Below are 144,179 nucleotides of genomic sequence, written 5' to 3'. Positions count from 1 at the left end.
ATTGAAAAGTAGGTTTCAAGTACGTCCTCGTCAACTTTGCATTTAAGCCCCAGAGGCGTATCTGTTCCCCTGCTTTATACATAGTCTGAAGTTTCAAGTCAGGATTGTTTTGATACCTATTTACCAGTGAGCAGTGGTGATTCTCAGCTTTGCTTGTATCTTTGTGATGGAGTACCTCTCCTTTCTCAGCTTGCATTTGTCTTCTGCAGCACATTGAAGGTCTTTGTTATAAAGAGCAGAGTTTCCACAGACAACCCTTCTCTGAGAGTGGAGGTGAATGTGGCACATTCTGTCAGCAGCAGGACAGGCTGTTTAGGGAGGCATATGTGGGGTTGCAGAGGGATGTCTTTCTGTGAGTTGAGGCTGATGTGTTTTAAATCCAATTTGAGATTGTGTCAGCTTTCAAATACATAAGTATGTTACAGGAAAGTTGAATGTCAGCAGAGTTTTAAGTAAAACCTAACTCTTTTTCCCAAAAAATGTGTATGTGTAGCCAGCTTTAAGAGTTAAATTCTGGATGGCATCCATATAAAATAAAAATAAATAGGCCAATTTAAGCAGCAGAAAATCATTAAACACAAAATGCTTCAGGCTTTCCAAACAGGGCTTTTATCTTGAGAGTTAGATATGCACGGAAAACAGAGACTTGGCTTGCTTGGGGACATTTCCATTATCGGTACCCATGGGGATATTGATTCTCTCCACCATTGATCTTATTGATCTGGTTCACATCTCTATCAGTAGGTAAAGTCCGTCCTCTGTGGTTTCTCGAATTTGAACCTGAAGAGGTTTTTAGATTGACCAAAGGTTAATGCTTGAGTTTCAGCATTACAGATAAAAGCTAATTATTTGCACTTAAAAACTTTTCATGTGACTTTTCCTTCACTGGATGAATGTTTTTGCATGTCTTTGTGAGTGCACCAAGTCTATTCTCACATTTGCCAGCTCACCCCAGCCAAGAGGGATTAAATGAATGGTCCTCTAAAATGGCTTTTCACAGTCCTCATTGGCAGCACAGAAAGAATTTCAGTAGAGAAGACAGAATGTCAGTGTAACTGAAGGAAAGTGGCTTTAGTGTCATTCTGCAACCAGACTAAATAATTTTGACCACATTTAATGACAAAACTCAGCCAACAGGCAAGAAACACAGTCCTCATTAACCTCTGATTCTGTCAAAATAAAGCCAATTCTGGACTGAAATGTCGAATGCAAATTGATTTTTTTCACCAGACAGATGGCTTTTCTAAAAGTTAGTTTAATCATGCAATCTCTTTTAGGAGATAAATCTAGTAAAACATTATCTTTTGCTTGCGGGAAAGCCTGTCAACTGCTCAAGAAAAACAAAACCTTAAAACTGGTTCAGTCAAAGTTCTGCAGATGTAAGTATGTGACAACCCTTGCTTGAAAATGAATAAATCATAAGAACCCTTTCTAAAAAAAAGAAAAAAGTTGAAAACAACAATAAAACTTCCTGAATCTGAGTCCTCCTCTTTATCTTCCTGAGTCTGAGATCAATCAGTGATGTGTCTCTTTAACAAAGCCCCAAACTGTCCTGTAGTCCCAATCTGTCCTCCACAAGCACATGAAAGCAGCAGTTCGTGCCAGGTTATAGCCTGATTACATCTGGACCAGAATAGATCCTGCAGTCCTGTGGGAGAAGTGCACAGGGAGTTATCAGACTGTCGCACAGTAACATCAAAGTGAAACCCCTTTTTAATGATTCAGAGGTGTTGTGGGTGCTGCGAGTCGACACCAGCGGGACCTCCTGCTTGTTTCAAATCTCTGCAGCTGACAAAACGGCTTTGTAACAATTGGCTTAGTGTAAAGTGGATAAATCTGTACGTAAATGGGGCATTAATGGACAAAAAAAAAATCAAAAGAGAATTCAAAATGAGAGAGTTTGGAGTTATTAAAGTGGTTTAGGGGGATTTATACAAATGAGAAGTTTGAATTGTTCCAAAAAGTCTTGAGGGCTCAGCCTCATTTTTTAAGGAGCTGGAGGAAGTGCCTGATCACATTAGCATAAATTAAGTGTGTGAAAATGAGGGCTCAGGGAGGGCAGACGTCTGTGTTTGTTTCCAAAAAAGTAGACCGCCTATGAACTCAGTCTGTGAGGTGAGGAAAAGCCCCTGTTTTATTCTCTTTCACCACACAAAGAAAACATTTCACAGCAGCCATGTTTTAACCAAGAACTTAAATCCCCATGGCTCTGCAGCACAGTTTCAATCAGAATAGAGTTTTTTTGTTCAAGCTTTAACTTTTTCTTTGTGTTCACACATTGGAAAAGTATGAAATTTCTTTTCACATCACTTTTGAGTGTCACATGTGTAATTTTGGAGGAAACATTGCTGAAAAGCTTAAGGCTGTTTGGCTTCTGGAGAGCAACACTGAATATTTGGGAGAATCCCTCAAAGTAGGTCTTTTAACTTGGCCCTGGACCAACTGTGTGACATAAAGGGGTTTGAAAAACATTGCTCTTCTTCCTCTCTGCCATGTTTTATTCATGCAATAAAAAAGTCAGGCTGAAAAGAAATTCAAATGAGCGAAAAAGTATTTTTTGAGACAAGGTTTTAATCTCACACCTCTCTTTTAATTTGAGTCACCAATCAAAGTTTTGCATGACAGAAATCAATATTGAGATGGAAAAGCTATGACAAGAGTTCACAGCTCTGGCCATGCCTGTTTAGCTCCTATGGAAGAATACTTACTAAAGGACAGATGTACTTGACAGATAATATCATGGCAAGAAGAAAACTTTGTCAAACATTGATGTCTTTTGTCATCTTAATACTTTTTAGTTTGTTTATTCCATGAATAGAACACATTATGAGCACTGTGTACTCATCCTCTGATGGATACTCTGGAGGATTATGCTCCATGTAACAAAGCTCAAATCATCTCAAACTGGTTTCTTGGAAATAATAGTTTGTTCACTGTACTCAAATGGCATCCAGTCACTGGATTTAAATCCAGTAGAGCTTCTTAAAGATGTGGTGGAAGGGGAGATTCCCATAAACAGCCGAAAAATCTGCAACACCTGTGTTAGGCTATCATGTCAATTATTAAACAAAATCTCTGAGGAATGTTTCCAGCACCTTGTGGAATCAATGCCACCAGGAATTTGGACAGTTCTGAAGGCAAAAGAGAGTTAAACCTCATTCTAGCAAAGTGTACCTACACCGCTTGGCCAAAAAAAAGTCATCACCAAAAAAAAAAGCTCACAAACTCTAATCATTAATTTTTCACCAAGATCTTGCATTGATGATGGTAGAGTCTGACAGCTGTCAGTCACCAATCAGTGAGGCTAACTGGAAAAAAGGCTTCAGTTTTCTAGGGGGCATGAAGATTGGACTCTGGAGCAATGGTCTGATGAGTAAAGACTGACCATGTTCCAGAGTGATTGACCATCAGGGTAAGAAGAGAGGCAGATGAAGTGATCACCCATCATGCCTAGTGCCTACTGTCCAAGCCCCTGTGGGGACAGTGTTGTGATCTGGGGCTGCTGCAGTTGGTCAGGTCTAGGTTCAGCAACACTCTGTGAATGAGGTCAGCTGATTACCTGAATATACTGAATGACCAGGTTATTCCATCAATGGGGTTTTTCTTCTCTGATGGCACGGCCTTAACCCCATTGAGAATCTTTTGGATGTGCTGGAGAAAGCTTTTTGCAGAAGTTTGACTCTATCTATCATCAATGCAAGATCTTGGTGGCACATTAATGCAACACTGGATGGAAATAAATCTTGTGACATTGCAGAAGCAAAATAACAAAATATTAGAGTGTGTGACCTGTTTTTTTTTTTTTTTTTTTGGCGACATTTTTTGGGGCCAGGCAGTGTAATTAAGTATAAAGTGAGTCTCTATATTTTGAAGATTTCCATTCTGAAGAGCTTGCTTGCTTGGGCTCATGCAGTCTAACTCAAACACGACCCTCCTGCTCAGGTCGGTGCCTCTCATTCCCTCCTGAGCTCATCTGTCTCCTCCACCCTGTGCTGCAGTGTTACAGTGAACATGGTCTCCTGCAGGTTGTTGAACAGTGGAGGTGTCTTTAAGGGTTAGCTGGCAGGCAGCCAGAGCAGCAGCCTGCTGCCTGGTGACAGCTCTGTGTCCGTTTAATGACTATGAATAAGTGATAACATCCTAATCAAATTAGGCAGCTCAGCAGTGACACTACTGTTCAAACACCTTCTGCAGTCAACAAGAGGGATGAGGTTGATGGTAAACATTTGTCCTCCGAGGTGTTTTCAAAGAAGTCAGATTTTCAAAAAACACTTTACTCTTTCACTTGATGAAATTATTGTCATACACACCAATTTGATGCCAGACTTGTTCAAAATTAGACTTTTTTAAATCATTATTGTTTGTCAGTGCCTGTTCTTAAAAACTGTAACAATTGGCTTTTGCTTCATACAAAGAAAGTATGACTTTAATTTGTTTTTTGTCTCAGTAACTTGTCTCTGATGCCTCCTTTAAAACTCCTACATAACAAGTACCAGCCCACGCTTCCTTCACCTGAGACAACCTCTGTTCTCCATAGGACTGAGGGGGCATGCACAGACTGTGCTAGATGACTCTCCTCCTCTTCTGGGACTTAGTTTTGGTTTGTTTTGACACTTTGAATCACTGCCGTTGAAGGGGTGAGAGTTCCAAGTTAAATAGGGGATTTCAGAGGCTGTTTGAGTAAGTTTGCATTAAAATTTGTCCTTATAGTTTATCACCACAACTTTACACATAAGTCCTTCTATGGGCTCTATCGCAAAGAATAGTACAGGAATGCTTTAACAATATTTCCCCAAGCTCTATTTTTGGTGCATTCTTTTGTATTGTTTTGTATTGTATTGTATTATATTGTATATGCACATTCTGCCATTTTCTTTTCTTTTCTTTTTTTTTTTTTTATTACATCAGTGCCAAAGGGGGGCTTTTTTTCCAGCATGAAAAAGCTGGAGTGGGGCCTGTGATGCAGTAGAGAGCCACCAGAGAGCTGTGGAAAGCCAGATTAAATCATATTTTGACAAACGTTTTGATAGGAGAGAGATCACACAGTGAATTAGCTGCTGTGATAACTAAATGTCAATCAAAGCAGCCATGCTCTGATCGATGCATGAACTAAAAAAGGTTGGGGGGCTCAAGAACTCAGCTGATGTGTGAATGAAATTAATGCTTTTATCATGATGTGAAAATGTACTTAATGAACATACTGGGTTAAAAAAAAAACACATCAAAGAACACAAGAATAGATTAAAGTCAATAAATGGTGCAGAAAAGGAAAAAAAATGGTGCATTGTTCAGAATGCTAGGTAAAGAAATATTTAGAATTAAAAAAAAGGTATGCAGGTCGAAAATATTCTTTAAAGGTCCCATATTGTGCAAAAATCACTTTATTAAGTCTTTTAGTGAAATGTGTGGGTCTTTGGCTTTCCCCCCAGCCCACAAAATATGATATTTAATGACAACCTGTACTGAGTAATGCTTGTGAATGTAAAATCCTGACCTAAAACAAGCTGTTTGGAATTTCCGGAATTTGCCGATGTCAGCAATTACCTTTTTTGACCAATCAGGTCAAAAAACTCCCCTCAGCCCACTCCCCTCCCCACTGCTATTCAGAATGCCAAAGCTGAGGAGCTGCGCTCTTGTTGGCTTTAAACAGCCACATAGTTCCATGCTCAAGCTTCCCATCTCTGAAGAAGACAAGACTAAGTGGCTAGAAGTTCATTTATGAGGGAAATGTGCCAGCTACACTCAGTAAAACTGTGCATGTGTGTGTTAGTCACTTCACGGCCGACTGCTTTTCCAACTTTGGACAGTACATCAGAGAGCTAGTGAATAGACTGGTCCTGAATCCAGGTGCATTGCCAACCATCTGCCAACAAACCTTGGACCCTGGAAATGTGAGTATTTTAAATGCTGTGTGCTGTGAAGCAGATGTAAGAGCTTTTCCTCAGTGTCCCCCCTGTCTCTGTGTTAGCTTCAGGATGCTAACTTTAGCTGCAGTTAGTCTGTTGTTTTAGCCTGTAATGTTACAGTTAAGGAGCTTCACTGTTTTCTAAACATTGTGCACCTGGAGCTTGTTGCCCCGCTCTCAGTGACATAAAAGGGGGCGGTATCAGCAGTGGCTCATTTACATATGAAGGCCATGCCCACTAAATCAGACCGTTCTGAACAGAGGGGCCTGGAAACAATGCTGCTGTGCTTGATTTATTGGCTTTTTGGACCAAAACATGTTACTACCATTTCATGAAGACATCAATGATTCATATTTAACTGCAGAAAAGGAGAATAATATGGGACCTTTAAAACCTCATGTAAAACAATTCTGATAAATTCCAGATCTTGAGCCTGCTATTATAAAATCCTGACATATTTCTCCAACATCGCCCAGTAATGTAGAACATTTTTCTTGGTCAAAAGCAGTATGCTGGTGTTTATGCAGCACATAAAACTGCAGAAAACAGACCACTCATTATCTGGTATCAAGAAACAGCTGAGGAACAGGTAAGGTTTGATTCGATAGGTCTGAAATGAGCAACACTCAACTCCCCCCAAAAACTATGTAAATCCTCAGCAGCTCCATTTTCTTCCCAATAGAAAAACTATTTGGGACCTCTTCTAAAATCAGTGGTCACAAATCTAGAGTGTTTAAAATTCAGTGTAAGTGATTTGTTTGGGAAGAGGTTTATATCTGCCTCGTGCAATCAGCAGATATTAGGAACACCTGTGGTGTTCTCCCTAATCTGTGGAAATCAGCTGAGAAAGTTATAAAAGCAGTTGACTTTCTTTCTACACACACTTGAACCAGATTTTTTAGGGCTTGCGTTTCCTTTCTGTTCATCAATCATTTTCTTTACCAGTGGCTATTGATGTGTAGAGTGAAGTGTACGTTCTTGTCTATCCTTTGATATGGTAATGAATGACTTTAACAGGTAACAAACTCCAAACATCACAGTCTTGACTGACTTTAAAAAGGCAGAATGAATTTATATGATTTATCCATCTCAGCTTATGTGTGTGAGCACTCCACATAGCTGTATATACAGTCATGTTAACCTCCATCACATTCCTTTCAGGTTACATTTTGCAGGTTTACACCACCTCACTATTCCTCCATTCAGTTAACACAGAAAGCACACTTCATTACACAGTGATTAATGCCCCAGCATATTAATTAGATACCACCCCTTACCTTTTGAGTAATGATGTACCATGCTGCATTCATGGGACTGGGACTTGGTAAGTTGCTGCCATTTTATAACAAACAGAATCTATCACAGTAGTGGTTGGACTTCACCCATGGGTGCCATTGGCGGTTGAATGGGACCGTTCATCTCGTCCCTTCCGGTGCCTGGAGTCTGCTATGGGCAGCTGGTGTCTAGAGTCATTGTTTCTGAATTATAGCAGCTAATTATGGAGCTCCTCCTCGTGATGGGAATGCTAACAAATGGCCTCAATTTACATTCATGCATGAGGGTAGAGGCTGTGTACAGCTGGGATTACTTAGTGTGTGCCCACATGTGTGAAAAAATTCATTTAGCTGTTTTTTTTTTTACCACTTCTCAAGCGCATAGTGGCGCTAAGAGTAATGTGATGTAATGTAAACCTGGGCAGTTGCTCTATGGTCTACCATACATAATAGTGAAATATTCCATACAATGTATAAAACGAATTAAAAAATAAAAAATAAAGGGCAGCGAAGTTTGTGCATGGAATTTATGAGGAATGTGTTTTTAATGCCCATGCATACACATTTTACGGAGTGTTTTCCTCTGGCATGCATGCAAAACCTGCTTCCTGCTGGTATCATTCTGTTTTCATGCTGCAGTGTCAAAATGTTAAAGAGTCACCACATAAATAAGTCATAAGTCATTAAACATTCAACTATGAGACATGTAATCATGGCTGCAACATGTGAACAGTTACTTCCTTCTGTCCAGAGTCAGATAATGGATTCAATGTGTAGCACACTGGCGTGGGCTCTTCTGAAGCGCTGACCAAACTTAACTGGTGTTTTTCCACCTCTGCATCCACCTTTTAGATTAGATTAGATTAGATTTAGATTTATTGGTCCCCGGAGGGGAAATTCATTTCCACTGACTGTACATTACAGACTAACAACAACAACAAACATTGCACCTCAAACAGACAACAACAGACATTACAACAGCAACAAACATTGTACAATATGAGCTGCGGACAGGTCAGCGGGGCCTGTTGTTCAAGGCAGCTATGGCTGAGGGGATCAGGCTTTTCCCCAGGCGAGCCCTTCTGAACTTGATGGTTCTGTACCTGCGCCCTGAGGGTAGTGGGATAATGTATTGGTTCAGTGGGTGGGTGATATCCTGTACTATGGTGTTTGCTAACCGAGTGATGGACCTGTTATTTAATTCTGTGAGGTTGGGAATGGATAGACCAATGATTTTCGCTGCTGTTTTTGTTATGCCTGTGAGTTTGGTTGGTGACAGAGAGCATGGTGTAGAAACAGGTGGAGCAGTACAGGAGGATGGGCTGGATGATACTTTGATAGAGTAACAGCAGGAGGTGAGGTGCAACATAGAGTCCTTTAAGTTTCCGGATGGCTGACAGTCTTTGTTGGCTACGTTTTTGAATGTCCATGATGTGTTGATCAAGGGTGAGTTTTTTGTTGAGAGTTATTCCCAGATATTTGAAAGTGTCTACTGTCTCAACTGTTTGGGTGTTTATGATGATGGGGTGCTGGGATGAGGGGGGGCTGATCAGTAATTCCTTTGTTTTATTTACGTTGCTTTGTAGATGGTTGTCCATGCACCAGTTTGTGAAGTGTGTGACAGTGTTGAAGTAGTCCAAGGTGGATTGACTGTCAGAGAGGAGTGCAAAGATGGCTGTGTCGTCCGAGTATTTGAGATATGTTGTGGTGGGTGAAATACTGAGGCAGTCGTTGGTGAAGAGTGTGTACAGGAAAGGGCTCAACACACATTTTTCTTTTATCTTTTTTCTATCTATCGGATTAGGGATAATATCATGATGTAATGTGTTTTTTGTTTTTCTTTCCACTCAAAGTAGAATATGTTGTCGATCCCATAAGACAAATCTACTCCAGTTCATCCAGGCAAGAAGAATAAATGCAAATCTTATCCTCTTACATATTATAAAATAACCTCCTCAGGTAGAAGCCGTATTCTGCTGCTGTTGTTATGATTCCTGCTGGTTTAATAGAACTCACACATCATGTATGTAGTCTTACAGAGCTCTTACTCACAACAGTATGGGGGTAGGTAAGAGTTGTACAGTTTTGTTCCAAGCAGCTTCTTTACAGGGAATAAACCAGATTAACTGCATTTGTTTCTTTTACGCTGGCTGCTCTGCATTAACGTTATTATAAAATCTTATTAGTCTTCTTCCAGCCATTACTTTTTTATGTTGAGGTTTGCTGAGCCTGCTTTTCACCTCCATTATAGCCCCACTGTAGATTCATTTAATTAAACTCACTCACAGGGAGCAATACACAACACCGGTTTTGCTCTGTTGACCGCTGTGCCGCTGCACCTGAGCAGCTGTTTGATGTAACTGAAACAAAACTTGTTATATTATCCAATAATTTGCCTGCATCCTGTGGAGAGGCTTTATTGTGTTACTGTAAAGCTTAAAGGGAAAAAGAAATATGTTTCTCACCTTGTGCTGCAATACAAGGTTCAACATACTGTGGTGCAGAGTTGTCCCATTCAAACAGCCTCATGGTGACTCAATCTACATATTGTGTCACCAATCTCAATCCCAGTATCAGGCTCTCTGTCACCTCCCCAACAGTGGCCATGTTTACACTATTGTGATTAAAGCTATAGTCTACGATTTGGAAGCTTTGTACATGTTAATAATACCATTTATATTACTGTAATGGTCCTATGGTCCTATCTACACAATATAAAGACCAAAAGGACCAAAACAATCCATTCAATATATCTGCTGCAAAGCTGCATACTAGTTGACCAATCCGTTGCTACGTGAGTCCATCCAATCCATCTCCCTCGCTTCACACCATCATGCCCATGGTCCCACCTCATTCTTCCCCACTACCCCTCTCCTGTCAGCTAGATGCTCAGCTACCGAAGCATCATGGAGCCAGAGAAGACCGAAACCAGGAAGCTTTTACTGTTACCCTCCACAGGGAAGGGAAGAAAACCAAAAAGTTTCAAGGAAAAGGCTGAAGCAAGGAAGAATCATGAGCGATACAGGTGCCAACAGAGACTGAATATTGGAGAAATGTATGACCGGTGGAAAAAGCTGCAGAGGGATTTGGGACTGAAGACTGATGCAGAGACAGCTGAGTTTCTGTTGAACAGGTAATGACTCTGTTTGCCACAGTGGGAGATGTCAGCTGAATAACTCTGGTGAGTCTGTGCCTATACTGGCCAATGACTGAACGCTGCTGGTCGGAACGGGTCGGCTCTGTCAATAGATTTTAGCATAAGTTAGCCACACATCTTTAGCATTGTATACTGAGCTGGGGAAGACACGCCAAGAAAGGTAAAGCCTCGCCCACAGTCGGCTCTGCACTGATCAGCTGGCAGTGGCAACGCCAGACCTCCCTTCTCTTCCTTTCAATGGGGATATCACAACAGGTGCATACATGACCAAATATCAGGTTAGAAAAGGAGTAACCCAGGGGTGATTTTTTTAGGTTTTTAAAAACTGGAATATGAACATATTCTGTTTTATAAAAAGGGTTATTGGGGTTTACATGGACTATAGCAACCGGGTTATTGTTAGTAGTTCAAATACGAAAGAGTTAATGACTGCATGTAAATGTAGCCAATGTCTCCATTATGACCCAGCTGAACAGAAAGGCTCAGAAGAGTAAAATAGATCCAAGACATACTCTCATTCATTCATACACCATTTGCTGGTTCCACTCTGCAAACATTGAATGCCAAAATACATTCCAACAATGATACCCTTATATTAATGAGTGTAGACACTACACTGATTGTGCAAACCAGGATAAACAAAAAAGCAAACCTAAACATGGCTGCACATTAATCATCTGCCTCCACTTTGATGAAAAATAACGATGCCGGCTTTTTAATCATAATTAAATTGGCTGAAATTCATAAGATTCCCGAAGTGTCAATGTATCATGTTTTAGGAGCTTAGTTCCACTTGACAGGTTCTCTCTCTCCCCCCTCCTGTTCTCTGTAGAGTCCTTTCAAGTCCTCCCTGCTGGCCCTGTTTGTGATGCTGGATTCGGTGAAGAACCACATTGTCTGATGTGTGGGCTGCACTCCAAGTCTTCTTGGGCCTGAACACACACACAGAAATATGGTGTAATTACAGCAGTGACTAACCCAGAAAGCAATGATTTGAACATTTAATCCTTTAACTATTTCATGATAGCATCAAGGGAGCATCAAATAATCCTCTTACTATGAGGGTAACATTTCAGAGAGAGGGAGAGTTAGCCATAAGACAGTTCTGTTGAAAGTCTGCTTTCACACAGGAGTGGAGATTGTCCAGAACCAGTCAGTGCCCAGGTTTCTACCTATCAGTAAAATAAATGATCAGAGCTGTGAAAGGAAGGAAGCTAAATGCTTTTACTCATGTAGCAGTTAAGTTCTTGATTGACTTTTGGCTTCTTTGCAGCTGTGAATGTTAAGTTCAGTGGTAACTTAAAAAAATCTGGACTTGAACTACAGCATTGTTGGAACAACAATATTTAAGTCTATTATTTTGTTATTGAGTTCAAGTATCAAGTTGTGCAATGTTTTCACAATTATCTTGATGTCTGTCCTGTTCTGATATAGACACATTAGGAATAAATTTGTAGACCCCTTCACCTTTTGTGAACAATAACAGATGTGTGGGCATGTTGGTGACAGAGGTATAACACAGTACAATCAATTAATCAATCAGTCTTTATTCGTAAAGTGCCAAATCATAAAATGTTATCTCCAGACACTTTCCAAAATCATTAACAGGTCTAGTACAATGATTTTTCAAGTTGCACAAGGTCATTTACAACCAAATTCCCCCATCGTTACCTTAAAAAAACTCACCTTGGACTTTGGCTTGATTGCACATTGTCATGGTCTGATCATATCAACAAAGTTGTTGCCAAAATGGGTAAAGCTGTTGCTATAACACGCAAGTGTGCACCATTTCTAAAGTCACAGCTGTTTGGTCATGTTGTTTCTACATTGGTTTTATGTCATTTAGATTACTATTCAGTTGTATGGTCTGCTGCGTCAAATTGTCTTCTCAGAAAATTACAAGTGGCTCAAAACAACGCTGCAAGACTGGTTCTTGGTTGTTCTTCAAGAACTAGGGTTACAGAAATGCATGACGTCTTACTCGGCTGATGGTAAAGCATAGACTATCAGCTAATATATTAACTTACTTTCATAAAATTATTAACACTCAGACTCCAAAGTCTCTTTATAACATATAACTTACTGTTCGAATAAGCCCTCACATTACACCAGAGCGGCTAAAAGTGGACAGATTTCATTACCCCTACCCAAGTCCGACTGTTTAAAGAGGACTGTTTTGTCCTAGGTCAATGTATGTTGGAACAAACTTCCAGTGGTGGTTTGTGAAACCAAGGATACAACTGGTTTTAAAATGAGACTGAAATTGTATTTGTTGTTGACACCATAATTTTATCTTGGATAAAACTATTATTAGATTGAGTGAGTTTTTGTCATGTGATATGGGATGTAGTTTTTCATAATTTTATTGTTTTTGTTTTACAAGTACTTTAGTGATGTCATTTCTTTCTTTTTTTCCCCCTGTAATTGTGAGTAATTGAGAATGTGAATTGTGTATGTTGTATGTTTTGTCTGGACCCCAGGAAGACTAGCTGTCATCTTGGCATGAGCTAATGGGGATCCTTTCAAATAAACAAATAAACCTTGAATAAAAGTTAATATCTTTCAGCTTCTTGTGAAATAAGTGAGTGAATGAAAGACATCAGCAAATGGACTGATATTCAGCAGATGGATGTTTTTAGTGGAGAAACCCAACGGCTTAATGATCTGTGGTTATGTTCAGAGTGTGAAATATCAAGACATGAACCAGAAACCTAACTAAGCTGAAGATGAGCACACAGATGGCTGATTATGAGACCCAAGTTAAAATAAACAAGTGAGAAAACTGCATCCAAACAGAGAACTGGGCCAAATATATCAGAATAATAAGGATGATGTATTTTAGGATCACTGTTTGGCTTATTTAAAAGTTTGATCATTTACCATAGTTTTTTTTTTTTTTCACTTAATTGTAATTTAAACATGCTCTTATTATTTACTTTCCATATTGAGACCTGAGTGTCCTATCTAAAAATAAATTCCAGCTCACAGCCATAGATGCTCCTGGTGTTGCAGTGTAGACTGTGACACTTTTAACTGACAACTTTCAGCTCACTGACATGTTTGGCTTAGGGTTGCCAGTTAGCAGGGTAACTCTTGACTCCAAAACACCGGTTGCTTTGTAACAGTCGGGATCCAAATTGGAGTATCTTTTGAAAGCCAGAATAAAGCCTGGCTACTGACAGCTACTCAAAACTGACAAACCACTGCTGAGTGTTTATGCTGCAGATGTGGAAGCCATATGGAAGATGTATATGTCCCTTGCTACTTCAACATTCACTCCAACAGACATATTTCCATCTGCAATCATCAAGGAATAAGAGATGATGATTGCAGATGGAAAGTAGCTCACTTGACAGAATAAAGTCAATGCTGACAACAGGCTTCTGTCTCCCTTTTATACTCTTTTGTTTAAAAAAAAAACATCTTCAAGTTACCTCTTTTCATCTCTAAAAATATCTGTATGGGAAAAAAGGCAGCATCTGATCCATTTGCTGAAATGAGGAGCTCATGGAGACATTTTTATGTATTCATGTTTACTTATTTTCTCATCTCCTCTGTTATCCGAAGCGCAGTGACAGGAAAATACTGTTTCCAAGTTATTGTTGACTGAGGAAACCCAGGACCCAAAACCCCTCCCTCCTTCAAATCACACCTTGAGATGATGTTATAAATAAAACTGCTTTGTTTTGTTGAGTTAGTACAACATACCACCATCTGTATCACGTCAGGTAGAGAGAAGACCCAGATCTCCATATTTTATCTCTCTTGATGTTGAAGCCAGACAGAGCCCCTCACCATCTGTTGCCAGCATCACACTCCTCTTTAACAATATTCCTTATCTGCTGCAAATCCCTGGACATGAAGCCAAGCTGCACCGTCTGCAGTGACAGCAATCAGAGCCATGACTGTTCTATCTGACATGTTATCTAGCCCTGAGTGATTGGTTTCCTTTTCATGTGGACAGGACTGCAGCTATCTCTGTGCAGCTTTGAACACACAGGGAAATTCCCATTAGTGTTTATTTTTTATTTATTTGTTTATTTGTGGCTGCATGGGCGTGCCAAGGCAGTAAATGCCTCTCCAAGCTGTGTGCTCAGGTGATTTATCTGAGCTGCTGTGAAGAGAGCATGCATCATCTGCAGTCTGCAGTCCAGCTGCTGGCTTGGCTTGTGCTCAGTACACAGCAGTGTGATTAAGGATCTGCTATTTATGTTTAAAATCTCAGTATGTTGCAACATTTACAGGTAGGAGCTGCATGTGTTTCACATCATCATACAGGCCAAGCATGCAAACACAGATTTAACACAGGAGAACAGGACTTGAAAAGCCTTATCAAACATTTTGTGGGTTTGAAATGTTGAATTAAACTGGTAGAGCTGGTTGAGCATAAGAGCCAAGAACATACCATACTGCAGAGACACTTGCCTTTCTTTTTCATTTGTTTTATAGTTTCACACTTTCTGTGTTATCAATAACTGTGGACAAGCAACAACAACATCTTCAGAATCTTGCAGGGAGAGGTTACCAGTCTGTCAAGATCTATATAGCACACATATTGAGGACCAGTGTTGCCACAGTCACCTTGACAAAGTGATCTGATTATTAAATACTCCTTTAAAAAGTAACTTGGTTACTTTACTGATTACTCAATTTCAAAAGTAACTAAGTTAGATTACAACTTACTTTATTAGTTACATTCAGCAGCTGCCGACAAAACCTGCAGCTGCATGATTTGGCAAAATTGTGCGTTTGCGATTAAAATTATTAATATGACTCTACGTTTTGTTTTAAAGAAATCTACAGAGATTATTGGTAGTTGTGTAATGTGTACTTGAAATTAAAAGCTTAAGTATTATTTTTATGCATTTTGAATTTTAAAATACAACTAAAGAAAGCTGTTACAGTACTTTTTTGGGTCACTCCAGCACTGTTCAGTTAAATCTTAGATTTAAATTATTTTTTAAAATGCTTTGTTTAGTCTACTTTGGTTTTTATCAGTTTCATTTTTGTTAAAGCTGTAGCCTGTTGATCCTGTATTTGTTATACAAGTAAGCAAAAATAAATATTAAAGAGTCTGCTCACATAATCCTCATGTACCCTGCTCAGGGACACCCCAGTCTAAAAAGTCAAAGCATCCTCCTGCTTGTCACCAGGTGCTTCGTTGTAGCTTATGCTGCTCTGCTCATTAACGATGGATTTATGCTAAACGGAGGGTTCGACTCATGGAACAGAGGGACTTACAGTGAATGACGAGACTCACTTTTCCCCCAGGTAAAAGTCAAACAACCTCTCGAGCATTTATGGCTGCAGTGCACCGATCTCACTCTAATTGATCTTAAGCAAATTGGCAGCACAGGGTGTATAATGAATCTTAACAGTGTCATCTTTAGCTGACACAAACTCAAAATAGTGACTATATTTCCAGCTAGAAAGCGCACATCTCTTTTACCTTCCATTGTTGTTTAGGTTTGTGTAGCTGGCTGCACAGGAGTTTTGCCTCATGCCTCATGAAAATGTGACTTGTCAAATACGCGACTCCTGTTACTCCTGTCACGCCCATGAGATGCAAGAAAAAAGCAGATTTTTTAAAACAAAGAAAAATGAAAATAATTGTAATGACAGTGACTTGGATAAGTAACTTAAATCTGATTGCTGTTTTGGAAAAAGTAATGCATTAGATTAGTTGTTGCAGAAAAAAGGGCTCAAATCAGAGTAACACTGCATAGAGTAACGGGCATCACTGAACCATAGTTATGCTAGTTAGTTATGCTGAGTTAGAAAAAAAAAATTGAACCAGGCTGTAAATAGGTTAATTTCTGCTCTAAAAACTGCATTTTTGCTTGGTGTGTATGTGATTTCCAGTACTTCTGGAGCCAACCTCAAGCGGACACTCGAGAAACAGCAGATTTAAGCACTTCCTCATTGTCTCGTATTTTCAGACTGGAGGTTGCCCTTTGGACAGAACACATAAATTTTAACTCCATTCTTCACCTATCAGGTCCATCAATCTGTCCCTTTCAGCAGTTAAGCCTTCAACGTTTTAAACTGACAGTTTTATTTTTATCATTCTCTGGGTCACACAGCTTATAAAGTTTACATACTTTTTGTGAAATGGTTTGGAAGTGGACCAATAGAGAAAAGCCCATGAACCTGCGGGTCCATGGCTTTTCTGCCTGTTAAATTAACTGCTCAATGGTGCAACCAAGAAAAGACTATCAAAAGAAGAAATAAACCGTTACATGGCGGTTTAAACCTCTACATCCGACTACAAGGTCTTATGGAGACATTGTTAACCTTGCATCCTGGGATATGTCAAAGAGGATGCTCCAGACAGAGTTGATGGAGCTTTTTATCATTAAGTGTCAGAGCCTGAAAGCAGACAAAAAGCCGAACAGGCTGGTGGAGGTCTTCAGAGCCGAGAGTAAACATGTCACAGAAGGGCTGTGAGCCCAGTGGGAGAACCCGGGTGAGGTTCTGATTGCTTTCATTATTCCCTCTCAAATCAAAATGTCAACCAGCATGAAGAAGCAGTCCCACTGTGTCCGCTGGTAATTAGAGCATCCATTTTCCCGCTCCAGCTCTCTGGATTCAAAAAGATGGAGTGTGCAAAGGAACTTGAGTTTGTTGTTCACTTTGTTGCCTCGCTTCCTCCACTTCATCTTTCAGTATCTTCTCCTTGCACCACTTTTAAAGTTTTGCTGCAGTAACATGAGGCAACGTCTCTGCAGACTTCCTTTAAAAATATATGTACAAGTCCTCTGTATTTGTGGTGATATTTCGGTGGTGTTCCTGCAAAGCACAAAGTTCAGCCGTCAGTCAAACAGTGTGGGCGACACTGTGACATTTTCTGTAAATTAATTTTCAGTTTCCAAGCTCCATTTATCAGAGAGCAGCCGAACAGGTGCCTAAAGTGAGAAAAAGAGGGGGGGAAAAAAGAAAAAAACTGAATGAGTCATACAGGCACACAAGAAGAGCAGGCTGCTATTTGAAGATTTTTAAATGAAAGCACAAAACGCAAGCTGTGAATGTTTGATTTGAGCTGCACTTTTCTAAAGCAGAGTGAAGAAGTTCATTAAAAGAAGAGATGATGAAAGAAAAATCAAGAGAAGGAGATTGAACGCCAGAGCACAAAGTGAGTCAGACGCAATGACGAGAGAAAAAACAAGGATAAAAGAAAACAAAAGCTTTGTCACAGGCATCACATTTTGTTCTTGAATCAGAACTTTGGGATAAACCTTCAGCAAATCAGCACACACATCAGTGAGCCTTGGCCACTTCTGACCCTCATGACCCCTGCAGACCAAAGACACCCCCACAAAAGCTGCAGTAACGTGACACAACCCACTCACCCAGCCGTCACAGATTGGCGCTTGTCGAAGTTGCTTATATATTCTTATTCTCTCCCATTTTTCCTGCTTTCTACACGTCAAGTTTAGGGACAAGATGTTTGCCAGCTGTCTCACATTCCCCACCCACTGACAGGTGCCATTATAATGAGATAATTAATGATGCTCACTTCACTTCCACAGCCCTGCTGCTGAGGCTGATTGGTGTGGGATGGTGTGCCCATATCTCACATGCTCTTTGACTTTGCTTGTTTTGATTTAAATGTCTGGGGGTTAGAAACCAGAACACTGAGTGACTTTACAACAAGAAATCATGACTAAAGGAAATCCATCAACTGCCCTTTGAACAAGTCTAGCTGTTGAGTTATTAGTGAAAAACTTTGTATCTGTAATGCTGTGGCCACACCAACCGCAAACACGCTAATTTATTCGCGCGAATGGCTTGTCACGCGGCGCGTGAACGCCCGAGTCTCGCCACTGGACTGTTTTAACAAGCTGAGGGGCGAACGCGCATTTGCGCTTTACTGCGCATGCGGAGTAGAGAGCCCGTTCATTTACAGACCGAAAGCCCAAAAGAGCATCTGAAAAACAATGAGCTGTGGCTTCAAAAGTATGACAGGAGAGTGTGAAAGCTTTGGAGATCACAATCAATGCCTGCTGCCTCTCCCTGGTAATCCACCAGCCCTGCCTGACTGTTCCCTACGATCTCATCCTCGATCCCCCCGAACCTCCAACCCCCCGAACCCCCGACCCATGTTCCCAGAGGTCTCCCTGGGGATAATGAAGGGGTCGAGGAAAGAGAGGAGCACAGAGAACTTCCATCTTTTCCCTGGCTCTGCCCCTGCCCTGCTCTTTCCTCCTCTCTATCAGGCTCAAAACTCCGCTGAGGAAAACACAGTATGACTCAGTGATGACCCGTGCAGGCAAATCCATCTGGGAACGAATGTTTACAGAACTTACATTCAAAACCTGTCTCCTCAGAGACTTTCACCCAGCCTGCTCCTTTTTTCCAGTCTCTGTAGAGTACACAGGTCGTATCAGATAACTCTGGATGATGACACACCGCACAGATTGTTTTCTCCTCCATCCTCCGGCGGAGTTGGAGCCGGAGCAGCCGGCGGTTTCCCCCCAACATTATCAAATCAATGACGTCATGGGGGAATTTCATCGCTGATTGGCGGCCACGGCAAGCCTTCACGCAAATTTGCGTCAAAAGTTCAATATTTTGAACTCGAGCGAATTTGCATCTACCGCCTGAACGCATGAACGCTCCGAACGCGCAAACGCTCCAAACGCTCAAACGCGCCGCCCGAGGCGAATCGGCGTCTAAATGCGTCTTTGCATTGACTTTGTATGTAATCGCGCCACAAATTCGCGTTTGGTGTGGCCGTACCATAAGAAGGAAAGGACATCCGTAGATCCATATGGTTGCATCTGATGGAGGAGACAACTTTTTTTATAAGACACTTTTCAATGCAGATAAAGTGGTCAAGATAATATTTTTAGATTTCTTTTTGCTAGGGGCCAAAAACGATAAATTCTTATTTTGTGCTATTTATTCCTAAAGTTGTCTATTATACAAAATTTTATCCCTGCTGGGCAGGTAGAGGGATTTATTACATTAGAATGGTCTACGTGTAAAAAGGTATGTACAGTGTTCATAACAGCTGTTATAATTACAGATGTATAGATGAATACCAATGTGGGAATCATGTAAATGTAAAAGAGGTATAAATAAACTTTCTGTTGATGAAAGTCATCTAGCTCATAACACTGCAAAAAAGGGCTTCATTTAATATTTGTTTTTAAACATTATCAGTTAGAACACAACACCACAACAACAACAAAGCAAAAAGAAAACTTGCAAAAAGAAAATAAATAAACAAAAAAAAAAGTCCCAAATCACAAAGAAGTTGATAAAAAGGTAAACTGAGTCATCACTCTGGTAGAACTTTTCCTCTACAAACTACAATACAACTAATTACCGACCACGCTTTGTCTTAGAACTATACTGGCCCCATGTCATTTGAAAATCCTCTGCAGGTCTGTTTGTGACCTGAACAACACCCTGTAAATGAACTTAATTTCTGTGCAGTGCACAAGCTCCTCAGACCTTGAAAAGGAAAACATAATCACAGCTTGTCATCATATTAAATACAGGGCAACCAGCATGGAGGAAACATTCTTCATCCATTTGTTCCCCATTGGTTCAGTTAGGATCAGGAAGCCACAGAGTGTTTCTTACACTATACCCAAGCTGCTACTGCTTTAAAATTTAGGCTTTCTCTAAAAGCAGTCTCACTGACCTTTGACCCTTATTTCAACCAGCAGGCATTACCACAGAGAAACAAAAAGTCCCCTGAGGTAGAGCGGTAACTTTAAAGGCAGATCTAAGGGCACATCCTTATTACTGTTTTTAACCGTCATTATCAGTTTGAGTTTTGCCTCAAATGTTTTCAGACAACTTTCATTTGTTGTTAAACTTCGTTAAAGAGCTATGCTTGGTTTGGTCCATGCATTTGGTATATTTTGAATTGTAGTATCTATAGCAGACCTTTCTCTGACTTCTTTGCATTTGTGGTTTCATTGGCCCAGAGAGGTGTCCCTTTTTTAGTTTGGAGCCTTGCAGCTTTACAACCATCATGTGAAACTTAGTTTCACAGATCTCTAGTGATGTAACACTCCAAGCAGAGCTTTCTCACAGGTGTGAATGGCAGCTGCTGGGTTGTGTTATATCACACTTGATGTGATATGCAGTAATAAAATTTGGCTGAACTTTTCATTAGGGAGAAAAACAAATTTGCCTCAGTATCAGTGAATCATAAAGAAGGGATTCACAGTAAGAACTTGATTAGGGTGGCACATAAGCCATGTTATAGAGCTCAACACATATTACATTCATTTAGTGAGGTGTCTGTGAGGTGAACAAACTATGTTTGGAGATACATTCAAGCTGAGTGATGGAAAATATGCAAGCACTTTTTCATTAATTACATCTTTTTGATGGGGTTCATACTCTCTCTGGAAGACGCTGATTAATTCTCACACAGTCAAAACATGCTTTGACTTCACTAATTATCCTCCAAAAATACCACAAAACTCAAACATGAATGTAAACAGACATAATTAATCTCAACTCAACTTGAAACTTTTCACAATGCTATTCTAGTCCAACTGTTCCAACCTGAGCTTGGATTTAATGTATTTTCCTACTGTCTATTATATCCACAACTAGTCAAAAAACAGTGCTCAACAACTAGTGATGGAAAAAACTCTGATCCGTTGGTAAAACGCATCGAATGAAACCTAAAAAAAAAAAAAGAAGAAGAAGCTTTAAAAAGTCCCACTCAAGCAGCCAACAGAATTAGCACTAAGTTAGCGCTATCAGAGAGACAACATACTTTTTGTTACATAGAATGTAGAACATGCAAATAAGCACTACACCTCTGATATTAAGTTAAAATGATACAATCTTTAGTATGATTGATTAAGTTTAATATTAATAAATTAAAACTTTGAGTCAAAATGAGTTTAAAAGAACAAAAAGAAGTAAAATTAAACACATTCTTGCATTTAATCTTTAAAAAAGTGACACAGCATTAATATTTTTCTAAAGTAGCAGTATGAAAATAGCATTATCAGTGACAGCTAATAATGTATTCACCGGTCCAATTAGCAAAGTTTTGTTAAAGATGCTGTGAAGAGGATCTGTTTTAATTGGACTGCGTGTGACACCTTTTGGCGTGGAGTCTCACACACACTGTGGTGGAGATGTCACACTTATCAAGGCATGTGTTTGCTTTGGAAATAAATAGAGATTGAATCTTGTTTTTGTTCAAGACAACTTTTTACTGGATGCAACGCTATGAGTTATGGTATTGATCAACAGTTGAGTAGTACTGTTGTTTGAAATGCGACAACAAGCAAACGTAAGTTTGTATTGTAGTTTAGTAGCTGACTACATGCTACTTGCAGCTCATAGCTCTGTGGCATGTCTGTACTGTTCAGTCTTAGTGAATCCTGGTCATGTCCTGCCAATGCTCATCTATCAAGCAGAGCTGATGTAACCTCACTCTTTGTTTTATTGAAAGACTTAAGTTTGAACAGACCACTGCAGATTATCTGCTGCATGTGGGTTGGAATGAACATTATCACAAACAGTTTAGCCCCTGTGTTTTAGCATTTAGCTCATGAGCATGACTCTCCCATTTAGCTTTTGCTCTTCAGTCGTTTTTCTGTCTGACGGTTAGGCTCCTGTGTCCACTATTATAACAAACCTTTTTTAGCAGAGAAAAACACAGATCTCTCTTCTTACTACTAAACTATGTCAGCTGGCATGTTGTTGTCACAGAGAAAACACTAGGTCCCCTTTAATACAAAAGGTAAAGAGCATATTACCTGCATTGTGAAATGGACCTTGAGATGGAGAAGATAGTGAGTCCAGAAAAGCTTAATCTATTCCTCGTGTGCTCTCCCTGAATTCTGGATTAGTTGACTTTAAGTGTCCGAGCCAACCGATAACTCTTCTCAGAGAATGAAATGGACCATAATTTTAAACCAAAGATAAGAGACGCATCTAATGTTTCTACCTTCATATGTTTCACTGAATCCCCTCTGCCTTTAGGGATGGATTGAAGTGTTGTATATTCTTATCACACCAGCTTTACTCCTGTAGAAACCAAATCTTGTTTCTCAGAAATGAAGGAGATAAGAGCATGAGGGACTCCCCGAATAAAAACCAATGTTCCCTGCATGCACGCGTTAGAAAAGGAGCCAACTGCTGTAATTGTAGTTTCCAGAGAGCTTCAATGGGTCAGGCTGACATCTCCAGCGCAGCATGAATGGAGATGAAACAGTGCTTACAGCATGAAGCTCGACTCCGTTTCTGCTGGTCTCAGTGTTTTTTCGCCCCTTTAAACTAGTCGTCAAAGGGAAATGGTTTGGGGTTATCAACTGGAATACTTATTTAATACAGTCTGCTCCTGCTTGCTCAGCTATTTCTGATCTTCTGCGTGTTCACCTGTACTCTGTTTTTCCTTTCACTGCACAGCTCAGTTGCAAAGTTATTCTTCACTGAGATAATTTCCTCTAAGGGTTGATTCTCTCAGTGCTTCAGCAGTTATCCTATAAAAGGCCATTCACCATTCATCAAACCTCTGTTGGCTTTATTGAGACGGAGAATAGCAGTAATTTAGAGTGAGTAGTGATCCTTTAAACAGATGTATAATTCAGCCCTCATAGAGCTGCAGGTGTTCCAATAAAAGTCTGCTTCGTATGTTTGAGAGGGAGCGATCAGCTGCGAGCTCCGTTGGCGGCTACTCCACACACGTTTGGCAGACGGCGTTCACGCTGCAACATAATCACTTGTTGTTTTCCAAGAGAATCCACTCAGATTTCTGTCCGCACATCCAGCTTCCCACTGCACATCCAAATGTGTCTTAATGAAAGGCTATTAACATGTGTCACACCCAATTATGTACAGCATCCTTGTCTCTAATTGCAATCTGCCCGGCAACACAGTTCTGGTAGATGTTTCCCTTGATTTTCACAGACCTCCCAGCTTGTGAATCACAGACTTGTAGCACAGTTGCACAGAACTCAAGGCTCAATCTGCGCATTTTAAGGTTCAACAAAAAGGAGCACTAAATGGATGGATGGATGGTTGTGTGAGCAGGTCTTGGGTGTTGACCTAGCTGCTATATAAAGAAAAATAATCTTGGAAAATATCTATACTATAATATACCTCAAAAATTTCATTAAGACTACCTCCTTAAAAGCTTTTTAAATGACACATTATCAAAAACCCTGCCAAAAGATTCTTCATCTAGCCCACATAATTTAAAGCATCAACATTGCGATTGACGTTAGGCATTTTAATTGGAAAACTTCATAAAAGAACATGAAGCTGAACATGAGCCATTAAATAATTACTGGACAGATTGCAAATTAAATTCTGTAGTGACACTGATGGCAGCAAGATAGAAAAGAAGAAGAGGAGGAAAGTTGGTTTAAATTGCAACATGTCAAAGAGTGACACCCAACAAGATTCAAGGATTGTTTCATTCATTCATTTATGAGTGGAAATTGACTCAATAAGTATTTTCACTCTTAGTCAGAAGTTTCCTCTACTCAGAGCAGTAGGGTGTTTTTTGTTGTTCTGAATGTAAACAGTTGCTTTCCTAACGGGTCAACTGGTATTTTGTGTACTAGCTATTTGTGTTTAGGATTGGAGTTAAATGACAGAGTAGGAGAGTAAATTTTGTGTTGAATATGAAGTTTGTTTTTGTCAACAAATTTTACATTTGTTGTCATTTTGGGGAGAGGTGTTACAGATGGAGGTAGCTTGTGACGTCCAGCACTCCTAACGAGCTTTCACTCAGCTCACCTGTCCTCAATGCACCCAGCTGGTACTCATCAACCTGGGAAGTCTATAAGAGGAGGCTCTTTTACTCAGTTGTGTGTGTGACACCAAAGTTGCCAACACCTTCAGTTGGTTTCTCTTGGGCCATGTCCACACATAGCCGGGTATTTTCAAAAACAGGTATCCCCCTTGTTTGTTTTCAAAAATACTTTAATCCACACGCAGCAGGCAAGTTTGCCAGGAAGTGCGGCTTGATGCATGCTTAACCCATAATGGGCAGCCCCCGTCATTCAGCTGTGACGTTTGAGAACCGAAAAACTCTGTTTACTGGCGTCCACACGAAACCATGAAACCAGAGTTTTCCCAATATCTTCACTTTGGCCGCAGTTTTCAGAAAACGTTGTTTTTAGTGAAGTAAAGCTGCGGTTTTGTGTGGACGACGGGCATAAACATATAAAAATATATGCTGTTTTAAATACCCGGCTACATGTGGACATGGCATTGGTTAGTGGGATGAGTGTTTTGGGGAGTGTGTGTGCTTGTATATGTTGAGAGAAAGAAGGTATATGTAAAAGAGATTGGAGAGGGTTGATCTCTAAAGGCGGGTTCCTGTGGTGTTGGGTGTGTTAAGAGTGATTTCTTCTGGTCGGAGCCACTTGGAAGGCCTCCGATTCAGTGATCATAGATAATAAACATATTTAATATTTGCGACTAAAAATCCTGTAGTGTTTGGGGCCCTCCTAGAGGAGCTGAGCAGGTACAGCGTGTAATGTCACACATACTGGAGCAAAGCCAATCAAGACGTGAGCTGACTCAGCTGACTGACCAAAAAAGGAGTAAGAAATCTATCTGTAATACTTATTATGACTTTACCCACCCCCAACTTGCATTGTTATTCATAAAGCCCACATCCTTGCCGTCTCCACAACCTTTTCCATAAGCCCTTTTCTTTTATGTGTTTTTTTTTTTAAATTCTAGTCTTTTTCCCATTCATCTGTCATGTTCATTTACACCAAAGTCACCGTTTTACTATGCGGGATTTGGAATATTGAGCATAGTGCATGAAAAAGCTCAAGCGCTGCTGAAAAATCTGTTAGTGTGTGGTGTTCTCTGAGTGCACACCACACTATGTAAGATCAGGAGACAGAAATCTTGTGCGATCTGTCTTTTGTTATCATCAAGTGTGCGGTCTCTAAATGTGTGACTTTTTGGTGTTTACCAGCCTTAAGGAGATTTTCTTTTTGCACAATTTTTATCCCCCCCACCAATTGACTCCACTTTTGCTCAAGGCCCTTTACTTCCTGCTCCACCCACTAAATCTACTCTTTTAGTAGATTTAGTGGGTGGTTATGGAGCATGAAACCTCCACTCCACCCTTTAGACCCCTAAGAACTTGTTTTTGTACTAAGGTGCAGTTTTTTTGTTAGTTTCCCTATCCATGACCCCCATCATTCACATCACAAGACTTGTTGAAATCTATCACCCCATTATCTTGAATGAGGGATGAATCATGTTCCAAGAGATACTAAAAATAAGAGTATCAGTAGGAGGCCTATGAAGAGAAAGCAGAGGTAACCATATGTCTTAGTGTATGCATATGGTTTCAACAGAACAGGAAATTTAAGTGCATGCAGGTGTTTGGTTGTAGGTGCAGGTTTATAAATGGCTGCATTAAAAAATCTGATCCAAAGCAAGATATCACACTGAAAGATCAAGCAGTGTTTATCTCGCACCATGTCCAGTATTTTCTTCCTCTCCTGCAGTCGTGTTTTCAATCAAAACCTAATTAGCATTTCTCCTGGAATGTATACCATTTCATTTGAAGTTGCCAGGGTCAATTCAAACGAGGGTCGATGTAGCGGCAGGTCTTTTAATCAAACCCTCATCTCAGCTAGAGAAAGGGTTTAATCAGAGTCATGCTGCAACTCTTAATTTGCCCCTTGGTTGGGTGAGCAAACATGGAGGAACATTCTGCTTTACAAGGTGAAACACTGGTACACGAGGGAAGTTTGACGAAGGTCAGAATGCTACTGTAATTACAATGTAGCGAGACACATTAGTCATCCATGCACAAGCAGCAACAACTTTTGACCAAGTGTTAAATCAAATGGCAATGCGCCACCTATAAATTACAGCACACAGAGCTTGTTTGGTACACTAAAGTTAATAACACTGTGTTACACTAAAGCAGGGTGCAGATCATGACAGAGTGATCCATACAAATCTTTGACTTCATGTGTTGCTGAGCGATTACTCTCTGTGGATAATGCAAAACTTCCTTCTATGCCAGGGGGTGGCAACCTTTCCTCTGAGTCATGCCACTTTGTAAAACACTCATGCCCAAAGTGCCTTGTTCTTTCATAAAATTATCAACAGTCGATTGGAAAGTCTCCATGAATGGTTTCCCTGGCTTCGCTATGCAGCAAAAAATGGATCAACGTCCTTCTGTTGCCTTGTTTTTAATAGTACAGAAAGTTTGCGTCGCTCTGTTTAGCATACTTTGCAAACAATGTTTCCTGTTTGGTGTCAAAAAGACTGCGACCTTGATGTCCTTCATACCATACTTTCACAGCAAAGGGTGCATATCACTCGATCTCCAGCCATCTTTCGCAATAAATCCCTACTCCCTTGCCAAACTATGTTGGAAAGAATAGGGATGGGTAACTTTCACATTAAAAACAACATGGTACCAATGTCTGGCAATCTGTATCGGTACTCAACGGTCCCAGTTTTTGGTTTTGTGTGTTTATGTGGTAATAAATATGAATTTGTTCAATGATAACATCTCTGAATTTTTCAGTTTAACAAATTTATTACACAACACACAAGGATGCATTTAGGTACCTAAACATAATTTAATTTTACGTGAATAGATTCTCAGTACTTCAGATAGAATTCCATCAGCACCTACAAAAGTACCTAATTCGGTACCCATCTCAAGGAAAGAATGACTGGAACTTGGTTTGTTTGCCTTGATAACACCGCTAAACAGATGCAATTGCACATTTGCACACTTTTAATAACATGATTTAAATTTATCTTTGAATCTTATTTGTGAAATTTCTATGTAAGAACAATAATAGTGTGCTCAATTTATTGCAAAGTGTTAAGTAGGATACAACACAATTTTATTATTAATTTATTTTATTTTGTCCTCTGCCTCACTGTAACTTTTCCCTGCGAGCCAACATGTATAGTCTCACGTGACGGCTGTGGCACCCATGCCCTGGGTTGCCTACCCCTGCTCTATGCCATCCACATAACCCTGCTTTTTTCTACGGCAAAGGGTTTCTTTAAAATCAGACAAAGTGGCTTCAAAAATGAGCAAATCTCTGCAATCACTAAATCAAACCAGGGTAACTTTAGAGTGTATGTTGTGCAAATTTGTCTGAAGTGTAAATTATTGGGGCAACATAAAAGCAAAGCGCAACCATAAATAGATGAGAAAACATCAGCAAATGGTTAATGTAAATGCAGCCCAACATGTAAAGCTGGAGTCTCTTTGGGAGTCTTATCATAAATCTCTGCAGTAGCACCAGATCCTCTGATGTACTTTGGGCCTTAAAACTAGTCGAAACCTTTTGTGTTCCCTCAAAGCACTCCAGTGATGTGGGAGGAAATTTTCTGACCATGGTTACAATCTCATCTCTTTTGAAGCACCTGAAGCATCTCTCTCTCCGAACACATAATTTAACCTCCTGCTTCCTGTGCTTCATATCTCTAAGCAGCATAACAAAGAACACATAGTCTTTTGTGTCGCAGGGATTTCTTCTGAGGGGAAAACAAAAGCCAAGGAGCCACTGTGAAGACTAAAAAAGGAAACTCTTAATTGGATTAGGAGTTGAAAGAAGTGAATTTAAAGCCCTGAAAAAGAAAATATGACTGCAGCTTATTATTTCAAATTCTATTGTAGTTTGCATATTTGCATAACAAGGCATTTAGTGGCTGCTCTAATGATTTATGCCTTTTATATAAAATTGTTCCATTTGGACGAGGTTACCATTTCTCATTAAGATCATGCCCGGCTCATAGCGACTCCAAAACTGGCCCTCCAAACATCACATATTGTGTCTCTGTTCAACAGTTGATTCTCTGGCAAACTCTTAGGACCTAAGCCATCTGGACATTTGGACTGAGTCAGCTCCATCAGGAGAGAATCTGCCCTGGGTTGCATCAGCTACGCTTCATTTCAAATAAGACTAGTTAACACGTCATGTGTAATTTAGGACAGAGTTTGTTTGAGCTGCACAAACAATTTAGAGGTTGCAGCAGCCAAGGCTGTTTCTTCATTAACATTTGTGCATTGCAACTAAAACCTTGCATGTCGCTCTGAGTTGCTGTGTCGCCCTCTGTGAAACATGAGTCTTAATAGTGCATCTTTTAAAAACCTGAGATAAATTCATATGATATATGAGTGAACACTTGAACGAATACCCCCTTCAAGGAAATTGAAAATGTTCTAAAACAGTTACAACAAGCTTGGATTAAAACGGTTTCAATAAAAAGTGGCACAATTTTAGTTGAATTTAAATATGCTTAAGATGTTTCCCAGGATGGAGAATGCACCCCATATATAAATACAAAAAGAAATAATAATAATAATAATAGAAATAAAAAAATAAAATTAAAAAAAAACACACACACAGGGGTGTAGCGATGGGGCACTGGATTCCTTCTCACCTTTGTTTACATGTTCGATGAAGTAGTCTTGGTAGTTTGTCGCAATGAATAAAAATAAATTGTGCAGGGAATAAAAGAATAACGCATTAATATAATTTAGTGAAATATGCATGGCTAATCTTTTACAAGTGTTATAAAGAGAACAGATAAAGTAGGAGTAGGTTATGTAAGGGATAATTTATGGTTAGCAGGTAGTTATTGGAAATGGAATTCTGAAGCCAAGCTGAGTGGTCTCATTCATCGTGAAGGGATTTTGCATAACTGCCTGCAAACCATTCATTATCCCACTTAATACCCGGCTACCGACATAAGATACAAACAATAATTAGATTATTTTGTCGATAAAAAATGATTTATTAATATAGTTTTTGAAAGGCAGTCCACAATAGTAAGCACTGGATTGTGATGGGTTGTGATCTACCTGTTGTGGTTGAGTTAGCATTAAACTGTCCTCATGCAGATCTCTTTATCTGAGCTATGCCGTTAGTACATCTTGTGGGAAAAAAAAAAAAGAAAGGAAGAAAAAAACTGCAACATAAAACAATGGACTGGAGTAGCCAAACTCTGCAGTCTTTCCCACTATTTGACCTGTGATCAGTCTGCTTCTGCCTTTGCTCATCAGTGAAGGTTAATAACTGTGGTCAAGATGTTGTCAAGGGGTTTACACCAACCAGAATCACTCTTTCTCACACCCAGAAATCAGTAAGTCAGGCAGCACTGTATAACTATAGGGATGTTTGAAGTTTAAGTTTTGTGAATCTGTAAAAAAAAAAAAAAATCCAGAGTTTCTTACAGAAAGTTTTCGAGCCTCACTTCCTCCCATACCTCTTGCCTGTTATGATTTTCTTCCGTCTCACATGAAGACCTGGGAACACAGTGGAAGTGTAACCTCGCCAACGCAGCGGCAGCTCCAAATAGCAGGCGTCACATTCCCGCAGGCTCCTCTGCCATCTGCATCTCAACACCCACCAGCAGCCAACACACTCACTCACAAAGGTGAGGGTTAATTAATGCATGCAAACAGCAAGCATATGCATTAATCATCTCATCAATATTTAATATTTAGAACGCTCTGCTGTTTTGTGATGCAACTTGAGTGCAAAGACTTATGTCACCTTAAAGATGTCAACAGTCAGCCCAAAACACAGCAGAGCTTCCCTCCAGTTTTCAGGAAAGCTGCTGGAACTTTAGCCACATGGATGGGCAGATGTGTTTCACTGCAGTGCTGCTTTGTTTCGCCAAGTTGGCACTAACTAAAGGCCCCATACCTCTTTTTCTGTCAGCTCATCCACCATCTTTCCCTCAGATATTTTGGATGACCCCATCCAGAGACAGATGGAGCAGAGCAGGCTCCCCTGCTCCCTCCCTGGAGTAGAGAGCAACCGGCCAAATCCACAGAAAACTCACTTGCAAGTTGATTACAGCTTTTATTGCAAAGGACTCTGTCAGCTCATAAACTGCAGACTTACTCTTCTGAACATATACTGTCCTCTGCTGCTGTTTAAAGCAAAGTGCTGTCTCATTCTGGTGTTTTCTTTTACGTGCAGGTGACTGAAAGCAGGTATAGCACAGTAGTTTTGTTCCTTCCATGGAAAAGTTTAACAAAGAATTAGAACCACAAGATTTTGGGAACAGATTTACAAGAAACTATTTAAATTTCATGCGTTGATCAGCATTATTTTGAGGGTAGAGATAAAAAAGAGCTGTGAGGTGCCTGGAGGTTTCTGTGAAGTTATAACAATTTTAGGTTTTATACATGACTGTGTGCTCAATCTTTTAGCACAACAGTACTTGGAGTTGCCACATTCATGGACAAGCCAAATCTCCTTACCAACTCTTTACCACAAACAATGGGAACTGAGTCAAACTCAAATCACGTCCATGCATTGCTCTTTAAATTTTTGTTGGTATTCAAACTCTGATCAAAATCATACCTTAGGGCAAAAATGTGTGACCTGAGTTTGTCACAAAAAGGGTTCATAGAAAAACAACATAAGGATTGCTTGAGTTGCAAAAATGAAGGTTGTGCTTTTATTTACAAAAACTGTACAAAATAAAGGTATCAGAGGCAGAATAGCAAAGAAAAAAGGAACCATGCGATTATTTTCTCCACAGATGACACAGTACCTGCAGCTGCCACCCCCAAGGCTGTGTTATGCTTTCCGCGCGAATGTGACGTGTGGAAATCAGATTCACAAGATCTGCACAAGGGAACACGTGCGGCTTTTATGCTTTGTAACACCCCGTGCAGAGACCATTTGTGTCCATTCCCATCTGCAGGGGGCGGTGTATCACGAACGTACCTCAACCAGAGTACTAAACAAGAGTCGGAGAAGTTTGCCTTTGTTTAGAACATAATGTATTCTTTCATTTTTCCAGGGTCATTTAACTAATTTGTCTTCTCTGCCAAGAGTGGTTATCGTAGTAATCTCTGTGGGAAAAGTCATAGAGTGGCCAGTATTTCTGCACTTTGACCACTAGGAAATTATCTAGCAATCTTGTCTGGGCGTCTCTGTCCAGCAGGTTGAAAAGGTTTTTGAGTGTTTGCATAGCGGAAATTCTTCGCGCGATGGGACGTCATTCACCCGCACAAAGCCACGAGGACCCCACAGACACATCAAGCATAAATCAGCCTTCAGCCTGTTAAACCTGCAGTGTTTGTGGGCTTCCCGTGGGAACCCTGCATCTCTATGGTTTCACGTCACATCACTATGAGCTCTGGGTAATTCCTTCACATTAAGGCTGCAACCATGCTGGCTAATGGAAAGGGTGCGTTAAGGCTTTAAAGTCAGCGCGAAAGCCCTCACGCACTTTACAATTGTACATTGGGACAGCATGGACTTCCTGGGGAACCACCTCTAAGTCAGTGAGTGTGTGAGTGTCTGCTTCACTTCTTTCTTTTCATAGTGAGAGACAACATCTTTGTCTTGGTGGTAAATTGTGCCTGAGTATTAATAATATTCAAAGACACAGTTGTATTCATGTCATGCTTAAACATTAAATCTCCAAAGACAACAACTCCACCTGAGGATGTCACTCAGATAACATAACAATACATAAAATCGTTTGACTTAAGTTCATTTTTTCTATCTAAATAAGCCTTTTGCCAGCTCACCCTAGGAAATAATGTGTGTAAAAACTGTTTAAAACTGTCATGAATCGATTTCACAATGATGAGGATTTTCCCTCTCCATCCATCTCATTTAAGATAAAAGTTTGTGCTGTCAGGTTTGGAGTGCACAGCGCAGCTCTGGAGATGCTTTCTCTCAAACTTTGTGCAACAGGATATGATGAGCATTATTAGCTTTGTGATTTGGGCCTAGAGATGGAGCAGATAGCGAATGTGAAATATTCCTGATTTCATGGTGCTTTTAGGAGCAGCAGTTTCTTCCTCACTGTGTTCAGATGGAGATAGACGGATGAAAAAAGGAGAGCACTTCAGATAAGTTCAGCAGAGATGTCTTCATCTTCATCTTCTTCTTGATTATAATATCCACATGCAGAGCAGGAGAACACACATCTTAATTACACATTCAGCTACAGGTGCATTACATGACAGAGCCAAAGGTCGCAGCTGCTTCACAGTATCTCTCAAAGCCTGTATTTATCTTGTCATATTATCTCGTCAGTGCTTCTCATGTCAAAATAATAACAGCATTGTTCTGCTTCGCCGGCTTTGAGTGTGATTGCTAAGCTTAGTGACCTCTATGTTTGATGAAGCAGACATTGCTCATACACCACCTTTTCTGCTCTTGTTCATGCTATGCCGTAATTGTTGCTTTACCACGAAGTCAGGCTGCTATGCAGGGTACAATAATTGCTTTCTTTGTAGGGCCAATCAGAGAACACGAGGAGCAAGCGTCATTACAACTGTGGAGGGAAAACTTCGACACACACCAGAAGAACTATTAAAAGTTTTTCTCATAAGCTTTGGAGAAACTCCATTTATGAGCTGATAACTATTCCAGCATTACCTCAGGCATGCTAATCCAACATATTTAATTTAAATGAATTATAACTCTTAATAATGCTGGAGTATGCCTCTGAAACAGAAGTGATATAAAACAATGAGAGCTTAAATGAGACTGAGAATCTTTGGCGAGCAGATCAGGAAGGAGGTAATCAAGTTGTGTTTTAACTTAAAGGGATACTTCAGGTTTTTGAAGTTGAATTTGTTCATGATGCTGTCAATATTAAGCGTATTACCCTAAGGGGGTCCTTGAAAAGAAAAACACTCATGCCTTAAGTGCACACTTTGCTGTCAGATAGCAATACGCATGGTTTGCAAATCATTTCAACCGTGTTTAATTAGAAATAGAGAAAATGCAACATATTGAATGGTGAAACTAGGCTATTGTATTGTGTTTTAAAAACCTGCTGATTATGTGGCTTTGTTGGTTTCTTTAGGCTGGGACCTCCAGATAGTATTGGGGTTATGTGGATTTAAAAAAAAAAGAAAAAAAAAAAAGGAATGGCAATACACTGCAAGACCAATAGAAGGCATCAGTAAAAGCCATTCAGCAAATATGACACCATAAAAGGTGAAGACAGACCAGCATTGTTCTGTAGAGCACCACAGTTTGCCTGTTAGCATGGAGGATATCCAGCCTGTGCTGGTCTTTATCTTGCCTAAATGCACTGCAAGTGAATTGGTTAACGTTTTGAAGAACACAAGTGCAAGTGACAAAGCTGCTGCCAGCTGAAGCTGTTTCAAAAAGCCAGAAACACCTTTGACCAGCACCACACCTAAATGTTTCCGAGGACTTCTTATAAATTTGAGGAGGGGTTGTAAACTGGATATATGATGTGATATGATGTGTTGCTAGGCGCCGCCCCATTGTGGCTGCTACTCTTTTTCATCATTTTTGCATTTAGAGTGGATCATTACTTTGTATGGTTCAGTTTGCTAGTTGTGGACACCAAACTTTTTGTGTCTTCAGTGATATTTTTACTATTTTTGCTCCTGTGTTTGTCTGGAGATCCTACATTTAACCATGGCTGCATTTTTTTACGTGTGAAATCAGCTGTTAGCAGTCTGTAGCATGTCAATGCTAACTGGTGTAGGGCCTGATGTCTTCCCACAAGGTGAGTAGAAGGAGGTCAGGATGATGTGCTGGTTCTCAGGTGTGAGCTTTAAGTCATGACATCAACCGGTCTCTCCATACATCAGTATTGGGAACGTAAGATCTTTCTCCAATAAGATGGACAAGCTGGCCATGCTAACCGAGCAACAAAGGAAATACCAGGAGGCAGAGTAGCATCATGCTAATCACAGACATGGCTAATGGAGTTAACACCAGACACCAACGCCACATTGGAAGAACTTCACCTGCTGAGAGCAGACAGGATACAGGAGACAGAGACTGAACAGGCTGATGAAGAAGCTCAGTCCTGGACCCTGTGGAGGTGGAGGCTGGCTGAACTGGAGAATGATGGACAAGCTGTCATCATCTATCTTGTTATGGACCTTTTTGCACTTTCTATACACTTTCTTACTTAAGCTTTCTTGATTGCTGTTGTGACTCCTGAATAACCCCTATAGGGTTAAATAAAGTATTTTCTATTCTATTCTACTCTATCCACTGACACAGTCAGCTGAAAGTCGGGGCCACTCTTCAAACTGTAACACCAGGAGATGACAGAGACGCATTCACATTGTCAGACTCAAAGGAGATTATTGTTAGGGAGTTATTTAACCACTTCAGTCACAGCTGTTTGTGATATACTGTGAAAAGAGGGTGAAACACAGTGAGTGTTCCACCGATCTAAAGCATTCAGCTTCCAGGCCCCAAACCAAAGTTCCCAGACATCTGGAAAGTACTACTCCCCAAGGAAATATATCACCCAGGAACCAAATCTTACACAGTGGAGATAGTATGACAGCTTGATAACAAAACTTGTTAATTATTGGGTATATGGCACTCTTAGGCAGTTACTATTAAAAACTGATAAAAGATTGTATATGTCATTTATATTAGGCTTGAAAACCATGAGGAATGGTAATAAAACCCAACAGTCTTGCTCCACCCAGAGATATCTCATTGTTTAATGTCACACCATAACACAAAGAAACACTCCCAGTACAGGTCTGTGCTTCTCGTTATGTCTGCCGCCAAAGAAGACACATTAAGAGGATTTAAGGATTATTTCCAGAACATGCAGTGACATCAGTCCTTTACATATGATTTAAGTTGGGAGGAAATGCATCACATTTAGTCATAATTGCCTGAAAAGTCAATGCACCGCATGCAATTCTCTATCTCAGAAAAACACCATTAAATCACCCTGCTCGCTCCCCGAGGATTTGTGCATGGGGGGATGACTGCGAGCAAATGAGACGCACTGAGCTGATCACAATTTGCAGCGCGCCTGTGTATTATTTTGTTTTGAACATAAGGTTTCTGTCACATGTTGGCTTCTCTTCTGTATTACTTTATATTCTATTATGCTCTTTATTTTTCCTGTGAGATGCAACTTGTGCTGCTTTTTAAACCCCTCTGAGCTATCGCTGTTTTGCATTTAAAAACAGCGGCCTCACTTCACCAGGATCTTAAAGTGTTGTGCAAATTCATAAATGCACGGTTTTACTTATCCTTGCATCACCAGTATTGTGGGAGTACATTTAATTATTATTTTTAAAAAGCAGATTCTGTATGTTGTGATTATTGTCTTATTCACTTCTGCAGTCAGTACATAATGTTTCTACACAAACCCACACACATGAGAGAGATGTGATTCTGATGTATAGCACCATTCATCATCTGCTCGCTCTGCTTCATCCAAAGATTTCTTATCAAAGAAAAAAAATCCAGTGCCTTCCTTCCTGTGCCCTTATAAAAACTTAGTAGAGGAAACTGAGCTTTGAATTAATTCCCTTTTCATCCTGCTTTACCAAGGCTGTGTGTGTGTGAGTGTGTGTGTTTTTCTAAAACTATAACTGCTTTCATTAGTGCAGCTCACGTATGACCGAAGTATAGAGTCAGTGATTAAATGACTGTGTCCTTGGAGATATCAGGAATACGTTAAACCTCATTTTTTTATTTTAAATCTAACCATTCATAAGCTTGAAGGCCTCCAGAAGCACCAAGGATCACAGCTTCAGCTGCTTGGGGTTGTGAGAGCTCGATATTCACCTCACTTTTTTTGTTAAAATATGAAAACATACTGGATTTTTTTCTGTGAGGCTCCTGGAAAAGCTCATATTGAAGCTTTTCTTTGATGTACACAGAGGCAGCTCGAAGGAAAAAAGGTTGGAAACCAGAAGTTCAACCCAAAGAATCTATAAATCCACTCTCATTTTTATTTTTCAACATGAAAACTTAAATGTGACTTGTTGAAGTGGATAAAGTATCCACAATGCCGTTCCTGTCCCAGGAGATCATATTTCGATGCAGACATTTTCATGCAATTAAGAATCTCTGGGTTGTAAAAACGGACCCAAGGCATGAGGAAGCATGTCTTATCCACTCCACTGAACCACTTTTGGTGCTGACAGGAATTCACCTGTGGGAAAGACACCAGCAAGCACGTTGTTCTGGTCTGGCAGTTATGTTTCCCCGAAGGACACCGCAGCACCAAGTCTAGTCCAGTAATTTCAGCATTTTCCTTTCACACCAAGATACACAGTTTGTGTCACTCTTGTTTGGATTGTTAGATGGGAAAATTGACCGACTGAAAATGCAAGGAAACTAGTGAGTACAAATTTAATCATTTAATTAGGAAGCATCTTCTAGCTAAGAGGAGTAAGATGTACAAGTTACATGTAGTGTTGCTGAAAATGTAAACTCTTTTGACAGAATACAGCCAGAAATGTTTAGATTCATGGGTGTCCAAGCTTCCTGAGGGCCACAATTAATTAGCAGCTCTTACTGACATATTTTCAAACTGTAAAAGTAACAGACATAGTATCCGTCAACTCTTTCTTTTAATGATTTGTGTAAAAATCAATCACTGGTTGTCATCAAACGCCCTTGTACCATCATTGCAGACTTATTAAATCAAACCTTTCTTGATACCAGATGATGAGTGCTCAGTTTTCTACAGTTACATGCTGCGTAAACATCAACAAACTTCTTTTCAGAGAAAAGTTTCTCCATCAGTGGGCATTGTGGGCAAAATATGTATAGACAGGATCAGGATCTTAATTTTTTAAGATTGTTTTTCATGTTCAGACCATTTGACCTGAAACCATTCATTTGTTTGTTTTCTAACCACCCATCCTGTTCAGGGTCATGGGTGGCCAGAGCTAGTCCTAGTTGTCTTAAGGCAAGAGGGGGGCTACACCCTGGACTGGTCACCAGTCAATCACAGTGCTGACACACAAGGACAGACAACCTTTCATGCACACACTCACACCTATGGGTGGTTTAGAATCACCATTTAACCTAATGAGCATGTTTTTGGACTGTGAAAGGATGCTGGAGTATCTGGAATCCAGACACAGAAAGGCCCACCTGATCAAAACTGGGATTCAAACTGACTAACCACTGCCCCACCATGCAGCCCACCTGGAAACAATTTTAGCCCCAAAAATGTATTATCCTGCATCCTGAACTATATTATCTACACCATTTCATAGCTTTAATCAAGTCTTGGGTCATGTAATGTGTTTCTTGAACTCTGGATATTACTGAAGCACATTTTCACATCATGATAAATAGACAGGCAGATCTGGGCAGCGTCGGCAGTGATTGGGACGCCATACTAGTCCATTATGGTGAAAGAGAGAGTTGGGCCATAAGGCAAGGCTCTCAATTTACTGGTCAATCTATGATCTCACCCTCACCTGTGGCCACAAGCTGTGGGTAGTGACTGGAAAGACAAGATTGCAGATACAAGCAGCTGAAATTATCTTTCTCTGTAGGCTCAGCCTCAGAGATAGGGTTCAGAGCTCAGGAGGGCTAAGAGTAGAACCGCTGCTCCTCCGCATCGAGAGGAACCAGATGAGGTGGTTTGGAGATCCCATGGTAGACCCAGGATACAGTGGAGAGACTAAGGCCATGTCCACACATTGTCGGGTATTTAGAAAACCTCATATATTTTCACATGAAACCACAGCTTTACGTACCTAAAACGATTGTTTTCTGAAAACTCTGGCCAATGTGAAGATTTTGGAAAACTCCCATTTTATGGTTCAAGTGGACGCCAGTAAACAGAGTTTTCGATTCTCAGATGTCACATCCGAATGACGGGGGCTCATTCTGATTGGATGGCACAGGTTTCATGTCTGATAAATGCTGCCAAATATGGGTTTGGCATGCCCCAAGCTGCACTAATCTGCAGATTTGCCCACTGCGTGTGGTTGAAAGTATTTTTAAAAACGAACAAAGAGGGGTATGAATTTTTGAAAGTACCCGGCTATGTGTGGACACAGCCTAAATCCTGGCTGACCTGGGAACGCCTCAGTATCCCTCTAGAGGAGCTGATGGAAGTTACGGGGGACAAGCGCCACTGGTGATGGCATTCCTTCACCCTGTGACCTTGAAAAGCGCTGGAAGGTGAAATGGAAAGATGTCAGTTATGAGTTCTTGAATTTTTTGCAGAAGAACTGTGCTTTAACTTTGGTGTTGTTTGTGCACTTGTCAGTAAATAAACACATAACTCAGTTTGGACATGCCTGCTGTAGAGGGAAGTTTTGCATGTGTTCTTATTGTGTGGTTCTATATATGCTTGTGCCTCTGGGAGCCAATCCAAAGGGTGAAAAAGAAAACCCTTATTTCTTTGCAATGAATTATTGTTGTTGCAGAAAAACTTCAGGATTGTTTCTTAGAGAAGAGCTGATTGGACTAAAACATAAAAAATTGCTTCCTGTCATTTTCTTGAAAGTCTAAATAGCTTCGATTTAAATTTTAATGGCAGTCAAAACATTTATTCCTCGCATTGTTTCTCATTTTGTACCCCATGGGAGAAGATTCAGGACCATTGATTTTGCTTTGTGGTCTTTTAGCTCCTTAATAAGTCAGCGTGTCTCTGAACACTGATGTATGTGTGTATATTTTTGTATGTGCTTATGTAAGAGGGTGTGTGGGCGAGCCAAGGCAGAACCACCAGAGTGTATCCCGTCATTGTTTCACACCACAGAGGTGAGCTGACCTTCTGCAAGCTAATTAGGGTTTGCAAGAGCAGAGATAATGAGAGGAAAGCTTGCCACATGTGGAAAAATACATGATTCTCTCATTTACCGCCAAATTAGCTGCCTGCATAGTGTGAGACTCCAAACAACAACGGAGAAAGGTCAAAAAATGAGACACAGCTAGATGGATATCCTCAGGTTTTGCACCAATGCCTGATTCCTCCTGAGATGTCCAATAATTCATTTACCTGTGGGGCCTAATTAGTCATCAGTGAGGAGTGAGGAGAGGGCAGGAGGTGCACGCTCCTGGATGTTTTTACTCCTCAGTGATCTCCCCTGGAGCTGGGTGATCACATCCTCACCAGTGGCCGACACTCATTACAGGCAGGGCTTTGCTCCAGGACAAGAGCTGTGACAGGATTCGCAACCTCCAGAGGTGAGGAAGAAGAAAGGCGCCCACTGTTATTTATTCACACCACAAAAGTCATTATCCAGGCCTGCGTAGTTCCAGTCAGAGGTCCGAGAGACCACGCAGTGCTTTTTCTTGATGAAAGTGTGAGACAGAAATAAAATGATGACTCGTTTTCAGACTAGATATCTGCCTTTTAAAATTTCATTCAGCACTAATGTCTTAACAACCAAGGGAGCAACAGATTGCTCATTTAAAAGTTCATTATTGTAACTGAGTTTACGAATCTGATGATCTAAAATGAAACTTGTGAAACATGCATTCCCTTGGTTGGAATAGGGGTGATAATCTTCTGTGGAGAATAGTCTGAATCTTCATGTCTTTTAATATTTTTCCAGCTGAATAATAAATCACTAATTTCTACAGCACATCTCTGTAAACAGGCTTCTCTTGTTGCAGGACTGGGCTATTCTCCAACCTTGTCTTATTTAGCCATTTCTAATTTGGTGTATTTTCTTTGTGTGGCATGTTGCGGAGATTTGGAAGGTGTCAATCTCACACATTTCTCTGCGTTGATCAGCCAGAACATTTATTCGTGTCCAGTGATGTCAAAAATATATCATCAAGTTGAAAAGAGCTGCATTTTTTTCACATTAAAGCAGAGTGAGCACCAAATAAAGTTTGTTTTATGTTAGTGGCATGGATTAGGGTGTGAACTCATTGTTTCATAACATTGAAGCTCCTGTGTGGCATTATTATTTGGTGATGACTGAAATTAAAACTTCACCATAGCTCGTTCCACCAAGCAGTCCAGTATGGATCAGTTCAGTTTGGTACAGGTTAGATTGTTAAAGCCTAATCTTGTGTGTGTTTCCACAGCCAACCATGCCCTTCTTGGTAAGATGTGTGTAGCCCTGTCAACTAGGTAGTAGCATGACGCCAATGGTACCAAGACAGAGTGTACCCTGCTAATAAATCCAACAGTGAAGAAAAACGATGGAAGACATCCAGCAATTCAAAAGTCTTCTTTGTTATTGGCATGCGGCTCTTTGTAATATAGTGCAATGAAGCTTTAGATATGGCAGGGCTGTGGGTTTTTTATCACTGCTGTCACACAGGAAGTGACAAACCTTCAGATCAACTTAGGACTGCAGTGTTTCTACCTGCACCTTCTGGGGTCGGATCTTAAGCCGCGTTTCCACCAAGCAGAGCGGCTCTGTTCGTCTCGGGACGGCCAAGTTTTGTGGCGTTTCCACTGACTTATCCCAGGGCAGATTCACAAATAACCAAGACGAGCCGTCCCACTTTTTGGGACCCTTTCGTATGGGTGCCAGACTGAACCGATCCACTCTCGGAAGGTGGAGCTACGACACTGCAGACCGTTGATTGGTCGAAAGAATCATCACTCGCCCCGACAGTGGCTGCATTTCTCCTGGTGGCACACAGACTTCTCTGAAACAAAGCATGATTGCACTTTGTATCAAAGAGCTACATGCCAATCACAGAGAGGACGAAATGCTGCATGTCTTTCAACTATGCTCTTTGTTTATTGTGTCACGTTTTTCTTCTTCGCTGGATTTATTAGCGGGGTGAAACTGTGTCGCACTTCTATGACGCTATTGTTTAACAGCTGTGGCTCTCTGCATCTGGCTTACACTCCGCCTACCACGAGAGGGCACAGTTTTGCTGTGAAAACGCAAGAGGGATCATGCTCAGCTGTGTCACACCGTGTCAAACCGTGCCAAACCGTGCCAAACCGTACTGAACCAGACTACTTGGTGGAAAGCGGCCTTAATGTATGGCACCCAACAGAAGGTTATCAGAAAGTGGGAAGGTATGGGTGGATAAGGAAACACCATAAAATGCGTGCCGTTCCGAGACAAACCGCTTGGTGGAAACAGGGCTTATGGCCTACACAAGCAAACAAGATGATCAGCAACAGCATTAATAAAATCTATATTAACTGCATTAAAGGTGAAGCAGTTTGAGACAGGTAGATTAAAATTTGCCAAATCTCCTCTGCTGATGCGAAACAGCTTATTCAGCTGTTGACTCTACTGCTCGTCCCCAAAATGCATATTCCTTACAACTGTGGCACTATTTAAAAAACTAATGAACAGGTAACAGTATAATACTCATTGCCAAAAAGTGCTGTCACAAAATAGTAAGAATAAAAACAAATAAACAAAGCAATTCAAACACAAGTTTAATATCACTGATAGTAAAAAAAGACCTAGCATTGTGAGGAAAAAGGATCTTCTCAACCAGGAGCTCTGTCATTGTCTCTTAAATTTGGGACTTTTGTACAAAATGCTAAGTCATAAGAATGTAACATCTGGTATAAACCTGAGAGAATGAGGCCATACTGCCCCCCACTGGTGGTGATGCTCCAGCGAGTTTTGCTAAAATGCAGAAACCGCTGACACGTGAGGTCACACTTGTTAATTTGTAGGTGTTTATGACAGAAAATGGACGTCAACTCATTTTGAGTCACCATTTTTATTTTTTTAATTGAATACATAGTTAAAAATAAGAACATCTTTAAACTGATGTCATATATTAATGTCTGTATCATTGTTTTCTGCATGCTGAGTGTACGGACTCCTTTGTTCATCAGTTCGAGCCTTGAGCGGAAAACATTTTCCATATGACACAAATGTATCTATTTTTTCCATTAAGACTGCAACGCACGTGTGAAATTATAACATGTTTGCTTGTCAGACAGTGGACATATTTTCCATTAACAGCAGCTCTGTGTTGAACATCTCTGCAGCAGAATCTCTCCAAGGGGAATTTCTCTCTTTTGTCATCAGATTAGATTCAGTTCCAGTGATTACTCAGAGCTCAGCACTCAACCTGCAGGTGAGAATTATATCTGTGCATATCTTTGCATTTTTTAAGCCTGAATATTTTAATGTAGAACATTTTAATCAGTGAATATTTTCCCGTCCTCGCTGCTGATTCTGTGATGTTCTCAGAGCTGTTCTTGCTTCTGTTCCTGTGAGGCTGCCAAGAGGGATGGAGGATGAGATATTCCTGTGGCTGAACAAGAAGGCATCAACCTGCAGGGTTTAACACCACACGCTTCATTTGTGGTTCTCCATTTTATTAACTATTCTGTCAGTGTAGTGTGAATTATAATGAAGAGTCTCATCTGGTTTCAAATTACTTATTAAACATCAGCAACATTAATAGGATCTTCATCTCTGAGGTAAAACACTGCAAACATGAAATGTATCTCTTCAGTCTTTCTCACTCCTCAAACTCCTCTTGGTTTAAATATACATTAACATACATTTCTTTTTATAACCATGGACTGTATGTAGACTGGACAGCGTGGCCTCGCCATTTACCATTGTACGGTTTTGAAGTCAAAATACCCCCGTCAAAGGCCATTGGTAGACGTTGTGTAGCCAGAGTCTGCACAGTGTAAGCTATGAGGGACTCAGATGGAATCTGAGTAGAACAATGTAAAAGAAATAGTTATTTTTTTCTTTAGAGTCTAATCTTTTCTTTGTTCTCCCTCCCGACATATTTTACAATCCCCCCCAAAAACATACACCAGAACAGCGACTTGAATACAAGGGGGCCAAATATCTTCAAATGAGCACAACAATCAGATGTGAGAAACATTTCCATGAGGTCTAAAAACTTTTTTAAGTTTTACCACAACCCATCTGGAATGACCAGAGAACCAGATTTTTTTTACTTTTACTGCAGCCAGCCACCAGGGGAAGCAGTTTTTGTGGCGACCTCACTTCGAGCTAAGCAAGATGACGTCCATTTTTTTTTTTTACAGTCTATGATTATAACCCATAGACTTTGAAAATAAAAAAAGAAAATTGGACGTCATCTCGCTCAGCTCAAAGTGAGGTCACTACAAAAACTGCTCCTCCTGGTGGCTGGCTGCAGTAAAGGTCAAAAAATCAATTTACCCAGTCGTTCCAGATGGGCTGTGGTCAAACTTTAAAAAATTAATACACCTCATAGAAATGTTTCTCACGTCTGATTGTTGTGGTGATTTACAGAAATTATTGGGCTGCCTTGTATTCAGGTCCTTTTTATTCTGAATTTTTGTTTTTTCATTAGTTATAAGAGGTTCAATACAAGGCTTTGCATCACATTTAACAATGATTGACAGCTGCCATTTCTGGTGTATTTTTTTCAGGGATTGTAAAATATGTCAGGAGGGAGAGCAAAGAAGAGATAAATAATTATTTTTGTCACCTGGCTCTACTCAGATTCTCTCTGGGTCCCTAATAGCCTCCACTACGCAGACTCTGGCTGCACAACAGCTACCAATGGCTGTGCCTTTGACGGGGGTATTTTGACTTCAAAACCGTGCAATGGTAAATGGCGAAGCCTAGCTGTTCACTCTATATACACACAATGTTATAACCATGCAAAGCAGCCATTCATGTGCTGCTAATCAGCCACAGCACAACACTAACTGGACATCACAAGGTTGTTCCCCAGCTCTCCTGCTGCTGGACAGAGAAGCACAGGAGGGAAAAAGGAACCTCCTGATTCTCTCTGGAAGCACCTCGTGAATATTCCCTTTGATCCATCCAGCCTGGCACAGGTTGACGGAGATCTAAATGGGCATTATACGACAAAGGGATCCGAGGGAGGACAAGCCACATTCATGGCAAGTTCTGAGGAGGCCAGCTGAGCGCACCATCTGGCCTTCCTGAGCCGGCTTTTGCTCCTTGAAAAAGCACTCGACTGATCTGAGAGGACAGGAAGAAGTGAGGATTTGCCACATGACAATAGCTGCTGCTCAGACATGGAAAGATGACAAAAACCTGTTGTCTATTCTGGTGGGAAGAAAAGTTTTTGATGATTGATTCAGCTGGATGAGTCACTGTCAGAAAACCAGAACTTTTGTGATGAAGTATGCAGAATGTTCTTTACTCAGAAGACCATTCAGATCCTCAGCTTACCGAGGATGCTGATATATTAAAGAGGTCATCCCAAAAAAATATGAAACTTTCTCAACTTCGTACCCTAGAGTGACCTGATGGGGTGAACTACAGCCAGAGTATGCTGAAATGATTGTAAGGTTGTGTTTTTTTTATTATTATTTAGCTAAAGGTATTGTTTCCCAGGTTCTTAAGTCTTGATCATTATTTGATTTAACTTGGATTTCTTAGTTATGTATTATCTTCTTGCTGTCCAAAAGCCTCTTTTAAGCTCTCTGAAGATTGTGAGTAAAGATAGTAAACACAGATCCAGGATTCCAGGCTGAAGGCTCAGCTTATTGACAGAAACGTTTTGTTTGAAATATTCTTTTTCACTCGATTTCCTGCTCCAGCATCGACGTAAGTGTTGTATGGATTTTCTCCTGCAATGATGTGGGGTACAGACTTTCTGCAGGTCAAACTCATTTTGAGGGGGGCAAGAGAAAACAGCTTCTCTTGTTGAGGAGCTCATGACTAAAACTCCTGCAGTCGATGGACATATTCTTATATACCAAACTCAGGAGATCTCAATCTTCCTACAAAAATATACAAAATAATGTCACTGCAAACCAAATCATCACATTTATGCTTCTGTTTAGTGGAGAAGAAGGGTTTCAACATAATAGAAGACATAAATAATCACATATTCTGTCAGTAAAGAGATAACAAGAAGTAATTGTGACTAAAATGTCGTGTTCTGCTGACTTTTTAATGTTTTGTGTCAGAGATACACCTTTAAAAGTTACTTCAGACAAAAACAAAACTTTTATTGGATGCAAAATTCTTCACAAATGAGGGATTGAGTCATAAATATTGGATATAAAAGTCATTTCTGACACCTGGAATGAAAGGTCCAAGTGTTGAGACACCCAACTTATTTTTGTGAGCTGTAGACTCCTGAATGCCACGGTTAGTCAAAGCTAACCTTAAAGAAACTGAACCTGCATCCTCCATCTCTCAAAGGTTCAGGCTCTTAAGAGATGTAATGAGATGTAAATCATTAAAGAAAGATATTATTAAGAAACTGAAGTCTTGAATCTTCCCACCCTTTTCTCCTCCTGAAGCGTGGCCAGAGGAGAGTTAAATGTAATGAAGGATATTTTTTGTTTTATCACAGAGATGAGCTTTTGGAGCGTGGGTGTGTGCTGGAGGCAGAGTAATCCTCCTCGGTCTCAGAATCCAAACAGACCCAACATGAAAAGAGAGAGCAATTACCCAGCTTTATTCCAGATCAATTGGAGGCTGCCACCAATAAACGGAAAGTTGTCTCTCTTCATAATGTGTGCAGGTGACAATGTGGACTTTTTCTGTTTGTGGGAAACTGTGAGAAGTCAGAGGCTGAACGCTGAGCTATATCATCATACTGAGAAGGTTAGGTGGTAAAACTACAAGAAAATTTTGTATCTTTTGTTCACACTAAAAGTGAAAGTAATAATTTGCATGAGTAAATTACACATCAACTGAGGTGTCAAGGAACTAAGTAGAAAATACTTGGTTACCTAAGTAAACATTTTGGGTATCCATACTTTCCTTGAGCATTTTTTTAGCCAACTTTTAACTTCTACTTCTTCCATTTTCAGGCTAATATCTGTACTTTCTACTTTGCATGTTGTAGAAATTGCCTCACTGCTCCTGTTTCATTCCAGCTTGTCATCGTTCAAAAAGACACACCAAAAAAGGTAAAAATCTATCCCTAAATCACTGAAACATCATCCGGTAAGAGTCAATTTGATTGTAGATGGATGAGATGTATAAACGTAAAACCATTCCAACACCCGCTTGGTTTGTACACAATCTATCACACCTGCATATGACACAAATCACATTGCACTTCATCTTCAACATATCAGACTTAAACTATATTACCAAAAGTATTTGCTCACCTGCTTTGACATATGAACTTAAGTGTGATCCTATTCCTAACCCATAGGGTTCAACATGATGTCAGTCCACTTTTTGCAGCTATTACAGCTTCAACTTTATCTAAGGTTGAGGAGTGTGTTCATAGAAATTTTTGACCATTCTTCCTAAAGCCCATTGGTGAGGTCACATACTGATGTTGGTCAAGAAGGCCTGACTCTCAGTCTCCACTTTAATTCACCCCAAAAATGTTCTATCAGGTTAAAGTCAGGACTCTGTACAGGCCAGTCAGGTTCATCCACACCAGACTCTGTCATCCATGTCTTTATGGACCTTGTTTTGTGCACTGGTGCACAGTCATGTTGGAAGAGGAAGGGGCCCGCTCCAAACTGGTCCTCCAAGGTTGGGAGCATGGAATTGTCCAAAACGTTTTTTTTTTTTATCCTAAAGCATTCAAAGTTCCTTTCTCAGGAACTAAGGGGCCAAGCCCAGCTCCTGCGATACAACCCCACACCATAATTCCTCCTCCACCAAATTTCACACTGCAGTCAGAAATGTACGGTTCTCCCGGCAACCTCCAAACCCAGACTCGTCCATCAGATTGCCAGATGTAAAAGGAAGATTCGTCACTCCAGAGAACATGTCTCCACTGCTCTAGAGTCCAGTGGTGGCGCACTTTACACTCCTGCATCTGATGCTTTGCATTGCACTTGGTGATATATGGCTTGGATGCAGCTGTTCAGCCATGGAAACCCACTCCAAGAAGCTCTCTGCGTACTGTACTTGGGCTAAACTGAAGGCCGCATGAAGTTTGGAGCTTTCTAGCAATTGACTGTGCAGAAAGTCATCGACCTCTTTACACCTCAGCATCCGCTGACCCCTCTCTGTCAGTTTACATGGCCTACCACGTCATGGCTAAGTTTCTGTTGTTCCCAAACTCTTCCATTTTCTTATAATAAAGCCGACAGGTGACTGTGGAATATCTTGGAGCGAGGAAATTTCATGACTGGATTTGTTGTACAGGTGGCATCCTGTGACAGTCCCACTCTGGAATTCACTGAGCTCCTAAGAGCGGCCCATTCTTTCACAAATGTTTGTAAAAACAGTCTGCATGCCTAGGTACTTGATTTTATACACTTGAGGCCAGGCCAAGTGATTAGGACACCTGATTATGATCATTTGGATGGGTGGGCAAAACTTTTAGTAATATTGTGTATGTTGCACAGTGTGAAGATATCCGTGGCAGAGACTCAGGAGGGGGGATGAACTATGTGAACTTTAGGCCTCTGTGGCACAGCCTAGGCTTTTGACCTTAAAGGCATTTTTTCCCCCTTTTGAGTTACTTAACTTTTATACATTCAGTAGTTTTGAAACCAGTACCTTTACACTGCTACTGAAGTAAAAAGCTTGAGTTGATACTTCAACTTCTAGAAAAGTATTTTTAGACCGTAATATCTATAGTTCTACTTGAGTAATGAATGTAAATACTTTGATACCTCTGCATATTAAGACACAAGTTTGCATTACTTTAGTGCAATTATACTCACAAATTGAGGTTTACAGCATGTTTGAGTAAATTTCTGCATCTTGTCCCATAAATAACCTTTCAATTTGGATCCAGGTCGTGGTTTAAACCCAGCCTCCTGCTCCCATTTTGCTTGGTGTGAAATTACCATTTGAAATGTAAAACCTGTCAGACTGCTCAATGTGCAGCTCTGACACTGACAGACCAATTCCCCCACTCATTCATCCTGTCACCTTTTAGCTAAATATAGTTTCACATATCTGCCCCAAAGTATCCGTGTGACAGGTGATGAAGGCAAATTCATCATCACTCAATCTCAGTGACATCCACCCAGAGACCACTTTCTCACACCACACAATGGCTGCCTTCTTTTTAAATATGTATTTCATTCTTCTCAGCATCTAAAATATACGCCTTTCTATATGTGTATGAAAAATGACACCACTTTAAAATGAAGCAGACATTTCCATAAGCACACAGAAAGTCAAGGGTTTTAGCAGAACTATTTCACAACAAGTGGAATCTCGATTTTTTTCCACTCCAGAACAAACCCACTCTATATTCTCCTCTCATCTCCTGCATATGGATCCTCAAAGACATAATCCGCCCACACCCCGCTCAGCTTATGACAAATCATCCTGATGCATAACATATTCTCCCTCCTGAGAGGCCCTGAGAGGGCTATGCTTTATGTGTTCTAGCAGATAAGTCCTACTTTAGCCCTCACTGGAGCGTGAAACCACCATTTCATCATCATATACATCGTACACATTGGGTTCGGTAATATCATTGTTGTATTTATCACCCTGAGGGGAAAATAGGGGTTTGACTCCAGCTGTTGCATATAGAACATAAAGCATTATTGTCAGATAAGAGCTTATTTGTCAGCATATGTCTGGATTTTCAGATAGGAAAACTGGTGTGGTAAATAATATTTGTAATTCATGATTTAGACACTGTAGGGAGTTTTCCATTTCTCCATACGGTCCATATATTCTTGGGCTCGAAGCTTTTTGATTTGTTAGTCTTGGATGTACTTTGTAAAGGTGTTACAATACAAACCCAGGACCACACTGTCCCCAAAAAGTAATTCAGTCTTTAAATCTGGAACTTCTCGCCCTTCACCATTCAGTCATTCTCTGGTCTCTTTCCTTTCCTCAACATGTCTAGACATGTCCCCACCCCAAGTCACAACCCCCCTGTTTCATGTCTATCAAGAGAAAGAGACCCAGTGTCTCAGTGGCGGATGTAATCACTGCTGATTGCAGCTGTGTCTGAGAGTTTTCTCCTTATAATTTAGCTGTCAAATGTGTTAAAGGGGGCCGCGGCAGTAGCTGTGGCCTCACCAAATGAAGGTCACCAGTTCAAATCACAGTTTTGGGAAATGTAGGCTTTTCTGTGTGGAGTTTGCATGTTCTTTCTGTGAATATGTTTTTTTAGTCCAGACACATGCTCATCAGATTAACTGGTTATTCTAAGTTGCCCCCATAAACAGTAAAAAAAATGGACATCATCTTGCTCAGCACGAAGTGAGGTCACTACGAAAACTGCTCCCCCTGGTGGCTGGCTGCAGTAAAGGTCAAAAAATCCATCTCCCCAGTCATTCTAGATGGGCTGTGGTCAAACTTTAAAAAATGAATGCACCTTGTAGAAATGGTTCTCATGTCCGATTGCTGCCAATTGGTGATTTGAAGATACCATTTGGCTGCCTTGTATTCAAGTCCTTTTTTTTCTGAAGAGTTTTGTTTTCAGTAGTTATAAGTGGTTAAAAACTAGGTTTTACATCACGTTTAACGATGATTGACAGTTGCCGATCTTGTGTATTTTTTTCGGGGACTGTAACATAGGTTGGGAGGTAGAGTCAAGAAGTGATAAGACTATAGAAAGAAAAAAATATATATTATTTTTGTCACCTGGCTCCACTCAGAATCCCTCGCAGTCTCTACTGCGCAGACTCTGTTTGCACAACTGCTACCAATGGCTGCGCCTGTGACGGGGGTATTTTGGCTTCAAAACTGTACAGTAGTATGGCGGGCCACGCCATAGACTCTATATACAGTTTTTACTTGCCCCTAAGTGTGAGTATGTGCATGAGAGGTCGTCTGTTTTTGTGTCAGCCCTGGGGTATCTCACCTCTCACCAAAGACAGCTGGGTTAGGCTCCAGCCACCTGCAACCCTGAACAGGATAAAGAGGCAGAAGATGAATGAACGAAAGTTTTAAAATGTACTAACCCTAACCCTGACCCTATTTCCCCCACCCCACGTTTTCTCTAAGGTATTGGGGGGACTTTTGGTGTCTTTGGCTAGATCGGAGAGGACAGTGGATAGAACAGGAAATAGGGAGAAAAAGGGGAGTGACATGCAGGAAAGAAGCCACAGGGATTCAAACCTGGTCCACCCCCATGAGGGACAACCTCATGGAGTGCAACCAAGACCACAAGGCCATCTGCACCCCTAAGAGAGGATCTTATTCAAAAAGAGGATACAATGTTTATTTGTTTTGATTATCACTCATCAAATTAATCTAACTTTAGCTCAATGAATGATTTCTTGACTTAATCAGTTAACAGTTATATTAACAGTCACACTATACACAGACATTCAGACATGGCTAACAGCACTAACACCAGACTGAAATGCCACAGTGAAAGAATTTGACCTTCTATGGGTGAAAATGAGAGTGAGAAGGAGAGCAAGACATACAAACATACGGGTGAGGTTACCCAGCTCTGTCGTGGGCTGCCCTCTGGACCCTGTGGAGGTGGAGGATGACGGTGGGGAAATGATGGCCAAGCTGTTGTGTCTATGGACCTGTCCAAGCCCTTCCAGAGTTTTCCTTTATGTTATCAGACATGTATAATCTTCTGTTGGTTCTTTTTATATTTAGTGTGGTTCTATAATCCTGCATATATGTATTATATATATATATATACTCATTTTTTTCCTGTAATGTTTGCACTGTGCACTTCCTTTTTTTTTTTTTTTTTTTTTTTTTTTGCTGCTGTGGCCAGTGGTTCTCGAATAGGGGTACGCAAGGGCATTTCAGGGAGTATGCAAGATTCAAAAATGTATATTCAAAAATAGCAACCAAGCAAAATTCCTTTGAATATTATTAAAAAAAAAAAAAAAAAAAAAAAAACTTGGATATTACATTCAATAGACATTGATAGTACAGCGCTGTGTTTTATGTCTTTTCTTCCTACCAAAACTGCTTTGAGCTTGTTAGGGAGTACTGGGCAGAAAAAAAGCATTTCACAGGGGGTACATCACTAGAAAATTCAGTTCAATGATTCAGTTTTATGATTTGATTGAAATGAGTGTTGAAGCAGCTAGAGGGGCTGAAGGTGTGGTCTTGTTTTACAAGCTAACAATGCGGCAGGGCCTCCTCTCAGCCGCCCTAGGACCACAAATTAAACACCATACGGTTTATATGAAATAAAGTCTCAATCTAATTTTCCTGGAGACTGAAATTGTTTTTTATGGCTCACTGATGGGGTTATAGAGGGGAAATTGGTGTGAAACCATAACCATTAGCCATTTCCAGACAATAAACACAAATTAAAATAACATAAAATATTCAACATCCATCTTCTAAAATGTTTCTTTTTTCTGTTTTGCAATCACATCACACATGAGTCTTCATGGTTATCATGGAGGCAGAGATTTACTGTGGGAGGGGACATCCACAACATCAAAGCTTCGACATGCATGCTCTGCTCTGGTTCCTACATCTTATGCAAATCAGGATGCAGGCTCTCACATTTCCAACACAAGACACACACAGAGAAAATCAAAGAATGCGATGGAGAAATTGTGAGCAGGATGATGTAACTGTTTGGACCAGGATGCCGTGGTTCTGGGAGGTAGAAAAAAAAAAGGATCTGAGTGTGGAGAACAGATAAAGTGGGAGAAGTGACCTGGTTTAGTTAAAATCTACGGAGCTGCTTTGATGAAGAATTGATACCTGAGGAGACAGCTCCGCAGACAGCTCAGGCACTTGAGTGAAGTGATGTAACCATATTGACTTATTGAAGCCAAGCAAAATGTGTTATCGACTTCCCATGAAATAATTGCTCCCCAAGGCTCCTGCCATTTGCTAATCTTGGTGAAATGTTGCGCTCCCCCTCTTCTGAGGGTAAACTGAAAAGGATTGAATGTGTTTTTTAATATATGCTCTTTTCTGGCTGGCAATTCAGATGAGCCATGCAACTCATAAAAGGATGTTATTATCTTTGAAAGCCATGCAATCGTTTTTCACTCCCCTAGTCTTCCCTTGTATTTCTCAACTTGAGCTTTTTCTCCTCACTGAGCATCCACTGTTTGCTTGTTTTTCCAGAATACTAAAACTCACTTTTGCAAAACCCATAACTGAGCGAAAGTCTGACAAAAGCTGAAGGAAATTGGGGAGGAATCACGTATGAATAGAGCAGAATAACACCTGCATACTCAGAGAGAATCATTTTCGGAGATTGTTGAATAATGACCTTTCTGCGCTGTGTATACTTCCTCGATCACTGTGCATTGTGTCGCTTCATTGCAGGCTGTAAAATCCCCTGACACACAGTCCAGTGTGGAACTGCTGCTGGCTAATAACCAGGAAATTGTCAGATTGTATTGTGTAGAGTGTCATCCCCTGATGATAGTTCAGTGCTTTTGAACAGATTTTGTGTGGGCCTCAGTTCCCTCTTTTCAATTTGGTCTCCCACTTTACCTTTTTAACCTTTTTAAAGGTTGTTTTGTCAGACTTCAAGTGATTATCTGCTGGTAAATCTTTCATTTCCTCTCCTGGAAAGTTTCCTTAAACTCCTCGGGAAAAGAAATTGCCTCTTTTCTCAAGAGATTTTAGAGGAAGAGAAATAAAGAAGACTTTTTTTTTTAGGGTAAAGCATAGTAACTGAATACCTAACAAGGGGTCAAGTATGAAAGTTAGCATTCCCCGAAGCATCTCATCCTTAGGGATCAGTATTGAATAGTAATATGGGCTTTAATTGCTTTTTTATGCTGTTTGATTTATAATTAATGTAATTTGTTTTGCTGCCTTTGAATTTCTCAGGCCACACACTTGCCTTGAGCTCCCCATCTCTCCCTGAATGTTATTCTACATATTTATGTGTGTATACAGGGTGTGGGTGGAAAAATGATTGTCCAAAGCAGCCATAAACTAAAAGCTGTAGCAGATTCAGGCTTCCAGATGCAGAGCTGTTGGTCATACAGTCGCCAAACCAAGCCAAGACAAAGATGATGCTTTTATATGTATGCTGTACGTTGTAAAACAGAAAAAGTAAAGTTATGGACATAGATTTTAAAGAGGGGGTGTGATGCTTTCTGATATTTAGACATAGATATAAAGTAATAATGCTGGGTTGTCTTACTAAACATACAGATTTTCAAACCCCCACATATGTGACATAAATCCATGAATCTGTCTGTAAACTAATTCAAACACTATGGGCTCTAATTTTGTGGCGCAGCGCAGGGGGCGCAAGCCTGGCGCACCCTGCGCAGTGCTAATTTTGTGCAGTGCACCACTGTGCGCTAACAATTTGACAATTTGGTAGACCATCTGCGCAGAGATGGGTGTGACTGCGCGCCAGGAGGAGTTGACGGCGCACCGGGGGAGGTATCAGCAGATTCATGTTGGCGCAGTGACAGTTTCGTGCCAAAAAAGTGTGCTGAAAGCTTGCCAATCAACATTCATTTTTATAATAGGTAACCAATATTTGTCTTTCAGACAAAATCCCTGGAGCTATTATTTTGTATTTTTGTAATTAAAGAATCTCTTCTGAAGATTTTTGTTTTGATATTTTCCTCAAAGAAAAGTTTTCTGCATTTGTTTGGTGCCTCGCAGCTAAGCATGAAGTACACAGAGTTTTAATTGAACACTTTGTGCCCTGGCAGAACCTCAGCCCCTTTGTTTTTGTTTGCTTTGTTTCTGATAGATAAAGAAGACTATAAAATAAAGCGTAGCTTAGGGGGAAAACAACTCCTCCAAGTTTTATGACATGAGATTAAAAGTCCAGACAAAAATGCGCGTCTGGTCTTGAGAACAGTGTAATAGCCTGCTATTGCCTCTCTATGTCTCAGTGACAGCTCGCTCTGAGTGTTGCATTAGATGAATCAGAGCAGCGATCCATCCTGAGAGGGGAGACATGGAGGAGATAATTACAGTCGTACATTAAACCAAATCAGTGGAGTGGAGATTTCTGGGTGTGTATCCGCCGACCTTTCAGGTCAGAATTATTCTGCTGGAATGAAACATGTTTGATTTTGGCTGTTACGAGGGCACATTTGTCAAAGGTCTTGTCATCCTGTTATTATTGAGGGCAAGATTCAAAAGTTTTTGATTGCATCGTCATCGCTGTAACCACTTCATTCACAGGATGATCCTTCTTTCCTCTCTCCTGCTGCTGGTGTCATCACACCTGGAGCAGCCCCAGCATTGCAGCATCCTGTGAAAGTGCTGTACACTGAGATCAGATGGATGTAGATCATGCTTTAGGCTGTAGGTGGTTTCAAAGGTCTGGGGTCAGGCACAGAACCCTGCTCAGACTCAGGGGGCGGATGAAACAAAAGAGCTGAATACTCAGCACCTCTGCATGAGAATATGATCAGAAAACAGGCAAGTTGATGATTTTCAGCAGACTCAAGGTGAAATTTAAGCTTCTAAATTTGACCTCTATCATTTTACCTTAAATTAGCCTACGGGGTTTACCCTTTCTGAGTTTAACTTGACTGACTTTGATCCCAATGGCTTTCATGGTGTCTTTTAGAAAATGTTGTTGAGCCCAAATCTCTCACCACGTTGAAAGGCTGGATATTGATGGCAACGATTTCAATGATTTTCTTGTTGAGCTCTTGCTTTTGTAAAGTCTGTGTTAAATTTCTCAGCTTTGTTGAATGGCTGAAGAAGAAGCAGCTGACATGTTTTCACTGGTGTTGACACCTTTTCATTCTTGCATTTCAGAGCTGTCAGAAACTGAGTCGTTTTTGTTAACTTTCCTATTTTCTTTGTGACCAAGGTTTGATTTCCTGTTCTGGTTTGTAGATCTCTGTGTTTCATGTCTTGTTTCTTGATTTTTTGTTGTCATTCTTTGTTTCTTGTATGTGATGTGTTTCCTGTTTTATTAATTTATTTGTTTGTTTCTGGTCACATCTTACTTTTTGTCTTTGCCTTTCTTCCCTCCAATGTCATGACCATTGCAACACTCTTCCATCAAATACAAACAGAAAGTTGGTTTCCTGACCATGAACAAATCCAGTTTTATGTCTTCTTGCAGAAAGACAGTTGTTAAAGCTGCTTTTATGTGCTTTAGAGTATGGTGATCTGTGGACATACTATAGCTTCAACTCCTTAGCCTCTGAACTCTGTAAATCACTCTGCTATCACTGTCTTTTGTAGGAAGGTTGTTTGAGCTTCTCTTGAACAAACAAACATTGGTAATTGTATATTTTCAAAGCCTTTTCTGGTTAACCTCCCTCATACGTTACAACCTGGTTGGAGTAGCAGTTTGGATCCTGAAAGCCCCTCTAGCTCACACTAAACTCTGTGAATAGACACTGCGTACAGATGGGTCAAATTTCAGGAACAGCCTTTCTCATACTTAAAAGTTAATTACTTTTCCCGTTTTTAGCAGATTTTAGGACTATGGTTTCCAACTACTGGAACTCAAGTTTTACCTGTTTCAGTTAATTTCTGTGTTGTGAATGATTTCACGTTTGATCATTGTTTGTTTTTTTTGTGTGTGTGCTGCTGCGATCTCAACAGCATAGGAAATTATGGGCAGCTTAATGGCCTTTCAAGAATAAATAAAGGTTTGATCTGATGTGATTGTGTGTCTCATTGTTTGTAATTGTCAGTATTTGGTGAGTTGCTTGTATTCCCAGAATACCTCTGGTGTTCTTTTGCCCCTTGAATGAGTCTCTTGTGTTTTCTTTGGGGCATCTATGAATTTAATGGATTTTTTTTTTTTAATCTTTCTGAATTATTGAATTGAATTGAATTGAATTAAATTGAGTTGAGTTGAGTTGAGTTTAACTGAACTGAACTCAACTGAACTGAACTGAACTGAACTGAACTGAACTGACAGCTCAACGGACAGACCCTATTGCACATCAAACTCAAATTTACGGTTTAATAAGCTATAATCCTAACTTCAAGAAAATGAAATGTAAAACAATTACTCAGATAACTGAGATAAAAAATATTAAAGTGCCAATGAAATACTGGGACATAAAATTTTACAAAAGAAACTGAATACTGGAGAAATGGAAAGTAAAGTGCAAAAGAGAGTCTTAGATGCCAACAGAGTTAAGTATGACAAGTGCAATATGCATTCTTATATAAGTAAGTAGACACTGAGGAGGATTATGGATGTTTAGAATTGAGTAGCAGGACCGCCCAGGGCACAAAGGTAGCCTTCCTTTCGTTTCTTGTGAATTCTCCTTCTTTAGATTTATACCCAGAATGACAGAAACTCTTGTTGTTGTTGAGTACGACACTTCTTGAGATGCACAATTAAACTGTTAAGTCTTACAGCTGTTCTCCATGAGCATTTTGTTGTCTGTTTCTAACATCAAATTAATTTTATACAGCTGATACTGTATGCAGATGCTTATTGATGATGTGCATTTAGCTGCTTCATTGTACAAACGGTTAATGCACGACCTAAACAGCTGTACAAAAAGTTCACATTTTCAACTTTTCAACTTTCATCTGTTGATACTGACATTGTGCATCTCTACAAATCATTGCCCTCCCACTAGTTTGCAGTGAATGTTTTAGATGGTTTGTTTTTCCTGCGAAGTTCACACATCAGCCCACCCAAACTTTGTGCAGACTCTGTACCAGGAGTCAGCCAGAGAAAAGCCCACATAGGCAAGATTTTCAGGAGCGAAGTGCAGAGATTTTATTTTCCTTGCTTTTAAAATCTGAGTTTTGAATTTCCATTAGTTTTACTTTCTTTATATTTATTGCATAACATCCAGCATCCCACCCAAAGGCTTTCACAGTCAATATACAACTGTACATTACCAGTGGGATTGTGGGAGTGGGTGCTGGCTGGTGGGCTGCAGGCTCACAATACACAGGTCAACTTTTTTCAATCCAAGCTGTTGCTATGCAACAACTCAATCTGGCTGAAGACCTGAAGTAAATACGCTTTATTCTGTATTTGCAGAGATAACTCTGAAAACACAGCAGAGCCAGAGCTTCTTTCAGCGTGAGCTTCATTTCTGTGTCATCTCCTGTTTATCTGCTGTAGGGTCTGCAGTACACCTCTCAGGATGTAAAGTGAATTTGCTCTCAGCTAAAAGCTTAGACTGTCATAATTTGATGATGCTTTTAGTGTGAAATTCAAACCAGAAATGCCTCACAGTGCTGCGAAAGTTTAAAACTCAGGAAGTAATAAGCTCGTACACATGGATGGAGGTAGAATCTGGTGCAGGAGTGATATTCATATAATAAAAAGTCACATTTACATCAGCCCTGCACATATCTGGAAACTTATCTGCATATAATTACATTAAGAGTCCTGGTGGAGGCGTCTCTCCATCACTCAAATAAATCACGTCAGACGTTTTAATGAAATTTCCCTTTAACTTTCATCCATCTTTAAACTTTTCTTTTAATCACAGTGACAGGCAGATATATAAGCCAGCAGCTGCAGTCTTAATGCAGATCAAAGCTGGAACCACTGCACACATTCAGTCACATACTAAACACTAGAAGCTGAATAGTACTTACTGTATTCATGCAGCCTAACAGATGACACTGAAAACATTGATGAATCAGTTCAAAAGACCTCTGCAGGTGTTAATAGATGCATTTTACATAACAAAATCCCTTTAAAGTTTAATAACTGTTGGGTCAAACAGAGGTCTAACACAACATGAATTACTAGTTTCTGAAAACAACAAAAGCTCTGAATTTGTGTGCTGGTGAGTCTTGACCTGAGTTCTAATAGTGAACATTTAAAATGGGAATATAGCTTTGATTATTGTCAATAAAGTTTAAAGTTCAATAAAGTAAAGTACATTCCTCATCTTTCTGTGCGCATGTTACAACCGAGCAAGCAGCCTGTTTTGTTTTGTTTTGTTCTTAATCTATTTTTTTAGGATGTCTTTACCTCTTTGGTTGTGCATTTAGATAGAGCTGTAGACTGTTTTTACAGTAGAATAGCAGACTTTAGCTAGCACTCTGTTGCTATTGTTGATGCAGTTGTGTAGCAATCTTGCTACATTTGTACAATAGACTGTATAATTATTGGACATGGTCTACCCGATGTCACCTGTCTGTCTCTGAAATTGATTTTTGGAACAAATCAGCTGGTGCGGCCATATTAGACGTGACACTGGCTTTGAGTCTCCACACTAACAGCTATAGGACACTCGCCAGTCACGTGTGCTGAGCTGTGCCTCTGATTGGGTAAACTCATGATCTTAGGCCCCGTTTACACGACAAAGTTTCATCTGAAAATGATAAAACGCAGTGAAAAAAATCTGTGTTTACACACATACACCTAAGGACTGAAAACTCTGTAGTAAGCATGCCAGGCCTGTAGATGGCGCTATAACTGTCTTGTCCAGAAGCCGCTTTTGGCAGATCTCCACCGAAGTAGAGTTGGGTCGATCATCTGGTTTATTGGTAAATACTAAGTACAGAAGTGGAGCAACAGATGCACATTTTGTTGAAAGAAAGTCAGCAGATTCAGCAGCACAAGCACAAAATGGTAGCCTGCGGCAACTGTAACAATGGTACTGTTGTACTGTTGTAAGCGGAGCGTGACATCAGTGTTTCCACTGAAAACGCCGGCTTACTGTTTACACGGCAACTGTGTCGACAGTGTTTCAGAAAAATTCCACTCTTCAGGCCGTTTTCAAAAGTTTGCATTTCAGTTCAACAGAAACGCTGTTACTGTGTAAATGCAACGAGACTTTTGCTTTTCACCCTAAAACCGTTGTTGTGTAAACGGCTCCTTAATAATTTTTGAACTGTCGAGTTAGAAAAAAGTACCACCCCCAGTGTGTGCCAATAGGGAAATTAGCAATTCAGATGGCCAGCCTTTTTCATACCAGGCTGTAATTTGTTTCTTTCTCCTGTGAAAATGACTTTTTTTGGCTAGGTGTGTATGTGACTTCCGTTAATTCCGAAGTGAGACTCAAGCAGACACTTGGAAACGGCAGATTTTAGCACTTCTGCACTGTCTTATATTTTTAGATTGGAGGTTGCCGCTTGGTTTGTACTCAGCCGGTGCTTAGCTGGTTGCACTGAAACTAGATTAGTTCATTGGTCAAACAATTGAGGATTCCTGGAGAACAGCAGATCTCTAAGATGCACCGATGATGCAAAGAGGGTAAAAACAACCAGAGGAAAGAGCTGATGTTCATTGCATTAGATTTTGAAGATGGTTCCTGAACTAAGAAAACACTTGCATGTATTTCATTAGCCCACATTCTGCAGTGTGTTACCTTTTCCCTCCATGCCATTTTACTAGTTCAATCAGGAAAAGGGTTGCTAAATTGGATAATAAGAAGTAATTCTTCTTTAATTTTGAGGGAGTGTGCTGTCAGCTGAGCACAATTTCTGACATGCCAAGAATTGGGGCTGTGAACCACTCTAACCCCCAAAACACTACACAATAAAAAATGCTTAAGTTTCCGACTTAAAAAGCTGTTGTGCAAATCAGAAACAATGTAGGTCCAGCTTGTAAACACTGTTTTTTCTGTCTGTTACTTAAGTGGAAGACTGGAGAACTGGACCTCAAATAAACTGAAGAAAAATGTTTCTGCCGACATATTTCAAGCGTTCTTTTTCCGTTGCTAGGCGCTACCCAAGTAGCTGCCTGTTGCAGCAGCTCTCTCGTCTTTGTCCGTTTCTTGTCATTTTTTTTGTCTCTTTTTCGTAATCTTTGTATTTGGAGTGGATCATCACTTTGTGTGGTTCATTGTCGGTCACGGACACCAAACTTTTTGTGGCTTCGGCGATGTTTTTTACTACTTTTGTCCTGTTTGTCTGGAGATCCTACATGTAACCATGGCTGCATTGTTTACATGTGAAATTAGCTGTTAGCAGCCTGTAGCATGTCAATGCTAACTAGTGTAGGGCTTGATGATTTCCCTCGAGCTGAGGAGGAGGAGGTGAGGACGACGTGCTGGTTCTCGGGTGTGAGCTGGGAGGTGACGACGTGGACCTGTCCTTCCATCCATTGTTGTTGGGAACGTGGGATCTAGCTCAGGGGGATGGACGAGCTAGCTGTGCTAACCCAGCGGCATCGTGCTGTTCACGGACGTGACTGACGGAGCTGACATCGGACGCCGGCGCCACATTGGAGGAGCTTCGCCTGCTGTGAGCAGACAGGATCCAGGAGACAGAGACTGAACAGACTGCTGGGGAGGCTCAGTCCTGGACCCTGTGGAGGTGGAGACTGGCTGGGCTGGAGAGTGGTGGACGAGTGGTGGACGGGATGTCGTCATCTAATTTCTTATGGACTTTTTTGCACTTTCTATACTCTTTCTTACTTTTGTTTTCTTAAATGCTGCGGTGACTCCTGAATTTCCCCTCGGGGATAAATAAAGTATTTTCTATTCTATTCTCTTTCGGCCTCTGTTCAGCTAAACTTTAAGTAAAAACACCATCCATACCAAGAAACATACTGCCAAAAGTGCTCAACAGAAGAACAAATGGATGAGAAATGAGGACAGACATCAACAACAAAAGACTGAGTTATAAAAGAAAGCACACAAAATAAAAACAATGTGACAGTGACAGGAAGGACGCATCCGAGCCACAATAAATGCCACAATTCAGAGGGCATCCAAATCTGCCCATGTGCTCAGTGTGTGTCTGTGTGTGTGTATGTGCGTGCATGCAATCTGCTTTGAATGCAAGTAATGACATTAATCTCCTATTTTGAGGGATCTGAAAAGCCCACAGGTGCAAATGAATGGCTCTCAATTCACAACAACAAAGCCACCATTCTCCCCTCTGCCTCACGACAAGAGTCTCTGCCAATTACAATCATTTCCTTCCCACACCGTACTCTGCAGCTTCCTGCGCTCATCTCAGGTCTGAGCGACATTCCTGCAGGAACAGAAAATGCTCTTACAAAAAAAAAAAAAAAAAACTCCCCAGAGGCAGAAATCTGCAGGTCAATGAGCCAAAGATAGAGCTGATTGTAGACGAGGAGCTAAACACATTGGGTCGAACTCTGTTTGTGAGAAGTGTGATAACGTGTGCATACAAAATACAAATAAAAGAGGCGCAGCAGAGGGCCTATCAGAGCCTGAGGAAACAGTCTGTAGTCTGCTACATTTCTGGAGGACTAAAGGGACATGTCAGCCAATTTAATGTTGAAGTTTGAGCTCAATCTTCTTTGAAGTACAAAAGCTACTTGAACTGACACTGAAGGGCAGTTACTGAACAGCTTATTCTCCTGGAGTGTGATGGCAGTGACAGGTTAGGAAGTGACAGAGAAGCCTTCTTCAAAATACAAAAAAAAAAGCCAAGAGAAAAATGGTACATACATCATCAAACTGTGAAGGCAGAAGTTTCCTGCTCCTGCATAGAATAAACTAGAAAACCCCACTTTACTATTTTCAGCTGAGAAAAACAGTTAAATTTGGATGAAGCAACATTGGAGAGAGAATGACTCTCCATGGAAGTTTATGCAACCCAAATTGAAGTAAAGATGTGTGAAATGATTTAACTTGAGCAAAACATTGCACGTCTGAGTTGTCGTTCATATCTCTGTTTTACCTCATAAAAGAGAGACAACAAAAACAAAATGATCGTCAGGAGAAAAATATGAGAAACAAATGAAGCTCCCTGTAGGAGAATCAGTCAGAGTGAGCTGTCACACACTGAAGATATACTCCGAATATAGAGAGTGGGTGTGTGTTTATGCAGTAAAGTTCTGCAACATGGGAGACAGAGATGTTCTCAACAGGCAAAAAGTCAAATTTAAGATGACGAAAGAGAGAAACACCTTGTATTTGGTTTTTAAGCACTAAATGGGTCAGTTAAATTGCAGGTGCCATAGACTTGTGTTCAGTGGTGTTTAGAGGACTAGATGAACAAAGTCTGAAGACAAGCTCATAATGAGCAGGATTGATGTCTACCCTAAATACAGCCAGTTATTTGCACTATTAGCCTATTAAAGTTCCTGAGTGTGAGTTTTCTCATCTTTGGTCATTTCTCCCCTCCAGAGAACTGGAGTCAGTTTGTGTCTCCATTTTTCTTCATTATCTCTTCTTCTTTCAGTCAGGCACATTTGCAGTGAAGTGTTTAGGTTTGTCTCCAGAGTGAGGTTGAACCAAAATGCCTCCATGTGAGTGAATAAAGCTGTGTAACATCCATCTGCCCCTGGGTTCTCACTCTGATGAAACGGTTACACCAGAAGAAGCTGATGCACCTTTTTCTTTTTTACAGTTTGCATGAGATGTCCACACCTGGGGCCTAATTTGGGAAATGAATGAACCCAAACAGATCTGATTAGAAAGTCTGACAGAAGAGTAACTCAGGTGTGACATTACATGATATTTTATGTGGGATAAAACAAAGTCTTAGAGTAGAGTCACAAGTTTACAGAGGAGTTGGAGAGTATTACGTCAAGCCCTGGGGGTTCTTAAAGTAAGAGGAACACGCTTGCTCTTTCCGTTTTCAAGTATTTTGAGAAGATAATGTTGCTTTGGATGTAAAATGCAGCTGGTGGTGCTGGTAATATTTGGGGCTTTGCTTGAGAGGTTTATTAAGAGGATCCTGATTCATGTTAAGACGAAGGCATAGAGTGAAATTTACGCTATGATCACTGGATGCTTTGCACATCAACTGTACTGTGTGGCTGTAATAAAATATTTCAACATTTAATACATATAGCTACAAGTAACTTTTTATACGTACATGTATATATATATATATATATATATATATATATATATATATATATATATATACTTGGCCGCCATCCAGTTAAAGCAATGACAAAGGCTAAAATGACCTTGGCAGACCAATGTATAATGATGCATTCCATTTACATCAGAAATTGGGAGTGGGGAGTGGGAATGACGTCAGCTCTGAGTTAAAAGCATTCTGGTCACCACGTCGGAAAAACGTACATATATATATATTTATATATATATATATATATATATATATATATATATATATATATATATATATATATATATATATATATATATATATATATATATATATATATATATATATATATAGATATATAGATATGTATATATATATATATATATATATACATTGAATAATACTTTGCATACGGCTGATTTATTACGACAAATGCTTGTCAGAAATTCTAAAATAAACAGAATATAACAGGAGCTAAATTACTGTTTACACCCTGGGCAGCCATCTTTAATTGCAAACTAGGTTGAGTGTGGATCTGCCGTCTTCCCAATAGGAAATTCCGACCTCAGGGGGTGTACCAGTTGAAATTTCCCACTCGGAACTCGTAAATTCTGACTCTTGAGTACGTGGAAAACACCTTCAGATCCTGTGTGTGGATAAAAAGGCCTGATCCCTACATTGATAAAGAGAAGTATCTGTTTCCAAACCCTTTCCAAAACATGTTAAGAAATGATACTGTACAACATTGTTTTATTTATAATAAAATCAGTGTTTACTCTCAGTGGTAACTCTTAATCACGTCTGCTGTGATCTGGTGCTATATGGAAAATTGAATTAACTCAACTTCCAGGGGGGGGGGGACCTCCCCTATACAATGGTAGGGGAGACACTGATAAATATATAAATATACAATGTTTTCACTCTTGAATCTTTGAATTATACATTGAAATGTATCTGCGGCAATATTGTTGCTCTTGATGGTAACTTAGGCCTGAACCACACGTATATGGATATATTCCTAAACGCACATTTTTCTGTCCAATTGGGCCTCTCAACTACACGAACATGGCGATTTCACCCACATAAACGGAGATTTTTAAAAACGGATAAAAAAGTGAAGAAATAAAAAAATATCCTGTTGAGTGGATCCGTGTAGCAGTGTTAAACGGAGCTGGTGTTGAAGCGATGACGACAAGCGCCTAGCAACAAGTCACTGTGGCAACGGTTTTTGACTGCGTATGCTCATAACATTCTTCTTCTATGGTTTTCACATTTTGCTAACCTGCCACTTATCGGCCAGGCAAGGCATTGCAGGCTTCAGAGGCGATCGTTTTCAGTTTGGCCTCTTCGTATGGTCAGAGATATTTCTGTGGTGTGGACGGAGATTTTTTTTTTTTAAACAAGAACAAAGATATTTGATCAAAAAAATATCCATATAAGTGTGGTTCAGGCCTTATTGGGAATAAACTTCACCCTGATTCATTGGGGGATTTATTCTTGGGATAATGATGCTCTGCTGCAGTCTGACTGAAAGTGTAGAAAAAGTGCAGATCGAGCATACGCCACTTTTGATCATTAGATAAATGGGGCACACTCAGCAAAAGAACATGTACCCAAAGTGTGACCAAGTGTGCGTAACGACACAGCCTCAGAGCCTTAAGTTATGAACGCCACACCTCAAACAGCCTCTGAAAAACTACTTTTACCTGTGGACTCATTAGTTAATAAAACTCAATTTAGGCATCTTTCTTATCTGTTAGTCTGCTGGGTCTGAGTGAGTGTAAGAAATCATATCAATATTCCAACCTTACTCCTCTGTGTTGGAACCAAGGCTGCATAAATCCATAAAACACACCGACTATTTCACAGGAACAAACAAGAAGTTGAGTGTAATTCAACCCCTTGACTCCCGTCATCAGAGTAGTATTGAAAACAGCTCACTCCTATGTGTGTGTGTGTGTGTGTGTGTGTGTGTGTGTGTGTGTGTGTGTGTGTGTGTGTGTGTGTGTGTGTGTGTGTGTGTGTGTGTGTGTGTGTGTGGTCTGTTGTATAAAGGAGGCAGAGCTGCTGGGAAATAATCGTTGGCCCCTGCAGGTGAACGCAGCACAGTCTGCAACAAGCCTTTATTCTACTGTTATATCCTACAGCTCCCTGCTCGGATGCTCTCTGCACCTGAGTGATTAAACAGCAGCGTAATGGGGCCTCAGGTGATTTTAATGTGGATCCAAAGAGAGAGGAGGGCTGTGGGAAGTAGACAAATGCTCTTCTCAACTCTGAAACAGAGAGAAAACTTCCTGCAGTTGGTTTGAAAACCTCAGTGGGAGAGATACTCTTGTCTTCCTCCTCATTTCAACTTAAATTGTTTGTATCACTCTCTAAATTGCAGTGTGGAGAAAACCGTTTCGAATGCTTTTAAGTCAGCCGTTCTATCAAAAATCTTTACTCCATGTGCAACAAAAGTCAGAGGAAAGAGGATAATGGAGCTGTGGAAGCTGCTTTATGTATTAATCCACATGAATCCAATGATTACTTGCCTGATGGATGAATTCATTCTTTGTTGGAAAGTTCAGTTTTCAAAATGCTGTGAACACCTTTTTACTTCACGACTGACATTTCTCACACACGACACACGTCAGAGGAAAAGCAACTCAGAGGGAATATTTCTTCTTTTACCTTTCAGACGTGACTGCAGATGGAAATGATGTTCCACGCAGCAGGCGATCAATCATCATCCTGGTCCACGTGGTCTCCTCGTTACCTGCAACCGAAGACTTTCAGACGGCAAAGGTCGCTTCAAACCAGAGGTGTGGAAGAGCGGATCAGATGAGAGCAGGAAGAGGCAAATCAATAAGGAGTTGTAAAGATCACTCAGTCAATAGAGGAAGAAGAGGAGCCGGTTGTTTGCATTGATGTCTCGTGTTGAGCAGACCCGAGGAAGATTACAGAGCTGAGCGGGAGGCAACATGTTCTTCTGTGGGAAACTCAAAGTCTCTCTGCTCCCAGGAAACAGAAGGAGCAAGGTGGAGATACTCGAGTAGAGACCATGCTGGTGTTTAGACAGGTGAGCTTTGATTTATCCTCCAGTCAGTGTACCCTAAGCTTAATGAGAAAGAAGAACTGTTAAACCTGATTTACTGTGACATTAACTCAGGCTGTCAGTTTATAAAGTACAACAAAAAAAAGGACCCAAAATGGGTTTGATGAACATTAACCACAACTTTATCATACGAAAATCCAAAATGAGTCCAAAACCTCACAGGTGAGATAGATCAGGAGGAACAGCCTGGGGGCTGAGACCTCCTGATGGTTTGGAAAGTCGTCCAGGCTGCTGGGGCAGAAGTAGAGGCTGGAGTGAGTCCAGGAACCTTACGTGGCGCCAGGACAGTGGTCGCCCTTATTGAACGCAAGTACTGGTCTTGGAGCTGGGACAGGATGAAGTTCCAGCAGAGTGAGAAGCAGGAAGTGGGGTCACAGCTCTCTCAGCAGGAACTGGGGCCTGACACTATGGAGCTGGGTAGATAGAGATTTTGACTTCCCAACTTTGTATCATATAATTATGACTTCATTTTGACTTTTTAATCCCGTGATTTTGACTTTTTATCTCAAAATCGTAACTTTGAGTCTCATAATTATGACTCATTATCTCATCATTTCAGCATTTTTTCTCATAGATATGACTTTTTATCTCAAAGTTATGGCTTTTTATCTCATAATTACATTTTTTTCTCATAATTTTGACTTTTTTTCTCATAATTAATACTTTTTGTCTCGTAATTTTCATAATCTCATAATTTCACCTTTCATCTCATAATCATGACCTTATTATCTCATCATCATCTCAATTTTGACATTTTATTTCATTCTCAACTTATTGTTTCTCATTATTTTGCCTTTTTTTTTTTTTGGTAACTGGTGGAAATGGCCAAGAGACTATTCAAATTAAGTTAAGATATGGCAACTCAAAAAATACTTTACCAAACGATGGAGCTGCAAGTTAAGACTGAAAGTATTTTATCTGCACTCTCCTCTTTTAATTTAATTAATCATTTTTAATGTTTTATGATGTGATTTTATGCAATGATTGTATTTTGCCAACTGTGATTTATTTTATTTTATGTTAGCTGTAAAGCACTTTGAATTGCCTTGTGTATGAATTGTGCTCTACAAATAAACTTGCCTTGCCTTGCCTATTAACACATCTCTGTCTGAGACCACCATGGGAGAGAAAAAAATGTTACAGGAAGTGCAATTTTCACTTTTTCACAAATGTATGTGCTTGATATTAGAAAAACAATCTAATGCCTTAAAAAGTCAGCTAGATCCATTTTAGTCGGGTTGTTCTGTCACAGTTTAGAAAGCCAAACAAAGAAAAGAGGAGCCGTAAAGAAGATAGTTATAAGAAAATATGAAGTACAACAAAATCCACAAGAATCCATGAAAAACCTGAGAAAACAGAGAAACAAGCAATGTGACACATTTTCCTAGGGTTATAAAGTTTCTTCAGCGACAGCTCCATCTCAGTCAAACTTTCAAAACAGTGTACTACAGAAAATGGTTCCCCCAGAGAGAAAGATGAGCCCTGATGTCTCCATCTGTGCAGAACAAATAGAGACGAGGAGGGACAACTAGGACAAAATAAAATAGAGGAAAGTATGTGGTACAAATTTCCCCACCGGCTGAAAAATGGCTCGGCCAAATAAAAAAAAAAAAAGGTGACTTTGAAAGCAGAGATCCTCTTCAGCCACACACTGAACATGTGCACACAGAGTTCAGTTGGTATCAGTCTCAGGAGAGGCGCTGATGTTTACACAGACTCACCACAGTTTTCCTCCTGTGAGCCACTCTGTGACTCTGCTAATTGCTTCAGCCATGACGATGCATTATGTGTGTGTGTGTGTGTGAGTGTGTGTGTGTGTGTGTGTGTGTGTGTGTGTGTGTGTGTGTGTGTGTGTGTGTGTGTGTGTGTGTGTGTGTGTGTGTGTGTGTGTGTGTGATGATCTGCATGTGTAAGCCAAAGATGGTGTGTGTACAGGGCGGAGGTTGCCATGAGGACGGTTAATACCAGAGCTTTGGGAGATGTTCCTCTGAGTGTTGTTACTCTGGGCTCAGGAGTGTTGACACCATCTGTGGCTCTGAATCCAGCTGACATTTATCACAACATGCAGGGTATGACTCTTCAGCCTCCATCACAAACTCAACCATCTCTGTTTTTTAAAGGCATAAGCCATGGGATTTAAATTTCAATGACATATAGAGTTGGTTTACAAAGTGTTAATGTTAGTAAGGAACATATTTTGGTTAATTTAGAGGGAGAGCAAGTGGGGGTAGGACATGATAAGTTTTTGCTTCTTCCTACTCCTTTTCGGACATGTTGAATGTTTTATTAGTAGTTATAAGCAACTGTGGTATGTTGTACCCCTAATTTGACTGTTTTTGTTTTCAACTGTTTTATTTGTCCGAAATAAACTGAAACTGAAAACTGAAACTGAATAGACTACGCACATTTCTTTCTTGGTGAGAAGTTCCTGAAACTAAAACTCCAGGGATTGAAAAGGAACTAAAGGTGTAGAATACATCATACATCCCTACGCAGGTTGTTAGTCTAGCACACACTTACACCTACAAGACAACCTAACCTGAAGAACATGTCTTTGGACTGTGGGGGGAAGCTGGTGTTGCCAGAGAGAACTCATGCATGCACACAGAGAACATGCTGGTTCTCAACAGAGAGAAGAGAAGGAGAAGGAGAAGTAGAGAAAGGACCTTCCTCCTCTGAGTTAACAGCGCTGAAGCTCCTCTTCATGCAAGTGTGAGGTTGATTATCTGCAGTGCTTCTTTTGGTGCTACTAATACTCTAAAGACAGAATCGAAGAATGAAAAGTAATCAATTAGAATTCCCCGTTAACACACTAAAACTTTTTAATTAAATTCTTTAAATTAATTATTCTCTTAAATTAAATATTCTCATGAAAACATGATAGTAGAAATCTGGTTTTCAAGGAAAATTCACAGATACATATAACTCATGTGAATAAACTCTGTCTACCTGATATAAGATTTTCATTCAGTGGCATTCAGCAATCCTCCCTGTGGAGCTGGAAGATGCTTCTCGTGTTTCCGCCTTTTGTGTCCTGGTTGATGAATTATTGACCTTTCCTTTCTCCAGCACTCTCTCTGCCCTGCGTCACACAGCAGCAATAACCTGAAGCAACAATATTGCCAAAGCCATAAAAGGCGAGAACTGAAGGTAAATGAAAAGAAATAAATTTGAAAAAAATGAAGTTATGATGTCAAACTCCTCTGAGTCTGTAAAAGTTTTTATCTCTGAGGTGTAATGTGCTCACCAAATGTAATAAATATTTTACTCCTGTGATGATCGAACTAATTGTGATTTAAGTCCTGTCTCTGGTGGAGCAGGAGCACTCATTCTTTCATCTTAACTGCAGATGACAAGCTTTGATTTTTCAGTGCAGGCACAGTCAAAGATGAAGCTGTCAAAACCAGCAGCAGTGAGGATATCACACAGCACAGGTCGGCCCTCGCTGCCAGCCCAAACTCTGTCTGTCGAAACACATCAGGAGAACAGGAGCCCTGACACTCTCCCATCCCTCCTCTAAGCATCAATCTACATCCACTGGCTCGGTCAGAGAGGAGGAAATCCTCTTCATTCAGGTTGCTGCTGCTGTAGACCTCCCTGATCTGCTCTAACCTCTGCTGTCAAGATACTCAAATGGAAAGGGTTGTTTAAGGACAGCTGTAACCGTTAAGCTCAGAAAAAGCTGACTGGGTGTCTGATTTGTTTAGTGTTGAGCCGCTCTGGGCTCCGGTGGTCCCAGGAGGAAACTTTAATTGGGGAAGTGTTGGAGGAAGTAACAGCACTGTGCGAAAACGATGGATTATGAGAAGACGCTCTGCACTAAAACTGTACAAACAGGTAGCTGGTTTAACTGTTTTGGTGAAGCCAGTTCAACATTTACAAAGAATATTGTCCCTGACACGTCTGTCAGAGGTCGACTCACCTTGATCATACCATCCATCTCTATAAGACCAAAAAGTATATTAAGGTTCATGTAAATATAAAGGGCATCTTGACGTTTTACTCTGATTCATTTACCATTTAAATATATATAAATACATGCAGGGTGCAAAAGATGTGTCGTGCTTAGACTCAAAATAATCCCCAAAATCTACTTGTGCTGACCCAAAGAACACAATAAAGCAGGAACATGTCAGCACTTGTGATAACGTTTGTTACAAACAGCAGCTGGTAGAAATGTTTAGCTCTTGGCTTTCATCAGGGTTTAAGAATATATCACAGGACTGGGGCGCAGATGGCCTAATGGTTCAGGTTGCACCCAATGAGGTGCGCCCTCAAGCGGGTGGCCTAGGTTTCAGGTCCAGCCTGTGGTCTGTTTCCTACATGTTGCTACTCACTCTTGCCCCTTTCCTACACCATCCACTGTCCTTTCCTCTATCATTAAAGGCATGAAAAGCCCCAAAAATAACTCTAAAAAATAATGTATCACAGAAGACACTGTGACTCCATCACTCAGGCCACTTATGGACATGCTCAGAGGCAAATGTCTCCACGGGTTGATGTTGTGAGCACATAACCTTGGTCATACTGACATCCTGTTTATGCGACAATTTTACATCTGAAAACGCTGAAACACAGTGAAAAAAAATTGTGTTTTCCTGGAAACGCTGAGGGACTGAAAACACTGTAGTAAGCATGCCAGGCCTGTAGTCACCGCTATAACTGTCTTGTCCAGAAGTGGCTTTTGGTAGATCTCCACCAAAGTATTTGGGCTGATCATCTGTCAGTCAGCAGATACAGCAGATTGAGAGGCACAACACTGAAGTCCACGACAATCAGAGTGGCATCGTGCTGTTCACGGACGTGGCTGACGGAGCTGACATCGGACGCTGGCGCTACATAGGAGGAGCTTCGCCAGCTGTGGGCAGACAGGATCCAGGAGACAAAGACTGAACAGACTGCTGGGGAGGCTCAGTCTGGACCCTGTGGAGGTGGAGACTGGCTGGGCTGGAGAGTGGTGAACGGGCTGTCGTCATCTATTTTCTTGTGGACATTTTTGCACTTTCTGTACACTTTCTTACTTTTGTTTTCTTAAATGCTGTTGTGACTCCTGAATTTCCCCTCAGGGATAAATAAAATATTTTCTATTCTATTCTATTCTATTCTTAGTTCACACCTGAGAACCAGTGCGTCATCCTCACCTCCTTCTCCTCACCTTGTGGGAAGACAAATGAGCCAAAAAAAGTAATTATTCCCTTCCAAATACAAATATAACCCAAAAGAGACAAAAAAAAAATACAAGAAACGGACAGAGAAGAGAGAGCTGCTGCAGGAGGCAGCCATAGCCAACAGGGCGGCGCCTTGCAACTGTGGAATTGAATAAGACAGCACAGGAAAAAAGTATTGAACACACTAACTGAGACTCATCTTTTACTTAGTGGAGAAGCCTTTGTTTGCAATGACAGCTTCCAGACGCTTCTTGTACGTTTGAACTAATGGCCCACACTGCTCAGGTGTGATTTTGGCCCATTCCTCTGCACAGATTGTCTTTAAATCTGAAATATTCTTTGGTGCCCTCTGGTGAACCCTTTTCTTTGGTTCTTGAGAGATCTGTTGAGAGATCTGAAACTGGTTTTCAGGTTCTTTGTACCCTCCAAGCTTCATGCAGTCCATCATGTGGGGTATATATAGATACAGATATACATGATGAATGAAACATAAACATTTTTTTTTTTGACCACAGAATAACACAATCAAAACACCACACAAGTGTCTCTACGTGATGAACTGCCCCAGGTTTGACTCTCAGTGCTCCTGCTGGTGTAATAACCACATCATGTGGTAAAAACACCAGAGATGGAGAATAACACAAAGATCCACAGTCCCCACACCACAGATTCGGGTAATGAGTCAATAATATGGTTTCTCTCTTCTCATTTCACACTTGTGAGCTCTCCGCCTACAGATTCTGACTGAAATAGCAGCCATCTAATGGTCCTGAGAAAACAAACAACACATCGCAGCCGGTCGTCTTCTCGGAGTAATTTCTGCTCAAACTGCGAGCAGTGGGCTCCGCGGGAGAGCACTGATTCTAAATGAAGGCATTCTTACATGAATAATCCTGCATTAGCAGTACTGTATAGAGGATTAAAAATACCCTTTCATGTTTAATGTTTATGTATATAATAACAACTGAGTTCATTCAAAATGTCTTGTAAGAAATTGAGGTTTATTTCTATACTGTCAGGGGTTTCCATTAGGCTGGTCTTTTTTGTTAACTACTTCTTTTAGAATAGAAAAGAATAGAATAGAACTTTATTGTCATTGTAACAAGTACAACGAAATTGAAGTCACAGCAGCAATCAAGAAAACAAAAGTAAGAAAGTGTATAGAAAGTGCAAAAAGGTCCATAAGAAAATAGATGATGACAGCTTGTCCATCATTCTCTGGTTCAGCCAGCCTCCACCTCCACAGGGTCCAGGACTGAGCTTCTTCAGTCATGCTCCGTCCCTGTCTCCTGTATCCTGTCTGCTCACAGCACGTGAAGCTCTTCCAATGTGGCGTTGGTGTCTGATGTTAGCTCCGTTAGCCATGTCTGTGAATAGCATGACGCTACTCTGCCCTCTGGTATTCCCTCTGTTGCTGGGTTAGCACAGCTAGCTCGTCCATCTTATTGGAGATCTTACGTTCCCAATAACGATGGATGGAAGGACAGGTCCACGTTGTCACTTCTTAGCTCACACCTAAGAACCAGCACGTTGTCCTCACTTCCTTCTCCTCACCTTGTGGGGAAAACATCAGGCCTTACACTAGTTAGCATTGACATGCTACAGACTGCTAACAGCTGAGTTCACATGTAAACAATGCAGCCATAGTTACATGTAGGATCTTCAGACAAACACATGAACAAAAATAGTAAAAAATATCTCTGAAGCCACAAAAAGTTTGGTGTCCATGACCAACAAATGAGCCATACAAAGTAAAGATCCACTCCAAATACAAAGATGACGAAAAAGAGACTAAAAAATTACACGAAATGGACAGAGAAGAGAGACCTGCTGCAAAAGGCAGCCATAGCCAACAGGGCGGCGCCTTGCAATTTCTTTTTACCAATTTCTGGTTTAAAAAAACTGTCACTAAGTGTCATCAAACATACCTGTCATCATCACAAACTTGTGAAATCAAACCTAACCTGTCATTCGGGTGTCTCTTGATACCAGGTTAGTGGTCAGTTTTCTGTAATCAGTGCCGGCATAAACATCAGCAAACTCTGTTCATTCTCAACAATGTTCTCCGTTAGGGGGTGCTATAGGGAAAAGATGTCTTGATTTTTTTTTTTTTTTTTTTTTTTGTGTGGCAGGATCAGGATCAGGATTTTATCAGGATTTTTTTTCATGTTCAGATTATTTTGACCTGAAAACAACATTTTTAGTCCCAAAGATTTCTTATCCTGGATTCTGAACTGTTTTTTTTTTTTTTTTTTTTTTTTTTTTTGTGCTTTCTGCACTATTTCATAACTTTACTCTAGTCTTGTGTTCTCCAATGTATCTTTTGAACTCAGGATGTTCTTGAAGCTCATTTTCACATCATGAAAAACACGTTCATTTAAACGTCAGCTGTAAGAGTTGTTGAGTTGTACAGAGCTCAGGCTTGATACCAGTGGCCTAGACATTTCTACTTTGGATTTATTTGAATATGTAAACGTAAACAATCTAGATCATGATTAATTTAAGTGCAATAATTTAAACAGACTCCAGCCCTGTGTTGAGAGATGCAGTCAGAAATGTTAAGCTTTGAGAACCCGGGCTCAATAAATCTGCAGGTTTAGTATCAGTGAGAAGTCAGCAGTAAGGATAAGATATTTATTTTTCCTACAATGGGGAGATTTATCAAATTGATGAGAGCCTCACTGCCCTCCAAAAACAGGTATTCTTTTTGCTTTGTATTTCCACCCGACAGATCTCCAAACAATTAGAAGTAAAACTGCAGGAACACGAAACTCGCTGGGTGACAGAGTTGCTCAAAATGAACACAGCGAGTGTGAGTAACAGCTGATGAGTGGTTCGGCTCTCCTCTCACAGCTGCTCTGCAGGATGCTCACAATGCTTTCAGTTTTGATTTCTTCTCCAGTTAAAGTTTCACAAGTTTTCATCTTTAGATTTTTTTTTTCTGGTGTGGAAAAAGAAGTGAACAAACCAAGAAACTCAAAATGCTAACACTTCATCAGCTTTAAAAACAGTTATCGCTGACATGTTTATATCACAGAAACACCAGTTAGATTTAGAAGACCACTAATGTGTATGAAATGAGTGACTGCAACATGAGGAACTCTTTTAAAGGCATTTATTGATGAAATACACACTTAGGTTTCGACAAAAGCTTCTGTAGTTTTGTATGTAAGAAATTCCAGCCCCATTCTAGACCCAAAACTCCTTGTATGTAAATGTGGCAATGAAAACCAGTTCATACATGTGCAATAAATAACAATAATACAAAAGGAGGCGAGGAAAAGGACACCTGAAGAAGTGCCCGAGTAACCCTGAACATAAACAAAAAAATGTCACAGGAGGAAATGGGGAAAACAGAGAGACAAGACCAAAATAAAATCCAGTCGTTTTTGTTTTTCGGGTGCATTAGTGTATGTTCTGAGATTTCCTGGTCACCCTCAGGACCAGAAGGCATTTAGTGACCTGAGGAACTGACTGGAAAGTAACAAAGAGCCGCAATAAAAAGAAAAATAGATACTGGAGTTCTGCGCTGAAACCTGTAACCATCTGAGAACCGTATATTGCACATTTTCCTTGCAAATACAATAACCACATTGACAGATTCACACTGTTGAGTTCTTTTAAGCATGAGGAGAAGAAAAGGAGACACGCTGAGTTTTATGAGGAAATGAACACATAAAATACATAGGAGGGAATTAATTTGCAAATGAAAAGTTTTCTGCACGGTCAGCTTGTTAGTTTGAAATACTGCAGCTTGCTGCGTGGCCCAAGAAGTCAGAATATAAAGCTTGTTTTCCTCCCTCGCACAAAACCCAGAGGGTGGATCTGTTACTCAACCAAATGAAGCATTTTTCAAGACAAAAAAAATCATCATACTGCATTTTTTTTTCAGCATTAACTGCGTCAAAAATTGCAGGTCAAAAAGTCACTTAATGTGCAGTCCTAGTCTGCAAGCTCCGTCTTAAAATACAACTTGATGCTGCCTTCAGCCAATCAGAAGTTCAGATTTATCAACTGCTCAGGCTTGATAGCAAACAGAGGCTAATTGTCCGTTTTGGAAGCTCAGGGCCACAAAACAAGCTGCTGTCTCACAACTTTGGATTGAAATGAGGACGAGTTTTCCTGGTGAAAGTTTCACAAACAACAAAAAAATAAAGAGGAATACAAATTTTGGAGCAAAATCTCAAGAAACTACTGCAGAAGCCTTTTTTAATATCAATAAATAAGAGAAACAGATTTATCTCTGACGTCTGAATGGCTCATGGGAGGAGACGTCTATTAGCAGGTTTGGTTGCAGTCGACCAATTTTGCCAATTACTGAAAGCAGCAGTGTCTCTCTGTGGCATTCTTGAAGTATAAAGTGAGTCATTCAGATTCTGTGTTTGAAAAGCCACCTCGCTGATTCAACATGTGGGGAACAATCTCTAAAAGCAACAGGAAGTGAAGAAATCCATGATCTAAGCCGTCCTTTGCTCCTCAGGATGGACAGCTCATGGAGAGTTCAAGTGGGGCACCAGCTGCAGCAAAACCCAGCTGGGAAACATAATTCATATATTCTGGAGTGTGTTTTCAGTCCATGAGTGACCCTCAAGGTCTCACACACAAAGCTGGTCTGTGAGATTACCAAGCTCTATGGAGGACTGAGATGAAGGAAACGAACAAGCCTGGTGACAAAGAAAGATATCACACTCCTGGAGTGGACACTTATTAAAGAGAGAACACAGAAAAGGCTTCCAGGACTGATTCTGCTGCCAACAAGCTTGAAATGCTGCCTTTGGAGAGGTCTCACAGTTCTCTCAGACTGTGAACAAATTGTTTACCAGAGGTATACATCCATGCACTGGTGTTGACATTTCACATGAAGATGTGAAACCCCCTCAGCTCAGCACAGGAGATAAACAAGCTGACAGGTGTTCAAGGTCAAAGCAAAGAGGACGAGACTGAAGATCCAACGCTCTGACAGATCCCAGCATTCCCCAAACGCCTCAGACCTTTCAGAGCTGATACAGACTCGCATCTCAAGCCTCCTGTAAGCCTCTAAGCCCGTCTGTCAAGCATAGCGGCACTGATGTCTCAATGCTGGTGCCGATAAAAGCGTGAAGATCGATCCACTCTGGTGACAGGAGGGGAGTGTGCAGCCGGCACGCTTTGAACACACTTTGAAGGTCAGATCTCCCAGCAGCGAATGGGACTTTGGGGATTTTGAACTGAAATCAGCTATATGTGATTATTTCTGTAGTGAAGGATGTTGCAGAGATCAGACTCAGAGGAGGTGTGAGTGTCTCACCAGAGAAGCCAATAATAAGTGTGAGGCAGGAGACTGCAGCCGGCAAGCCCAATTTCTCACCAGTTTTTTTTTCACAGCATCATGTGTGTCATAGTTGCAGGAATTAATGACAGAAAGAAGCAGCAACTTCTTGATCTCCAGAACTCCAACACATCAACTTCATAACACAGTGCTTTTTCTGTCTCTGACTCAATCTTTCTACGAGCAGTTTGAAGATTTGAAGTGAGGAGTTGTTAGCACCAAGAAAGCTAGAGAGCACCAGCGGCAGAGACAGTTTGGGTTTTGACAGTCGCTGTGGATAAAACTCTACCCGTCACATCAGGTTCCTTCAGTCATGACAGATCAGATCATCACAGGTTTCTCAGAAGAAAAGGTACACAAACTTAGAGGAGAGGCTGCGTTCACACTGTGGATATTTAACTTTCTCACACCAGATTTTTGTGTTTTGTCTCAACTGTGCGTTTATCAAATTTCTGTCAGCAAGCACAGGAATTGTGTTAATATGAGCACCAAGGTCATGGTTTATTAAGTTCTTCAGCTATTTTTCTATAATTTTGACGTTTTAATACCTAGAAACTGTGCATATTAGATTTTTTTTTTTGACATCAAACGGATGCTTGGACCCATTTCCATCTGCCAGCAACACAAACACAAACTCTGAAGTGAAAAAACAAGCCCCGCAGGTTAAGAAAAAAAAAAGTAGCTTGTGCTAAAAATGTTCAAATTGCTTTTTTATGCTGTTTGTCGGGATCAGGCTCAATAAGTGTTCAAGAAAAATGTGTTTATTTGAATAAGAAAGCACCTGTTGCAGCAAATGTGCATAAAATGACAGAACAACACCTCCTGATCAAAAGTCCTGACATCTGAATAAAGGATGATGAAAACCTGGTGTGAGAGGAAAACAAAGCACACAGTGTGAACGCAACCACGTGAAACAAAACAGAGAAACTGTCGCAGAAAGGTGTTCAGCCTTTGATCTGGTGTCACACAGCAGTGCTTGTTCGTACAGAGATGAAGGAGTAAATCTGGTGTAGTTGTGGTTATGATAGCACCTTGTTGGGGGGAGTTCAGCTTTATCACCTGAGGAAAAAGCTTCAGGACATTTCAGATCTCTTTATCAGAGGGAATAAATGTTTAGAGCAGGAGAAAGGACAGAGGGTCAAGCATCATTTTCCTGTTCACTGTGACATCAACCTCAGAGGGACAGAAAGCTCAACGACACGGCCTCAATTCTATGAAATGAGCCTTTAAAACATGACGTCTGCGTTTACAGAGACAGTAATAAGAGAGTGAGAAAGAACATTTTCTGTAATGGGAAAAGTTGGTAGGGCTGATTGTTTTTGGTTTTTGATTATTATTAAGGGTACAGAAGCATTACTTCTCCATATTTTTTCATCTGACTGGGAAAAAAATGATTTTTATTTTTTTTTCTAATCCATCAAACAGTTTCAAGCTGTTGACAGAACATATTTCAACTACAGGAGAAGGAAATTGAAGCTGGTTTTCCAACACTTTCAAGATATCAGGTACTTTAATAGTAACAAAAACCAAAACAATGACCACTCTTCCCTAGAAAGGGGACTTAAAGAATAGATTTCACCAAAATGAGTGAGAAGAATAACTTAAAGGCTGCAGGAGGAGTTTTGTTTGAGCTGTTTGCTATAAAAAGTTCATTTTATACACATTGTAGGTCCTTGTGTTGCAGGGCTCCTAAACACTGATTAGAGATCTGCATAAATAAACGTCACAGGACAGTGAGGAAATACAACCCGAGGTTTGATCAGGGATCCAGTCGTGGAAAACTTCAAGACAGTTTAGCAGTTTGCTTTGAATGTTGCGAGTTTAAGACATTTAGCTGATAAAAGAATTTGCTGTATCACAGTTACAGCATGAACAAGCAGAAACACACACATCAATGAGCACCAAGTGACCGAACAGCGGTCACTTTATCCAGATTTTCATTATCAAAATGTTTAAAAAGAAACCCAGTTTCTGTGCCAAACCTGAATTTGCAAGTCATTTCACAAAAGGAATAATAAATGTGTTTAGTTACGTTCATCCTGTAAATTAAATCAGATTCTTTCACTGATTTTGTGACAAATCAACATCAACATTCCACATTGCAAATCCACCTGGCAGTGAGACATAACTGAAAATACCCGATGGAAATGACGATGTGAAGTCAGTAATCTGCACCTGTGTTAGTCAAGAGGTTCACCGCTCAGTTGACTGTTTTCAGTTCTTCAATGATTCATTTTATCTTTCTTATCCATCCTGTTTGCCGTAATGGAATTATTGAGGCAGCCAAAAAAAAAAAAAAAAAAATGGAGCACCTTAAGACGAATGAGACTGGGATAAATTCTTTCAACTGCAGGAGCGTAGGAGAGTTCTGAGGTGAAATTTCTACAGAAATAAAAAAAAAGGAAGCATGGTATGAGGGCGCAGGATGTCAACATCTGCTGCCAACAGCTCAACCTTAAAGCTGTAAACATGTGGGTGTGTGAACGCTCTGCAAGGACTCTGCAGAGACACCAGGAAGGAAATGAAGGAGTGCATGGTATGGTTAAAATCAACTAAAACACTAAAGTTCTCTGCTCAAATTTTGCGTTCTCATGTCTTGCAGGCATGTGAAACATGGGTGTTTATGTAGTATTATCTCTTAAGACAACAATGGTTGATATTGATGTCCAAAGAAAGCAAAAAAATGTATCTGTAGTTTGTAAAAGGCGGTGGGATGAGGAGGATGGGAGGATGGATCGGAAGCTTTCTTCTTCTCTGCCTTAATTTCATGTACTGAAATATACTTCAGACCCCACATCTACACAACTGGCAGAGGATTTGATATATTTGTTTTGTGTCTTTCCCAGACAACATAAAGATGCTTTTATATATTTTGATACTGATAATGAGTCTGTTTTTTAAAGATTCCTAATTTATCACCTCTTATCACCCAAAATATAGATAGCACTTCTGGGATCCACTCATTTTTTAACAGTCTAAAGTCTCTCTTTCAATCTTTCTCTCACTCTCTGTAATGACATTTTATGTACAATATCGGTATATAGAACATAAATTACTACACAAAACATTTTTAAGCCTATTCACAATTAACAATCATCAAGAACCCAATAGTAAATTAGACAAAATCAACAAAATGAAAAACAAAATAAAAAAGTTGAGAGACTTGATAAACAGCTTAAAGTTGATGCCTGTTATATAACTTTTCCATAAACTCTCTGTGCTCCCGAGATGTGTCGAGTGTATTGTGAAAGTAACAAAAAAAAAGAAAATCCATGTTTATTAAAAAAAGCTCCTCCTCTCCTTTCAGTCTTTGTCTCAGGAGGAGGAAATCTGCATGAAGCTGAAAAAAGACAGTCATGTGATCCCCGACATCTTGTTTGCGTGTAAACAGAGCACCAGTAGTGTCTTGGTTCCATGTGTCTCTTCTGTACAAAAGTATAAATATATGCTCTCTCTCCATTTGTTTTCATTTTTTTTTTCTTTTTACTTTGTTCACATATCTAGGATGTTGCGGACAAAAAATGGTTGTTTCAGTTCTTAAAAACACACCAGTGTTGCAGTTATCTGTGCTGGAGGATGCCAGTTTGTGTTGTATTCGTCCACCCTTACCCGCTGTGAGATTCCGATGTTGCTGGCTTGTGTTGACTTTTACCGTCGGGAGTTTGCTTGGTGTTGATTGATCGTCTTTGCATAAATAAAAAAAGGTGTCGGTACAGTCTGCAGCCACTGGGCCAAAATAACAAAAAATAAAACAACCGTTATGTCCGTTTTCGCTACAGCAGATCCATCTTGGGTCTGTAATGGAGCAGGAGGGGGGATTTCTGCAGAGAGGAACACAAACCACAGCTTTAGTCTGAGCTGTTTTAGGGAACCCCTTAAACACTGGTTTCTAAATCTCATGAAAACAGCCTCTAGAGAGCTGCTAAGCTAACTATGCTTATCAAACTTAGCTTTGCTGCACATGTTGAAAGCAGTGTGCACAGGTGTTTAATCACAACAGAAAAAAAAACAGTTAGAGAGGCAGTGTTTTTTTCTTTTTTTTAAACAGCCACCTAAAAAACAAACTGTACTGAAACTATTTAACAGCTTATGATATAAAGTAATCAAAGAGTTGCTATTTCCTGAAGGGTTAAGGAAAATAAATAATTATGGTGCTACTAAAACCGTAAAAAACATGGATGTAGTCACCGTGACTTCTCCTATTGGTGTCTAAGGAGGAGTCATGAAGGCAAACGATGGCAGTCCCTATATTGAAAATGTCGCATCAACTTAGCTCTGTCTTTTGAAAAACATCTACAACTTGCCAACCTCTCAGGCCTCTTCGCTGCACATTTAATTTATGCATAACTCTCAACCTTATTGTCATCACAAAAGATAAAAAAATCCCTATGATGAAGGTTGTATGCGAGAGAAAATCAGCCTTAAAGATCAATACATGTTTCATAGCTTCCTGTGTAGATGACCAGCTGCTGTGGATGTGCCAAACTCTGACTGCTACAGCTGTTACAGTCTCACCTTCAACAAAGATAACCATCTTTGCCTCCCTACCTAAATCGGTCTCAGCTGTCTGTCTAACACGAGTCTGGTTCTGCTCAAGGTATCTTCCTCTTGAAGAAAGTTTGTTCTTTGTCTCTTTAACTCCATTACTGCAAAGGTGTTTACTCAATGTGGGTTAACACATAATGTTTTCTGTGTTTGATGCTATAAAAAAACAATTGATTAATTGATTGATTGACTGCGGTAAAAATATGGGGTGTAACACATGACCAAATGGGGATTGAATGTTTTGCACCCAGCCTCAGGTGAACGCCTGAGATACTACATTTTATTTTAAAAGTAGGGTCTGCAGGAGTTTTGTTACTTGTTAGAAAACACAACATTCAAACTGGGCTCCTCCAGTGCCAGTGGCAACGCACACCCACAGTCTTCGACCAAAGCAATGTAAACACACTCACTAGCCCAGCAACCACGTGTAGTATCGCGTTTCTGTGTGGGAGAGACTTCAGAGCAGTGCACCTGACTTGACAGCACAGGCCAATTGACACACAGCTGCTCAGCAAAAAGCCGACTTGTGACGCTCTTCGTCCCATGCTACTCTACAAGTGCTCCAAAGTGAAAGTCGAGCCAAGTTTCACCCTCATTTAGGAAAAAGCTTTATCTGTTTAGTGTCTTGTTTCAATTCAGTTGTGTTTTTCTTTTTCCGTGCTTCACCCACTATCATAGCCACTCAGGATAGGTTATCTCACTTGCTATTATCAACACACAAAGACACTTGATTGGCTGTCGCTGTGATTGGCTGAGGTAGCCACATCCACTCTGCAACCAGAAACATCCCAAAAGAACCAAAAAATCAACATACAGGCTGAGGAGGGGTTTGAGGCAGACAGAAACACTGACACACATGTATAAAGGCCACGATAAGACACGATTAAGCAGGATAATTCCTGCAAAAGCTGAAGTTCTATTTTTCTAGGAAAATCCTGCAGACCCTACCTTTAACAGCTGCATTATCTTAATTTTTGGATACAGGATGTTGGCCTCATTCTGATATCTTTGTCTCATAAAAACTGAAACATTTTGTTTTTACAAAACACCAGTGCAAATTTTGTTTTCTAAGAGGTACATTTTTTGTTTAACTACTGTATGTTATTAAAAGTTTTTTATAATAAAAAAGAACTGCTCTCCCCAAAATATAATGTTCTCAAAATGGCTTTCCTTGATTCTTGGGAGTTGTTTATGTATTTGTTTTAAGGGTTAGAATTATTCTTATTATTAATGAATACTTATAGTTAGGCAGTCATAGCTTCTGTCTGAAATGGTCCTTGAATTAAAGACTATATTATAAAAACTAATTTTAGTGCTTCAGTCATCATGATTGAGCTCTTAAAAGATCAGTCAGGGTCCGCGAAAAGCTCCCACTCAAAACCTGAAAGAACGGATTGACTCTGAGCGGCAGCACCATAATTTGTTCATGAGTGGGCCAAGTGTTAAAATCACAATTTCACTTATAACAAACCTGAGATGACCTAACACAGTAATATTTAATTTGACTTTCCACACAAAACACATTTTTGAAATTACCTTAAATCTCCATCTTGTCACAACAACAAATTTCAAAGTGTGGTCCTTTCCCAAGATTTCCTCGTTGCATAAAATGTCGAGCTGTTGAAGACAACAAAGGGAGAGTATCAGTGAATTATGTCCAACAACAGAGAGCTTTTACCAGACTCTGCCCCCTGCTCTTGTTTTTCAGCATTAAAACGCCTCCTTATCTTGAAGAGGATGTTTGTTTCACATTAAGAGGCCCCTGAGCAGTAGCGGGGCATTTTGGGAAACAACAGACGGTTCAATACTGAACATGAGGCTGGCCCACCAAATCCACTGATCCCCCTGTGAAGGCAGCATTGATATTCTGCTGAGCACTGCCTCACATCTGCATCTGCTGATCAATACTGGGAGACAGAGGGAGGGCGGGTAGAGACAAATACTGCCACAGCGTCACCTGCTGGTTATGAAAAGAAGGATGCTTTCACGGAGGAAAACAGAGTAGCCTTAACCTGGAAAATGTCCAGGTCTGAGATATGACAGTAAAACAGAAGAGGGAATAAAGAGCTGGATTTCATTTTGGGAGTCAGTAGTTGATGTTATAGATAAATAGAGAAAAATTAAAGGATAAAAACACAAAAAATAAAATTTTTGCTGTCATGCAACTCTCACAAATCCACGCTGGGTCCCTCACATTTTGAACACCTGTAAAGACTTCCCCAATCTCTTAATGTGTGCGAGCCTTTAGAGATATGTCAGGACCTCATCAGAGGAATTACCAAAAAAAACAGCGAGTAAACAGCCCCAATCTGCCGACAAAGAGAGTGGAAGTAAAGCTCTGAGGTTGGCTAAAAGCTAAAAACAGAATCTGTCTGAGCAGCAGCTTTTCACAGTCATCATGAAAGACAACAATGGCGGCTGGGGAAAGCCAAAGTTGTGCTTTGTACGCTGATCAAGCCTTCCTACTCATCTCCGAGACAGCTGGTAAGAAAAAGATGAAGAATTAAAATAATATAAGACACAGGGGCGTCTGTGATGGTTATACATGGCATTCCTATAAATCCATCTGTCAAATTATCGCCCACAATCCTTCCTGCTGCTTTTAGAGAGGGCTAATGCAATAAAAATAGGAATTAGATCTCTTAAAGTCTTGTTTTCTGCTAAATGAAACAAACACTTTCTACTGGACAGTTAGAAAAACAACTTTTTGTATGTTCAACTAAACTTTCTGAAACACACAGCCCACCTCGCCCAGCTGGTGCTTCAAACACTTGAAACAAAATACCAAGAATAAGGAAGATTTGTTTCAAGATGCTGCAAATCCGCTTCAGGGGACCAACATGAAGTTGAACATTATTTATTAAGCATTGGATTTAAAAGGCTGAGAACAGTAATCTATACTCGCTCTTGTTAAATCAAAAATAAACAGGAAATCTCTGACTCAAACTTCTTGGAATGAAAACCAAGATTTTGCTGAGTTTCTCTCATTTTGCTCCTCCATCCTTGAAATATACTTTGATTAGGAGAAATAAGTGAGCTGAGATGAGTCTTTAAAATTTAAAAGCTAATTTCTGAGAGTTAATAATCAGAGGAAAGTATCAAATCCTGAGATCTCTGCTATATTCTGAATTAAACTACATTTACAATAAGACAGATGGAGCAGAGGTTTCCTCTCTGCTCTAATGGAGCGCGTTATTATCTGTACCTCATTAAATGATGTCAGGTTAAGCTTTTTGGCGATGAACTTCTTCAGGTGGAGGACTGTGGCTTGTGCTGAACAGCGGATCCACTTTCGCTTCAGACCTCGTAGCTTGCTGCTGTTGCACTCCAAGCAGATGCTGACCTGTAAATGAAACACAATTCACAGAATGTGACTAAGGAGTGATTTATTCTACTTTTTAGGAGGTGAAATAAAGCAACTTTATTCATCAGGGTTGGCAAGATGCCTCAGAATGAACAGACTGTCTGGAAAGGCACAGAGTTTATTTATGAGACATTTTCAACAACAAGGCACCTGAAAGTGATTCATACATGACGTGTGTATTTATTTTTAACTGTGGCTTTCTGGAGACAAATTTTTGTGACAGAGAGACACAATGATCCAAATGTTTTTTTGATGGCTGGTTAATAAATAAATAAATAAATGAATGCCTGAACTCCAACAACCTTAGCTTGGAGCTTTATGTCATTATTTTTCTAGATTTTGTGTGAACTTAAAAGCAAATGTCAACATTCAATTTAGCTGCTTGTCTTTCTTCACTCTCTGTTCCCACATCTCCTGTCTCTCTTCAGTTTTATCATCGAGTAGAGGCAAAAAAAATGACTCCATAAATAACATTATGGGAAAAAAGGCATATTTTGTTGTCAGTTTTGACACTTTGAAAAGATAGTGCAGTACTTCAGAGTAGCTTGTTAGATGGTAACCTTGAATGGCAGCAGCTCTCAGTGCTAGCTCACAGCTGTGCCACATTCAAAAGCAAATTTGTGGTAAAAGTTGACTCAAAACTGAGGAAAAGTCATCCTTGGCAAATATAGATCTGAACAGATGATGTATAAGTATAATAGCATATGGTAAGATGTGTAAAGGTACAGTAGGATATGACACTGCAAAAAACAAATTACATCATCATTCCTGCATATGGCAAGATTAAAGATGACATATGTGTCATGTTATGCTGAGTTATGCTACTTTAAGATTCAATATGGATTGATTTAGTACAATAAAATACAATATAATGCTACAGCATATGATTCTAGGGATGCACGATATTGGATTTTTGCCGATATCCAATATGCCGATATATCGAAACTCCTTTTGGCCGATACAGATACCGATAATCACAAGTTTGTTTTTTTCACTGTAAAGAAAGCTAAGTCTATCCTGTACTGGAATTTATATGTTACTCTTATTGTGATGGTCTTATTTGTTTAAGAAACACACATAAAACAAGACAAAAAACTTTTGATTTTACCAATAAGAAATGTATTATTTTTTCAAACTCAAGACATTCAGTATTGAAATACAGAAAAATAATTTCTTTAGAGCACATGAACTTTAAATGTACAATGCATTTTTAAACATAACCAAGTTGCACTTGATTATTTTAGGGCTACTGTTAAAACCTGGTGACAGACACAGAGCTCTGCAGTGCAAATAAATGAAGTGCTACATTTTATTTAAGGAGCTTATTTTTCAGATGGAAAATAATACTTATCGGCTGTGCATATCGGCAGAAATTTTCATATCTGCCGATACGGATGAACGTGTTTTTAAGCTTTTATCAGCCGATATCGCTATTGTGCCGATAATATTGTGCATCCCTATATGATTCTATATAAAAATGTGTCATGCATGTGGCAAAACTTGATATCAGGTATATAAATGAATAAAAAGCTTGCATCCATGATGGACTATCCCTCTCATCCACTGCATGAGACTGTGGGGGACTTAAGAAGCTCCTTCAGCAGCAGACTAAGACTCCCACCCTGTAAGACAGAGCGCTACCACAGGTCATTCCTCCCAACTGCAATAAGACTTTATAACACACAAACCTGAACTCTCACCATAATGTAATCCAGTATTTAATAAATACAGGCCTTTTTGCACATCATTCCAGTGCTCACTGTAAATTTTCATTGTCATGTGCTTTTTATTGTCAAGAATCGATCTTTGTACATATCTTGCTCCTATGTAAATATGTAAATATGTAAATGGTAATTTTTTTCATTTTTCTACTTTTCTATATTTATTTAAATTTCTGTTTTCATATTTTTATTATCATTACTCTATTTTAATTGTTATTGCATGATTGCATTTTTGTGCTGCTGTGACAAAAAAAATCCTCCAAGGGGGATTACTAAAAGAGTATTCTATAAAAAAAAAGAATATTCTATTCTATTCTGTTCTGTTCTATTCTATTCTATTCTATTCTAAAACCATAAAAAAGATCTTCAAGCAAAAGGGTATACATGTCTCAAAATATTTAAAAATAAACAAAAATAGAAATGTGTTTTTCAGAACATAAATATGTTTAGTCAACGAGAAGACCTAAACTGAAGTACATTATTTGAGAATGAATGATTTTTTTTTATTTTCATCAATTCATAAATTTGGTGTCAGTCTGTATGATTAATCTTGTGCCTCTCATTCATTGCTAGCTTGGTTGTAGTTTTCTCTGGAGAACTGCCTCTGCAGTTTCAAATGGTTACAACTGGTCCCATTGTTCATCTTTTTTTTCCCACTGATCTTGTATTTGGACAGACTTTAGGTTTATAAACTGTGGCTGATATCACAGCTGGCTAAATGATGCAAAATGAACCAGGCCCTGGTGCTGATTACCAGTTCTCTTCGTGCTGCTCATCCCTCTGATCCAGTATTGTCTACGTCTGCTTTTGCTTATTGGCTTCTTTCATGCATTCATGTGTCACTGCATTTGGCCTGTGTTCTTGTTTTTGCCCCTGGGGCGACACGGTAGGTGGTTTTGGCACTTGATGGCTGCAGGAGTCAGAATGCATTACTGCCACTGAGCTCTCATCCCCACATATCAGAGGCAGAAGAGAGAAGCTGTGTACGTCTTTATTCGTGGGCGTCCTTCTATCACACATCTTTTTTTATCTCCCTCTTCTGAGACATGAAGAATAAACATTACACTCATTTCTACTTAGACTTAGACACCATCTCTGTTCTTTAATAAACACTGGTGGCTCTGCAGCTCACCACCTGCCCTTCTATAAGCAAAGAGAAACACCGTAATATATCTGTTTCCAGTGGGGATGGCGGTGAGGGAGGCTCATAATGGGAAGGAAAGCTGCGGTGGAGATCTGGACTCCACAGCAGTTTTCATTGAATTACAGAACATTAGTGACGTCTTTATGGAGCCTGCCTCAGCTACACACACTCTGACTGATGCAAACAAGGAGGCACATCAAGAAGACATCACAGATCTGTGTGTTTTTTGTTGTCACGTAGAGAAAGCTCATCAGTATTTCAGGGATTCATTACTGAGAGCCGGCAGAGGTCTGAAAACGAAGGCTGGTTTTGTTTCTTTGACGTGTGCTTGTGTGCTTGTGTGCTTGTGTGCTTGTGTGCTTGTGTGCTTGTGTGCTTGTGCTTACAGCAATGTGTAAAGAAAAGCCTAGTTTCCCTGAGTGAGTATTGACTTTGGATGAATCAGGTTTTTGAAAATTCATGGCGCGATTAATAATTCAGAGGAAAGCAGCCTTCTCTAATTTCTCGGAAGTAGACTCTTTGGGTCTGAAAATAGTTGCAGTCTATTAAATTTACACAAACTTTCCTCACAAAAGTCTCATCAAACTTAAATGACAGCCTGGCGGTGACCCTGACTCTAGACCTTGTCGGAAAGTTTGTTAACTTTTCTTGTAGTTTCTGAAGTTTACTGTGGCTCCATTGCAAGGCAGTTTTGTTTTTCTGACACTTCCTCTCACCACAAGGTTAAAACGCAGAGAGGTTAACCAGAAAACAGCAGGAGAGAGTCCAGGAGGTCATGTCTGCCAATACTAAAACACCTGATATGCCTGTCTTGAAGAGGATAAATGATGGAGGTTGTCCTTTCATTTTCTGATCCATTTAGTTTTTATATTTAAATGTCCTGATTCTTCACTGCTCTCTGTCTTCTAATATAGCTCATCTGTAATGATGGATTCCTTTGTACCCTTCAGGTAAGTCCAGTTGCTTCATTATGCAAATAAAACGGCACTGTTTAAGCACCTGTGAGGAGTTTTTAACTGGTGTTGAAATGGTCTGAAATTGACACTAAAACATTTTTAGGAGCTACAAAGGCAAAACAGACCATCAACAATAATACAGACAATTTCCGTAGCGACATTTTCAGCCTAAAACAGCTAAAAGGGGACAGGTTTCCTACTGGACTACTGACAGAGCCAGGAAAATCTGCCTCTTTACATATTTAACTGCAAATGTTTACAGTAAGTAACACATTTGTCTTCTGAAAGAAAGCAGGATGATTTATTGGTTTTCCAACGAGAACTTTAACTTACTGGGACTACTCTTCGAGTAACAAAAAACTTCATGTGGTCCGATGTTAACCTGTTAATATTAAGTAAATCAGGCTGGAGATGTATGGGGAAAAAAATAAAAGTGCACTAAACCACCATACCAGCAGAGGGCAGTAAGACACTGAAGAATAACCAGAGATGGTGAAAACCTGCCAGTATTGATTTGTAAAATACCACTTAGCCTTTAGCTTGGAGGATGCTCAGACTGTGGTGGTTTTGAATCTTCCGCATTGCATCGCAGAGGGATTCTTTGAGTTGGCCCTTGGCGAGTGCGAGTGTCAGTGAAGCTGTTTCAAAATACCGAAATTGCTTGCCCCAAAGCATAAAGATGGACATGTATAGCTTTGTTAGATTAACCACTAAAGCTGCATTTAATGGTCTAAAACTTGATCCAACTAAATAAGAACTGAATTTGAAGATTTTGGCATTTTGTTTTTAAATGTACATAGATTTAATTTCTCAGCGAGATCCAAATATGAGCTGGCCTTTGTTGGCCTTCTTTCTGTTTTACAGCATCTACACTATAAATATATTTAGACTTTTTTTTTTCAGAAACAGAGTATTTGGGTTACAATAATTGGATAAACGCCCACATACAGTTTCTATATCTATGTGTTCACTTCATCATCCTGTCATTTATCCATGCCCTCTGACATTCACATTTTTCATGGTTATCCTCACTCAGACGACCCCTCCATCATTAATTCTTATGAATCCCACTCCACACTTTTGAAACCTCATCACCCTGCAAGGTGACTTATTTTCCTCATAAAATACTTTTTCCTCACACCCTGGTAAATTTCTCATTCTCATCACTTATCTCATACACCTCTGCTCTTCCCTTCCCTTCCCTTCTTCTTCTTCCTCCTCCTCCTCCTCCTCCTCTGTGACATTTGACATGACTGCATTCAGCTCACAGGCTGATGTATTAGAGATTCAGAGCGCATTGCTGCACCACTGGTGAAAATTCAAAGGGCAAGATATTCACCCTTAGCAGGGCAGCCTGCCAAGCTTATGTGGCAAAGAGAGCAGGGTGTTTGGAGACCAGAGGCTTTGTTTTTGAAATCTGACAGCTGATTTTGTACCTTTTGTAAGAGGAACAAAATAAATCTTCCAATCTCCCGTCTGTGCAACACAGCAGGTGAGACTGTTTTTATGTCCAGTACAACAATAACAACTCTGCTCTCTACATTATTAAATTTACTTTTCAAAGCTTAAGACTGTGCCAGAATACCAATGAAATCAACAAAAGCTAACATCCACTTTGAACTTATTCAGACGTGTGGTGTCCTTACAAGCCAAAAAGTCCAAACAGCAGAGACAAAAGAAGGCGTTAATTGTAAAACAGCCTGCTGAACCACATGGGAGGCTCTTTTATAAAGGCAATAATTGATGTGCAGGCTTTTAAGGCAATTGTACCCACAATTATCACCAACAGTATTTTTTTCCTTTTGTTCCTGACAGTCTGCTCCGTAACCTATAATTATTTTATCCAGTTTACTTCCTCTAATCTCTACTGGGAGAGAAAAATAATGTGTAATCCACCTTCTTGTTTTCTCATAGATAACAGAACTGGTTTGTTATTTAAGGGTCTTCTGACCAAAATACACAAATACACTTCTAGCTGTTTACAGCTCTTCAAGAACTTTAGGTAACTTTTGACTTGTTATAAATCTTAGTTAATTTGACATCTCTGCCAGACATGACCAGACTAGTATTTAGTTTGCAGAAAATCCTGATAAATACATTTTTAAGTGAATATCAGACATCCTGGATCTTGCAACTAAAATTAAACAGAATGGGATGCCTAAAAATTAGGAAGGTGTCATACAATTAAACTTAGGACAATAAATAAAAAATATGAGTTTTTTTCAGGTTATTTATTTGTTATAACAATTCTTCTTTTTGTTTCACTTCTTCATGGTTCCACATTTTTGAGGAACATGCACTGAGGATGAGAAGCAAAGCTGAGTTTTTGGGTTGAGCGCATGGAATTTTTGCCAAATCTTCTCTGCTAATGCCAAACAACTTATTCAAAGTGTTGACTTTATGGTCATTTTGTTTTCTGTGAAGGAAGTGGTATTAAGAGTGTCTGTGTGATACTCAAGCTACAAGCTCTAACATTAGGAAGATGTCAGATCAGGTATGTGAGCTGGTGGGCATAGTAGGGTCAGGTTTTGACTGTTACAGAAGAGGTTATTTATTTATTTATTTATTTATTTATTTATTACAATAAACTGGAGATTAGTCTTTTTCTGACAAAAACCTTTTATCCATGGGAGACAAACAGGGGATTAATGAGTGAACAGTTTTTGAGCTTTAACCAATCAGTGTCCTTCAAAGTCTGCAAACTGAGGGTTGGGTATTAGCTTTCTGAGTGGCTAAAATGTTGCTGTCTGCGAATTTAGCTAATAATGGATAAATAAATAGAAGCACTATATTATACAAAGCTTAAATTGATGTTAGTTGTGAGAAGTTTGAGCTTTCAAAAAAACTATATCTGCATATTTTGTTGTTATTGTATAGTTAAAAGAAGCTGTTGTGTTTTTGTGCCTACAAATAAAAAAAATAACTGAAAATCACATCACATTCATGGTGCCTACCCTGAAATAATGAACATCTTAAAAAGACTGTCAAACAACCACTGCACTCTGAATGATCTTCACACCCCGCTGCCAGCAGCAGGGGCTGAACACACACTGAGGTCTGACAACCCTCGTATTTAAATTTCTGCCGAGATTAAACCAAATTCAACACTTTGACAGCCTGAATTTTATCAGCGAGACGGCTCTAAGTCACGGCCACCGCTGTGTCAGAGGAGGCAGAAGGTTTTTGATTAGCTCCTCTTGCCTGATGGAAAATAGTTTTAAGAATATGTTGTGGTAGATGGAAAGTGTCTCTGAATGTGTTTTTTTCTAAAATATTTTCCCAGAAGTGAATTTTACATCTCAAAAATTATCAAAGAAAACCAAACTGATGTAGTTGCTCTTCATGAGCAATACATTTTCTTTTTTCAAGTCAGTTGACTCTTTCTTTTCTTCACAAGAGGCCCTGCACAACAGAAACAGGAAGCAGAAATCGTTCTCCATGAGGTGTGGGCTTACCTGCTCGTCGCTACGATGATAGTCATTGTCCTCTTCAGGTTTCTCCTCTCCCGCCTCCTTATTGGTCGTTTCCTCTGACTTTGTATCACCTGTGCAAGAAACACAAGAGAAACCAGAGCTTAGCTGCCATGTTTCAGATAAAAAACTAACATTTGCTTCTCATTAATAGTAAAAACTTGTACTTTTTCAGCTGACAGACACCTCACACACTTAAACCACATTTGCATTTTTGTATTCCTGCTGCAGTCCATCCACTAATGGAGCAGCATGTTTCTCTTATCTATCTCATTAACTTAAATAAAGAGGCTTGAGTGTAATTGAAGTCCATGTCCACAACAAGACTTGTTGGAAGCAGAGGAAACAGGCGTGTTTGTCTGCCTGCAGACTTTACGCCGCCTGTGCCTGCTGGAGCATAAAAACACCTCCTGCAGAGGTCCATTTATAAGGCAATTACATGTCCAATAGTGTCAGAGCATCCTTTATACAACCTAACCGCTGTCTGGACATGTCTCCAATACACAGCAACTCCTAACCTGGGAGGAAGAGGAGCAGTCTGTTTCCATACTGATTAGCGAGCACAGGGCCTGGAATCAGCTTTACCTCAGTGAGTTTGTGTTGTTTTTATTTTTATTTTTTTTCAGTGGAATAAAAGTATATAGGGAGGATATGAGAGAGAAAAGTACGTGAGCAGACGAGCAAACAGTCAAAGGTCCAGCTGAAACTGCATCACACAAAACGTCTCGGAACAGAGACTTCTCCCAAACATTTAAAGCCTTCCATGAAAAAGTTGCTCCTTGGTTGTCTGGGACAGGTGTGCTGATACATTTCTTTATTGTTTTTACTTTCTGCCTGTGAAACCACAGCAGTATTGAATCTTTAGATATGAAACACAGTTATCTCAGACTAAATTGCCACGCTGTGACAATCCTGCTGCACAGATGGGTATTGCTTTTCTGTAACCTTTAAAAAACAAAGAAAATGGGTCTGCTCTTACTGGATGCGGTGGATGTAATAACAGTGTGTGCTTGTGTGTGTGTGTGTGTGTGCGTGTGTGTAAGGACAGCTGATTTCAGCTCAGACTGTAGATTGGATTGTGTGACCGTTTTCCAGTCAGGTTAACCGTCACCATTTCCTCTGAGTATTACCAGGAGAGCTTTGAGCCGGTTCTGATGTTTCCAGAGTCTCTCACTGATTGCTGACAAAAAGAGGAAGACTCTTGTTGTTGTTCATCACCTTCAAACAACCTTAAAGCATCGCACAGACTCCAGACAGATATGAAGACCACGTTTGTGTTTGAGGAAATGGGATGATTGCTTGGGTCAGGGGGTTTAAAAACTACACAGTCTATTGCCGACAGCTTTTTGTCTCATTCTCGTTTGATAGTGATCGCTCCCAAATCATGCCACAAAGGCGACTGCAGTGGAGTCACATTGTAAATGCATTGGATTAATTAACTTGATGATGATAGACACTCTCTTGTTGCTGTAATGTTATCCATTGTAACAAGAATTAAGAGCACACAAGGTGTAAGAAAAGCAATAATCCAGTAAGCAGATAGTATTCCAAGAATTAACATTATGTCCTTAAATTAGCTCAAAAATATAAAAAACCCTTCTCAGTCTTCTCTGCCAGAAAAAGATTCATTTAACTCAGCTGGTGAGAGACGACCCAGGAGTAAGTTTTAATTTCTAAAGGGATTCTGTATAAATGAGCCTTTAATTAAGTGTAATGCAGTTCAGCATGGCTGGCAGGGGCAACATTACCAGAGCGCCCGGTGTCGCCTGTAGTTAGCGTTGTGTGATCTCTGTTTTAGCATGTGTTAACTTTGGTTTGCCATTCTTAAATGAGAGCTAATGAGGTGCATCCTTTTTCAGAAAGCCGAGAGTCAGAGAGGATGTAAACACGCCAGAGTCTGACTGTGTTTTCACTGAATAAAGTTACTTTCATACCCCTGCGGTGAGTCTGAATACACAAATTGTCACAAAGGCCTGTACAGAATAGAATTAAAGAGAGATTTTGGTCTAGTTAGTAAAAGTGCCAGGCTCTAAAAACAACAACAACAAACAAAAAAGACTGTTTCAGCTGAGTTTCTCAAGGAAAATGCACAATACTGCCAACTAGCCCTTCAGTCAAGATAAATGAATTACACACGGTCAAAGTTGATGAATAGACAACACATTTAGCTCTAGCCATTTCTAAACAACAGTTTTCATTTCACAAACTGACCTGGAGTGTTGGCATGACATATGGCAAATTATGCATATGCACATTTTTCTTGGTGTCTTATTACATTGCACTATTTTACTTAAATGTTTGCATATTTTTTTCCATTTTTTTTTATCTATTTAAACTTCCTATAGTTTTTGATATTTAGGGTTCATTTATGTTGTTTATGCCGAGTTATTTTACTTATATTTTTATTCTGATTCAGACAAGCACCCCAATAAAGAAAAACATATACAAAACTTTCTTTTCCACCTTGTTTAGTGTAACTGAACATCTGCTCTATTCCTGACATTCAGGATAGTTTTCCACGTCAAACCTCTGGGCGCTTTGATTTTAATCTGTTTTTAGACTAAATCAAATTATTCAGTCAAGACCAAGGTTGTTCTCTACTCGCAAAGGGCAGTCATTTAATAAAACATGAGAATCCTGACACATTATTTAGATCCATGGCTTCCATTTTATTACAGCCGTAGTCTTTAAGAAGAATCCCTGTTTTTATAAGTCTAGGACCTGTTTCTTCACCATATAGGCGGGGGTCTATATGACTGGCAAGTTCAAAGTTTTGGAGTACAGGGCTTTAGGTGTAACATGGAAGCTGTTATAACCAATGTGCAATCTATCTGGAGAAAACTAGATCCGATATATGAAATACCAGAATTCTCCTTGAGTTATAATCTCTTTAAGTCCCCCTACTGCAAGAAAGCCAACTCTAAAGTCTAATGTACGTATACTGTAAGGTTAAAGTGAGGCAGGGCATGTCACATTTCCATCGTCTCACATTCACAGAGCTCTCTGGATGAGGCGCAGAAAGTGGACCAGAAAATTGAGTAATTCCCTCAGCTTCACTCGGGTTTGACGACCACCTTCATGATTCACAAAACTCAAAGAATTCAGCCATCAATACAGAGAATAATCTGTCAACAAACTGTTCAGAAAGAAAGCTTCACACACAAAACTCTATTGATCCTCTGGGGAAAAAAAATTCTGGTCAAAGAGCCTCAAAATGAAACGCAACCACATTGGTTTTTAAACTTTCTCTTGTGTTGCAAACATGAAAAGTAACTCAAACATGTCCCCCAGCTGAGGATGTCTTATCCATGTGTGTTTTTATTTGGAGGGACGATTATGCACAGTAGTCAGGTTTCTATTTCTGTTGGTGCCTTTACTAATGATGCCTAAAAAAGTATGTGAGCCGGGACATGTGTGTGTTTGTGTTCTTAGTGTGTGTGCTGTAGCTAAACCTGTCTTCAAGCAACCAGGCCCGGGGAAGGCAGAAAGCTCTTCCACTTCCATTTGAGCCTTAATTACCAAAATCAGAGAGAGGGGGGGATTAAGCGAGCGATTAGGCCTGCCAGCGTGACAGCCCTCTGGGCACACATTCACACCAGCGCCTTGGAAGCAGGCTGCTCCTGAAAAGCCGCCGTGCACAACAAGCAAGCCAGGGACTCGTTCTGATTGGCTAAATTGCCTTCATTTCAACTGCTTAATGGCTTCCGATGTTGCTTGAACGTGTGCCTCTAATGTTACTAATCATGAGCTGGGGGTTTCATCCGTTCTAAAGAACGATCAGTGACACAGCTGAAGAGTTAGTGACAGTGCATTTGAAATGCCTGATCCAAAATGCAAAAGAGGTTAGTTTTTCCACGGGCTCAATTTAGCTTTGATCGTGTAGATCTATGCCAAGTTATCTTACACTGGTTTCAGATTCCTCTTGCATGACTTAATGAAGCAGGGCAATGGTTCTGACCCAAACATGTCATGGTCTAATTCAACAAAACAAAGCTGATTATGCTGATAAAGTATCTTCATTGTTTTGGCTGAACTTGATTTCCAGGTGACGGAGGTAATAAGACATGCTGTTCCAAGTACTCAGCACTTTACCAAATGAACCCAGATGTTTGTACCTTTGTTGTATCTCTAATTTCTGGTTCCTTTATTCAGTGACAGGTTGTCTTAACACACTTTGGGTGTCCAAAGCCAAACTTTGTTGTGGCTTTCAAAAAATTGTAACATCTTGATGCAAAAAAGGCTTCTAAACTGCAAGGATACTCGGGTGCTAACACGTCTATTTAGCCATTTCAATACAACAGTGTGACTTGGTTAGCACGTAAATGGCTAACATCACCTCAGTTTGAACGTCTAGAAGATTTGCTGTGATAAGCAGTCAAATCTTCACCTTTACTTTACCTCACAGCTCTTCTTAACTTCTGTATGGGCAGCTGGAAAGCTAGTGATAATAGGTGGTTTAACAAAGAGCTACACATCTGCATAGAAACTGCACATTTCTGAGCACGTTTAAACATTTAATTCTTCTGGGAGCACCAAATTTTACTTTTTGAAAACAGTTCTTAAATTGTATAATACAGAGCATTGAATTTTTCATGTTTAATCTGCAAGTTTGAAAACAAGGTCAGTCAAGCGTCTAAAATAAGGACTGAGGGCTATCCTCACCACAGCTTTAATCTCTGCACAGAACCAACAGTAAACTTGCATTATGTGCAATGACTCCTTTTTTCACTGTAGGACAGTGTGGTTAATAATGGGCTCTTCTTTGGAGAAAGGAAAAAAAAAAGGGGACAGAAGATTTTTGTGTGTGGAGGTCGTACCATTTCGTTGATCTAAATGAGTCTTCATGTTACAAAGCTCTCCTTTAATATCTCCTGGCACCTCCATCCCCAACTTCTGATAGAAATCTCTCTGCTTCTTTATCTCCGCTGCACAAGAAGAGAACAGAGAGAGAAAATGAGAGAGGACAGTCTTTTTCTCAAGGTCACAGCTGTCGCTGGAACTTTTACATCAGATGGTGTGTGGGAATAGTCTTTATCTAGTATTGAAGACTAGTACAGATGGCGAGATGTTGTTTCAAATGCACATGTTTCTGAGCTACAAAGAAGCTATAGAGAAGAATACAAAACAGTGTCAGGAAAACTGTCTGAATCTATAGAAAGAAGACAAGAAAAACTCACCCTCTTGAAGTCCCGGTACCAATTTATAGACAATGTCTTGCATTGTTCTGTCATGGCTGAAAAAGAGAAATTAAGAAGATGATCAGAAACCTCAATCAGTGGATGGAACAGACAAAAACTCTCACAAAATGTCAGAGGTAGTTTGATTACACCGAGGGAAAAGTAGGCTTGGAATTGTAACCTGAATGCTTGCATTCACCTGCTATGGATGAAGTGAGTGAGTTTAGAACATGTGATAGATGAGGACCATTCTGCATTTTAATTCAAGCCGATGATGTAAAAGCATTAAAAGTGCACTGAAGGTTAAGATGCTTAGATTTGACACTGCAGAAAAACTTGGTTAATGCAGCAGTCAGCAGTCTAAAAGTAGATAATCACGCCTCCATCAGACTGTAGACACGTCACCTTGGATGTGAAGCATCAAACAGGTGACACAAAAACATTTCAAAACCTGTCTCCTGAGACAAAACTGTGAGAAATGCTCCCTCTGGAAAATATCAGCCACAAAAACTCACATATCAAGGATAAAAATATTCTGAACAGACTGAAACTCAAATCTCCATCCTCTACATGGACTGGTTTGTCAACATATGCTTTGTCAGCCTGAGTGTCAAACAGTCTTTCACAGCCGAGTGTTGAAGGTGCCACAGGTGCACAGTGTGTGCTCCTCAGCTCTAACTCCACCTTGATGGTTGTGTTTTGTCAACCAGCCAAAGATGCCAGTTATCAGTCACGACATGGTGAGTTTGTTAGAGGAGCTTTCATCTTCACCAGCTCATGGTTGCTGCACAGAGTGGCAAAACACTGACCCCTGCTGCACAGAGATGGTAGTACATGCAAAAACAGGAGGTCTGAGCACTACTATAGAGATGTGTTTTGCTTTTGTGACCCAGTTGCAACCTGTCAACGTGTCTGCATTATTTCAAAATTTTGAGTGTTTGAAGCTAAAGAGTAGAGATAAAATCCAACCTTCTACAAGAGTTCAATGATAATAAGAATGAGGGTGATACATTTACATTTTCTGTCAAGTGTACAGTCAAGACCATAGTATATCTCAGTGTTTCCCACAGGATTTTAGGAGACTGTGGTGGGGGTGTCTCTGACCCTCGGCGGTTTTAATGTGTGTGTACGTTTTTAAGCGCGATGTATCGCCCTTACAGTAAGTGCAGTTTGGGACCATGGACATGAACATACGCTGATAAATAAGAACTTACAAAGGCATATCAGAAATATTTTAAATTTGATTCAGAAACAAAACCCAAAACTCACTCACTCACAATATTTTGAACAATTTACTGAACAACATTTCAACAACAGGTTATATACACTATTTCCCGTGATCTGTGATCCGTTACCAGGCTACTGAGACTGTAGCCTACCGTTATTCTCTCACCTGAGTTAACGAGGTGTGTGTTTGAAGCTGATGAGAGAAAAGAGAGCAGGAGGATGTGAGTAGGTGAAAGGGAAGTGGAAACCCTTTATATTGTTTTAACATCTTAAAAAAATATTTTTGGGGATAAAGGATCAGATTACGATTCTTCTTCTCTCTGCTCCCTTATCTGGATTTAGGAGTGTTGTGTTTTCATTCTGTTTTTTTTCTACAGTGACTGCAGAAAATAGTCTAAATAAATAAAGATGCCTAAATTTGCTGAGGCCCACTTCATCACAAAATGTAATCAATGCAAGATCATTTTCTGACTGATACTTCCTGATATTGCTGTGTATCTGACTTTGAGAGAAATTCAGCTTCTTCCATGCTCTCTCCGTCTGTTGTGTTCACCATCTTACGCTGACGTCACTACAAAAATCGCACAGCGCACATGGCTACTTAATATGCACGTACTGATTTGCATTGACCATATATGGTAAAGTTCGGGCGTGCTTAAGGAGGGAAAGGAGGCGTGCTCACCACATTCACGCTGTTCTCGGCGCGGTGTGATTTATCACGGAGAATAGCGTGCAGCCGTGTGTACGCAGAGTTTGATAGATCTAAAAAGAGAATTGGTCCTATGCACGTTTTGCCTTTTCGTCGTAAGTGAAACTTAAGAGGACTTTTACACGCTGTAATAAATGTAGGCCCCAGGAGAGGAGAATATGAAATAATAAGCCGTGTCAGCTCGTTGGTATTGTACAGGTAATTGTACTGTGTGCCTGCTCTCACTCTGAATGTGCGGTGATAACGAAACTCTGGAACCGAGACGTGCGCGGTGCAGCCGCTCCTCTTCCAGTGAAGGGAGGCAGACAGCGCAGTGAGATACTGTGTCCACGGCCGCAGTTAGCATGAGCGCTAATGCCCAAAAAAGAAGTTAGCCTACACGTACCTCAGAGTCAGACGCTCCGCTCTAACGTCGCTGGAATCTGGTTCGCGCCAAACGTAACAGGTAAAGAGCGACGTCTATGAGTGTGACCAGTGCGCGCGCACTCTTGTTCTCGCTTGTTTACGTGCGGTAGGAAAGTACAGCTGTGTAATGGTCTGACAGAGTGACGGAGCGTATTTTTGTCTCCATATGAGACTGTGGCGGGGTCGAATGAGACTGTGGCGGGCCGCCACAGTCTCATTAATTAATGGGAAACACTGTTATCTAGAAACATCTCACTGAACTACATTTGGACTGTGTATCGGCTTCTTATATGACTCTGTACATGCTGCAGAAACTCCAGAACTCTTACAGCTGATGTGTTCAAATGAATGTATTTATCATGATGTGAGAATGTACTTCATGATCATACAGAGTTAAACAAAAAACATTAGAGGACACAAGACTAGATTTAAGTTATGAAATGGTGCATACGAGGCAAACAATGGTGCTGAAAAATAGTTTGGGATGCAGAATAAGAAATATTTAGGGTTAAAATGTTTTTCTTTTCATTTTTTTTGCAGGTGAAAAAAGTCTTAAAAACATCATGAAATAAAATCCAGATAAAATCCAGATCCTGATCCTGCCATAAAAAACTCCTATCATATTTTCCTCACATCGCCCCCTGGAGATCATTTTACTTGAGAAGGAGTTTGCTGATGTTTACACAGCACGTAAGACAACGGAAAACTGACCACTTACCATCTAGTCATCAAAAGACAATTAAGGGACAGGTAAGATTTGATTTCACAAGTCTGTAATTATGGCTCAAGTACTTTTGACAATACTTTGTTACTGTTATTTCTACTTTTTAAAATTAATAAGCTGACACCAGAAATAGGCAAAAAGCTCTGAGTACTAACTGATATTCTAAGCTCAAGAAGGAGGAACTGTGTCATAGAGAGCTGAACTGAAGGAATCATGAACTGTGGGGGTTTCATTCCCTTGATTAGCTCTTATACCAGCTCTAACTGCAGCAGCTTTCTTCCATAATGTAACTAACACACATTCTGGTGATGAGGCTGTTCTTTGCCGCCATTCTGAATGTTACTGAGAAGGATGTTTTGCTGGTACCTTGTCACAACCAAAGTTCCTTCAAGTAAAAAATTGGATTAAGTCCATCAAGGAAATTCAAACTCATCAGTACAAGAGTCTTGATTAGTTCTGCTCGGCTAATTCTCTGTGAGGAGACGTCTGATTGTGATTCGAGTTCAGTCCCAAACATCATCTTTGATCAGTCTTCCTGATGGGCAGACGAGTTTATCTCTCATCTGTTGGTTGTTTTCCCTTCAAATCAACTGTGATGTTTCCATCAGCTCCAATTTCCTGCAAACAATGAGGCAAAAAGCAGCTGCTGTGTGAGGAGCTAATGTGCTTGAAATGGAGCCTTTGCTGCAAAACAATGAGTGTGCAGACAGCGCAGTTTAGACGCTAATGACTAAATTGCTGGTACACATTAAGTTTGTGCGTCTCATTAATCAGACATTAATGCATGAGCGCTCTGAGGGGAGGAGGAACAACAAAAGACTGAGTCTGACGGAGTGAACTTCTTGAAACAATAAGAAGTAGACTTCACTCAAAAACCAACATCTTCATTTCACTGAGGAGGAAATCTCATCAGATGTTTTAAGTCAAAATGAGGATACTCTACTTTGTAAGCTACTAGAGGTTTAAAACAGAAGGTGCAATGTTGATGTAATTGTTTGCAAGATATGTTTGCGTTAGTGTTCTGTTTCCATCAGATGTGAGTATGTGTGGTAAATATATTTACTGCTATACCTTAAAACAATATGTAGTAAAGACAGATTGTTATCAAGTTCTTAAAGCTTTGTTATCTCTCTTTCAAGGCCTGTGAGGCACGATTAAAACTCTAGTGGTTTGTGTACTTCAAATGGAAAACTGCCTGGCTTTACTCTTCTAGTAAACTCACTAAATAAATGTAAATTATAAGGCAGTTTTATAAGACTGTGATGAAACCAGTGGGAACAGATAAGGATACTACAGACTGATCTGAAGATGCTGGTGTTTCATTTATAAAAAATAACAACCCCTCAGATAGCTGTAGGTCTAAGTTACATCATTTCTTTGACAGCTGTTATCAGGCAGGGATGAGGCCAAGCGAGACTACATTACGAGTCCAACATTGTTTTGCCATTTGATTAATCTAAAGGTTTAAAGGTATATTAGTACTTTTCTAAGATTATTTTCTGGGTTGGTCATGTCATAATTTAGGGGATAGGACAGTGTATAGAGAAAAACTTGGGGGGAAAATTAATTTATCATATTATTTTTTTTAATTTTTGAGCCAGGAAAAGTCCAATTTTAGCTACAAGTGATCAATAATTAATTTTCAACAAATGACAGGAAATACTTTTGCATCCCTAGTTTGGAGACCGCTAGTGCTCTTTTTTTCTTTTCAAGTTATTTTTTGGGCTTTTATGCCTTACATTAGATAGTAGAGAGGACAGTGTATACAGCAGGAAACAGGGTAAGAGTGGGAGTGACATGCAGAAAAGAGGCCACAGGCTGGTTTGAACCTGGGCCACCCACGCAAGGCCAACCTCATGGAGCGTGACCTTAACCACTAGGCCATCTGCACTCCTACCTAGTGCTCTTAAAGGACCTTTAGCTGCTGCAACAAAACAAGAGACCAAGACATGTGGCCCTAAAACTGCAGCCTACAGCTCTGCAGACACAAACTATTGAAGGTCAAGTCAAAATAATCCCAGGCCGCCTACTCCAAGGTTAGAGGTTCGGTACATGAGCTAACTCCTGTTTTTGTCGCAACAAATACAAGAATCATGACTCTGTTTTTGTAGCACATTTTTTTAAGTTTTCAAAAAAAGCTTATTTTAAAACACATATAAATATGTACCGTCTTTAAAATATAATAAAATTGGTGTTAATTTGTATTCATGTAAAACTACACAAAAGCACAGATGATCCACAGCAGATGTTTGAAGCTTCTCTTTCTTTGAGAGCAGCAGGGGGAAAAAAAGCACAGAGGCCAGCAGCACTTTGTTCCTGGAGAGTTTATCCTTCACCAGTAGAGCTCTGCTGATGCTCCCAGAGGCAGCTGGCTGCTCCCTGCACACTGGTGGACCTCAGACAAACAACAGTGGGTGTGCTTTTGTGTGTGTGTGTGTGTGTGTGTGTGTGTGTGTGTGTGTGTGTGTGTGTGTGTGTGTGTGTGTGTGTGTGTGTGTGTGTGTGTGTGTGTGTGTGTAATTTACTGCAGCTCCCTCACTCACCCGATATACTGCAGTGGATGGCTCTGATGAATAACAATCCTACACGTGGGGCACGTGTTGTTTTCCTCCAGGTACTTCACCAGGCAGCTTCTACAGACTGGAGACACACACAAAACACAAGACACACACACAACCACACAAGGGAGAAGAGGTTACTCTCTAGTGACAGATTTATAAATAAAAGCAATAGACAACATTCACAGTTTGGTGTATGAAACATATTTTCCGATGGACACTGTAGATTGTGCTGTAAAATTATCTGCATTATCTGATCAGCATTCAGATCACAATCACTCTTTATCTGAGCAAAGATGATCTAATATTCCACGCAAGGCCTTTTAAATCCCTCAGCATCTCACATTCAGCAGCAAAGCCAGCAAACATCACTGCTGATCAACCTTAAATAGAAGCCAGCAAATGGAATAGCTCCTGATATTAGTTTTTTAGAGACTAATAAATTGTATCACTGTACAGGTCACCTGATACAAAACAATACATGTCACTTTAGAAAGCCCAGGTTAGTGTTATTTCTATGAGTAAGGAACAGACACTCCAATACCTGGTTTGTCCACTAGATAGTGCTGACATGTTCCTTTGGACACTGATGAGATGGGACGAATTAAATCATGCTTCCAAGGTTTCAGGCGCAAAAATTACAAGTTGTTACACGCATTGCCTTCTATAAATCTTAACATTTGATGTAGTTGTGCTTTCATTCTGCATAAACTTGGCTACAGGTTAATTATTTGATTTGATAGTTGCCAGGATTTTAAAGGCACATCAAAATATCCCCACAATAAGACATTATTTCTTTTTTGTTGTTGTTGTTTTGTTGAGCTGCAAATCTCAACATCCAAGAGGCTTCTATCTGGAAATGTCTCAGATTTTGTTAAGCAGTTTGTTTATCTTCAAATCACAAACTGGATGCACAAGAAAGCAACACACACTTCTGCATGTCATTTCTGCAGATGTTTGATGCTTCATCTTGCACAAAAAGTTCTGTTCAAACATTTATGCCTTTATGTTTTACCTGAGGTAACCTTTTTGCGCATTATACAGGACATTTTCATCCTGATTCACTCCAGACTGACCTCCATTAAATTCACACTCCTCTGACATTTTTATTGCAGTCTCGTCTGAGCAGCTGCAGCAGTGACGTGATGAGAATCTCTCCTTTGTCTCAATTCACCGGCGGAGGAGCTCAGTTTTGAAGAATCAGAGCATCTCCACAAGAGACAAAAGCTCTGATCTGTGGGGGAGCATCGCCCTCTGGTGGACAGACGGGGTGTGAAACTGTCTGGATCTGTCTGTCAAAACCTTTCAAACATGTTTGCTTGAAAATATGTTGCACTTAACTTATGTATAAAGCAAACAGAATTTAATAAATTAACTTCTCCAAAATCTCGTTGGCAATCCAAGTAGAGGCTGATTGGTTCACACTCTTGTTTGATTTTTCCAAATGACCCAAATGCACCACAGCAGGACAAATGCTTCAATCATAGCAGGGGTGAGATGCCTTCTGGCCTAAAATCTAAAGATTGCTCCACTCTTTTGTAGAGCCATGTGTTTCAGAAAAACTGGGAGCATTTGAAGTGTATAAAGAGGTTCAATCTGAGGTGATCAAAACCATATCCAGTGATTCCTCAAGCTTTAACATGTGGAGAGAAAAAACAAGATTAACCACACAGACATTAAAGCTCTGGTGTTTTCCAGGTTTGAGTTTCATGTGCTCCTTTTATGTCTTTTTATCACCTTTTTCCTCTGTAAGAGGCAATGTTGTTGTTTTAAAGAGCGATAAAATAATAAAGTTTCTTTTTATCTCCAAAATTGTTTTGGCACGAAAACACAGAATTACTTTTAAAAGCTGAAACCACTTCAGTTACTCACTTTCTAAATTAACTAGCAGCTGATCTGACTTAAAAACCAATTAAAACACCTCTTTTTGCCGTGTTCATTTTCCATTTATTGTTTCTAAATTGGTTGATCCATAAAAAGAACAAATACAGGCTCTTATGTGGACTCAATCAGGCCTTGCCTTGTTGATTTTTTATCAGCTCAAACTAAGGCGCAGTTTTATTTGACTTTCAAGTCAGTGATTTCCAGACTTGTAAAGACATGTAACAGTAAACAAACACCATGAAGTCAATTTTCAGCACTATTTTCTGATTAATGTTACAGTCTGTGTGAAGAGAGCAGGCTAACATCTTACAATGTATTAATTATTAACCTGAAAGTAATTACGTTCTAAATTGTGTGTACATTTACATTTTCTGTCAAGTGCACAAACAAAATCAAAGTCTATCTAATAATCTCCCCCAGAACTACATGTGAACTGTGCATACGCTACTTGTATAAAGATATTGCTCTGTTCATTCTGCAGAAACTCAAGTACTCTTACAACTGATGTCTTTAAATGGATGTATTTATCATGATTTGAAAATTTGCTTAATTAACATCCAGAGAAAAAAAAAAAAAACACACACACAACAGGACACAAGATGAGATTAAAGTTCTGAAATGGATCAGAGACAGAAATATTCAGAATGCAGGATAAGAAAAATTCGGTGCTCAAAATGTTTGCAGGTCAAAATGGTCTTAAAAAGATCATGAAAAATGATAATGGTAATGATAAAATACAAATCCTGATCCTGCCATATAAAAATCCTGATGTATTTTTCACGTATCGCCCCCTAATAGAAAACATTTCTCTTTAGAAGAAGCGGAGTTTACTAATGTTTACCCAGCACGTAACACAGCAGAAACTTATAATCTGCTATCAAGATACAATCAAGGAACAGGTGAGGTTTTATGGTCTTATTTCATAAGACAGTAACGTTGGCATAGGCAATGATGGAATTCTGTCAAAAGTACCAGCTACTGTTTCACGTAAAGTCAAAAGGTATCATGTTTAGGAACATAAACATATCCTTGTGACTATGAGGGAGTGACAGAGTAGGCGATTTTCCATGCTGGACATGAACACAGCATTAAAAGGTTATATATTGAAGAATAAAGATGTCAAATTTAAAAGAATCTACATTTTATCATTAAACAAATTGATATTTTTTAACACATAAATTTACAAAAGTGCTGAAAATTGGTACCGTTAAGTACCAGTACCAATTGTCAGGTACTGGGAATCGGTACCATACTATTTTAAATGTGAAAGGTACCCATCCCTAGGCACAAGTATGCTTGACACCACTTTCAACTGTCACTTTCACAGCTGATGAAAATGGCAGAAAGACATAACCAAAATCATATCTGGCCCTCCTCCCATGTGCTTGAGTCTGAATCTAGTCTAGAGGTCAAAGCTTAACGTGGTGTTGTAAATCAAACTGAGGGTGTTTCTATTGCCCTCCCTATCTCCAAAAATGAGTAATAAAGAGAAAATATGAAGTTATTTTGAGATGGAACCTGAATATGATTGAGTTTCATAGACTGAGTTTGTTTTGATGAACTCTGAGAGCTCTCAGGCTTTACAAATGTTCACTGCAGAATGACAGCCAGGCTTTTCTCAGACAGAATAATGACTGTCAGTGAAGCTCCAGACAGACTTTGTTATCCATCTTTATGCAAACACCTGGCTAATGATGTAGCGCTCTGTGAATAAGAGGTGACATCTTCTCACCTTCAAATAAACGTGCAGATTACCCGACGCTGACAGAAATCTCATTTCAGCTGCTGCGTGTTAGTGTGTGTGTGTGTGTGTGTGTGTGTGTGTGTGTGTGTGTGTGTGTGTGTGTGTGTGTGTGTTTATTTCAGGCCTGTCAGTTGTGATTCACCACTTTTATAACAAATTGTCTATAAACTGAAAGACTGTTGTTTTATTGACAATATTAAACTACAAAGATAAAAAAAATAGAATACAGTGAATTTAGTGTCGTAGGTACTTAAAGATACCTCGAAGTACCATCAGAAATGTGGGGTACTTTTTAGCTATTGGTGTGACTGCAGCAGTGTTTTCAGAACATCAACAGACAGAGTTGTATGGATCACAAAAGCATCAGTCTGCCCCCAGGATACTTCCACTAGGCATAAATCCTGAAGGCAACACCTTTTGATCCAGGAGAAACCCCTGGAGGCATCCTCAGCCAATATGCCAAATGGAGAAAAAAACCTGTGAGGACAAGAAAAAAAGCAGTGTGTGTTAAGAGGGACTTACATGTGTGTAAGCACTCGGTGACGGTGGTAGCGTCGATCAGGTAGCCCTCACACAGACGACATGTGATGTGGGCGTTGATGTGACACAGCTTTATCTTCCTCGTCAGCATGTCGGGGTTCTGCACAAGAAAAAGAAGAAGAAACAAATTGAGGGATTAAACATTTCAACATCAACGTCAAGGTGATTTTTGTTGTTTCACTGCAGTCACAGTTCTCAGACCAGGAGGGGGATAAGTGGGATCCAATTGCTGACATGACTTATCAGGACAGTTTGAACTGAGGTTGTGTAGACCCACAGTGCCCCCTGGTGAATACAGCAAAGGTACATAATGTCCAGGATGCAGACTAAAGGGAGCAGTACCTTATTTAACCTGACACCTGATATCCTCCACAGGTTGCCACATAATGCTTTCAGGATGTATTTCTGGTGACTTTGTGTTATTTACATCATGTGCTGTTGTGTAGATATCTATGTCTTTGTGATTTCAGGGCAGTTCACTTTTACAACACTATAAAGCACAGTTTCATGATTTCAGGTTGTATTAAAATCAATGTGAACTAACTCTTTGGTCAATAATAGCATCCTTTTCCTCCTCTCTACCCAGCATCAGTCAGAGAGCAGAGCAGTCTGAGAGCAGATTAAACAGAAATATATTGATAATCTAACATAAATTTAAAAATTAAAAAACATGTATAACATGTCAACATGAATGCTGTAGTGTCTTGAGCCTGTTTTCATATATTTTCTGTGGATTGCAGCATAAATCAGAAGCTTCATGTTTTGGATATAAAAGACTTAAAAACTCATCTTAAATAAAGTGTTACAGGAGAAAATGACTAGACTGTAATCGTCTGCCTTTTCTTATCCATACAGTCCATATAGTACGTAAGAAATAGGTCAGTATTACATGATTGAAACTGTAGGAAGTCACAACATTTTACAACTTTGGGGACTGATTTTTTATTGTTTTGATTTATCTCTCTTTAGGAGTTTAATATCAAATAAAAATCTAATCTGTTTTTTTTTACGCGTCTTCAGCATGGTTTAGTATGAAAAGTCTGTCCTGGCAGTAACTTTCCCTTTCCAACATCTAGCCTGGGGTATGCACAAGGGGTAGAAAGCAGGATATAATCATACTTGAAATGCTTTATTTAATTTAGGGGGTACTTGGATTATTACAGTTGTCATTAATATATATTATAAATTTTACAGTAGTAATATAAAGTATGATCAAATAGGATGAGAAAACTAAAAAAAAGTATATAAAGTTGCAAAGTTTTAATTCATGTTTAAATTGTTAGGGTAATCCATCTTCTCCCAGATTGTCTCTTTTTTTAGGTCATGTTGAGAAACCTGTATTTGTTTTAGTCTTTTTTAATGAGTTGTTAAACCAGCATCATTCACACTCCAGCAACCTGTAAGACTGAACTTTTAACATGAAGTTCACAGGTATTAAATTATTCTAAAAAATACACAATCGAGTAAGAAGCATGTCTTGATACATTTTTGTAAAACAGTCTCCAGTTTGTCTGTCTTGATGCTGTGATGTTTCAGATATCTTTTCACTAAAAGGCCAGGGAGCACCAGGGGAATCCCTTCACCAACATTTTAATTTTAATCCCTTTATCCACTAATCCGTCCTACCGGTCAGTGGGCAACACCACGTCCCACTTCCTGCTTACTCACAGTGTGCTGCTCCACCATATAAACTGCTTAAGGGTTTGTTACATAACATCAGGGAAGATTCTTAGAACACAGAGGGGCAAAGAGAGCAGGCATGAAATAAATGTGTGACTGTACTTCCTTTAACTCTGAAAGCAGGAAACACAGATTAAGGATTTGTGAAAAAACCAATGAGAAAATCTTTACTCTTGTAAGGAAGTTTGTTTTTGGATGCACAGCTGAAAAGTGATGCAGGTGAAACCAATGTTATTTGTAAATTCAATGTTATTTGTAGAGTTGATGTTTGCATATAAGTTATTGACCCATTAGCCACATTCACACTCACACAAAACTCATGAAAACTTGCAAACAAAGCAGTTTAGACCCCAACTCTATCTTAGTTTCTACTTTTTGCCCTCTGTCAAAATTTAGAATCCAGAATGTGACATATGTCCACACAGAAGCAAATTTGTTTTACAGAAAATGTTACATAAATCTTCAGATGTACACACTTTAAACAAAGCTTACAGCAATGACTTCATAATCTCGACAATAATTCTTCTAAATGCTGCAAAATGTTTCGGTTTCACAAAGTCCTTCAACAATAAACCCTCTTGAGCACCAGGGAACATTTTGCAGCATTTCATGTCTACCAGCTTTTCTCAGTGTGTTCTGTATCCAGTCTTATTGTACCCATGGAGCCAGCTTTCATAACTTTGTTCCAACCAATTACTATTACCGTGGCTCCTGTGTGTTCATGCAGCTTTTTAGATGACAGATTTGCTCATAAACCTCCCAGACATCAAAATGTCTACATGAAAATAGAGGTCCATTTGTGTACAGGTGTCAATCAAGGCTGCCTGACAGGAGCATGCACAGTTAACACTTCAAAACAAATCCATCCATCATAACTAATGAGCATGCATTCAAATCAGCAAGTGAACATCTGATCAATCAGATGGTGCTCTGGATAACATATGGCCCATTAAATCACAACACAGTAGCCCCAGTTAGCCGTCAGCTGCACTCTGATTAATGTCAAACTAGTGAATGTGAAGTTAAAGAAAAAAGAGAGGTACAAATGTGGCTGGTGAAGATCATGCAGTGAAAAGAACCATCTCTGCCACAGGAAATAAGCAAATCAGGAGGAAACCTTGTAACAAAGAGGCTCAGAGAATAAGAACACCACGTCCTCAGTTCAAAATGTACCTGCCAGACATGAGGAGGAGCCAGGACGCTCAGCTGCTGATTCACAGTGTGGCAAATGTACGCCAGAACAATGTTGAAAGCAGTGATTTGCTATTCAGAGGTATGTTGAGTAACTGAATGACTAATTTTGTCTTCATCCTGTGAGTAACATCTTTAATAAATCAGCAAGACTCCTCTGTTCTCACAGAGCCGAGCGAGGGAACAGAGATACCCAGCTGGTTCTTAAACAAGCTCCTGGTTCCTTTGTCCCTGTTTCTGTCACTTTAAATGCATTTTATCATTTTTACTTATAACACAACTCTTAAAAGTCTCTTTTTACATTTATATTTGTATCTTCACAAGTATTAAACCAGCTTAAAGTTAAGAGGAAGAGTTGGATGTTGGTCGAAAGATTGTCTGTCACCCCTGGTGGGTGTCAGACAAGTTTTTTTTTTTTTTTTTTTTTTTTTTTTTTTTTACAGCACACAGATGAAACTGGGTGATGTGAAAAATTCAACACCAAAAGATAGTAAAATATTGTAAGACTGTAAAACATTTAGGACTCTAAAAGATGAAAGCATGAGAAAACTCATGCCAACAGGGGGCGCCAAAATGACCAGGTTAAATGTTTTGATGCTGAATAACATGATTTAAACTTGAATCCATTTCTATTATCTGTCATATTTTAAGTCAATAAAATCTTCATCCTTTATTTTTCTGTGGTGTTTTCTAGGTCTTTTAAGACAGTTTCCAAACTTTTAGCCTCTGACCCCCAAAATAGCAACACGAGAGAGCAGTGACTCCCTTTCATGGTAAAACACTCATAGCCAAAACAGACAAAAAAACATACAATAAAAAGGCCTCAAGTTTTTAATGTAGCTGATGAGTGTGTGCAAATATTGTTCCAAAAAACCAACTCCGCTGATATTGCTGTTTTTCTGGCTTAGTCACCAAGAAATGTTGAAAACAGATGAAAATTTGATTTTTTTATGGTTTTGTAGAAAAAAATAACTCACATGAAATACGCACATGTAATAAAGTTTTTGATTTTGAAAGATATTTTATGCTGCATTCCATTTGTACTCGGAACTGGGAATTCGGGAGTTAGAATGACGTCATCTCCGAGTTAAGTGTTCCAGTTGCCAAGTTGGAAAAACTGGCTTAAACAGCAGTATTTCTGCATGGAATAATACTATGTATACGGCTGATTTATTGCAACAGACACTAGTCAGAAATTTAAAAATAAAAAGAATATAACAGGAGCTTAATTACTGTTTACCCCTGAATTTGAAATTTCCTACTGGAAACTCGGGGGCGGTGTGGGTGCTCCGACTTACAAGTCGAAAATTCCAGCTGGGTGATCCCACTCGTAACTCGAAATTCTGACTACTATTCTGAATACAAATGGAAAGCACCATTATAACCCCTAATTCAGGAACCATTGTTTTATCATGTTCATGTTTGAACAGCTTTGGTGCCATCCATTATTTCTTTGAAGTATTTTACCTATTATTACAAAAATGAAATGCATTTTCAGGGTTAAACACAGCAGCTCAGTTTGTTTTTATCTAATGATATTTTAGTATTTACTTATCTAAGTTCCTCTGTGCCTTCCTCTTTCCTCCTAAAAAGAGTCAGTGCATCTTCAATCGTGCAACAGTTCATCATCAGGGCAGAGAGTTAAAAACACTTTGGTGTTTATTTTGAAAGACTTTTCATTTTCCACCCAAAATAAAGGACTTTTTGGAGAGGTTGGCTTTGATGAATTCCTAAAATTGGGAGTCAGTATAAGAAAAAAATATGCAACCCCTGGATGAACCAGATACCCAGACATCTCTTTCCGAGTCAAATTGTTAGAAAGGGTTCTCAGCTTGAGGGAGCATTTCTGCCCGGAGGTTTCCCTCCCAGGATCTGTCGGGCTTCACAGAGGTCTTCCCTGTCCGAAGCAGAAACGGCTCAGAGATGAAATAGTAGCATCTCTTTTCCTGAAAAATAGTTTTCATTTTTGGATTTGACATGATGAAGAGCGAGACATCTTGCATCCTTACTGTCTCTGCTGAGTGTAGCATATGTAAGACAGAAACAGGGATAAGAGTCTAAAAAGAAAAGAAAAACACAACATTTCGAAGTGCTGAGGCTGAAAAGAGAAAAGAGCTGCTTGCAGGAGCTGTAAACCTAAACTTGTTTTTCATGGGGGCACGTCAGTTTGAAGTGAAAGCAAAGCGACATCCAACTTAACGGTCCAAAGTCAGAGCCACACTGTGTGACTTTAACATTCCAGTCTCAACCTTAAAACCTGTCAGCTTTTCTCTCCTCATCTTTTTTCTTCTTCTTCTTGCTCCCCTACCATGAAAATAGTGGAGCTTTGGCAAACTTAAGATTTTTGATAGCGTTTTTAGGTTTTAAAAGAATAACTGCAAGTTATATATCGGGCTGTAGTTGGTCTTGATGACTTCTTGAGGGTTATAATTGTTGTCAGATGGTGTAAGCATCACAAAGTAGAAAAACTTAATCCTAAACGAATGATATATTCAACTTAAACTACGACTAAGACGCAAGTATGCAAAAATATACAGAGTTTTTACTCTAAGGTTATTTTAAATGTCTATCCTATTTTAAAATTGTGTCAATAGTCAAAGGTAAACTCTAGTTTTTGGACAGCTCTTCTAATTCAAACCACTGAGCACTGCTGCTAACTGACAGACTTTCATTAGACAGAATATCTGTTCATCTCTGTCAGGGAGAACTTTAAACTCGAAGAAACTCAAAGGGAGCGTCTGCGCTGCGTTTTTAGAAAGAACTTTTCTTCTGATGAAAGCAGACAGCCCTCTGGTTTGAGCCTGAGTACAGAGAGACGCCCTGAGGAGACGGCTCGGCTGTCAGGCTCCCCTCCTTCTGCTCTCTCTGACTCCATTCACATTAAAGAGATATCTTTCCGTCAGAACATTTTTTCACTTTATTTTCATGTTTTTTGTCAAATATAATCTAAGAATCAGTCTCAATCTGGCTGATGTGTCTCCTGCAGCTGTCAGATCTGCTCAGTCACACACAGATGTTTTTTTTTTTTCTTAGGGTTTTAGGGCAGCCGTGTTACTGAGTGTTGGTGGAAATGTTCTTACTCTGAGTAATCATCTTTTACCCAATTAAAGGTTTAATTATGCAATATTTAAACCCACTATGTAATCTTGCTACTGCAGCAGCATTCCAACCAGCGAGTTTAAACAATCGGATAAAATGCAATCAAAGGAGGAGTTGAGTTCTTTTTTTATTGTGACCTTACTTTCACATTGTAGACATAAATCAGGCTGAGGATGGCAGCAGAAAAAGTGCTCTTTAGATTTCCTTCCTGTAAACTGCTTCCTTTACTTACCGATGTGCTCAGATGATTTTCAAATTGGGCGTAAATATCCTGCTCTGATTGGGTAATCTGTCAGCAGTTTTTGTGAATGGAGTCTGGTGGCTCATTAAAGAACAGAAATTAAAGGGATGTTTCTGATTTTCTTTTTCTTTTAAACATTTCCCATAAAAAGAGGCCAACCTCTTGGGGGAACTCCCAGTGATGTTTTCAGACACTATGAATGAAAATCTGAGAGTTTTACAGCGACCATGTGAAGCAATCTCCTAAACATTTAAACCTGCGAGCCAAAACATGTACCCAGGTTTAAAAGTGCCAGAACACTTACTAAACACCTCCCACGCAGGAAGTTTTATTTGTGGTCCAGGAGTAAAAATGAACATCTGACTGATCAGCTCTCCAGACTACTACAGCAGACCGCTGTTACAAAGTCGTCAGATCTGAAATGACAGCCAGCAACCGCTCACTACCACAGCCACTAATAACTGGTCTGTCTGGTGGGTTGGACGCTAAGAAAGCTGACATCCGTCATTTCGAGGCTCTGGGGCTGATCGAAAACTCACCCTGACTCCTGAAAGAGTGAAAGCGTTTGGACACCAAGGTAGGAGTAAAATAAATGACACAAAACAAAAAACTGTCTGGAATGTGTCTCTGAAGACAGACTGTATGTGACTGTTGGCTTTTCAGGAATTGAGAAAACTTCTCACATTGTGTCTTTTCCTCAGCACAGAAACAGTCCAGGTCAGGGGGCGCTGGTTAGTCTCAATGTTTAAGCTTGCTTTGGTTGGCATCGCAGCAGTTTCTTGTTTGACTCTACCATGCCCCTTTGCTGCCCGACTCCTCACTACTCCCTCTTCTAAATAAATGTGGTTTTCTTTTGCATTATGATTTTTACAGCAGTTTTGTGTGTGAGGTATCATTAAACTCAGTAAAGACAAATCAAGAGGAAAGTTAACTCTATCTGCGAAACTAAACACCTACATTTAGGGGGGGGCAGAAAACTTTGAAAAAAGAAAAAAAACTCATGATTTGACATCTTTTAAGACTCATTCAATAAAAAATATCTGTTTTTGTGAAATTTGTGATGAAGAAAACTGTCTACTAAAGAGGGATTATACCTGATATTTGCATACAAACCCCCTAAGCAGCACTTTAGTTTCACTTTATATCTATCACGCCGTGTTTTATTTAGCTATTATTAGGGATAGGCAATGATTTTGGAATATTTGAATAGTCAACAGTTAACGTAAAAAAAATTGAATAGTTCATGTGAAGATTGCTTTGTCCTGTCTGCGGCACATAGCAGTTTTATTCAGGACCCCAGAGCGTTAACGCATCAATTTCACATAAAGCAGGTCAAGCAGGACAGGAAGTTGTGCTGGGAAATTACCTTAATTGCCCAATGACTTTCAAAATAAAACAAACCATGTCCAAACCAGGGCCCTGTTCTACGAGGCAGGATTACAGCCTAGTGAGGTAGCTTTGAGGATAGGTTCGGGATTCCCTGTTCTACGACACGGGATCACTCCTCAGTGGGGCGAGTCTCCATGGCAACATATGCTGAACGGCTAACCTGCTCCCGGGCAGGTTAGGTTCTAGATTGAACTCGCGGACTATAAAAACCCCACCCAGTGACCAATGAGCCCTCACGAAAAAATGGCTTGTCCGTTCTTAGAGGATCCCGTGGACATTGGAGCCCAACCCACTCTCTTTTTCGGATGACCACCTTTATGAAAGGTACCGGTTTTCCAGAGAGGGGTTGGTAGTACATGACACTTTCTACAGGTAGTTAAAGGGAATGAAGAACTTGCATTGCTGTAATAAGATCTTCAATGCCAACACTTCTGTTCCATGACAATATTTTATTGCCCGTAGTAAAATTGTGACAGGAATTCATGTAGGGCTCATGTGGGCTACATATCACACAAAAAATGTAAACACGATTGGAATGAACAAATGAATAAATTCATCTAAGAAATAAATTAGGTATGTTGCATGTTACAGTAAAAGTGCATGGTGAACAGTGCTATTTCAGGATGATAATGGCACAAAAGAATTTTTTTGCACTACACTTGCGCATTTAGACTGTCAGCAATTTTCTGCCAGCACTCCTTCCGTGCTTTAGCAGCGGCGGCGGTCTTGCTTATAATGTTAATTACATGTTTCAGCTCGTCATACTTCCTCTTGATCACCTCCTGCTCCTCCTGTGTGAAGTATGCGGTCCTTGTCTCTCCCGCCTGCTCTGACACTCCTGACTGCTCCATGTTCGCGATTGGTCAGATGCAGCGGGCTCCGCCTTATATGCGTGCACATGCTCATTGCCAAGCTGGATCCACTTATGAGGTTGATAACCAGCGTCGTAAAACCGTGTAGCGAGACTGCCGGCTACCGCGCTCAGTTCAGTGAGGTAGCTCCAAGGCTATCTCGCTAGGCTGAACTTGCTTCGTAGAACAGGGCCCTGATCACATTTAACTTGAACACGTCAACAAACTGGCACAATGAACGGAGCCAGACCAGAAGTGAACAGGCTGGAGAATTCAAAGCCAGAACAAGAATAAGGAGATGCTCAAAATGGGTTGAGAAGTGTTGGAACTCCTTCGAAAAAATGAAAGAAAATGTGGTACACTGCAAACTCTGCAAAGTCAGTCTAGTATAATTGTCAAAAACTATGCAAAGCCATGTGATAGTGAGGCATGCAGCGGAAAGTGTGGTACTGTGCGCAGATCAACAGTCAGTGGTAGGCTTTTGTCACCTGAAGAAGTAAGTTTGATGATCAACGTGCAGAGCAGCCCTTTCCGTCTTTGTCAAAGTGTAACGTTGGCAGGTACGTGTATGTGGGTGAGTGGTGGGGCATCTTGTAGGGGGGTCTTCGAATAGTTACGAGCAAATATTAAATAGCTCTTTTCATGCTTCACTATAGCAGCAACATCTACACACACAAACATAGAAATGTTGTTACCAAGATCTTAGAAGAAATGTATTTTTTCTAACACCCAGACTATCAAACATAAGCTGCAGAGAGCAACATCCCAGCATCGACCCACAGCCAGTAAATGCATAAATCTGCCGCTAACACATTTTCCTTTTGTTTTCAAGGCTCAGAAAACAGATCAAGACCCCTCAGGGATTTTCAGAGCTGATAATGAGAGAGGCATAAAACCCTTCAGTGCAATTCTTCTTACCCCTAATACCGCCATGCGTCGACTGTGGATGGTGCAGCAGCCACGTCTCTTCCTGTGGTTGTGCGGCCGACAGTGTTAGCTCCTCATCATGGAGCGCCTCTCATTGGAGCCTGAAACAGAGACAGAAGAGAGCTTTATGAGAAATGCTTTAATATTTCAAGGACAGAAATATGACCCCTAAAAATACCACAAAGAATTTTATTATTACAACTGAATAATATAAAAAATAACTCCAGTGATCACAGTAAGGATGTGTGCTTATTTCCACAGATGTAGCGCCGTTCCTCAAATGGTATGATTGAATTTTGGTTTGGTTTTAGTCAGCAATCTCAAAATAAAAACTGGTTTGAGTCAAACTGTTGCGGGAAACACCACAGTTTACCTTCCACAGAGTTTGACTGACAGGCCAAATGCTACTGAGACAAAGTGCCTGGCAGTAGAGATCAAACTAAGAGACGTATCACCACTTAACCACTGGAGTTAAACCCTGCACAGTGTCTCTGAAAGTTGTATTTTTCCCCCACAGAGGCAGCAGTGACTCGTCCTAACATCACTTAGTGTGATTCATGGCGTAATTGTAGGAGTCCAACCACTCCAGTCACGATGAGAGAGGGAATGCCAAGCGAGCTCCCACCATCATTTTAACCTCCTTCAAACACTCACACACACACACATTTAAAGAAACATAACCTTAAAAGTCTCCGGTGGCAGCGGTGACTCTGCCCGCCTGCCTCTGTCTGCTCATCAGACTGTGAAATTAGCCCAGTCAGACGACAGAGACGAGATGTGGTGAGGGGCTGCTGAGGACACACACACACACACACACACACACACACTGTACGGCTGTCTGTCACTGAGTCATCACACACTGATGAGCTTCACACAGATGTTATCGTCACATGACGCCAGAGACTCCACTGTGATGTAATGTTTTACTTGTGCTGCAGTGGCCGGGTTGATTTCAGGTCACAGTGAGCAAAGATAAGGATAACTGAGGAGTGTTTCTTCTGCTTGTTTTTGATTTCCCCAGAAAGGCTGGAGAACAGAAACTGTCTGCAAAGATTAAACAACACCAATGTCAAGAGCCGAGGAAGCAAATGTTAACATCTGCTTTTAAACCATTAGTTCTGCAAAGAAAACTCAACATGCAAACTTTGGCATTTTTTTCTCCTGACATTTATTTCAAATGACATTGAATTGCAAATTATTTCACAGAGTGTGTTACAGATAAACAGTTAAAATGCCAAAATGCAAAAAAATTAGCTTCTCAAGACTTATACATTATGTTTCTTTCATGCAACTGCTGATGAAAGTAAAAAAAATCAATTTCAGTAGACTCAACACAGAACTTGAACTCTGCAGCTCTCATGTCAGCAGTGAATCAAGGAGGTGAATGCATTAAAAGGATGATGATGTAAAGCACTAAAACTATGCTATGGAGCTAAAAAGCAACCAAATTTATTATTGTTTGAAAAGAAACTTAAGTCTAAAAAGTCGGAAAACATGCCATGGGATTGTATGATGCACAATGCTAAATCTTTAGCTCTCTGACAAAACTGCAGAGGCTGCTGGGAATATCTGCATTTGCTCAGACATTGTTCATTTATGCAACATGCTCTATCCCAGGTAGGGATAGGTACCTCACATTTGAAACAATACGGTACTGATGCCTGATACCTGGCAATCGGTACCACTTTTCTGTACTTTTTTGTGTTTGTGTGGTAAAAAATATTAATTTGTTTAATAATAAAATATTTCATTTTTCAATTTAATATAATTATTGCACAATATATAACCTTGCAATGCTGTGTTCATGTCCAGCATGGAAAAGCACCGACTCTTCCACTCCCTCACAGTCACAAAGATGCATTTAGGTACCTAAATGTGGTACCTTTTGGTTTTACGTGAATCGGTTTCCTGTACTTTTGACAGAACTCGGTCGGTACCTATAAAAGTACCTAATTCGGTACCCATCCCTAATCCCAGGGTACTGATAGAGATTCACGTTTCTTTCAAAGTGAGAAGAGGATGAACTTTAGTGTCAAAATAGTTCATCACAACAGCTGTAACCTGTTGGATTGCATCGAACAGAGTCCAACCCAAGCAGCTTGGGGATTTAGGAGAAGAATATTAACAATCAGTCCTTCAACTGTACAAAACAGAGCAAAGGGAGGTGGCTCTAAGTAGGGATCGGAGAAAAAAATGAAAATCGGGGGGTTTTGTTTGCCACTATCAAAATCGGGATTCTTAGTCAAAAAAAAAGTGTTGTTGTTTTTTAAATTCATATTCTTTATTTCAGTCTTTGCTTATAAACTGGATTGGAAAAAAGTTACCACTTTTCTCCAGCTGAGGGTAAAATGTTTCTCTCTAACTCAGGTAATGAGCATTCTATGGGAAAAAATACGGCTCCTGATATAGTCTGTAGATATCATTTTCATTTAACTTTTCACATAGTCTGGTGTCAAAAAAAGCAAACCAAAAAGCATAAATATAGAAGCCTCACAATTGAAATCGAATCACCCTAAAAATCGTGACAGAATTGAATCACAAGAATAGCTAATTGCCCCAGCCCTGGTTCAAAGTTTCTTGAACTAATAAACGTGACTATACAGTATGATCAAGAGCCATAAGATACAACAAATTCTCATACAAGGGAAACCAAATCAGACCACAGCCCTTCAAGCCAATTCAGACAACTCACGCTGGGGCCATAGTGTAAGTTTTTTTTTTTTTTTTTTTTTTTTTTTTTTTCCAAGGTAAGAAAACAATATGGTGGTGTACCTGTGCTGACTACAAACAACTTCATTATCTGGAGCAAAATACCGGATACAAAGCTATGCATTTCCACATTACAACTACAAACAGCAATTGAGTAATCAGATCTCCGCATTTCCATAAATGTCACACACAAAGAGACGCTCAATCGGCTAATGGACAAACTGTTTTATTGAGGCATTTGGGAAAAGCATGCCAGGAAAGGGGAGGAAAAAGAGGGAGGTAACTGGTATCAATGAATGTTTTTTCATAAATTATGAAGCACAGGTTTGTGATAGTTGTGTGTTTTCTTTGTGGTCTGCAGGTTGTGTGTAGTTATGGTCAGCAGGCTGGCTGGGACCATTTTGCTCTTCAGCCAGCCTGCATCAAGGAAAGCTTTAGATCATGAAAGTTTCTCTCAAACTCAACATGTGACAACAGGAACACACCAGAGTTTTTTAAATGCTGCTAATCGGTTTCCTTCAATCAAATTACTTTCCTCATATAGTTTCTCCACTTCTGACTTCAGCTCTTGGAGCTCATTAGAGACTGAAGCAGCAGACCTTCTGTCTCTGCAGTCGTCTCCATGTGCCTCTGCAGGGCTCGTCTCTCTGCTGTGAGAGATGTAACACAGGACAGAAGCTTCCCTGTTTGAGCTCAATCACACAGGAGTGCATCTCTCTCAGCCTGATAAAGAAAGGAACAGGGGTTTGGGTGTAACCTCGGTGTTGACAGAGAAAGGAGAAGTGATGTGGGCAGGTGTAAAAGCCGCCATGTGTGTATCAAATTCGGTTGTTTCTTGGCTTGTTGTTAACGCTCCAGATTATTATCTGCTGCATTCAGAAACTAGCGTCCCAGACTTTGTAGGGGCAGGTTTAACTTCTCAACAAGTGAGTAAGGGGGGGAGAGAGCTGTTTAGTTAACTTCATACTCATGTGGATTTTGTTTACAGGCTCTGGATACCAATATGACTCTCAGTAATATAAAAAATGTGACTGAGTCAACTTTCTACCCTGGTTTGAACAAAAGCAAAATAAAACACAGTTGGGATTTCACCCCAGTGAAGGATGCTGGGTTCGTCTGATGTTCTGGTTTAATGTTTGGCCTGGATTTAATCAAACACCGTGCACATCTTTGCTTTAGAAAAGATATTTGTTCTGTTTATGTCCTCTGCAGGAGCCGTGGTACTGAGCTTGAACTACCGTTGGATGACCGCAGGGATCACTGGAGGCACTTCATGTATAAAAGATAAAACATCAGACAACATAATACCATCGAGTTCACTTCAGTTCAGCTCTGCACTCAGACTGCTGCATTCAGGGTCATTCGAGGATATCGGTGCTTTGAAAGTCAGGAAGCAGACGCTAGACAGACAGCCTGAATCTGCGACACTAGAGAGCCTCCGTTTCCCATCATACAGGAACTGCTGTTATCTCTGTTACCAGACAGATATCACCGCATCATGATGGTCAAATAACAGAGGGTGGATATGGAAGAAGGAGCTGTCCATCCATCCATCTATCTTTTTGTCTGTCTGTCTGTCTATATGACAACCTGTTTGTGAATCATTGCTCCCCTCGACTCTTCACTTTTAGGCTGTACTGTAGAGAATCAAGGAACATACCACGTTCACTTGTGCATTTTGGGCTGATGATGGTGCTTTGACAACCACAGGCAACCACTTTGCCTCTGCAAAATCTTCTTTCTCGTTTGGGCTCACGGGGGCCTGAAGCCGATCCCAGCTGTCACTGGGCACAAGGCGGTTTACATCCTGATTCGGTGTCTGTGACACCACCATTTAGCCCTGTTTCCACAAAGCGGTTCAGTTTGGTTTGTCTCGGCACGGCACGCATTTTGTGGCGTTTTCAGCGACTAACCGAAGGACAGTTCCCCAAAAAAAACAAGACTAGCTGTTCCACTGTTTGGGACCCTTCCATAGGGGTGCCAGACTAAACCGATCTGATCCCAGAAGGTGGAGCTACAACAACACTGCCAATCGCAAGGAAGACAAATTTCTGGATGCCTTCCATCATTGGTGTTTTTCTTCTTCGTTGGATCTATTAGCGGAATACATTGGCCCTCATTTATCAATCTTGCGTGGGACTTGGCGCAGATCTGGGTGTAAAAATCAGTTTACGGCAGTTTTATGATTATTCGTACCACGAGACGGGCACATAGGTTGTGATCTCATGTAAATGAACGTCCTTTGTTATGAAATTGAACTTTTTTGCACACAGTTCATGTTTGTATGATAATATTGTAAGGATTGATATCATATAATCATCTTCACAGTAAATCCTGTAATCAATACAGCTTCCTTGAAAAAAAATAAAAAAATAAATTGTTCTAAAAGTTTGATCCAGCGTCCTCTGAATGTTTTCTGCGGAGACTTTATCATGAACATGGGAGTGCATTAAAAACTGATAACAGCCTTTCTATTTACAAATGTTTTAGGTAAACCGATATCAGAAACATTTTTTTAAACGTAAAATCAGCTGACAGCTCGCACTGCTCTCTCATAGCGAAGTATTTTATAGAATGGCGGAATAATAGTGAACTGTTAAACGCATTCTTGGTGTCATATCTAAATCAAGGATCTTAATATTAATCTAAGAACATCCGTTTTTATTTCTGAAAATGTGTTTCTCTCGTAACTCTCCTTCACAGACGGATTTCCCTCACCGCGCTCCGCTCTCCACCGACATGAAACTTGTGTACACGAACTCAGACCTGGCGTGGGATTTGAGCATACCTGACGCCCACGTTCAGATTGATAAACGCCGATCTGTGTGTTGAAAGGAGCGTACACCCATTTTTCATTTTTGATAAACGAGGGCCATTGTGTTGTACTGCTATGGCGTCATGCTATTGTGCTACTGATGCTGCTATTGGCATCCAGCTTAATGCTGCCTACCACGAGGGAAACGCAAACAGGACTAGGCTAACCTGTACCAAACCGTACTGATCTAAACCGGACTGCTTGGTGGAAATGGGGCTTTGTTTTCTGATACAGACTTGGAAGCTTTGCATCAATGGAGGCTATAACAGAAATACTGAACTCATCCTTACTTCATTTGAGTTTAAATGAAGTAAAGAGTCAGGCCTTTAGTCTCTGCAGACAGCTACAGGTTACCCACTACCCACATGGGCAAAACTCATTAATTCAATAACTTTGAAAACACTGACCTATAAGTAATCAAAGTTTCTATTTTCAGATTTTTTGGCTTTGTTAGTAGTGGTTTTCAGTGTTCCTGCAACCAGCCTTGAAGAAATTAGGAAATTATTCTGCGTACCTCATTAGCCTCTCAGCTAGTGGTCCTCTTAAATGGGACAAACAAAGCAGGACAGATGCCAAAACTCCCTCATATTTCTCCCATGGCAACACATCTGTGGCTTTGGCTTGTGGCTATCTGTTATTTTTATGAGCCAATAAGTTGTGATTCATCAGGGTAAATATTTCAAGTCCCAAAGTCTGGAATTCAGCATAAATCTGGAAAACCATATCCCATTATGAAGTTTAAATATTCTGCAAACCAAGTGATTAAAATTCAGTCAAAACACTTATGGCGTGTTAAATCAGGGGAAAATGATCAAATTTCAAATGATCACGTTTACAAATCATATCCACGGCTCAGCCACTGAGTAACCGCTGAGTTAATGTTACAGATAGTTTTCTTGTCATGCTGTGATGATTCATGAGGACTGTGGGTTCACCGTCACGCTTCATCCTCCCACTGAAACCTGTTGGACTTCCACTGCTGCACAAAGACCCACTCACACACTCTCCATTCACTATGCCTCAGAAACCAGTCGCTCTGGTTTTATCAATCGAGTTCTGCAACAAGCAGACACAAACCACAAATATTGTGTCACAACTGCCTCATTTGCTTGAGTGTCATTTCCACAATAAAGTCTGAAAAACAAGCCGTGACAATGTGGAAGTCATTTTAACAACCTCAGCTCAAGTTGTTTCTTTACAGATCCATTTCTCTAAAGGTGATGTCTAATTGTTTTTGACTTCAACTGCTCTCATCTTTCTTCAGGTGTGTTGTAGCCAGTTTTTCATATAATTAATTGTTGATTTCAGGAAGTTTAAAAAAGTTTCGTTTTGTGACAAGAAAACAGTCCTGCTGTCAGAAACACAGCTTCCAGAGCACTGATCACCTCTGAGCCTCTCATGCATTAACCAGTGCAAACATGCTAATAGAAGTCTTCTGGATGCAGCTCATTCTGGGCATTAACAACATTTTCAGTCAATCATGAGCTCAACAACTGTCCCAAGGAAACACACACACACTCACACACTTACACACACTCTGGCATCACAAAGAGCCCCTGTTGGCCTGCCTGTGGGTATTGGAGTGTTTGGCCCCGGGATAAATTGGCTGCCAGCTGGAGCGACGGACACTGAAGGCCTGCATCAGTGGACGGGGGCAGGAGGAGAGGCCCCTGCTTGTTGTGGACGCTTTGGCTTCACTTCAAAACACACACATACACTCTGAGGCCACACACACACATGCACCAAAAGAATCCGAAAGAAACTTCAGCACGCTCTTGCCCATCTGTGAGTATTCAAACACGCACGAGCACACACTCACACGCCCGCCGTCACACACACAGTTATTGTCTCCTCTTAATTCTGTTTGATGGCCCTCAATCCTGCCGCCAGGATCCGCTGCCTGGGGAAATCAAGCAGACAATAGACGTGATTCCAAAGAGAAGCAGACTGCAGAGAGCCAGGAGGACGAACGCGCTGCTGCCAAGAAGCAGCAACACTTGAATAATTGAGCTTTGAGTTTAGGTTGTGAAGGCCAGGAGTGAAGTTAGTGAAGCTAATGTGTAATACGCCTCGAAGGTCGGACACAAACAGACGAGAACAGAGCTGAAAACTGAAACTCTGCCTCTTCATGAAGTCTTGTTTGCTTTAAGATACAAGTTTACCATCATACACAGGCTGTAAACCAAGGATAACACAGCAGCAACACAGGACTTCAACAACATTTTCTGGTGTGATAATCTCCTGACTGATACAGAACGGTGTGTATCAGAGAGGGCAGCGAGGAGGAAGAGATAGTACATCGAGTACTTTCTTAGAGTCAGCTAGTCTCCTCCAGAGGAAGAAGACGAGAGATCACATCTCTGATCACACTCACAAGACAGAAAACTCAACCAGCAGAGAAAGAGAAAAATGTTTTTCAATAAGTCTACCTTGCCCTCTTACTTTTTTAAGGTAGCACTTCATCGATTGCAGGAAAATTCATAGTAAGGAAAAAATCAATGTTCAGTGCTTAAAACTCCTCGCTCATAATTTCTTGTTAATTCACCTGCCGATGTCAGAAAGGGGAGAAGTTTATTTTCTTTCTTTGCTGATCTACTTTTAGTCCCAGCAATGTGGCCCACGCTCAATCCAAAAATAAACCTGAAGTGACTTTTTCCTACCAAAGAAACAAGACTTAGTGTTGAGTTTAACAGGTTTGATGTTTTTTAGATGAAACTAAAGGATCAATGAGAGATGATAAAGCAGACATCTAATGTAGGAGCTAATTATGGCAACCTAATTGGATTACTGTCCCTGTTCCTATATTCAAGCACTATGTGTAAAGTGATGTAATGGTCCACCTCCCCTACACTAGATTGCAATACAACTCTTTTCATCTATTTACTATTCAGCCTTTCTTCTGTTTACCTCTTACATCACACATCAGAGCAATCAACAAGTTAGCAAAGGGTAGATTGGCTGCATGTCAAACTTTACATTCACATGCTTTCTAGTATGTTTTTTATGTCGTGGTCTTTGTCATAGTCTTCTTGGTCTTTTGTTTCTTCTTCTGTTGAGTTTTGGTTGCTATTCAGCTGTGCTGTTTTAAACCCAACATGCTAACTGTGAGGCGTGCACAGATCACCTGGGCATTTGAGGTCAATAGAGTAGATAGATTGCTATGGCCAATGCTGTGTATTCAAGTATGTTCCAAGTCTAATTCATAGTTTTCAGTCAGCTAATCATTGAGGAAACACAGTAAAGGCTTGCTCTGTCAGCTGTATACTAGGGCTGCAGCGATTAGTCGTCATAATCGACTAGTCGACGATAAAAATTAATTGACGCAAATTTTAATAGTCGACGCGTCCTATTATTGTTTTTATTGTCGTTGTCACATGGTGAAATCAAATACCAGGGGTAATACTCATTTGTAACTTCAGTTCACAGCATGAGGTGCTGTGTTATTGGATACTTTTAGGGGAAAGGATCACTAAGTTCATACGTAAGGAATACTGATGAGGAAAAATCTCCACTCCCAGAGAGCGCTATGCGCTGACGGAGGCTCTTCATCTCCGGCTTGGACAGCCTGACAGCAGTTCAGCGTCTGATAACGGGATTTAGAGAGTCTCCTTCACTCTCTGTTACAGACAGTTTTTCAGGATCTGAGTCACAAACTAGTGTCAAAACTCCCCTAACTTTTGAAAAGAGAGGACATTTATCTGAAGGAGCTCTCACTCTCAAGCTCACACTGCACCAGTAACACTCAGCGGGGAGGAGGAGGTCTGCACATTTTAAAGGACAAATTAGGTTGAAACACAAAATAAGTAAGGATTAAACAACGAGGAAGCGTGCATTAGACCGTTCTAAGGCACGACGCGGAGTGGGAACACCACGACGCGCAGCGGAGTGGTGTTACTCCGCGGAGTGCCTTAGAACGGTCTAACGCACGCTTCCGAGTTGTTTAATCCGCTTATACCATGGTCCCACAAACTGTAAACTTTAAAAGAAATAATGAATTAATAATGCGTGATGGACCACATGTGCTCAGTTGTTTGATCTGAGGTTTTTAGCGCACTGGTGAGACAGGAGGAGAGAGAAGCGGAGCTGTCTGCAGCGGTGCCTTTCATCCATTACGCACACGCAGAGGGACAGAGGTGAAACTGTTGCTGTATCAGCCAATAATGGCATGATCTCAAACCGATCACTGATAAAACAACAGTTTGCTACTGTATGAAAATGGTTATGTGTTATTTTTAAAGGCATTATTGAACTGGCTCGAGTGGGCCAGTGGAGCGCGCAGTCAGCTGACCCGGAGCCTTTCAGTTGCACTTGTTTGGTCTCTGTGGCTCTTTCTAATTGTCTGTTGTCATCCTCAGTGAGAATGAATGTTCTAATCATCCAGATTAATATCAAACATGTTTGAAAATCATCGGGGCGGCTCCGACGAGTCTGTGAGACGATCGTGGGGCTAAAGATTCATATGTCAACCGCTCACACTAGAAGATAATCTTGCTCGAACATCGGGCCCGATTTTAGTCCCCGACCAGATTTCTTCCCCGATTGTCGGAGGGACCAACTCTGGGTTAAATCGGGCGAGAATCCTGTAATGTGAGCCAGGCTTTATAGAGAGTAGGAGCGCAGGCTGCACGCACATGCGTTGAAATGTGTGTGACGCGTTGCTATGGTAACGCGCACAGCGGAGTGATACAACGGTGATTTAACTTGCCGAACTAACTTTTCAACTGGCGTGCATTAGACCAATCTAAGGCACGCCAGTTGACATTGGAATTCTCACTGACCATGGTATAATCGTGATTAATCAACTAATCAAAAAAATAGTCGATAGATTAGTCGACTTTAAAAATAATTGTTAGTTGCAGCCCTATTGGACTGTAAGAGTAAATGGACTGGCCTTTTTATTTTTTTTATAATTTTATTCTATATTTTGCATTTTGCTGTGCAAAAAAGTGTTGTTTAATAAACTCTGTTATGACAGAGATTGGTTTTGGCATTTATTTGGGATACATTATGGTTTTGAAATAATTGAACAACAGAAAAATAATCATTAGACCAATCGTCCAATTAATTGTTAGATTATTCGACTACTCGATAAAATAATCACCCGATTAATCGTTTTAAAAATAACCCCCAGCCCTACTGTATACCAAAAAAAAAAACTTTAAATATTTCGAGAATCTGACAGTTCTGGGCACTTTCGACCAACACCATACACTTTTATTCACCTAAAAAAGGCCATGTCTTTGCCAGATCTAAATTTCTGTGATGTTTGTGTGTATTTTGTGAAGACTCCTCCCCTTATACCACCACCAGGATGAAGGCTTACAAAAGTATGGATGGTTATATGAATTTTTGATCCAAAAGCGATAGTTTAAAGGGTTAAGGTTGAGAAATTCTTGCAGATGGATAAACTTATCATGTCAGCGTGGAGGCAAGATTAACAGTAGCAACATCAATGTGTCTTTTTGTCATTCTTGTCTTCTTATTCACATCATTTGCTAACCCTACACTAAGAGAGACTTTGAGCTTTAAAGGGACATCAAGAGTTTATTTTTTTCTCTCAAAAACTGAATTTTTGTCTGGGAGTGTTCCCTAATTGGCCTCTTTGAGGTCAAACCACTTAATAAGTGCATAGATCACTGCTCTGGTCAGGAGTTGTTAAAGCAGGTTGGATAACCCCATTTACCAAATCCAGTCCACTCACACAGCATTGTGGCTGAAATTGCACTGAGCATAGAGATACCTAATGTGCTCTGCTGTTTTTATACCTTGTAAAAGCAGAAACAGACAGGCATCCAAGGACACACTAATGACGTTTGTGTTTGGCTGCTCTGCTTGAGTAACCGTGGATGATTCTGTTATTGATCGCAGACTCCATGTCCTCTGATGAGGGGGAATGTGGAGCTTCTACTTGCTTACTTGGAGGATAAATTCAATGAGGCAGAGATCGGATGGTAGTGCAACCAGAAAATTCAGTCATATTTTTCCATGGGGGATGAAACCTCTATAAAAAAAAGACTCTTTTCAGAATAAAACTGGTTGGATTAGAGAAGTAGATCTATCTGGGTTAGTGGTTTGTCTCTGTCACGAGCATGGTGCCAAAAGGGTTAGTGATTCCCTGCAGAGCCACAAGCACAGAAATGATGCACTCCTGACACTGTAAGCAGCTTTGGATAAATGTTCCCATTACACAGCATACCGCCATTAGCACCGCCAAATAGTCTTGTTATCCTGCTCCTTCAAGTTATTACAAACAGAGTGTAGGGTGGTCTTATTGTGCATTATTGCTCATACAGACAATAACAAGACCGACATTCACATGAGAAAAAGATATCAAAGAGACAACGGTGCAAACACCCTGAGAATCAGGACACACTGGCTGCCCTCATGGCAGGAAGACTAAAGACATCAGCTTCAAATGAGGAGAGGCTCTGAGGAGATCTGTTCAAACATCTCCTGGCCTCTATTCTTCTCTTTAAAGCCATCTGCTTAAGAACAACACCAGGCAGTGTTGAGCGGTATCTTACAATGGGCAGGTTCAGAGCTATAGAAGACACAAAATTTGCGAAATCCTGCATTTACTCCACATCTTCCTAAATTTAAGGGATGACAAATGAGTACTGTGTTAACTAATCAACACACTTTTGTTGCTTTCTCTAATGAGGCACTATTTTATGTAGAGGTTTGGATTGTATGCAAATTTCTACCTGCGTGTTGCAAAATTCAGAACATGTGTCACTAACATAAGAGATGATCAACATGCAACCAAAAAGGGAAAAATCATCAACAGGCAGAAAATACAATTAGCAAAAATAACAAAAGCAAAAAACCCATGATCGAAAAAGAAAATATATGCAAAAGCAGGACGGTAATCTTTTTGTTGTTGTGTTTCCTGCTCGTTATTCTTTTTTATTTTGTTTCATCAGACATGTTTTTTCTGCTTTGTTTCTTATTGTTTTGTTTATTGTTGTGTTTCCTTTTTGTTGCTGTGTTTTCTGCTTATGTTGATATGTTTTTTTCTTTTAATATGTTTGGTCTGACATGTTTTTTCTGCTTTTTTCCTTGTTTTTAGTTAGTTAGTTTTTTTTTTGTTTGTTTTTTTTTGTTGCTGTGCATTAAGATTCGATGTTGTGTTTGCACTTAAGAGACAATGTATCTCCAAAGAGACACTGTAACCGTTCTTGCATGATGACTTCCACTACATTCAGCAATGTTTAGTTTCTCAGCAGATGTGTAGCTCTCTTCAGTACCATCTGTTATCATTACACTGCCAGCTACTAGTGTGGGAGCTAAGCTCAACCTGTTGTAGTGCTCATAGTTGTGAGGGTCCAGGGGTGTAACGGTACATGTATCTGTGTCGAACCGTTCCATAAGGCCGTTCGGTTCGGTACAGTGCTGTATTCGAACGAGTACAGTAAGTTTACGTTAGCCGCTGCACTTGGCTCTTCAATATTCACGTGAGTACTCGTCCATGATTGGCTGAGCAGGGAAGGCGTTTTAATATCCATGAGGAAAGTGGTCTGTGATTCGTGGTTTGCGATCATGTGCATATCATGTGAACATGACGTCTCACGGTGAGCCAATCAGAAGATGAATATCAAAGAGCTTCCATAGCCACAGGAGCTTGTGTCTGAATTGTGCATCATGGCTGCTGCTAACGACCAACCGGAGCTTGAAGAGCCTCCCCCTCGCTGTATAATGGCAAGTTTTTAGTTTAATAAAAATGCTAAACAAGAAAATGGTTTTACATCCAGGACCTCTATAAGGAGACTAGCGCCACCATGCTGCTACTCACTTGTTGTCTTAAACTGGAGAGCCTTTTAAGGCTAAATTTCCAGGCGACAAAAGGTATCAAAGGAGTTTCTCAAGAACAGAAACCAACCACAAAGTGGTGATACAAGAAAGTCTAAATTAATGAAGTCATTAAACCGTGGAGTATTGAGTGGCTGACTGTTACTCCCCCAGTGATGCGCAGCAGAATAACAAGCTGTAAAATCTGATGTTTTGTTTTTTTCATACTAATCCTTTATCATCAAGAGGAATGAAAAACATCTCTCTCAACTGTCAAATTATTGAATAAAGCTGTCATGAAAGCACAGGCTTTTCCCAAAACACAGCTCTGTAAACTACCAGAAAATGAAGCTTCACACATGTTAAGTTTGTCTGATATCATTGTGCTCCAAATTATCATCACTTCCATGTGTTAGATTTGAGTTTTTAATCTTTGCACAACAGATGGCAGATAGCAGCAACTAAAAAAAGCTGATCTAAAAACATGAATGAAGCTGAAACAACTCCACCATCGACCTTCAGACAGCCGTTTGTGATGAGAGGATTAAACAAAAGGCTGTCAGAGGACAGATTCTCACTCTTATTTCCAGTCCCAGCAGTGAGCCAGACTTTGGTGCAACAGTTGTAATCTTTGCTGCATGTTGTCAAGATGCAAAGCAGCTCTTCCCTATCCCAGATAATCATCCTCGGGACCACCAGCAGCTGGCCAAATGGTGCCTCATTTTGTTGTGGCTGGTGCATCGGCTACATAACTAACTGGCCTCTTTTCTGCTCCAAAAATCCTCTTGTCTGGAGGAAGATTTTGGCAAGAAGTGTAGTCAATTTCTAAAACTTACTAGGTGGTCGAATACTGCACTGTTTTTAGAAAACCATGGCAAAAAACAATGCAGTATATGAATACTTGGTGTTTTGCAGCAATTAAAAACTAATTAGTGATCAAAATTCTGATATAGGAGTGACTCTGGTCAAAGTGTAGTGTAGCAGACTGCTTGTCAGTATCAGATATCAGGTGACAGATCTGAGACCTCTTGTCTCTCACCTTTATTCACACCCAGGCCTCTCTGGTACCTGGGCAGCATTAAAGAAAGCTCTTGAGCCATGTCATTAAATTCATTCACAAACAAGCTTATTGAACCTGACAACACATTAATTTTTATGTGTCCCATGAGAGAATCAAATCACCAGCCATCTGTTTCAAATAGACTAAGCACAAAAAGTGGAGGGGGAAATTGTTTGTAGATTACTTCTTTTTGTAGCATATTTCTTCACAACAAATGTGCTACTGAAAAACACTTTATTTGTTTTTAATAGTGCCACAATACAGAACATGCGTTTGTAGGATGAGCAGCAGAGCTCAAGTTGTGGTTGTGCCCATGAGAAAAATGCCAAATCTTCCCCGCCAATGCCACACGAATGATTCTGCCATCGTTATCGGCTCTAGTCTGACCATCAGATGCCTGATTTTCAGACAAATTCTGTGAGCATGAGCACTGATTGGTTAGCAGGTGTCTCCTCAAAGAATTGGTATGCCTCATTTGTAGAGCTGAAACGATTCCTCGAATAATTCGAGGTACTCGATTACAAAAAATGATCGAGGAATTTTCTCTGCCGCGAGGAATTGTTAAATTTTTAAAAAGATCAAAGAGTGGCATTTCAGATAGCACTGACGCCATATTTAGAGAGTTTTCAGACCCCTCAAGCTGCCTCTTTGTCAAAATAGCGACCAGCAACAAATCTAGCTTTTTTTTTGGAGTTTGGAGACTGATATGAAAGCATGTATTGATCTGCATCAGCTGCTCATATCTCATATCTCAACAGATCGCACAGAACTTGGAATCTATCACCCAAAGTCACTTGATTTTAAACTTGCTTGAAACTAATTTTCATTTGAAAAACAACTACTTTTTAACTTAACAAAAATGTGTTTTATTCGATTACTCTATTAATCGATGGAATTTTCAGTAGAATACTTGAATACTACAATATTCGATAGCTGCAGCCCTACTTATTTTTCTGATCTGGATAGCACCCATGTAATATTGCAACTACTAACTGGTGTCACGAAAAAAACAAGTTTGGACATTATTGAGCAAGGAAGCAAATTTGACCTCTACCCCAGTGAACTCTTGTGGGATCGGCCTGGGTGTGCCAGAGTGACCAACACAACCACATTATTGACGGTTGAAGAATGGGATGCCATTAGAGCTGAAACGATTCCTTGAATGATTTGAGGTACTCGATGACAAAAAATACTCGAGTAATTTTCTCCGCCTCGAGGAATCGTTTAATTTTTAAAAAGATCAAAGAATAGTATTTCAAATAGAGCTGAGGCCAAATTAAGAGAGTTTTCAGACCCATCAAGCTATCTCTTATACAAAATAGCAACTAGCATCAAATCTAGCTTCTTTTCTGGAGTTTGGAGACTAATGGGTCATTCTACAAAACAGGTGCCATTTGGGTTCGCAACATTTGATGAGATGTCAAAGTGTGTTTACAAATTTTGGAGCTACCAAAGCAAGTGGTCTTACTGACATGCTGTATCAGAAATTTCTATTTCGTGAAGAGAAAAATTTTCATTTAAAAAATAACTGCTCTTTAACTAAACAAAAATGTATTTTACTCGATTACTCGATTAATCGATGGGATTTTCAGTAGAATACTCGAATACTAAAATACTCGATAGCTGCAGCCCTAGATGCCATTGCACACAGTGCCTGATCCGGCTAGTAAGCAGCATGATGAGGCTCCTGTTTGTTAAATAAATAAATAAATAAATAATGTGATTTTTAATATGTTTTGTTCATTCCGTCTATCCAACAAACAAGACTCAACAGCAGAATAAGTAGTTCGGCATTAGCTGAGAAGATTTGGCTAATTTTTCATGGGTATAAACCAAACACTCTAGATATATTGCCAAGAAGCATTGTTACAACACACACACAGTCTACCAAACACAAATTCCTTACTTTTTGCGCTAACTTTATATAATATGACTTCAGAACTTCAAATCCTTGTTGATATAATTGTAATAATACAGCGCATATTTTCCTTATATTGTGTAGGTCACGTATTCAGAGCATACAGACAAGCTCCACATTACTGACACCAGAGGAGGAATCAGACACTGCGCTCATGTGAACAGGAATAACACTGTGTCAAAACTCTCTGAGTATCACAAAGAAAATCTGTTCGTTACCTGATTCTTCAGGGTTTCTGTGACACAAGGCTCATGGCAGCTTTGGCAGTAACTCAGACAGTTTTAGCTCAGTGTCTCCTCTCTGACTTCAGCTGGGTGCGCTTCTACAGCCCCAAAAACACACTTGAATTAAAACCATCTGCCAAAAGTTTGATGTTCACAGGCTGTTCTCTCTCTGTGTGACACAGTCCCGAGGCTCAGTGCTTCCCCGCCTCCCTGCCATGCAAAAAATTATCAGCATGAAAGCGTGATTAGCTCTGAAACAAGCCTTTGTATGGTTGGAAAAAAAGGGTTTAGCTTTCACCAAGATGTCTGGATATGTGACTCCTGGCTAAATGTTGTGTTGAAATGTCACCAAGGTTGGGGACAGGATAAGCTTTATATCCAGGGAGGCAAAGGGGAATTACAAAAATGTAGCCATATACACCCTTGTATGTCCACCTGGTGTTTCAGTCTGGTTTTCTGGGTTTTAATTTGCACATTCAGCTCTGGTTAGAGTAACATACTGTCATTTAAATGTTAAAGGCTAAATCTGTGTAATAACCAACCACATTTCACCTCCTAAAAGGATCTCTGGGGTAAAATTCACTTAACTTGTCCTGCCTGTCAGAAACGTCACCTCTGTAATGAACTTAGCGCTGACAGAGCACCTACCTGCCACTTATCCTGACAACGCTGCACTGATGCACTGTATTTTAAACCTTTATATTTACACAGGGAGGGGGTGCTGACTGAACATGTGTCTTCATCACTCTGCTTTAAATTCTTAGTCATGCCCAGCAGACGCCGCCGTCTGAGCAGCTCCATGGGTGAGACTGGGAGCTTTTCCACTCTGTGCTGAAAACAGAAGCAGATCAGGGAGGCGCTTTGTTTCTGCTTGGCTGTAGGAAGGCGCTCATATTGAGCACTTTGGTCAAACATTTCAATCAATAACCTTGGGCCATTAAGGCCACAGTCTCCACATGCAATATTAATGCCTTCCCCTAAGACCTTAACTTCCTGTTTCCTAAGACAATGTTGGCCCTCATTTCTCATGTCTTGTTGCACAACTGATTCTGCGGCAGCAAAGAGAGGTTCTGCTATCAGAGTGTCACACAATGAAGGAGAATTTGTTAACTTTAAAAGCCCTGTGAGGATTTAATGAGTGATTTTAAAATATATTCGTATTTGCTATATTTGTTTGTTTATAATCTGCAATTAATTGAGATTATCAACGCATAAAATGGTTGTCTAGCAACTATTCCTAAGTATTCCTGGTAAGGGCGCCATTGAACATTTCTTAGATTTATTTTGTAGTGATGGCACCACTGGGGGGGGGGACTCTCAAATAAAAAAATGCAGGAAGAGCAGACAAAAGCAGAGTGATAGAGCACGGACTAAAACATGGGTTTATCTGTGATATGTTTATTGCAACCCACATGCAGCTGTTATTCTGCGGTGGTCTGTTTAAACTTGCGAGTCTATCAATTAAATGTAAAGCAGGGTTACGCTAGCTCTGCTTGGTGAGGTTTGCGTTGGTAGATTGATCGCTGGCTGTACATACCCAGGATTCACTAACCTTACAAGTTACAGATGCATCTTAGGGCACCTAGTGCAGGCCCTGCATAAAAAGGTGTATAAAGTGATGTGAAGACCTGGTTCTTAGACAAATCCTAAGTTGAACAAACTCTGAACTAGCACCAGGGCCACTTGAGTTGAGCCAATTTTAAGACCAGTTGAAGTGTGGTTTGTTTGGGATCAGGGGTTAGGCACAAGCTAATGTAAAAAATAAAAAAAAATCAAAACACAGCAGGCAAGTAACCGTTTGATCTTTATCATCTTGTTATAATTTAGGGGAGTCAAATTTGATGAAACACCCAGTCCTGAGAGCAACTACTTTAATATGCATACAAAGAATTACTCTGAAATTAAGAAATCTATTAACTTCCCTCCAAGTCTAGCACCACTTATACAAGTAAACTACTCCACAAATTTGTTTCACTCAGTCAATATCCTGACAAAATAAATTACTATAAGTTGAATCCTCTGACTGCAAGCCGTCTTCTTTAAGTGAAGTGTAAGTGATTTACAATGAATCTAACAGAAACACAGATTTTTCTTTATCCAGATCTGATTCCCTACTTGTCACTGACACCAAACCAAGCTCGCATACAGAGACAAATCCTTGGGTCAAAGTCGCCTCCTCTGAAGCTCTTGGCCTACTGACCTCTGTGTTAATGACACTAGAGAGTAAGTGGGGGGAGGAGGGGATTCAGAAGGGGATTCAGGGGGGAGGGAAAGGTCCTAGACCACCAACACCATGCTCCTATACCATGAGCTCAGCTCTGCAAAGAGGCGAGGTCACTGAAGGTCACTTTAAATGTTCAGGCTGGAGGGAAAGGCACAGACATTACAGAGATGACGGAAAGGTTTCGAAGCAGCTCTGATTTATGATCATGATATCAAGATTGGTGATTAGTTTAGCTTTTGCGACCAACAACACAATGACTTTACAAGCCAGAACATGAGTCTTTAAAATCAGCTTTGTTGTCCAGTGAAAACATATATTTTATACTGCATAAAAAGTGTACAAGAGTTACACCACTGAGCTCTAAAGAGTGAATAAAGATATTAAGTGTTGAAGAGGTAAAGGAAAAAACAATGCGGCAAAGTTAAGTTAAAAACATCATGAGAAAGGTTTTACTAAGGTGAAGCACCAAACTAAAAAGAAATTAAAAAAAAAAAAAACATCCAAGTTTTCTATAGCTGACAAGTATCTTTTAAAATAAAACTTTTAAGAAGCCAAAACCTGCGAATCTTTCCATCCAAGCTCATAATCAATCTAAAATCTTACTTTTAACACCAAATATGATGTAAGATAGTTGTTGACTCTTCTCAGCGCCAATGTTGCTATTATTACATACCATTTTCAGCGACCATCTGTCAACACAACCATCAATACTGACACAGAACCAAAGCTAATAATTCCCCTCTTCCATCCCTCAGAGTAAAAATATTCAAATGATTTTATTCAGTCTGTGGTGAAGCAGCAGCTCTGAGGATGCAATGAGCCATTACGTGGGTTTGTTGGTTAACATGCTCAGCAGTGTAGCGCTGTCTTGCTTTTCCAGTTTGAACCACAAACTCTGGGCTTGTGGCTTCATCACAGTGAGTCTCACACCAACCCGGAGATGACAGTTATCACCCATTTACTGTACAAGCCGCGCTCAAGTACAAGCCGATGAGTAATTAATTCATCATTTGGCCCACCGACGTTCATTTACAAAAGGCTCTCTGGGTTCATTAAACTGACAGAGATGCTAAATGGTGCTGTCACTTGTGAAACGCTCTATTGCAGACTTTCATGGGAAGTTAGAGCAATAAGCAGACCCTCAGTGACCCCTGAGCACGCTTAATCAAACAGCTGACAGACCAATAAATAAAGCTGACCTGCTTTATTGTATGTTGGAAGAGCTGCAGTAAGAAGTAACGCAGCTTTTTTTAGAAAAAGTGTAAAATCTGCTACATGATGTGGAGGTGAAATAGCACCAACACCAATTCAGTTTTATGAATCCTCTTTTTCAGGTCATCTTTTTGAAGTGGCTGAGCATCCTCTGAATCATTCAGTTGACAGATGAGTAGGAGGAAGGATGCCAGCACTCACTGTTTAAAAAATACATCACAAGCTTTTATTTACTAAAAATCATCCTTACACTTAGAAAGACAAAGTTGTCAAGAGCATTAAACGGAGAAAGCTGAGCTCAATTAGTACAGCCTGGAGAGCTCTCTGAAGATTTAGTGACAAAGTAATGAAAGTACAAGAAACTGAGAATCAAAACACGTCAGTAATTTGTCTTTTTCCTGCAGCAGTGAATGGAAGCATATCTAGACTATCATATTTAAAAAAAAAACTTGACTGGCATTTTCAGTACAGACTGTATATCTGATGGGGACTAAATGAAAACAAAAGTTAATCAAATCTTCCTGCAGTTGGTTTCGAAACCCAACACTTCACTAAAACAACATGGAGGAGGTTGAAACCAGGGCTGTGTTTACTTGAAAGCGGTGGACTCGTAAACAAGACCCAGAAATGTCTTTATTCATCTAGTTTGGTGATTTTTAGGTCTATCACTTGAGCTGCCTCAAATATGACAGATGCTGACACTAAAAGGTCTAGAAATTTCCCCTGCCTTTCTTGTCTTTATCAGTTCTTTTTGCTTGTGTTGCGGCCTGTCTAGGCCAGGACACTTTTGAAAAGGAGACCTTTGGTTGTGTTTTTTTTTTTTCAGGTAACATGATCTGATAGAAAAGTGATGACAACATAAAAAGTAAGTAGTTTTCTAATTTGTTTTCCATTCAAAAGAAGTTCCTTGGTCTTGGACATGACCTTTGACAAATTACGGAGACAAACAAGCTTGGTAGTCAAGAAAATACAAAACAAGTGGGGAGGGAGTGTGCCTATGTTCCCACATAGGATACTGGTCAAGAATCTGGTTTTGTTTTTCTGACCTATGGAAACGAAAACATCAAAAACTATTTTATTTTTTTTCCTGTCATTACTGTGAACATGATAATTTTAGTGCTGTGGGAACTTATGGCATAATTGTTTCTTATCTGTCTGCATCTGTCTCCCTAACTGTCTTGGCTCAAAGGTGTAAGCAGCTGCAAAAAAAAACGTTTGAAACATGATTACGTTTTCTGAAAATGCTCAAAATGGGATAAGGACAAAGTGATTAAATTTTGGAGGTGATCTGGATCACTGTCTGGATCCAGGATTTTTTTTTTCGAGGATTCTTTATCATTGTGAGACAGGGCCTTTTTCACCATACGTGTAACTTCACGATAAATGGTCTGATTGCTTTGCAAAACAATACAAGAGAAGGTCTCAATAATTTCTGACAGACATAAAAGTAAGATCCAAATCCTGGCAATATTCTGGATACTAAGTTCCGGAATATGAAACATCTACTGGGTCATCATAATTTTCCACACCATCAAGTAACAAATTATCGCACAAATCTGTGACTAACACCAAATTGGAGCAGACAGTCAGCTGAAAGGAAGTACAGCATTTTAGTAGGACTAAAGTGTTGCATGACAATCACAATATGCTTGACAGAGGTCTGCACTCTCCGAGTGCTTTTCTAGTTGATATCTGTAAATTATCAATATGCATTAAACACTTTGTAAATAGATTCCCAACTCATTCCCTGATTCTTTCTGTTACAGCTTTTACATTGTTTATGGAATGAAGTAGAACAAAATACCCACCCAGAAGGCTTTCCTGATCCAAGCAGTGCTTCGGGAGATATTTAGATCCAAAATCATGCAGCGGACGCCCTTATAATGGGAAACAGCTCCGCTCCTAAAACTGCATCAATCGTCCAAAAACTCATGTTTTTCACCCATATTCCATCATGGTCCGCTCCGGGTTAGTCCTCTGCGGCAGTCTGTGTCACTCCAGACATTGTTGTGTGGCTGTAATGATCTCTGAACTGACGAAGACTTTGTTTACCTTTGCCCCTCCGCGCATGCGCAGTACTCTCTGGAGAGCTGACTCCACTTTCTCCTTTCTTTGAGGGGCAAGCGTAAACAAAGTCTTCATCAGTTCAGATGTCAGTACAGCCACACAGGGCTGTCTGGAGTGACACAGACTGCAGCAGAGGACTCACCTGGAGCGGACCATGATGGAATATAGCTGAAAACACGAGTTTTTGGACGATAAATGCAGTTTTAGGAGCAGCGCTGTCTATGCCCAGATGGATCTCATTATACGTATGTCTGCTGCATGATTTCGGATCTAAATATCTCCCGAAGCACTGCTTGGATCAGGAGAGCCTTCTAGGTGAGTATTTTGTTCTACTTCATTCTATAAACAATGTAAAAGCTGTATAAACTGAACTTATCCTTTAAATATTGGTATCTGATCTCAACTTAATGGAAAGTGAGCAATGCAAATGTTAACAGCTTAAAACTTGAACTTGTCTTGCTATGTTGGCCAGCTAGCCGCATGACAAACATGCTGCCATTTGATGCAAGAAATCAAAATTCATGACTTCATGTAACTTTTACAAAAATCACTCAGCAACAACTAACCTCCATTATATCTTCCAGGGGGGAGAAGACATCATCATAGGAAACCAAAACCTAAGTTCTGCTGATCACTTTTTACTGAACCTGAATCAGCCCAGCCCCATTGTTCACCACGCTCTGCACTTCACAGCAACTAAGCTCAAATGTTTGACTGAGAAGTTAATTCACAAATGAGGCTAAATGCTGACTAAAATAGGTGTTTGATGAATGTCATCTTGTTTAATGAAAACGTTTTTTCTCCTTTGATAAAAAACAGGGCCTTACGAATAAAAGCAGATAGGACATCAAACTTAGAAACAGAACAGAGAGACTTCTGAAACAGTCGTCGAGTGCCTGAGTGTCTGTGGTGGAGCATTTTGATATCTTATTTCATTCAATAATCAATTCTTACTTGTGTAGTATCAAGCCAATACCAAAAACAATTCCTCAGGCAGTTTTCAATTTGAACATCATCTGTCATTACATTTGTCTTCTGCTATTTGGTTCCATTGGCAGTATTAATTGTGCAATTGCAGCACATCACCCTTGACATGAAGTTTCTTTCTTGTCTAATTCAACAGATCAAATGTGTGCATCAAAATTAGATTAGATGCAGTAAATTCATATCATTGTACCTGATGTTATCAGCAGATCTCCGCAGAAGTTGCAAGTTTGAATGGCTGCACTCCTGATGCTTATGGGTATGTTCAGTCCAATATTAGCGCTGCATGAGAGAGCACAGCAACCCCCATTCACTTTAGTAAGATCTTGCAGAATACACAGAATCACAGAAACAAGTCAGATGATATAATTTGTTATACAAGGACAGCTCTCTTAGTGTGATTATTACCCAGCTTTCTTTATTAACACCAGGCTGTTAGACACTGTTCTGTTTGTTAAAACAGAACAGAAGTGAGACAACTTGATCACACATTGCACCAAATCAATCCAATTCTAGCATGTTTACCTTGCTCGTTGATTAAAGTTACGGTTAGCACTCTAAAGTGTTGCATTCTAAGGTGATGTCGACTGCAGAAAATTTACCATGGAAATGCGTGTTCTTAACCAGAGGGTTTACATTTGGTTACAGCTATGGTCGACGATTTGAAGCTAGGTAATTATTATTAACACCGTTTTGAGGTCGTTATGGTCCAATCTACACAATATAAAAACCAAAAAGAACGAAAAAAATCCATTCAGTACAGCAGCTGTAAAACGGCTTAATAATTGACCAATCTGAACCGCCATTTCCCTCATTTCGGATTTGTGCGTTAGTCCATCCAATCCCCTGTCTCCCCTTCTCCGCACCCCACTGCCCATGGTCCCACCTCGTCCTTCCCCACTACCCCTCTCACGTCAGCTAGCTGCTCAGCTACCGAAGCGTCGTGGAGCCAGAGAAGACCGACACCAGGAAGCTGTTACTGTTACCCTCCACAGCGAAGGGAAGAAATCGAAAAAGTTTCAAGGAAAAGGCTGAAGCAAGGAAGAATTATGAGCTATACAGGTGCCAACAGAGACTGAATATTGGAGAAATGTACGACCGGCGGAAAAAGCTGCAGAGGGATTTGGGACTGAAGACTGACACAGAAACAACGGAGTTTCTGTTGAACAGGTAATGACTTTGTTTACCACAGTGGGAGATGTCAGCTAAATAACTCTAGTCAGTCTGTGCCTTAACTTACTAATGACAGAACGCTGCTGATTGGAACGGGTAGGCTCTGTCAATAGATTTTAGTATAAGTTAGCCACACATCTTTAGCATTGTAAACTGAGCTGGTGAAGACATGCCGAGAAAGGTAAAGCCTCGCCCACAGTCGGCCCTGCTCTGATCAGCTGGCAGTGGCAACGCCAGACCTGCTTCACCGGCTAATTCATGGGTTTGATTGCGCCGGTCCAATTGGAAAAGCTCCCACTGTGTGTTACAATAACTCTTGAACAATGGACTTCTTTGAGCCTGAAAGTGTGAATGTGTGTCTCTGCAGCTTGAGTGACCCTGTAAACTGGAGACCTTTAACTGAATGTGTCAGTGGATATTGAGTTCATAACAGCTGTTAAAAAGTAGAATTCTTGCAATGCATCCTGGTTAAGTTTTATATGTGTCAAAAAATACAAGCCCGATGATGAACATCAATTGACAGGCTTTGTATTTCAGCCATAACACTTGTCGATCTTTGTCGTCTTCACGCTAAAGACAGTAGAGCAGTCCGCAGTTTCTTAAGTTAAAACTGATTCTGGCTTTTTGAAATGGTTTATCAACAAAAAAGCTTCTGAAATATTTTGTCAGGAACTATAAGCTTCTGAACCTCCTGGTCAAAAAACACCTTAGGTTGGTGCTTTGTCTCTTGCCTACATAGAAATAAACACACTCCTGCTTGGTTTCTTTTCTAAGTGAACAGGGCAGCTGTAACTCTCGACTAACAAACGTTAAGAAAGAAGACTGAAACAATTGTAGCAGTAATAATTTAACAGAGCTGTAAAGTCTTGTTTCATGCATATCTCAGCAGAGCTTTCACACCTCTCTCCTCTTTCAAAGCCATATAATACACTTTGTACTACATTTCTCTAGGAAGTGTGTTTGCCTGTAGGTAACCCAAAACTTTTTACAAATCAGTGAGTTCTATCTAAATCACACTGAAATAAAATCAGCGAGCAGATTCATCTTACCCACTCTTTCTGTAATCACCTACTTTTCTGTAAAGAACAAATTTTATGTTCTCTTGCTGAACACTTAAAGAAACAAAGATTTTAGAGGCTTCCCCAAACAGTAGCTTCATTTGTAAGCATGAGATGGGGGGGGGGGGGGGGGGGGGTTGTCCACAGTTGCTCAGCAGCTCATTGAGAAAGCATAGTTTCCTGCAGTCTGACATAGAAAGGAAAATTGCATCTTCGAGCACTGAGAACTACTCAGTGAGTATTTTTTTTCTGTTATCAAGTCCAGAAGAGGCCACTTCCTGCCTGTCTTTGCTTTCACTCTGACAGTTTTATCTGACTACCCAATGGGACTGTTAACATTGTTAGGGGTGCACATTTGGGGGTGACAGGTCAAATGAAGTGTCCTAGGTAGCTGTGCATTAGAGATCTTATAGCAACATTAAACATAAGCTGTTATATGTTGTCCAATTTCAGGTCAGAGGTTGCAGTTAATTTGGGGTTCTCTTGCAAAGTCAGCAGAAAACTAACGTGAAAGTTGATGCTTGGTGCGTATGTGTGGTCTTACGTAACAGCCGTATCGTATGGTATCTCTGAGCAGTGGCCAAGTAAGATTAAACTGGCTGTGAGCCATGAGTCAGGTCAGGGAGGTCCTTTGGTGGTGGGCTTTAAAAAGGAGCCAGTGGCATGAGGTAAGAAAATACAGCTGCTTTTATTTGACTTAAAGCAGAAAGAGAGGCAGCACACAGAGCGTTCAAGAACCCAGTCTCAAGCTGGGACACGTTTTCCAAAGTAACCCGAAAAAATCAAGTTAAAAGACAAGCCAAAAGTCTCCTTTGAGAAAATCTGGACTCACCAACGTTAGATCTCCTTCCCCTCTGATGGTAAAAAGCTTCAGAGCATCTCAGCTCTTTAACTCGAGCGTCTACTGAAGCTCACAGCAGCATGGAGAACACATGCACAGTGTGTGCACTTCCAGAGACACAAAATGATCAATTATATGACAACCTGTGAGTCAGGTGCTGACAACAAGCACCCTGTTAGTCAGGTTTTGGAGGTTCAAATGTTGACGGTTTACTCCCACTAGTGTTAGGAGCACATGATGATGATGAAGCCTGGGGCAGCTGCAATGTCAATAATACACACAGGGTGCCCTCGCTTGAACTCAGCACCAAGATGATTAACGCTCTTTTGTTTTACTGCAGTGTTCTCACTATAGCACAGGTCTGTGGCTTATAGAGCTGCACTGATCTGTTACCTGTAGATCAAAGATGTTCACACATCTGACACTCAACAGCTTGACTGAATGTGGGCAAAAAGTCAGACAGTGGTTTAAGTAAAGGGTCAAACCTATGCAAAAACATGTATTTATGTCATGAAGCACTTTATCTGCGTCTGTGTGCTTGAATCTTAAAATGTTTGAGAATTTATGCCTTGATATAGAAAAAATAAGATGCTGTCAGAGCAAAAACACTGTTCAATTTGAGTTCTTATGGGGTGTTTTGGTCTCTTTAGAGAAACAGGGGGATGATCAGAGTATCAAAGTATTTGCAACCTGTTTCCAACATACAGAGGAGGAATTTCAGATGTTGGTGTAATAAATCTATAAAAGAAAAGTGAAGTAGGTTATTGCAAAATGATGGAGCTGACTAACAAATGTTGCACATGCATTTCAGAGGGTTTCAGGAATACTCCCCCTAAAATGTTCAATTTATGTCTTATTTTAGTCATTACTTTAAGATTTTCTTGTTTACCATGTCCATGCTCACACATGCAGCTCATTGAGGTCATTTTAGGAAGAGTGCAAGGACCTCAATATCTTTGAGCAAGATCCTAATATTTCAGAGTTCTGTGAAATCCAGACTACATGAATAAGCAAATGTTCAGGTCAAACAACACACAAAGCGCTCCGCTTGCAATAAAAAGTTAACTTCCAAGTATTTACACCATTGGTTTCATATCACACAAACAAAAGCAACTTAAAGAGACAAAATCCTGCTTTATTCCACATGAGCAAAGACAAACTTTCCACTCTCACATGAGAAATGTGTGTTGTGTGAAAGTGAGAGGGGACCTGAAGAACTCAGCTACAGACAAATCTGAGGTTTTTGCAGTCTCGCTCTGCAGATGTGGCTGGGGCAAAGGTGAAATATAGAAAGTTGAGTGGGAAAAAAAAAATCACTTTGCAACCACAATTGTTCCAGTTTTAACCTACATACACCTACATCTTTAGACTTGAGGATCAGCCCAACCATGCTTCCTGAGCTACAACGAGCCCTGCCAGAAAAGTTGAGTAAGCCCCTGAATTTAAAAGCTAATAGAGGCGTTACTCAAACCCAGAAGAAACAGACTGCTATCTTTTGGTTGCATCTATTTCCAGGATAACTGCACAGACTTGTTGGCTGCTCTGCACGCTTTCTCCCCTACAATGTCACACAGGGCTGCAGCAGCAGCAGCAGTCTGGTGAGGGGCGACATCCACCCAGAAGAGAAAAAATGCACCAACTTTGTGTCTTGATTTAATCTAAACCTCATGCTGATCCTCCACATTAACACACTCTCTCACACGCACATAGTGAACTTTGGACGGCAGCAGGGGGAGGTTAGCTTAATGGTGGAGCAAGAGGTTTTTTCAAGAGCATTCCTCCTCAATGGGAAAAAGGAGAATTGGTGTTGGGAGCTGAGAGGAACAACAGCGGTGAAACATGACGAGACAGGCGGAGAGGCGGCTGCCCGAGTCTCCTCTCCCGTTCGGCTAACCGAGTGTATCCCGGTTCGCTCTAAAGCAGCCGTTACAATGCACGTTTCCCCTCAAAAACCCCCATCCCCGGTGTGCAACTGCAGGGCCCGGCGCCGCCATACACCACCACATAGACACATAAAACAACACGTATAGCATGCCCCGTAGCAGCCAGCGGAAAGAGACATGCGAAAAATGAAGAGGAGGGGTGCAAACCGGGACCGTAAACCGGTCACAGACCCTCCGAGGACGAAACATTAAGAGAAGAAGTCCAGTTAGGCGAACTAACCTGTTTGGGAGCAGCACGGTCCGCTGGATATTGGGTTGAATCCGAGTTAAATCCACTATCAGTAAAACAAAGAGGCGAAAATGACCGAGCGGCCGCGGAACAGGCCGAAACAGCACTCCTGGAGATGCGTGTGCGCATGCGCAAAGCACAGCCGGAGGTGGTGTGGGGGAAGAGCGGGTGGAGAGAGCGAGTGCAACTAATTTTTAGAATCAATCCACAGTGTGTCATTCATTATTCATTTCAAGGAAACAGACCAACTCAGAAGCTTTTTTTTTTTTCAACACAAATAAAATGAAAGTACAGTTAAGCTACAATTAGCCCGTCTAAATTAAGAAAAATAAATATTTTTTGGCCATAACTGCAGTAGAGATATAAATGATACGTCTTGTGGTGGTTT

The 144,179-nt window shown here is 40.1% G+C and overlaps 1 protein-coding gene across 2 annotated transcripts; it reads right to left on the bottom strand.

Moving 5' to 3' along the window:
- Positions 1–79,709: 79,709 nt before the first annotated feature.
- On the bottom strand, positions 79,710–143,942 carry pcgf3 (polycomb group ring finger 3). Of its 2 annotated transcripts, XM_074674160.1 has the most exons (11): positions 143,783–143,942; positions 138,741–138,829; positions 115,538–115,647; positions 106,151–106,268; positions 101,986–102,082; positions 96,378–96,433; positions 96,018–96,125; positions 91,186–91,274; positions 83,751–83,888; positions 82,082–82,162; positions 79,710–79,821 (listed from the first exon to the last, which is right to left on the bottom strand). In XM_074674160.1, exons 3-11 carry the CDS (start codon positions 115,550–115,552, stop codon positions 79,774–79,776), a joined length of 750 nt encoding a protein of 249 aa, XP_074530261.1. In that variant the 5' UTR covers positions 115,553–115,647; positions 138,741–138,829; positions 143,783–143,942; the 3' UTR covers positions 79,710–79,773. The 2 variants fall into 2 exon arrangements, with proteins under 2 accessions (XP_074530261.1, XP_074530260.1); XM_074674159.1 differs by lacking the exon at positions 138,741–138,829.
- Positions 143,943–144,179: the final 237 nt, after the last annotated feature.

Source organism: Halichoeres trimaculatus, unplaced genomic scaffold, assembly GCF_033239565.1.
Source record: "Halichoeres trimaculatus isolate MK-OKI-2021-1 unplaced genomic scaffold, fHalTri1.1 fHalTri1_scaffold_7, whole genome shotgun sequence".
Lineage (NCBI taxonomy): Eukaryota > Metazoa > Chordata > Actinopteri > Labriformes > Labridae > Halichoeres > Halichoeres trimaculatus.
The sequence above is the reverse complement of the archived record's forward strand: the minus strand, read 5'-3'. Positions and strand labels throughout refer to the sequence as shown.

What these genes read in the sequence shown, in the direction of transcription:
- pcgf3 (XM_074674160.1), bottom strand. An exon ending in CACCGAGTGCTTACACACAT is followed by an intron (nt 102,083 to 106,150) that starts GTAAGTCCCTCT and finishes GTGTGTCTCCAG; the next exon opens with TCTGTAGAAGCTGCCTGGTG. An exon ending in TGACAAGATGGAGATTTAAG is followed by an intron (nt 79,822 to 82,081) that starts GTAATTTCAAAA and finishes TCCTCTCTGCAG; the next exon opens with AAATCCCCCCTCCTGCTCCA.